This window comes from Anastrepha ludens, chromosome 4, assembly GCF_028408465.1.
Source record: "Anastrepha ludens isolate Willacy chromosome 4, idAnaLude1.1, whole genome shotgun sequence".
Lineage (NCBI taxonomy): Eukaryota > Metazoa > Arthropoda > Insecta > Diptera > Tephritidae > Anastrepha > Anastrepha ludens.
This window is the reverse complement of record NC_071500.1, coordinates 3,341,124-3,485,302: the sequence shown is the minus strand read 5'-3', so window position 1 is coordinate 3,485,302 and position 144,179 is coordinate 3,341,124. Positions and strand designations below refer to the sequence as shown.

General features: G+C 37.7%; 3 protein-coding genes across 14 annotated transcripts; all 3 read right to left on the bottom strand.

Moving 5' to 3' along the window:
• Positions 1-38,091: 38,091 nt before the first annotated feature.
• On the bottom strand, positions 38,092-47,284 carry LOC128861530 (probable G-protein coupled receptor Mth-like 8). Of its 2 annotated transcripts, XM_054099724.1 has the most exons (8): positions 47,108-47,284; positions 45,885-47,035; positions 45,092-45,248; positions 39,105-39,296; positions 38,818-39,036; positions 38,598-38,748; positions 38,320-38,532; positions 38,092-38,240 (listed from the first exon to the last, which is right to left on the bottom strand). In XM_054099724.1, the coding sequence occupies exons 2-8, from the start codon at positions 46,692-46,694 to the stop codon at positions 38,198-38,200; spliced, it is 1,785 nt and encodes a 594-aa protein (XP_053955699.1). In that variant the 5' UTR covers positions 46,695-47,035; positions 47,108-47,284; the 3' UTR covers positions 38,092-38,197. The 2 variants fall into 2 exon arrangements, with proteins under 2 accessions (XP_053955699.1, XP_053955700.1); XM_054099725.1 differs by having other exon boundaries at positions 38,092-38,237; positions 45,885-47,284.
• A 6,937-nt stretch (positions 47,285-54,221) lies between these two features.
• Positions 54,222-63,757, bottom strand: LOC128861220 (probable G-protein coupled receptor Mth-like 9). 2 transcript variants are annotated; one of them, XM_054099177.1, is made up of 8 exons: positions 62,649-63,757; positions 62,219-62,363; positions 61,965-62,156; positions 61,657-61,890; positions 61,428-61,584; positions 55,081-55,284; positions 54,919-55,019; positions 54,222-54,720 (listed from the first exon to the last, which is right to left on the bottom strand). In XM_054099177.1, exons 1-8 carry the CDS (start codon positions 63,180-63,182, stop codon positions 54,674-54,676), a joined length of 1,614 nt encoding a protein of 537 aa, XP_053955152.1. In that variant the 5' UTR covers positions 63,183-63,757; the 3' UTR covers positions 54,222-54,673. The 2 variants fall into 2 exon arrangements, with proteins under 2 accessions (XP_053955152.1, XP_053955153.1); XM_054099178.1 differs by having other exon boundaries at positions 54,237-54,720; positions 54,919-54,998; positions 62,649-63,754.
• A 1,483-nt stretch (positions 63,758-65,240) lies between these two features.
• Positions 65,241-141,639, bottom strand: LOC128861481 (G-protein coupled receptor Mth2-like). 10 transcript variants are annotated; one of them, XM_054099631.1, is made up of 8 exons: positions 141,139-141,635; positions 140,447-140,665; positions 84,219-84,801; positions 83,990-84,152; positions 83,457-83,900; positions 83,230-83,401; positions 77,641-77,835; positions 65,241-67,785 (listed from the first exon to the last, which is right to left on the bottom strand). In XM_054099631.1, exons 3-8 carry the CDS (start codon positions 84,777-84,779, stop codon positions 67,629-67,631), a joined length of 1,692 nt encoding a protein of 563 aa, XP_053955606.1. In that variant the 5' UTR covers positions 84,780-84,801; positions 140,447-140,665; positions 141,139-141,635; the 3' UTR covers positions 65,241-67,628. The 10 variants fall into 10 exon arrangements, with proteins under 10 accessions (XP_053955606.1, XP_053955609.1, XP_053955610.1 ...); XM_054099634.1 differs by having other exon boundaries at positions 141,181-141,635; XM_054099635.1 differs by having other exon boundaries at positions 141,204-141,635.
• Between the last annotated feature and the right edge of the window lie 2,540 nt (positions 141,640-144,179).

Here is a 144,179-nt window from a genome sequence, read left to right as displayed (position 1 = left end):
AATCCATACGTCGGAACCAATCCGTAGTAACCAAAAATGATTTTTCACCAGTAATGCCATTCAAAGGTCTATGGATTAAAAAACATTCCCAATTCTCTGAAATATCATAATTTTACATCCTGTATTCTAAAAGATGGGTGTATCAGTAGGCATTTCCGGCATTCCACAATTATTCCTATCTCCTCAGTTCACGAGTTGGAAAGCGGCAACTCTACTTCCTTCATTTCGTCCTTAAATGTATGTACCTTACTACGAGCACATCAATGCAGTAGTAGGTATATATTATGTATAGAGATATATATGTATGTGTGTATGTAAAAGAAAAGCAGAGCGCAAACGGCAAATAGCAGCAACCAGAGATATAACAAAGTTCGAAGTACATAGAACGTAAACAGAATCGAAGCTTTACAACTTTAACGAGCAGCACAACTGCTCCAAATGAATTTAGGATGAGAAAGCGTTTGGGTGCAATGCCCTGCTCTATTGCCAGCATCCCTGTCCTTCTGTATTCATCCGTCTGGGCCACTGCAATGCCTTGGCCTGGGCTGTTCCAGTCAGTGTCTGTGTTAACCTATTTTACCCTCGCCTTGTGTCAGTTCTCTACAACCATTTGTACGCGCTCTTTTGCTCTCTCTCGCTCATTCCTTCCTCCGCTGTCAGCTTGTTACCAGGATTACAGTTGGGGAGCGGCAAGTAGACGTCGCAGCCGCTGAGAGGTTCGGCGTTGTCCCATTTCGCCAATGAGCCAGCACGATGGCGGGCTGTTGAAGCTGGTGGTGGGCCGAGTTGACTAATGGCTTGCAGCGCCCCTCATTGAGACGTCTTTATTGCGGTGATTTGGGTACACTTTTACATATATACCATAAGTATACTAACGCAGACACATTCGGTGGTATGAATTTATCGATATGCTGCACATTCCGCGCACAGCCCGCTCCTTCTGCTATCTCCATCTATACTGCCTCAAATTTAGCACATTCTTGGATGGTGTAAACTGTACGTTATCAGTGGTATTATCAGTGCCTTGCGTACACTCGCACTCTTGGGGTTAGAGTAGGCGCACAGGCGAGCAGGCGGGCAGATACGAACGTTAGGAGCAGTAGAAGCGAACGACGGAACCAAAAGGGATTGTGGCAATGCGCCAAGTTGTGTTTAAATGGTCTCTAAAAGCCGCAACTGGTATAGTCGCACACACACACGAACACTTCGGATGCCACGATAGACAGCATGCGCTGCTTGGCGCGTTATGCCAATAGTGGTTTGAATACTTTTGTTATGATTCAAATAGTAATAACAATAGAGTCTGCTGGACGCTTGTACCTTTTTGCTGCTCCAGTATTTTGTTTCCTCGTTTGAATGCACCCAAATAGTAAACTATTCCCAAATGAACGCGCCACTTCATATGGGACATTTAACCCCATTTTTGGCGAGAATTTGAAAAGTTTAAATATTCACTTGAAACTGGGTCTATCGCTTGTCATACAAAAATGGCCTGCCACGCCCGCTCCTTCTATAAATGGGAGTCGGAAGGAGAATAAAATTTCTTTGGAACACATTTGAAATCATATTATTAAATTGCATGTCAAGCTCCAGGGCTTCAATTACGTTAACATAAGCTGGATTGAATGTTTCGTTGCTGACAAAATCGCAATCTTCATATTCGTCAACCCCAACAGAAAAGAAAAAAGTTCTACTGTAAGAAGCCAAAAGTAAACGTTTCGGCTCGTCTTCCCAATCACTGCCAGAGATCTCTTAATGAGATGCCTCAATATTTCCGCATCCATTTGATATGAGTGCCAGGGCAAAGTGGCATGCCAAGGAACTGTAAGGCGGGAGAGGACACTCCCTCCGTCCCAACCTACAAACTGCGTGGTACAAGTAGCACTGCCACTTCAGCAATCTCGAGATGTGTTAATAGTTCGATATGTAACGCTAGAAAAAGAATTTGGCCAAAATGCGACGTCAGACGCTCAAATTCGCCACTTAATTGGTCAAGGAAAAACGTCTACATGTTAGTTACTTTGATCACAGGCTGTCTCCTAGGTCGACACACTCCAAGATTGAACGTACCTCATTTCGACTATTGCCGAAACTGCTGCCAGACATCTTCTCTGTGACTGTCCTGCGTAGCATACCACCAGGTTTAGATACTTCGACTCATCGTTCTTGAATGATACTGATGACCTTAAGTGTAAGCCAGATTAATGGGTTCGCACTTAAATAAAATGGTTTAAAGAGTATTATATATATGAGTATATGAGTTCTTATTTTTCTATCAACTTTATAAATTTCATGACGCGATTTCTCTGAGTCGTCTACAAAACTGTTGGTTCTCTGTTGAAAAGTTTCCAATTTAAATATTTTGAAATTTAGTTGATATACAATAAAATTTGTATCAGTAGCTCTGATCAAATAGTTGTACGCCGACCTTTTATTTGCATCCTTTGATTCCTTTCGCCATATTCTACACGAGGGTTGCTATTTACATTTCTGGCCTAACCTTAGCAAAATTAACATTAGTGGTTGAAAATTGTTTTATTACTTTCCAAAATATCCCCCATGATAATCATTGCACTTTTACATTATTTTAACTAATTTTCGAAGCAAAAACATATATTTTATTTTAGTATGGCTCAAAATCGCGTTTTTTTGGTTTCTAAAATTGCAAGCTACTTAATTAAATTTTTCCATATTTTGCTTTTGAAAAGTAGCAAACAGATTTTGAGATTTTTTTACAGTTAATCGTGGATCTATATATTTAAGGGTTGCCATATTGGCGGTAAATTATGTCATCTATAAACAGAGTCTACAAAACTTTCTTTTTGTCTTAATTTAATTTTGGGTAAAATTTCCCTTAGTGCACTCTGGCCTTCTGAACCAGTAGAAGAGTCGTCCCGTTTCGTTTGCGCTACTTGGAATAACATAAACGCGCAGGTGGTAAAATGAACGGAGCGCCCACTAGTAGACTTTGAAATTATTTTTTTATAGTTCAACGCATTTTTATTTTCCTTCAGCTGCAAACGGTTTTGGAGAGGGCGAATAGTTTTAGTGGTTAGATGTGCGAATACATAGATGTCAGATACCTCGCTGCAAGCTGGCTTAGCTCGCATTTCCATGGATATTTTAATGTCTTAAGTTGCGGAATATGCGAAAGTCTTGGGCTCTTAGGGTAAAGAGTACAGCGCAGTGATACATGGCGAGGGGGCAAGGTTTTCGCTGATGCTGATGGCTGCACTTTGCATTCTCAGTTTTATTATTATTTTTTATTTTATTATTATTCTTCCATTGATGTGCTGGTAATCGTAAGCAAGTTGATGTCTGTTGCAGCGATTAAGGATTCCCATTCGTAGACGCCGTAATGACGGCTGCTCGTTGTACTTTTGCGACGATTGAAAAGTAATGAGCACCGTTAAGTGGCTTGATTTTCCGTTTACTCTGCATCTCGCTTTCGCTGCTGGTTGTATTGCTCTTCATATTTTTCATATTTGATTGCGGAAATAGTCGTATTCGTAGTGCAGGATATTAAGAGCTGAGCTCTCACCCCAAGCTACCTCCGACAGTGCTCCAACTCTAATAATTGCGCTGAATACCACTTCAATACCCGCCTTACATTGCATTTCATTTGAATGGGAATTATTTTGGATTACTTCTTGTGGTTAAATTAAAGAACTTTGCAGCGATTGAATTGCACTGCAATTAAATGGAAATGCTTGGAAGCAAAACGCTTTCGAATAGGAATGAAAATCACTTATCTGAGTTATTGGATTCGCGCAATGTCGGTTAAAACTTAAAAGTTGAGTAGAATTTATTATACTCCAAAATAGTTAAACGTATTCTCAATTTATAATTTGCTAGAAGGTCTTGAACTTACATCTCTCTGTATTGAGAGAAAAAAGTTATGGAATGAAAAGCGCCAAAAGGTAATAAATTAGTGAATTTATGAGTTTAAAGTTTATGAATATTAAATTCTAAAAATGTATGCATTTTGCCTTTTGCAATTGAATGAAATACAGGCAATCAACCTTCCGAGTGTATTACTGCCTTATAAAGGCTCCTCATAAAAACCATTTGCCGTTCGGAGGCGGCGCAAAACTGTATCTCCATTTTCGGAACAACATGAAGACGCACACCACAAATAGGATGAGAAGCTCGGCCGAACACCTAACAGAAGTGTACGCGCCAACGATTTATTTATTTTTTTATTGAAAAAAATGAGTCTCAAATCATTGGTTAACTTGGTTTGAACTTATTGATCAAAAACAAGTAAGGATTAGCTTTCCTTCGGTCCGGATTGAACTTTACATACCTGCGTACATTTAAAAAAAATTTAATTCGGTATCCAACAAGTTCTCAAACAATGAGAGTTGTTGCTTGTATCATCAGACGGACGGACAGAAATATAGTCTTAACATATAAAAAGTGGGCGTGGCTTTTATTCGATCTCAATAACGCTTTTGTCGGATCTAATAAGGCGGAAAGTAAAACGTGTGCCAAGTTTGCTCGAGCTTAGTCAAGTCGTTATCGAGATCCACGCATTTACCTAAAAGTGGGTGTGGCACAACCCATTCTTTAAAATATCGTATGCCGTATTTATTTTCTTGGTTTCAGCATTTGCACCAAATTTGACTAATTTAAAAGAATATTTTTTAAATTTTGAAAATTACCATTATATGTGATGTGTGTGGTTACTGACCGATTTGGCCTCTTTTCATAACAAAACTACTTTGGAGGTAGAGTAATATGGGTTCCAAGTTATAATACCCTTGTGTATAACTGCGAGCGGGTGTAAAAATCGTCGGCAACTTCACCAGCTGCGCCTGACGGAAGGTTAATATCTAACTAACGAAAGTATTTTAGCTCTTCTTCTCGGTAGGGGATAAAATCTCTTGAATAAAGCTCTTTAATACTTTGTATTAAAACAACATTTGGGACACGTGATCCTGCTTCTATGCCTAAAATGAGAGCCTCATATTAGACACGTAATGCCTTTTTCTGGCCAAAAGAGAAGAGCTTGAATCAGACACATGATGTCTTGTTCTGGTTATTCACGCCACAAGGCTAATTCTTTAACCACTGAAAATACAGCTTTCATCGCATGTAGTATACACAATCGTCGCTCGCTTCAAAAGGCGAGGGGTCAATTCCCAACTAACTAAGCACAATAGTTAAACTGGGCTGGCTTTCCGTAATTCGATAGTCAATACTCGTTGGCTCGACATATTAGTTAGTGATGGTACAAGTAAAAACCTCTAATCCTGTCGAGGTTTCCCCGGGGGTCAAGCAAGGTGCCACACTGGCCGCCATAATTTTTACTTAGTTTTGAGCTTTGTTAGTAGCTCTGCACGTATCTACCCTAGCGTTCAGATCTGTGGCTATGCTGACGAACTTACTATCATCGCAAGAAACCAGCATATGCTTGCCGACACCGCGTTAAATCTAATTAACAAAGCAAAGCTAGTTGGTCTAGAAGATAAAAAATAATATCGAAAACGGTTAAATAATTAGTTATATCGCGAAGCAATAGTATACATATCAAAAAGTCGATACCTTTAAATACTTAGGAGTAAACTTAAGTAGTGGCTGCAAATAGAAGTTATTACGGACATCTCAAACTGCTTAAAAAAACGTGCAGGTGTAATCTACATATCTATGGATGTGAAACATGAGTTCCGATTACTAATATAATATAAAAATTGTATTTTTCGCTATGAGTGTAAAATTTTGAGGAGAATATGGTCCTATATGAGAGCCTGAAGGGTATTTTATAATAAAACATAACAATGAAATTGAAGAACTTATAAATGGGCAAAACGGGGTACGAATGGGTGACAAAATTGCAAAGAAGACTTTTAACTCAGGCATTTTGGGCAGCAGAAAGCGGAGACGGCCACCAAGAGGGTGTGCAGATGATATTGAAAATGGCACGAGCCCACGAAGAAGCCATGCATCGGAGTGCAATAGTAAATAAATCATTGGCTCACTCCGAGCTGTAAATGCTATGATGATGATGATGAATGCTTTCTGCTGTAAACATTTAACAGATGCTCTTCATTGAGATTCTGACTGGGTGGAATCAGTGATTCGGTGGTACATTTTATTAATTCTAGTCAACACTTTTAGCACTTTTTACTAGATTTTATTCAATTCATTTATTTTGTTAAAATAGGATCTTTTATGACATAAATAAAAGTTCAAAGCTTCCAGGCTAAGCACAGGTTTCCTATTACCTAATCAGCACAAAACTAAAAACCGAAAAATGTTCATACTTTCTTGTTCCCGGTATTAATATTGTTGGTATAATATTGTTTAAAAAAAAATACCAGTCTAACGGTTAGACGCGATAGAAGTGAAACCTTCCGTAAAACAAACTGGGAGAGAATGAGACGAAAGCAGCATTAGGAGCGGGATAATTATAGGTTCATTATAATATTGCTATAAAGTTCATATTTTATTTTCTTCATTTTATTGTTATTCATCCTCAATGTTTTCAATTTCAACAAATGATACGAGTGGCTTATGATAGCTAAAATATGATACAAATGCTTTGGTTTCGATGTTGTCAACATATCTTTGAAATACCGCGTCAATTGTTGTTTTTGATCGTGTTGTCGATTCAGTTCGATTGTTACACATTTTTAAATTGTATGTTGTATTGAGAAAATCAATTAAAGGAACCGCTGTGCTCAATGCAAAATTTACGTTAAAATCGCCACTTAAAATCATTGGAACTTTATCGTAATCTTTTCTAAGTATCCGCGATACTTCTGGTGTATACTTTATTAAATTTTCGTGAATGAATTCCGTGATGCTATTTATTGATTGATTCGGTGAAATATAAATTGCCACAATTAAAACTGTTTTAGTTTTATTTTCTTTTTGTTTTTTTTTTTTTTCTGTCGATATTCACGACACTTTTCTGCATAATTGCGGTAAATATTTAAAAATGAAAATATTTACGAATATAAAAATACGGACGCAATACAGCACACGCGGTTGCTATTATGAGCGTCGTAACGCGTATAATACACAGACGTACTAACATACACGCAAACATTCGTAGGACGCTTGGTTTGAATTTTTTATACATATGTATGTATGCTATACTATGGCCTAGTCTATGTACGTACATACATATTTGTGTTCTGAACTTCCAGCAAAACAATGCTTATTAATATACACATATGCATCTACATACAACCGCACTCACAGGCCACTCACTTTATTCCTGTAAATGCGTATGTCGTCCAAAGCTAAAATTCTATGCCTAGCGACTACAAGAACAAAATGCATTAATAGGCGCAGGCGTAGCGGCCATCATCCTAGTTGCCATAGCGCTGAACAGTCGCGGCGGCGCCGAACAGTTTCAACTATTGTACTGTGCAACAAAAACTCATCATCAAAGAATTGATTTATAAATTCGAGCTCATAGTTCTAAGAGCAAGTACTTTCATTCATAAAACGAGCCGCCCATATGCTAATTTTCTCGACAATTCGAAAATAGTCAATATTGGAATATTTCGCGTAGAATTATTTGCCAATATTCAATTTTTGTCAAGTCGAGTGCCCGCGGCTCCGTAAATATGTTTGCACCCATATATGTATGTAAATATATGTTTCTAAATGCTCGACAACCGCAGCTGCCTGTTCAAGGTTACTGTACATTAGGCCGGGTCCATTTGTGGGAAGGCAAAAAAATCGCCCATTGCTCTGTGAAAATCATATACTAGGGATCAGAATAAGAAATTTTCTCGAAGAAACCATACCTCTAAAACGATTTCTGATGTCCCCCAATATGGGTCGAGCTTTTTAGTTTCTTTTCTATAACTCACATTCATTCATTTACATATGTTCTGACTAAATAAATTTCTTAAGAGAAAAAATAGATAATATTATATAAATAAATAAATAAAAATAAAGAAAAAACATAGCCATTTAGCTGATTTTTTCATGTAAAGGCCAAAAATGGTGATATTTTGAAATTGGGGGACATCAGAATTCGTTTTAGAGGTATGGTTCCTTCGGCAAAATTTCTTATTTTGATCCCTAGAATACGATTTTCATAGAGCAATGAGCGATTTTTAAATCGACCCGCCCTACTGTACATGCAATGCTGTGCCTATGAATGTGCGCTGTGCCTATGAATGCGCGCTGGATTTCTTGAGAAATTTTACCGTATGTTTTGCTGTGGCGAGGCGCATATGTACATACACACAACATATATCCGCATATATACATACATATATAAATTCACAAATTTAAATTTGCTTATGCCATCCTTCTGTGTGCCTGGTAATGAAGCATTTTCTATACATACATATATATACGTATTGTATATCTTTTTTCTTCTTCTTTTTGGTGTCGCTTTTTCGTTTCATCGAGTCTCAAATCACTCCCAACGATTCTAAAGAAGTTTTCACTTCAAAAATCGCTTTCTTCAAGGCTGGCTGAACCGTTCAGAGCACTTTTTAAACTTATTTTTCCCAACATTTTTACAAAGAATTTCAACTTAGCAAGCAGCGACGTGTATTTCCAGCAAAACAAAATGAAACAATTAGCGCTGCAGCTATTCAAAATTGATCTACCCAGCAAAGGCACAGCAAAAAGTTAAAGCGTTCAAACGCTTCGCTGTTAGTGTCACCAAATAATCACCCAAAATAGTCAACAAAGGCGTGACTTGGACACACTTTACCCCAAGCTTGCTTCAGGATAGAGTTGGAATTTGCTAGCTAAACATAACACTTTTAATTGTCTCTTAATTGTTTATGCGAACAAATATGGTACGGTGCGAAAACAATTATATTTCAAAAACAGAAAAGTCTTTAACAAATTTCTTTCCGAGTTAACGCAAATTTACCAAAGAAAACAAACCTCAGCATAAGCCTCTTTAGCCTAATTTGCATATAGAAGAGCATTTGATGCTTAAAGTATCCTCTAAGGAAATTTTGTCACAAGGCGATAGGCAAAAAGTATGTAACATCTTCTATTTGAATACATATACACATACATACATACATTATATGCCCCCAAACTTCAAATGCTACAACATACTCGCGCATTTATGTACATATATACACACATATGTATACAATAACAACGTAAAGTATCCCAGTGCCAGTGAAAGCCTTTCCAGCGTCACGGCACGCCGATTGAGAGAGCGCCCCTACTTGTTAAAGGATTAGATACTATAATACATACAAATGTATGTATGTATCACTACGCACGGAATCACATACACGCGTACTGCACTCACAACCAACTAACAGGCGCATGAGTATTTTCCACGAAGCATTTACGATTAAATCGTCTTGGCGGGCTGCAGCTCGCTCACCGTTCATTCATGTAACATTTGGCTGCCACCCACCCGACGGTGTACAATCGTGTGCTTGTGAGTACATAGCGTAAAGTTTCTGTGGGCAAACTCAATAACAGACCGTCCACGATGGCTCAACACAAACCAAGATATGTTTTCATTTATACACGGACATACATAAATACGTATGTATGTATTTACATATACACATAAGCATGCAGGCTTTCAAAGCAAGCAGGACATTTTCTTTTTGTTCCATTCCATGGGTTCCCACACTTACGCGTGCCAACTATGTAAGCCAAAGAAAGAAAATAAACAAACGAAAGGTGCCGCGCCGGGGTTGCTTTGGAAACGCGCGCGCAAAAAAACCGCCAAAATTCCAAGCTGAAACACGCCTTAACGGTTAGACTGGCGTGCGCGCCAGTGTGTGGATGGATGGGTGCAAAGTATGTAGATATGTATGTATGAAGCTAAGCAGGAATGGAAATGTACTTTGCTGGCTGACGATGGTGCTTAGCCTTCAACCTGCACTAAAAGTGATGCAAGTAGAGTTAAGGATGTGCTTTGCATATCAAAAGTAAGAGTTGAGAAAGAAACTAATTTTTGCTCATCTACTTTTTTTGCTTAAAGTGTACCACAACATGGGAACACCCAACATGTTGAGCAGCTAAGTGCGCGGGGTGGGTTGAGTTAGCAGTGATACTCAGCACATTTACTTTGAAAAATATTTTTTTCTTGCGAATGTCTAACAAAGCATGTTTGTCTAGCATTTGGGCGGAGGATCTTTGAAGTGCATCCTTTAATGATGGAAGTATGATATGTACATATATATGTATGTATGTATGCTTGTATGTAGTGGAATAATATTGTGGAGTAATAACGCTGAAAGGGTCTCATTCAGAATGCACAAACGCTTTATGAAAGGAAACTTTAAACTCCAAACTCTTTTGGAAGAGTGTTTTCAAATAATAGATTTAGTTACGAACTTTTAGGCGAAATTTCTGATTTCGTATGTCTTCGTTTTCTTTTTCCGTAAAAGTATTCGAGAAATGTATGCACAGGTACAAAAAATTGGTGCGGCTATTTAAAAAATTAAATTTGTGCTTCTTTACTTTCGTTACTTTATTAAAATGCAATACAACTTAGATTCTGCGTAAAACGTTTGGACCTTTGCACGTTGGTGACGGCGAGTATCGCAGGCGACGGAACGATGAGCTGTATGAGCTTTACGGCGACATAGACATGGTACAGTGTATAAAGATCCAGTGGCTCAGTTGGCTGAGTCATGTCGCCCGAATGGATACGAACGCTCCGGCTCTGAAAGTTTTCGATGCGGTACCAGCTGGTGGTAGCAGAGGAAAAGGAACGCCTCCTCTGTATTGGAAAAATCAAATAAAGAAGGACACAAGAAAGAAACGACTGGCGCGCTTTGTTAAGCTCGGCCACTCGGCCAAAATCGCGTAAGTAGTTATCACGCCAATCAAGAAGAAGAAGAAGAAAAACTTGGGGGAAGTAAAATAGCATTCAAAGTATCTCCTGATTTACACACAGATACGACTGGAAAGGAGATACTGAAACAGTCTCTTTTGATGTTTCACTTGCTGCCTCCAAGAGATGCTACTGACTAAACATAACAACGATCCGCTCCAGTGCACAGTGGAGATTTTTTGACAAATTTTGTTCAAAAATGAACAAACACATCCTTGAATAGGGGTATTTTTGTGAAAAATTTGGAAAAACTTTAAAAACGAAAAATTCTAGGTATTCACATTCGGCTTGACATGTTTTTATTGTTTTAATCAACGGTAATATATCCCGTCAAGTACGCAAATTTTCGGCCGCCCTTATATATATATATTTGGCGCGTACACCCTTTTGGGTGTTTGGCCGAAGCTCCTCCTCCTATTTGTGGTGTGTGTCTTGACGTTGTTCCACAAATGGAGGGACCTACAGTTTCAAGCCGACTCCGAACTTCAGATATTTTTATGATTAGCTTTTTCATGGCAGAAATACACTCGGAGGTTTGCCATTGCCTGCCGAGGGGCGACCGCTATTAGAAAAATGTTTTTCTTATTTTTGGTGTTTCACCGAGATGCGAACCTACATTCTCTCTGTGAGTTCCGAATGATAGTCACGCACCAACCCATTCGGCTACGGCGGCTGCCTTAAGACGTGAAATTATGCCCCAACTACATAAAACCTTAAAAACTATTTTTTTCAAGGGTAAGGCAAGAATATTAACCGGAAAATTTTCAAAAAATTTATATACACGTTTTTGGAGTTACTGAGCCGAATTCGTTATCCATTTGTGCTTGTGGGGTCAAATTGAAGGTCAGTTGAAGGTCAAACACAGAATATTCACCCAAAACTGCTGCATATTTTGCTAAAAGTAGGATATGCTTGCTTCAACTTATGCCAACTTTTGCGACGCTATGCTAGTGATTTTAGAGATCCATACAGATCTACTCGTACAAATAAGTTTCAATGTTCCTAATAGACTACTTCGGTCTTATAATCCATTTTATGTCAGACCTAATTAGGCTAATTTCGCCCCTCTTACAAGGGACTTGAAGAGTTGAACCCACTTCCTAGAAGTCTTGATCTTGATTTTGCGATGCCAAGGCCTCTATATAAAACACTTAGGGTAACTGCGGGTATTGTGGTATAGGCGGGTAATGTGGTATAGCAGCTTTATTCGAAAACTAAAGTCGTGGAAATAACAGGACCAAGTTAGATATTTCGGCATTCTCAGAATCTTAAGAACGCGTGATTTGATTTGTGTTTTGAAAGGCATACAGTGAGTCAGTTGTAAAAAAATCGCGTGGTCGTGTGGTTGGCATTTTTTTGTGCTCAGTGGAAAATTTCTGGCAAATTAAAATCTTGTGCTTTAAGCTGCATTTATTCATCGGGAAGTAAAAAGTGAGTTTAATACTAGTGAAGCATATAAGCAATATTTTTGTATATTTGATCGTTATTTAATTATTCAAAATTAATTGGTTCAAACTCTAATGCGGCTATTGTGGTATAGGTAAAGGCGGCTAAAGTGGTATAGTGTACCATATTACCCTCTCGATCAAAAAAATGCCGAAGAAAGGTGAAATACGAAAATGGAAAGCAGAGGATATGAAAAAAGCTATCCAAGCGGTTAGAAAAGGTGAAATGGGTATTCTCTTGGCTTCCAAGACATTTAGTGTCCCCCATACCACTCTGCAGCGCATGTCAAGAAGCGAGAAATCCATCGAGGAGCTGTTGACAACTAAACTTGGGCGGGCTCCGATTTTAACAGCGGAAATTTAAAATGACTTAGTTAAATATTTACTAGAAATGGAGTCAAGGTACTGGGGACTAACACGCGCAGACGTGCGGTCATTGTGTTATCAAATTGCCACAAAAAACAACATTCCCAATAAGTTCTCCGTTATTAAAGAGTGCGCTGGCAAGGATTGGCTAAAAGGCTTCTGTAACCGACACCGAAATGTTCTGAGTTTTCGAAAGCCAACTGGAACAAGCGTCGACCGTGCACGTGGTTTTTCTCGAGAAAATGTTGATATATTTTTCAAATTGCTGGAAGAAGAAAACGCAAAACATAATTTTCCGCCTACTCGAATCTGGAACGTTGACGAAACCGGAATATCAGTAGTTCCTTCGCAGCAGGCACAAATAATCGCTCGGAAAGGAAAAAAACAGATTGGAACAATGACTTCAGCTGAGCGAGGATCGCTTGTTACAGTCATCACTTGCATGAGCGCAGGAGGTGGTTTCGTACCACAATTTTTCATCTTTCCACGAAAAAACCATAACCCTCTTCTAATGAAAGACGCTCCCTCTGGCTCAAACTCGGCGTGCCATTTGTCTGGATGGGTTCAGATTCCCATCTTCATGAAATGGTTCAGGCATTTTTTAAGCGTAACGAAACCATCTCCGTCTGAACCTCTGCTTCTCATATTAGATGGGCATTATAGCCACACACGCAATATAGAAGTTATTGATCTAGCCCGCGAACACAATGTGACTATACTTTCTTTGCCACCCCATTCAACACACAAACTTCAACCGTTGGATAAGGCTTTTATGGGACCTTTTAAGAAGTACTATAATGACGAAATAAGACGATTTATGCGTGAACAGGGCAGAAAAGTTACACATTTTGATATCGTTGGACTATTTACTAAGGCTTATTTGAGGGTTCAAACTAGAGAAATTGCAATAAATGGTTTTAAAGCCACGGGGATTTATCCGTTTGACAAACATATTTTCACAGATTCAGATTTTATAGCTAGGAACTCATCATCATCAGGTACAATTCAGTTTTAAATATAAAAAATCTTGCTAGATATATTGTCTTCTCAGAGGATCCAGTTGAAACCATAAATTCAACGACAGAAAAAACCCCAAGCGCATCAGCCATGGAAATTGAGCCTGAAATTCGTAAGTTTCGCAATAAAATCTATGGAAATTTTAGGAACGCTATTTAATTTGTTTATAGAAGCAAGCACAAGCCGAGGACTCGTTACTCCCTGGGAAATATCTCCACCACCAAAGCTACGAGATCCTCCACCTAATCGGAAAGGCCGGAAAACAAAGGCAACTGTTTTAACAACTTCGCCTTATAAGTGTAATTTGTTACAGAGCATTGAAAGCATTAACAGGAAACGCAATCTCCGGTTAATCCATCCCCAAAACCCTCTAATAAAAAAAATATTTCTACCAAATCGTTTGTTGACTCGCATTCAAGTGACAGTGAAGAGGAGTTTCCAGATGTTCCACCAACAAAAGAATCTTCTTGCAACTACTGTGGCAAAATTTATGGGCAGGATATAATAATGAAGCCTTGGACCTCTTGTCTGCAATGCGAACAAATTTGGGCCCACGAAAAGTGTATTCCCAATCGAAGTGCTATTTTTCTTTGCGATTCTTGCAAGTAATATTCTTACAAGTGTTATGAATTTTATTGTTGCGTTTTTTGTCAATTGAAGTTTCAAATATTTTTGTTCAATATGTTTAAATTAAGTTCATAATCCTTATTTAAATTATTCGCAATAAAATTTTAGTTATCAATCAAAAGTGACTGACTTATTATTAAAGGCATCATATGCGGGTAATGTGGCATACTATACCACATTACCAGAATAAGGTATACCACATTACCCGCCAATTTCTTCAAGGGCTTGTTTCCGTCTTTTGCAGTACTTTCTTAAATATTTCTGAAACCCGCGGCTCTAAGGCTTTTGAAGCTAGGTTTATTTGAACTTAATAACAGTAGCATATTATTGATAAATTTTCATTCAAATCAAATAAAATTTAACGATTTTATAGACGAAAATAAAATGGGTGTACCACAATACCCGCAGTTACTCTACTGAGTCCTATTATTTTTCACAATAAAATATCTAATTAATTTTAGTTCTTAAGATTTGTTTTTATTTTTACCCTGTAAATATAGTCAGTAAGGTTGTTGAGTCAATGAAATAAAGAAAAAAATGAAGAAACAAAGAAATTTTAACAATTATTACTTATTGTTTATCTTCCACTTTGAACAATCGCCAGTTTGCCCCCAACGCAAGCAATACGTCTTCAGCTTCACTTCCAATTTGCTTGCAACCTTAGAGTAGTGGGCTCGAATTTTATGCACGAAAAGTATCATCAGATAACTACATAGAGCTTTAATGAAATCTGATTTACTATAAATCATTTCAATATCTGCTTATATGATCAGTGATCAGAAAAAGTGTGTGTAATATTCATTAGAATTTCTAACTCGCGAGCCAATAACACTAAATTGGATGTACAAAACTGTATCGCGTAAGTCTGTAAACACCCCTACCAACTCTCAATTAATTCTCTTTATTCTCTACATACACCTAAAAGTATTCACATGCACAAATACATTAGTAAAAAAAACTCGGTGTCTTCAGCGTCGGCATGTCCTTCGTAGACACTACCTGCTCCAAATCGGATGGTTTCATTGAACTCACTTTTTACGGTTACGAGTGCTGCGTTTCTGGAGGTCATCCATGCCTTGTTGTGTCTGGCAATGCCCGCATTGGAACTCAGTCGGCATTTTTAATGTTTCGTTTTGATTATTTGCTTTTCTTGCAGTGTCTCTTGTCTCCTGTGCTTTGCTGTTCCATTGTTATGGCTTTTTTGGCTTGTTGTTGTGTTCTGTCTGTCTGCACCAGCGCCAGTGTTTGCCCAACACAGTCAAGAATAAATACCGAGACGTCTGATACGATCATGAATTGACTTTCGTCGATCGTGTGCGAAATGACTTCATTGGCGCAGCAGACTGAGTTGTGATGTGTGAACTGTGGCGGTCTATTTTTGTAAATGTGCCTAAATATCGAATGCGTTAGCATTCCTCTGCAGCCATTGGCGCGGAGGAGCGACATTGGAATTAAGTCAGCAGACGACAAAGCGTCGGGGTGTGCGGGAAGACGTCGCAAAGCGGTGGCAGGTTAGTATACTCATTAATGCAACGGGTGTAAAGGAGATGTGTGCACACAGGCAAGATTAAAAGTTGTCAGACAAACCGACAAGCAGGCAGACAGCAAACATCCTGTTTACTTTCGACGCAAAAGCGATTACCAAGGATTGAATAAATACGAAATTCAGATTAGAAATGCAAAAGTTTATTTCTGAAAGACAAACTGCCTACAGTGAAAAAAACAACTTCATACGCAAATTGAAAAAAGGAATTAATGGCCATGCATATATATTATTTATGTACATACATCCATATGCAAATATATTACATGTATGCATGTAAGCACTAATATCTACATATAGCCTTAGCCAAAAGTGTTAGGTACCCTACTAAAATGCAAGTAATTTCAAATATGGCTATCAAAGTGGCCAGTGCTTTTTGCAAGTGTATCCCTAATGAGTTTAGCCTTTGAAAACAACAATAAATTGTATTATAGGAAAAACCATGCCACACTTGGAGCGTGAAGTCTAAACAAATTTTTCAAGTCATACTTAAAATATTTTGGCATTTTAAATTTGGTCATCGCTGAGTGAATAATCTTTAGTGTAAAATTATCAAGCAGATACAAACAGTTTCTTTTTGTCGAAATGCCTAAAAAAGGTGAATTTTGTCACTATAAAAGAGTGAGAATTCAAGTTTTCAGTGAGGAAGGGAAGTCTCACGCTGAGATTGCCAATTTGGTGGAATGTTCGCTGTGCGCAATCAAATGTGCGAATTGCGGGGACAAAATCCCACCATAATAAATCGGAATAAAACGCCTTACTACTGTACGAGAGGACTGAAAACTTATGTGCGATGCTGTCTAGGACCGTAAAAAATCTTCTCCTCCCCTTGCAGCTGCCCTGTCGGAAGACATTTAAAAATCCGTTAGTGCTAGAATGGCTGAAAGAAGGCTTCTGGAAGCAGGTTTAAAAGGATGCAAAGTCTGAAAGTAGCCGTGGCTTTCAGAAAAAAATCGGAAAAAGCTTTTCGCAGGGGTTCTCTAATATCAACAATTCACGGCGGAAGATAGGTCGAATGTTCTGAGGTCCGATGGATTGGGCTTTGAGGAAAGCTTAGCTCACATTATTTTAAAATATCAACAACCATAGCTTTTTACCCTAGTCCCAAACGAGTTTTTGTTTCCTTTCCTACAGGTATTTGGGGCACCTGGTGAGGGGTTCGTGAGGCGACGGGTTGCCGAGGAATACCATCCAGGTTGCGTGATACCCACTATTAAGCATGGGGGAGGCAGTATTATGATCGGGGGCTGCATTGCTGCGGATGGTGTCGGAGAAATAATCACTTACATTCGAATGTTTTTATCACTAATTCCTTTTATTTGTGCGTATTTATTAATGAAGATTATTACTTCAACTTTTAAGACGAAAAATTCAGTAATTAATAGGGAAAATAACCGCCGTAGTCGAATGGGTTGGTGCGTGACTACCATTCGGAATTCACAGAGAGCACGTCGGTTCGAATCTCGGTGAAACACCAAAATTAAGAAAAACATTTTTCTAATAGCGGTCGCCCCTCGGCAGGCAATGGCAAACTTCCGAGTGTATTTCTGTCATGAAAAAGCTCCTCATAAAAATATCTGCCGTTCGGAGTCGGCTCGAAACTGTAGGTCCCTCCATTTGTGGAACAACATCAAGACGCACACCACAAATAGGAGGAGGAGCTCGGTCAAACACCCAAAAAGGGTGTACGCGCCAATTATATATATATGTATAGGGAAAATAATTCTTTCGGCCGAGGTTGTATATATACATAAACATATAAGTGTACTCCTACCTACTGAGCTGGCATAATTTGTATCGCTATTTCTTTGCCTTTCTAGCATCTTTGCTTTAGGTGGTGGATAAATCCACCAGGCTAACAATTAGTCTCTCTTTCTCTATGCATGTATGTATGTATGTGTATGTTTATGTATTTTGTTGAATTCTTGGACACAACTTTCGCTTTATTGTCCTTGATAATTTAAGCAGAAACTCGAAGATTTCATTGAACCCGTCTATCTCGACCCACACAAAGAACGGCTGCGGCAACCACAGCATACTGAAACCGCCAAAAAATCATACCGTTCAGTTTATTGCCTTGTTGTGGTCGTTAGCAATAACATTATTAATAACCTAATCATAACCATCATCAAACAAAACAAAAACAAAAAATAAACAAACAAAAAATGACAAGATTTCCAACAACAACATTTATAATTGCACAGAGTGTGACTGTGGCGATGGCGGTGACAGCGTCTGCGATAGCGGCCAAGATAAAAGAATCCACACAGTTGCAGTCGGGCACAGCGACGGTCAGGCAATCGGGCAGGCAGTCAGGCGTTGTTGAGAAGCAAAAAAGCTCAGGCGTTGCATATTTCGGGCTGTGAGTTTGCTTGCTTTGTTAAATTTATTTAGAATGTCATTGACCGACTGTGCATATCGCATTTAATAAACTGTTGTGAAACAAGTCGATATGTTGCAGTTGTCCCAGGGAGGGCAGTACAGAGGACAATTAAAAGTAATATAAATAAAGGACAATGTTAAAATTACTTAAATCAATTCAAACAAATATGTAAATTTGCATTCGATACTCAAAAGGCTTTGATTTTTGTGCAGTTTACTATATTTGTGGCACATTAAAAAATACAATTCATTTGAAAGCACATTAAACTTTATTTATTTCAAATGAATATAATGAAGTTATTACTGTTTCACACCAACCTAACCTAGTTGGAAACGAAGTAGCGGAGGCATTATTAACAAAATCGGAGCCCTGCCTTGCTTTGGGATAACACACCATCAAGGAGAAGCTTAGGCGTGAAGAGCTAAGACTAAGGGAGGTTAGCTAGCACCAAACTTTACTGGGTGGATACAACCAAAAGACGCTTATAAAAACCATAACTCTCGCCAAGGATAAACTGAGAATGCTCACGGGTATTCCCACAGGTCATTGAAGACTCCGCAGTCATGATTGGGATGTGGTCCACAGAGTGTTCCGACATTTTGTTCAATTGCGGCGAAAAGAAAGGCGCATACGCTCAGTCCAATACTTGAAGCTTACGAAGCTTAGCTTACTTTTTTGAATGCTTAGCGGGCCCACTGATTGAATAAATTTTGTGTTCATCGAGCCTGTTCTTATTTGATGCTGTGAGGATCTGGAGCTCAATTTCTAAATATATCAAGACTACGATGGCTAGGAGTATTTACAAAGGAGCAATACACAGGGTTAAAGTAACCTGTTTAATGAACGGCGTTGTGATTAAACTGTTACCATTTCTCTGTCCCTCCCATTTCTACTATTAAACCAAATTTGTGTGCCTGACTCTTCCTATATTTATGTCTTAGTCTTATTTTTATTATTACTATTTTCTAAATTATTTTTTAAATTGTTAGTTTCAAGTTTACATTATATATATATATATATAATTGGCGCGTACACCCTTTTTGGGTGTTTGGCCGCGCTCCTCCTCCTATTTGTGGGGTGCGTCCTGATGTTGTTCCACAAATGGAGGGACCTACAGTTTCAAGCCGACTCCGAACGGCAGATATTTTTATGAGGAGCTTTTTCATGGCAGAAATATACTCGGAGGCTTGCCATTGCCTGCCGAGGGGCGACCGCTATTAGAAAAATGTTTTTATTAATTTTGCTTTCACCGAGATTCGAACCAACGACCTCTCTGTGAATTCCGAATGGTAATCACGCACCAACCCAATCGGCTACGGCGGCGCCAAGTTTACATTAGACGAGCATTAATTGAAATTAAATTTTGTAACTTCCAACCAGTTGATGTAATACAAAAGATTAAAAAGGCTTACAAATGCAGCCTCAAATCTTAAACAAATAAAAGAGTTAACTGCAGCGCACTAAATATTTATTTGTTCATGTAGATTTGGGTGTTTATGCATACATCCGTAAGTAGGCATTTATTCACTTACTTATATGTACGTGTGTGTGTACATGTCAATCCAACGGCCAAACAAGCACGCAATAAAACTAATAAAAGGCTAAAACGAGTGCTCGTACATTATCAGATGCGCGTAAGCCACACGTTTCCAAAGCCATAAATATGTGAGTAAAAAACGTCTAAACATATGTATATGTACATATGTGTGCATGTACATACTTAAGTATATGAGCACTTCTACATATTAATATGCATGTACCTATGTATTTCATAAATATCAATACCTACTTGTAAATTATTTGGCTGGCCGAAGTGTAGGGCCAACAAGCCATTGTTAAGTTGTTGATGTGGAATTTTTAAGTCAAATATCGGGTGTTTGTTAAGAGTCTGAGAACTTAAAATGATAATAAAAACAGAAATATTGTTCGAATGATTTATTTAAGTTCTCGCTGTTTTTTTGATGAAAATACAACTTTATTCTGAAAAAATGGTTACAAGTGAATCATTGAAAGTATTGCCCATCGATGGCTACTACTTTCCCCCATATTTCTGGTAGATCTCGTATACCGTAGCAGGAAAACTGTTCATCTTTTGAGGCTATCCACGGATCAAGCCATATTTTGATGTCTTCATATGAATGGAATTGCTGGTCAGTTAGACCATGTGCCATCGATCGGAACAGGTGATAATCGGACGGCACAATATCTGTAGAATATGGCGGGTGGGGTAGGATTTCCCATTTCAGTGTTTCCAAATAGGTTTTAACGGGTTTGGCAACGTGAGGCCGAGCGTTGTCATGCTGTAGAATCACTTTTTCATGGCTCTCCGCGTATTTCGGCCGCTTCTCGCGCAGTGCTCGGCTCAATCGCATTAATTGAAGTCGATACCGATCCCCAGTGATGGTTTCGCTTGGTGTTAACAGTTCATAATAAATAACACCAACTTAGTTCCAACAAATAACTAACATAACCTTCGCAGCGTGAATATTCGGTCGAGGCGACGACATAGAAGCATGATCAGGCAGTACCCATGACTTTCTTTTCTTTGGATTGTTGTAATGAATCCATTTTTCATCACCCGTCACGATGCGGTGAAGAAAACCCTTCCTTTTTTGCCGCTGGAGCAGTTGTTCACAGTCGAAAAAACGACGTTCAATATCCCTTGATTTGAACTCTTTAGGAACCCAAGTCCCCTGTTTCTGAATCATTCCCAAAGCATGAAATCGCTTGGAAATGGATTGGCGGGTAACTCCTGAAGCAAGCTCTTCTTACGTTTGTCACGGATCCTCATTGAGCAATGCCTCCAATTCAGCCTCTTTGAAGGTTTTTGGACTTCCTTCACGCGGACGGTCGTCAACATTAAAATCACCGTCTTTGAAGCGACGGAACCAATCTCAGCACGTTGTTTCACTTAAAGCAGCATCTTCAAAAACTTCCCGCAAATGACGATTATTCGTCACAAAATCAGACATTTTCACAAAACCCAAAGTATATGATACCAAAACAAAATCACTAAAGTGTCGAAGTAGTTTGTTTACCATATGTCTAAGCTTGGTTTATGACGTTTAGGTTATGTTAGAATTGATTAGCACACACTGCTGGCGGCATCTATTGACGAGAACTTAGTTGCACGCCTAATATATTTTTTTGTTATAATCTGGTAGATAACTTCGTAGCGTTTTTTTAATCTGATATCCCGCATATGTCCGGCTATGAGTTCAATCAAAGAAAGAAAGACCGATGCTGTCCCTATTGCTCTGAACTGATACTTATTTTTTTCAAAATAAATTTGCACAATTTGAAATCGTTGTTCTTGGACTAAACGATTCATGATGACTGGCCAAGCAAACAGACAAGAAATGATATCACAGTTTACGATTCTCAGCTGTCAAAACAAAGTTATCGATAGCGACAGTTCTCATGCAACTATAAATTATTAGACACTACTTCACTATAGGATATTTGTAAAGGCTTAAATATCTGCTTATGTTGATCATGAAAAGTCAATCAAGTTAATGTTGATCATAGCAGTCAATAGTTAATAGTATTTTTTTTTGTACATTTCAAAAACGCTTTCACATTAGTTTCATTTCTTGCAGGGTACTTGCCTGTGTATCCGATGATGTCCATATTTGTAGATTTGATGCGCACATGTATTGGTATGCAAACGCACGCACAGCTGCAGTAAAAGTCAAATAAAATACACAAGTGAAGGAAAAATATAAATTATCGATAGTTATTCAATCGCCAGTTGTGGAAAAATTAATCATTTTTTATCCAGCAAAGCATGCGTGCCTCCATATGCACATACATACGTGCATTTGTATGCTTGAATGCTTGTCATTGGGTTTTTATGTACACACAAACATACATACGCATATTTTCTGTGCACATATACGCATATGAGCATGTACATACATACAAATGTCATATCTGAAGTGAAATACGACAAATATGAACATACATACAGACACATCTATGTTTGTACAATAAATCATAAATTCATTCATAAAGTCATTGAATTAATTTCAAAAGCTTGTTTAGTCTCAGTTCGTATTAGCTCGAGGCATGGCACGTACATAACAACAATAACAATGCAATTATCTCTGAATTTTATGGGTTACTGTTAAGGCTGCTAACTGACTAGTCTGATGTTGAATTCGAAGCATGAGGAGTACTTTATTCTTTCCAATAAAAGGGAACTTACATCTGCATTAAAGAGCTTTTCAAAAAGAGAGAAAATTAATACGAGCACTGAAGATTGATGGAAGCTACGCCTAAGCCTGTCAGTATTCTTTATTTGTTTATTTAGGCAAATGAGCAAACGATTCGTACTGATTAAATGTAGGACAAAACTAATTTTTTGCTACTTATAAATAATCCTATAATAAGGTAAGGGCGTCTCTACAACTCAGATAGAGCTCTAGTCAAAAGAGCAAATTTAACAATAATTGTAATATATCTACTTTGGAATTCCTTCATAAAATATTGAGATGTGAAGCAGATTACGTATGGAAATAGTGAAAGTGAATAATTCCAAAAGCATAGGAATATTATTGAAATATTCAGAAGGTGTACTAGAAAATACCTGTCAAGAAAGGCAACATACTATGCGGGGGCTTTAAATTTAATGACAACGCGATTCATAAGATTGTAAAGGTTCTCAAAGCTCAACGAACGGAGAGAAAAAGTAAAGAATATGTTTTGAAGTCGTCTCTAAATGAAGGCGGCGTAGTTAGAAAACAGATATTGATATAAAATTTTCTGATAGACTGTTACGTCGGACAAAAGCTAGCAGTGCATAAGATTTCGAAACAAAGTAATTGATAAACGCGATGCACTGCGGTCTCGTATAAAAATGTACTCCTAAATACTTAATTTCAGCGTCGCTATTTGGAAAAAATTCCGAAATATGATAACTCGTAGGTAAGGTAATAAACTTGATAGTAAAAATAGCATTTGGACACTTATTGAGATTCAGAAACGGTTGATTCAGACTCCACAAAGTCTGTGGCTTATTAAGCTCAGCTTGAAGAACAATGGAATCATGCAAATCTCTAATTGCAGAGTATACATATGTTGAGGCCGTCTGCATGTAGAAGATATTTGGATGATGAGGAAGAGTCTACTGGCGGTTAGCAGACCTAAAGAAATTCTCACCGGTAAGAAATTTCGCTCGAATGAAGAGGTGACACAAATACCTATTTTGAGCCAAAAGATAAATTGTTCTACAAAAGTGGTATGGAAATGTTAGAGCGGCGCTGGAATGATTGCGTTGTTTTTGATGAAAATTACGTTGATGAATAAACCTAATTTTGAACAAAAAAAACCGTGTTTTCTTTACTAGGGTCTGGACTTTTCAGCCCATGCGTTTTATACATAAATATATGGCCGATATAATATTTAATGCACTCAAGGAAATAAAGTTAATTCTTATATCATTTAATTTGCCTACTATTTAAAGCTTTATGGGAGAGGCTCTATTTTGTTGCTTTCGAAAAGTCGGGATAAATTATATTGCAAAACAAGTGATAAAAAGTAAAAGCCACACGATTGGAAGCTGTTGATCTCCCTTGGACAACACCTGTAGTTAGGTTAGGTTAGTTTGAAGCGGACACTTTGGGCTATGGGACACACTCAACCTCATAGCCCATTGTGATGACGCGTTTCGAACTAGTCCCTGATTTTCATAGTAGTGAGATCTACCAATTCATTCAAAACTTGTCTACCTAAAATGGTAAATCTATGATAGAGCAGGACAATGACACGGTAGCTGCGAGATTGGACACAGTACAAAAGTACATAGTCCACCATTCTGTGGAGCTCCGAAACCAGTGCGTACAAGAAAGAATTTGTTGAAAGAGAGATATGAGCTAAACTACGGTAACCCTCACGCGTACGGAATTGAATTTAGTCAATTTGTTTCTATATACATATGTATGTATATGTACATATGTGTAGATTTATAAGAATTAGAACTGGTATGAAGGTAGGCATAGCATATAAACTTAAATATTGGCCTTAGTAAATTTGTTGTTTTGGTGTTTGGTGTTTGGCTACGTTTGCTGCTGAGTCTACTACTGTGTATGTGTGTGTGTGTAGTATATGTATCTATACTAATATTATAAAGAGGAAAACTTTGTTTGTTTGTTTGTTTGTTTGTTTGTAATGAATAGGCTCAAAAACTACTGGACCGATTTTAAAAATTCTTTCACCATTCGAAAGCTACATCATCCACGAGTAACATGGATTATATTTTATTTTGGAAATTGGGCTCGAGATATAGGTCAAAACGTGGACCCGGGTAACCTTCGGACGTGTATGTACAATATGGGTATCAAATGAAAGCTGTTGTAATTGATGACTAGGGTCTCGAAATATATGCCAAAACGTGGACCCGCCGTGTCTTTGCACCGAATTAAACCAAACTTACGCACATTGTTAAGTAAGTATTGAAAATGGGTTTCGTAAAGTTTGGTTGTAATTCGGAGCACTGGCGACGGGTACAGCGTTCTTTTGAACCAGCCATAATGTCGCTTACTTTTTTAACGCTTGTGGCGGAACTGAACTGTCAAATTGACAGTGTGAGTTACAATGTGTCAATATTTCTTTCTGATTTGGATGCCATAGGGAAAAAACGTAAGTGAAACATGTACAAATTGTTTGTGAATTTTTTTGGAGTGGATTTTGGAACAGTGAATAATTTCTTACGAAATTTGATAATTTAATGTGAAATCCGAATGAAATTATGTGTTCGTGGAAAAACAATTTTTTTTTGTTTTTTTTTTTTGAAAAATATAAATGGATAATGGTTAAAAAAGCTCCAATGCTTAATAAAACATATAAATTGAAATGAAAAATTCATGGATGATCAGGAAAAAAGACGATTGTTTATTCATATGCGTTGATTTGAAATTTAAAAACAATCTTCTTTTTTCCTGATTTTCAATTTATATTTTATATTTACTCAAAAACAAATAGAAAAACAAAAAATATTGTTTATGCCAAAGCGCTTGAATAAAGAAATAAATAATATGAAAATCATATATTTTCTGTTCTAAACCATATCTATTCTATTTTAGTGTGCCCAGCGAAGGGGGCCGGGTTTACTAGTGTTAAATATTTACAGAGGTTTTAAGTTTCAGAGAATTGCCAGCTGTTTCGACTGACTATTGTTGTGAGGGTAAGCAAGCTAGGATCAAGGAAGATAGATTTATAAGGTTTGCTCTTTAACTATGGTGCAAAAGAAAATTGTAGGGAAACTTCGGCTGCCGAATCATTTCACATGTAGGGTTTTCCAATAACAGGTGTTATGAATGAATGGATTGCGCTATCGAGAGATGATTAACGATTTTTATGGCCGGAATTGGATGAGGTGATCACAATTGGCCACCGAGATCTTGTGATTTAACACCTTGTTACCTTTTTGCTTTAGGGCCACGTGAAAGAGAAGGTCTACGCCAACAGCCCAGGGTCGATTTCAGACCTTAAAAATGGAATTTGAAAAACGGTTATGGAAAATTTCATGAAAAGGATATTGTCTTGTAAGCGGGGTCATGGTGGACATTTGCCCGATGTTATTTTCCACTATTAACGGCATACCTTACTCTTTATAATGAAATAAACATCCGATCATTTATATTAAGAAATAACATTTTTCTTTGAATATCAAAATAACACCTCTTATTCGCAAACCCATTTATTCACACACTCGTCCATTCAGTCGTTGTTCAGATGACAATGAAGTAACATTGTGGGAACTGTGTAGATTTTTTCGTATATCACCAACACAATCGTGGTTTTTTTGTAAACACACTCCAAGTAGCGTCAATCCATCAGCTGATTCTGTCCAATCCGCTCAGAGCCGTATAATGGTCGGTTATGGAGCTCACCTTCTCCATTTTTTTCGCCATGGCTTAGGTTAAATTATTGGCCCTTTAGTTCGGGTATACTTGGAAAGAGTCGCTGTTATGGGAAAAGTTTCTTGATGCGAGATGTATTGCATGCAGTGCATTACTGTGCCTGGTGGTTTTGAGGAATGCAGCGATCAACTCGGAAAATAAATTGAAAAAATTTTAACAATTAGGTTGCGCTCGTTGTCTCTTTTAAGGCTGATAAAACTATTCGGCAGCAAATTAGAATGCAAATGGTAAGCATCCCGGATCTATTTATATATTTGAACTAGGCCTAAAGTGTGTACCAAATATTAAATTCATCCAAGTTTCAGCACTATGAAAGGAATGATTGGAAAGCAAATGAGGCTAACAGAGGGTGATTGTTGGTCGTCGGGAAGAATTTGTTAAGAAGTGTGATTCTGTGTTAGCCATTGGTGTCAGTAACTACGCTGGGTCCCACTTTCTAAAAGGTTCAAGTCGGTTAGTCTCAAAATATCAATCCTTCATCTATTATCAGGGAAGAGTAACATTGGCTCTTGCAGGGTTCGCAGGTTTCTCCTTTCCTGAGCAATTAACCAAATAGTTGGCGTTTTTCATCAAAGCTATAATTTTCCACTGCAGGTACTGTTACTTTGAAGATTTGAGAGTTGTGTCAATTCTCAAGTCAGCCTCAAACTTGAGCACAAGCCCAAATTTTTAGTTACATACACATAAACCAACAATACGTTTATGTTTACCTTCTTTCTTTTGCTTGTGGCATTCATGTTCCGTTCCCCTTTTATACGTACATACATATTTACGTATGTAATTGCATGTGTATAGGTAGGTGTTCTAAATGGGGCCGTCAATTAGTTTTAGGTGCGATTAGAAAAACGCTGCTAAGAGTGCAATTACAAACAATTAAGACAAACAAAACGTTGCTGTTATTTGAACTCCCAATTCGATAGAAAGAAATCAATGAAATACGGAAAGAAACTCGACCAAAGCGCAATACGCACGCAACAGGCAAAGCAAATGTAACGATAAATTTAATAACCTGTTCGTAATCAAAACAATGTTAAGTACTTACACGCGCATTCATTCAGTCATTAAAGAATCCACGCATTCCGATATTCAATGTTTGATGACGAGGTGCAAGGCCGGCGGCGACTACTCAAGTAGCTGCTGCCACTGATAAATATAGAGCAACCGCTACAATGTTTGTTTACTTGGGTGCTTGGAGTGGTGAAATGACCCTGCAGGGAAAAGCCATACTGGTATGAAGACATTTTAGTTCAGGTACTGATATTCATTTACTTATTTCAGTCTGCAGAGAGACGTCTTACGGGCATGCATACATACACTTAGTTAAATTTTACGAAAAGATTAAACTTAAATTTCTTAATACTAACATTAGCAGAGGAACCCATACCAGTTCGTCATTGACTAGAATAATCCAGTAGTAAATTAATCTACGCCCACGGCAGCGATGAATGTCATGTTGCACTAATTACCGATTGAGGCCTACACCAAACAGCTGACGGCGAAATCGGCACTTAGAGAATCTTCTAACCTACCCACTAACAGGAGGGTTCACGCAAGAATACTACATCAAACGACAGACTTGTGCAACTCAGTAGAACTGCATGTAAACACATCCTTCACCACAACTTTCCCAACGAGAGAAGATTGAGAGAATGGGGTAATGCACAATAGAGGTGGAATCAGTATCTATACTGATGATTGCAAGCTAAATGAACAAGTAGGCGGAGGGAGGCCTTCACTCTGAGCAAATGAATGCCAACACCTCATTCCGGCTACCTGATCACTGTAGTGTATTTCAAGCTGAAATTATGGCTATCAGGGAAGGCCTGTTAGCCCTAAATAAAAGAGTTATCACCACAAGAGATAAAAATATATGCTTTACAATCGCCTAATATTAACACGAAGGCAGTAAAAGAACGTATCGACGTTTTGACAGAACTATCACAGTACTTTGTAATAAATCTGCTCTGGGTGCCGGGACACAGAGAGGCATCTGCAAAGTAGCTGAATTAGCGAGATTGGGTACCACATTAGCAATCCAATCAGACAAAGCGAACATACATACATACATATACCTTTAGAAACTTGAAAGATGCTTATAGACAAACACACTATGGCTATGGACTCAGTCCCTGACCTGTGCAACAAGTGGAATGGCGTGATCAGAATGGAACATGGGCCGCACAAACCGACTGTTGAACCTGAACAAGAAGAATATGAGAAATCTTCATGGGGTCCTAACAGGGCATTGTCGGATTGGCAGGCATGCCAGTATACTGGAAGCTCCCTATAACTACTATTGCAGAAGCTGTAACGGCATTGAAGAAGAATATACTATAGAACACTTTCTATGCGGGTGCATGGCTCTGGATAGAAGAAGGTTCATATTTAGGAAAAAGTCCCCTGAATAACTATGCTAAGTGCTGTGCGCCACCTTCACGCAGGGCAGGCAAATCGGGTCCTTAATGATGCCAATGGTGGTGGGTCTATGCTGACTCCAAGGATTGTGTCCTGTAATAATACCGACCATCAACGGAACGTTTTAGAAGAAAGTTTGTCAGTTCTCTGTTCGGACTTGTCACAAAACACTTTGCAGTTCTGCAGCGTTCTAGACCAGACCATCTCTCTTTATGTGAATTGCATACATAATCGCTGATCAAATTCATGATTTCTGCGGAACTGATTCTGATTATTGGCGGTGGTCCCTGTGGGGAACCCCTGATCCACGGTTGGCCAATTCATCGGCAATTTCCTTTCCTTAAACCACTCCGGTGCTTAAACCACTCCTGGCTCTAGACCCTTTTTCATTCTTGAACCCATCGGTAAAGAAAATATCCATCAAACTTCCCTGAATGCATTCTGGATTGCTACATTGCTTACGCAATCTGACATCAAATTTCCTTCCAAATGAAACTGTGGGTATCAGGTGCCAAAAACAGTGGATACAGCTCAGATAGCAACTTAAAGATTTGTCTGTGTCCCGAAGTTCCATCTTCGTGCCAGAAACCATATTTATGGAGTCTACACATTGCTTTTATTGCTTCCTGTTGTATCTTAAGATCCAAGAGGAGCAAATCAAGCAAAGCATTTAGAGCATCGCCGGAGGTTGTACTCATGGCACCCGTAATGCATAAACATGACCGCAGAGGCGGAAGTGATGATCGGTCTGATAAGTGCTGTGTATATCCATAGGATCACAGCAGGTTTCAGACCCCAAGTTTAATGCGCGATTCCTTTCAGTGAAACGTGTATCTCCCAAGTCAGCTTCTTATCCAAGATTACTCCTAGATATTTAACTTCATCGGAGAGACCAAGTGTCACACCTTTCAGTGTTGGAAGACTAAGTCCAAACAATTTCCGTTTTCTCGTAAGCAGGACTAGGGTGGTTTTGTTCGGTTGACGGAAAGACCTTGTCTCGTGCACTAGTCATCGATGTTGTCCAGAATGCTCTGTATTTTCGTCCAAAGCCTTCTTAGGGATTTATCCGATGTTAGCGCACAGACATCGTCCGCACATGCTTGGACATGAAAACCGAGTTCCAGCATCTCCGCTAATAGAGAGTCTACGACCAAGCACCACAGCAGCGGAGAAAGAACGCCTCCTTGGGGACATCCTTGCTTGGTCCTGACGGTGATTAGTTCGTCACTGTTCTCCCCAGCGGTTAACAGCCTCACAAAGAGCATGGAATACATCCATCTTACAATAGTTTTATTAACTCCTTGTCGTTCATTATCCAAAGCCCCTCAACCTCCACGAACACGCCTATTGTGTACTCGTCAGCTTTCAACCCGGCTTTAATCTTGCTAACTCGATCATGTAAGGTTGATTCACACCATTTTCCACTCTGGTAAGTGTTTAATGCGCCTAGAGGTTTGCGAACTCCCCCATACCGTATGCATTCCCCGAATGCCGCCCTTGCTTTATTTAGCCTGCAGTTGACATCTTCATCTGCTGCACCATCTACCGTGTTGATGCAGCCGAGGTAGCAGAAGCTTTCAACGAATGCCACCGGGCATCCGTCAACCAATATCTGCCTTGCGTTATTGTGGCTAACTCTCATGGCCTTGGTCTTAGCGATGTTGACCTCCAGTCCGACAGTGCGTTGCAGCGCGACTAGTTTGCCCGCCTTCGCTTGCATGTCGCTCTAGGTCGATTCAAGACCTCAAGGATGGAATTCGTGAGGCTATCGAGGACATAGGGCAGCCACTTTGCAATTCGGTTATGGAAAATTTCATGAAAAGGATATTGCTCTGTAAGCGTGGTTGGGGTGGTCATTTGCCTGATGTTATTTTCCTCTATTAACGGCATACCTTACTCTTTATAGTGAAATAAACATCCGATCATTTATATTAAAAAACCAAAAGCCAGTTTTCAACGCAGTGAGTCTGCAGGCATCCTTTCGTTTCATATTTGTCCTTATTAGCGTTTATTTGAGGTTGTAGGAGGGCCATAAAGTTCCGCTAACTTTGCATGTTGTCTAGTCTCTTCATCTGGATTCCGCGATTTGTTGATATTTTAAGGAAATTGCATTATTGATTGCAGCCAGGCATCCATTCATGGCAGATCCCCCTCCTGCCAATTAGTCCGCTTCTAAAGTTTTCTTCATGTACCATGTCCCGGGACCCAGAATAAGGTCACTTAATGATATGAATCCAGCGCTTGAATAACAGCTTAAATTACAGCTTGGCTGTCCGAAAGAATAGCATATTGCTCTTAAAAGAGAAGTCTGCGATTAGTGGCATGACCATAAATTTTTTCCCTCCAGCTCCTCGCTTAATTTAACCTAAATGCACTCATGGTAGCCATTCTCTTGATATGGAGATCTACCAGAGTAAGGTGTGTCGGTGCATTAAAACCCTCCCTAGGATATGGTCTGGATGCTCCGACCGCATTTGCACAGGCTGATCTCTGTATTAGGCCAAATAATTTGATGGTGTAATCTCTCTCCGCATATAACCGCATTAAACAACCACAGAGCATACTTAGATTGAAGACCCCATCTTCGTCCAAGCTGCATTTGCAATGTCGCATTTATGTACGATTATTAATTTTGACATGCATTTTTGGAATGGTTTTAGTTTTATTTCTGAATATAAAAATGTTGAATGTAAATATAATTTTTTTTATATGTTAAGCGTTTGAGCCTCTGTATATCGAGAATGGCATAAATTTCACATGCATTTCCTTAGTCAATTTTTTATGCTATTTTCCATACACACATTTATTACAATTTTCAGGAACTTGGCACAAATGCTTATAAATTTTAAGCATTTGAAGCTCAGTTGAAATTTGTCCAAACATTTTCATAAAACAGACAATAAGTCTCGGCGCTCGCATCCACATAATGATGCTGGAAAGCAAAAGTTGCATGGGCCCTTGGACGCTCGGGAGACAATAACCCTTTCGAGCAATGGCAGCTACAGTAAATTCAGTAAATAAAAGCGTTCATTTTGCGATTTGCACAAAAAAAAAGAAAAACTGATTGTCGTGCACTTTTACAGAAAAACTCTATCTGCTGAAACGCTACGCTCACTTTCCTAGTTTTCGCTTCCGTACAAAAACGTATTTATTTCTGTATAGTACTCGCAAATGCCCTGTATACATGCATGCATACCTAAGACACTGATGTGTGTGTGTGTTCGCTTGCGCTCGTGCGTTAGTATACTTATTTACCATTAAAATAAGGACACAAATAGCGCCAAACATGTCCTACCTCGCGTATATTTCCAGTGCGCATATCATGCACCCCGCCGAGCCCACTGCGTTGCACCATTTAGATACATGCATGCAGTTATTGCGCATGTAGTAAATATATGTAGGTGTACATACTGCTTTATATGGCAGCGTACATAATGCACTGCAAGTAGCGCATTGCGCGTGCCGTTCGTATTCCACGAACTTGCCAGTTCCAACTTCCAGTTTCCATTACTACGAGTGTTCACATTTTTACTACGCTTTATTGATTTTTGTGCAGTATATAGCCCGCAGTGCACATGCTCGTGTATGTGCCTGTGTGCAATGCATTTGTGTGCGAGCGCCAGAAAGCAGGCAGCAGCCCGCCAAAAGGCACAGCAGGCATCAAAGACTGGGCGCGTTCACTACGACCAGCCAACTCGTGCAGCACTCATTCGACGCGGTGCACTAGAAAAGTTTTGCTTTTGCTTACATACAGCACTTTCGTGTTTTTGTGAGTGTGAGTGTGTGAGTGTGAGTGTTGCTAATGTATATGCATACTGTAGTAGTTGTGTGCACATAATGAGCTTGCGTATGCTGGCAAGTGCATATAGAGAAGTGTATATGAAGGTACATATTTCTATTTATTTAGGTACTTAAGCATATGCATACATTTTTATATGATGAATGAGTGTTAGAATGCACACATGCACAGATTTATGTAAATGCCTGATGTGTGTACTACATAAACTGCAAAAGAGTTGCCGTAATGCTATGTATTTGATTTTTTATTGCAACTACATAGGCTTCGGGCAGATGCACACACGCAATTATATACTCATTTATGTACAATCACATATGTATATGCATATATGTATGTATATGTATTAGTGCAGATTTTCTGTACTTGTAAATGCCTATGCGCTTACTGCTATCTGCTGCATACCTAGCAGCTTGGACGATATGTAAAATGGCGCCTCAGCTTCGCAGTAAAGTTTTATTTCTAATCAAATGAACTGTACTTGAGGAAAGCCATTAAAAAATCAATTGCAATTACACAAATTTGATTACAGCCAATGCTAAGTCAAGTCAGGCGCCTCGTTGAAGATTCGGTGCAATATCTCTGGTCAATACTTTATTGTTAGTTCAAGAGCCTCGTTAGGCATCACATCGCTGCTTTTTTAGCAAAGCAAGTGCTGCACTTCTTTAAATTTTTAGAAATCTTCTTTGTATTTTAACCTCCGTCCAGCCTTTCGTTCAGTTTGAACCAAATTTGCATTTGAGTAACTTCCAATTCAGACAAAATGTGATCAAATCAACCTGAGATTTAAACTCAACCTGGTAAATTCTATACGAGGGTCGTTTGAAGAGCCCGTGCAAAGTCAGAGAGGTTGCACTACTGGCGCGTATCGAGGTTATGCTTAGTTAGTGGCATCTCTTGGAAGAGGCTTAGTTCTTTGTGTTTGGCATTCGTTTGAATCGATGAAGTCGAGTGCTTTAGCAGCTGTGGTCGCAAAATTAATAGAAATAGGGTTCCAACTCGTTTCACTTGCCTCCGATTCTAAAAACTTGGCTCTCTCGGATCCCACAGACTACTATTTGTTTCCGAACTTGAAGAAATGGCTGGCGGGCAAAGATTTTATTCTAACGATGAGGTGATTGCAGAAGTGAATGACTGGTTTTTAGGATTGGACAAATACATTTACACGGAAGGGATCAACAAACTAGAACAGCGTTGGACGAAGTGCATCAGCCTAAAAGCAGACTATATGGAAAAATAAAAAGGTCTACCCCAAATAATTAGGTATTTTTTTATTTTTGCACACACTTTTCCAACGATCTTCGTACGAATTATTGATTCCTTTTTTAAATTAGTGCCGAGACATAAGTCAGTAACGCTGTACAGAAAAAAAATGTATTCCGTCCTGGTGTGTCATTTTGGCCCTGTGTATTTTTGTGTTGGATGCGGTCGCGGAGTTGTTGCGTTGGTTTTGGTTTCTTCCCTTCAGTAAAATGGAATGTACGATTGAAAATATGTACTTTATGTGCCCGCAAGTTTCATAACTGTTGATGAAATGCTTTTACCAACCAGAGGTCGTTGTACTTTCCACTAAAACCAGCTAAATACGGCATTTTAATTTGGGTCGCAAATGAAGCAGCCACATTATATGTTAATGGTCATAATTTGCAAGTTTATGTTGGCAATGACTACGATTGTGATCGTGAAATAAATCAAGGCAAATTAAGTTACTTTTTAATAATTTTATTCACTTAACGGTTATATGTAACAGCACAAAGCAATCGAGATATACATAAAAATATGTGTAACAAAAATTTCTGCGTGATGAGTCTATACCGTCCGTCCTTCCGTGCGTCCGATAACACCAGCAAAAATTTATGTATTTCAATAAAGCTTTGTAAATATTTTACTTTAAGTCCAAGTTGGTTGGTAAGAAAACTATCGAAATTATCCAATAACCACGCCCACCTGATATGCAAACATAATTTGCAAATTAGGTACATTCTCCTCAGTTTGGTTCCGCTAAAGTTAAATCAAATGTTTTGGCGTTTCATTATATAGCTGGTAACACCGAAAAGAACTTTGAGTTCTAGGATAGGAATAGGGATGAGTTAAGATTGCAAGATTCCATAAATGTTCAACTTTGGCTGAATAATTGTTTATAGATATTTTGACACAAAAGATCTTTTAGGCTACAGTGCCCCTCAGTTCTCATAATAGTCAATATCGGATATTATCGTAAGGTGGCGAAAAAGCGCAACAGTCATCACAATACGATTAGATTAGAGATATGAGAAAATGGAGAAAAAAGGCAAGGAAGGAGAGATAAGGTAAAGTGACGGAAAATACACTGTAACATCCGCGTATTTCTATTTCCTTGGTAGGCAACTATGTGTTTCATGGTGTGAGTGCTTGGTATTTTTGCTTGAGCGTATTGGCGGGGTTGTTATGCCAAATTAAACTTTGTATGGTAATATTAAAAACAATATAATATCGACAAAAAAAAAATCTATACAAAATAATATCTTTGACTTGGAAAACAAATATATTTTTAATATTTTTAATATATTTGTTAGCTATACAAATACTTCTTACTTGAGAAATATATAACTTTGTAGGACATTTTTTTACTATACTATTTTTGATACGATTTTCTATGAAATGCAATCTTTTTTTCATTTACATAAAAGAGTGTTTAAGAATCAGGTTATCTCAAACGCCCAACTGAGAGTGTTTTTACTTATGGATCTGTACAATGCACAAAGTAAAACGTTGTTTAGAGAATTATTGCACGTTGGCAAATAAAACTCCAGGTATAACTAATATTCACCCTGAAAAATCTTAGAAGATTTGGTAGAGTGGACACCAAAATTATCTACCCCAGTAGTTTTTCAGGGCAGTTGGAGTTGCCTCCGTTCATGAACCATGCAGTCTCAGGTAAAATCTTTGTGATCGGATCAGTGTGACCGAGTAGAAAGTCAGGCATTCCCCTACTAATGGTGCCTATGAACCGAGGGCCTTGATGGGTAATCGTCAGGATGATGAGAGTTTCTGACAATATATTCCAATTTGAACCTCTCCATCCAACTTCAACTTGTTTTTAAGTTAAGATAAGAAACGTTTTAAGGAATATGACTTATTAAGATTGCACACGTTTCACCAGTCTATACGCCTCCAAAACCATTAGACTCCACAGTTTGGCTTTACAATACAAGTTCACTTCCCGTGAAGTAAAACACCTGGAAATCGTACATTTTTTGTATTTAATTCCTGTGTGAGGATATGCGAAGTGGCAAATTACACGCCTACACAGCTTTTACACATAGTGTTTGGTGCTTGACCAAATAAAAATTCATTGGATTTTAGAGAAGTATTTAAGCATTTAAATTTTCCGAAGTTTTCTTAGCGTTTTCTAACCTGCTTCACCTCTTAGGCCACTGGAAATGTATGGTATGGTTTTCAAACTTTCTCATAACCAGAATCCGCTCGGTTGAATAAAAACTACTTTTTCTGTTGACGATGCTACTTGCCGAAATCAACTAAGATTAAGATTTGAGGCCTCCATAGAACTTGAAATCAAACCCAAACATTTGTTGGGAAGTGATATGAAAATTTACGTTTACCACACACTTCAATGTATTAGTGCTTTGTGGAGTTGCGGTGGCATTTCCACGTGTAGATGCAAAAAAGGTTCTACCCTTCGTCTTGCCCCCGCTAATATAAACTCACCTATACTCTGCAATCCACGTATACATAAGATGGTGTATGAGAGTCAACGGGCATTCTACGCTCTAATCACTACACCGAGATGCGCACCTCCATTCGCTTCAGCAGTGAAATGGTGAAATGGAAGTAAGTAAGTAAAATTTGTTGTACAAATCGGAAGAGTGGTTAACAACGTTACATTGCGCTGGCGAACAGCAGTCGCTGATGCAGTCGTTTATGGTGTAGTGTTTTGTAGACCGCCAGGTTCAATTCCTGTTAACTTTTTTGCATTTGTGGCAGGTTCAAAATTCGCGCTCTCGCATGTCTTTAGATGACTGCGTTGAAATTCTTAGCATTCCACCTCTCTGGAAGTGTACAGATATTTACATGCGTATGTGCTTGTATATACGTAAGCATACATGCACACAAATGCACTTACATGTATTTGTAATAGAAAGAAATAACACGAACAAGTGTTGGTACGTAGAGTAAATGAGTGAGCTCGCAGCTAGCATGTCGTTGAGTGAGTAATGACGTGAGCGGAGATGCAGCCAATCGAATGGCAGAAAGCAGAAGCCACCAGGCAGTGAGGGCAATGACCTCTGATATCAAATAAATTCACCTCATACACACATACATACATGCATATATACGCATATGTACATAAACACTTGTTGTACGATTGCTGAAGCCCAGTTGAAGTTTGAGTTTGCGCGCACACATCAAAGATTTCTCAATCAAACTGTCACTGCCTTGAGTGCAGCGCTCGGCATAAACGGCGCTATCGTTGTTTGTATAGTATTAGTGCGCTCTACTGCAGCTTCTGCAAATGATGCCATTGATGATGCTTTGATTTGAAATTATGCCTGTCGTTGATGCTGTGATGCTGGCTGCTTGGCTGGGACAGTTGGTGATTATATTCAAATGCATTTGGGGTGTGGACTTAAACTTTAATTTAAACTGTTTAATTGCATATGTACATATGTATTTATATGTGGGCAACTACGTATACTGGGTGATCTGTAATACTTGTGTTTGCAGGCAACTAACAGTGAAATTTCACTGGATTTCGAATGACAAAAATCAAGAAAGCGTGTTGCCTTGATGGCCTCAATATATTATGATATACGCATATTATATTTAAATTTAGCCGTCTCCTTGCTCTATGAAAGTGTAGTCTACGCTTTTATATGAAGCCCACCTCTCCGGTGACACACAATTTTGTAGCAACGAGCTTTTCAATTTTTATCAAGTAGCTCTTACCTTAGGTCGGCAAACAATGCTGGTGTCACTTCAATAAAAAGTTCTTTATTTAAAAATTTTAAATGACAATTATTAAGCAAAAAAGGAAAAAGTGTACACAAATTTAAAATTAAATTTAAATTTAAAAAATTTTTAGTTTTCTCTTTATTGAAATTTGCATACATGTATGCATATGTTGTCGATGAAAAATGTGTTACCTAACGAATTTTAAGCACTGGGAACAGATTTCTTCGCCGCTCTGGCGCCCTCTCCTGGCAACTTGTAAATGTTTTCTCTGGTTTGCGTCTTTACTAAACAACGAAGATACACACACATCTACATATATGTATAAATTGCAATGTGTACAACATCTTGCAAGAACACTAAAAAACTGTTATTGTAAAAACGTCTCACCAGTACCGGCAACTTATAATATTCAAAAAGCGCCAAAACTTGGAAAAAAATAATTTTACCAAATTTTTTTTAAAAACTTTTTGTATTTAAGAAAACGTTTTTCGAATAGTGGTTGCCTCTCGGCAGACAATGGCAAAGTTCCAAGTATATTTCTGGCATGAAAAAGCGCCTCACAAAAGACCATTTGATTTTCGTAGCGGCATAAAACTGTAGGCCCTTCCATTTGTGGAACAACATCAGGACGCACGCCACAATAAGGAGGAGGAGCTCGACCAAACAAAATAAAGGGTGTCAGAGCCAATTATATATGTATTCGAAAGAGAAAGCTTCTCGCTGCTCTTCTATGAACTCCCAGTTAGTACGTTTATCTAGCATCAATAGCCGCTCTATGTATATTACTAATATTTTTATTATATTTACATATAAACTTATACAGACTACAATAAAGCATTTCGTATCTCACAAAACTTATGAAAATATATTTACACTCTATAGGGTTTTGGCTTTTCCTGTACTTAGGCTGAAGATGAAATATAGTACAGTGATTAGAAGCCGGACATGTGCACCGCGCTCTCGTCATCACTGCTGCTGTAAATAAACAATTATACATTTATAGTAAGTAAGTTATAGGGCTTAAAAATACATTGTTTTGGAGTTGCTAACTTACACGTCGTCCTCGATGCGTCGTAGGAAATTTTGAATTTGCCGATTTTGACCGATCAGTGCATACAAGCCGCCGAAGCCATGAAAAGCGATGAATAAACAGACCGCATAATTAATATGCGTCCCCTCCTTGCGATAGTAGTTGATTACAAACGAAGTGACGCAGACTAGAAACACTACGAAAGTGTAAGTGAAGAACTTCCAGAAAGATTTAAAGCTGCGCATAATAGAAAAAGTTTCCAATATTAATAAAAACGAAAAACTATCGAATATTCTACACACCAATTCTCCTCGAGTGACTCCGTGGGCTTGCGCATATTGTAGTCGCGCCACTCACTGATATGGATCAATGTGAGAATATAGAAAAAAATGGTCAGAACGCACGCAATGAAAATCGGCGCATAAAAATATACCATAATGGACCAATTGCTTGCTGCAAAACAAGAGGAATTACATTAAAAGGAAGGCACAAAACCAGTTTTCCATTTTTTTGTGAACTTACGATCAAACCAACAGGTATCGCCGCCGAATATTTGTTTACCGTCATAGATGTTGTTGGCGGCGAAGATCGACCAGCCGACCGTCAGCAGGGCGATCGGAAAGAAAATCAACCAAAACATTAGACGTGACAGGATAATACCATGAAAATGCATATAAAAATTGAAGCTGATGAAGCTTAGAATGTAGAAGGATAACACCAAATATAGGATAACGCAAGCGGCTGCAACGAACGGGAGAAAATGAACCAATGAATGTGCGTGATTTTAAACGATCAAAGGTGCAACTTACGTATATTGATGCAGGACAGCGTGCTGAACTTCACTGGATCTGTGAGCGTGAGGTGGGCCATCAGCGAGTAACCGATGATTATGCATAGCGAGTAGACTTTGATGGCGACGCCATAGAATGTGTTGCGCATATCATTGCAGAAGAGGTAGATGAATAGGATAATACTCATACAGATGACGGCCAGAATTAAGCCTGCAGAACAAAACATGACATTTTAATACATAATAAACTCACGGAATTGCATACTTATATCCAAGTTTTATTAAAATAAGAAATTATTTATATAAAAAAATTAAGCCTCTTGACTCTTCCATTGACCACCTCAAACTAACTTTCATAGAGGTATTTTTATGTGCGGTAAATGCATTTCTCAGGAAGTCGCATAAACAAGGAAGAGAGGAGCCTTTTAGGCAATTTTAGAAACCCTGTAAAATCCCATAAAACCGCCTTGAAAATTCCGTAAGACAATATTGAGCAAAACAGCAGTAATTTCTTCACTTCAACACTTAACACATGGACTGAAAAGTCCCGGGCCTTACAAAGAAAGCATTCACCAGACGCAACACTACTGGAGACATGGGTTTATGAGTACGACACGCAATGCAAGCATCAGGCGAGTGAGTGAAGAGCTCCGAATGAGCCAAGACCAAAAAACCACGTCATTTTCAGTGAAAAATGAAGGCGATGCTCACGGTTTTTATAGATTACAACGGAATTGTACACCGCAAGTTTTTGTACATCACAAAAATATCAGTCAGTTAATAAGGTCACCGTTTACGTGAAGCAACTTGCCAAAAAAGAAGGGATTAGTGGAAAAACAAATCATGGATTTTGCACCATGATGATGCACCGTCGCAGAGTGCCATCATTATTCGTGAATTTTTGACCAAGAATGAAACGAATAATATCCAACAGCCATCGAATTCACCTAATATGGCTCCCTGCGACTTTTTTCTGTTTGATCGAGTCAAAAACCACCACGGGTTACGGAAAACGCGTTATAACAGCCGAATGAAAGTAATAGAAAATTCGAAGACGGCTCTGGTGGCTATACCGAAAATAGAGTTACAGAAATGTTTCGAGAGCTGAATGAAACGCTGGCATAAGTGCGTGGTGGTACTTTGGGAATGGGTAGTATCATACTTTGAAGCCGCTGAAATCACTTTTGAGGAATAAAGAAATAAATTTAAAATTTTTGAGTATATTCCGCGAACTTTTTGATCAAAGTGGTATTCTATTGACCCCACGCGTCGAGCAATCGTGCCAGCATTACTTGGCAAATTAGCTAACGTTTATGTGAAAATCCTCGAACGTTCGCTCATTCATTCGTAAGTTTATAAATCTCCCTAAACGGTGAATCGGCACCTCTGTCACTACGCTGTAATTATATGATACATTGAATTATTCATGAGAAAATTACCATGAATCGTTGTTGTTTACATTGGCATACACAATCATATTTTCTTCAAAAACAAAATCAATAAATTGTGTTTACACCTAATCAGTGGGATTTTGTGGTAAATAGATTTCACTTTTTTCTTTGGTTTTGCCGCATGCAAATTTGTTATTAAATCAACAATAAATAAAAAAATAAAAAAACAAAAAATTACTGGACGTTGTATATACATATACACATACACACACACGGAGTAAAAATTGGCATAAATATATATATATATAATAGGACTATGAATAAGTTCGTGCGGGTTTTTTCGAAATTTGAAACTTTATTGACGTAAAATGGTTACAAATTTAATATTCAAAATATTGTCCATCGCTTACTACTACTTTTTCCCATCTTTCTGGCAATTCACGGATTCCCTTTGTGAAAAATTCGGTCGGTTTTGCCGCAATCCACGAATCGATCCATTTTTTGACTTCATCGTAATTACGGAAGTGCTGGTCAGCCAGGCCATGTTGCATCGATCGGAAGAGATAGTAATCGGATGGCGCAAGGTCTGGACTATACGGCGGGTGGGGTAGGACATCCCATTTGAGCGTTTCTAAGTATGTTTTGACCACTTGTGCAACATGTGGCCGAGCATTGTCATGTTGCAAAATAACTTTGTCGTGTCTATCGGCGTATTGCGGCCGTTTTTCTCGCAGTGCTCGGCTCAAACGCATCAATTGTCGTCGGTAGACATCCCCCGTAATCGTTTCATTCGGTTTCAGTAGCTCATAATACACAACACCCAGCTGGTCCCAGCTGGTCCCACCAGATACACAGCATAACCTTCAGGCCATGAATATTCTGCGCCGACGTCGATGTTGAAGCATGGCCAGGGTATCCATACGTTGCCCGACGTTTTGGATTGTCGTAATGGACCCACTTTTCATCGCCAGTCACAATTCGATGCAAAAAACCCTTTCTTTTGTGCCGTTGAAGCAGTTGTTCGCATGCCATAAAACGGCGTTCAACGTCTCTTGGCTTCAATTCATACGGCACCCAATGGCCTACCTTTCGGATCATTCCCATGGCTTTTAAACGTTTGGAAATGGTTGATTGATCAACTCCCAAAGTTTTTGCAACCTCTTCTTGCGTTTGAGCCGGATCTTGATCGAGCAATTCCTCCAATTCGGTATCCATGAACTTTGGCGGCGCACCCTCGCGTTCTTCGTCTTCCAAGCCAAAATCACCACTTTTAAAGCGTGCAAACCACTTCTGGCACGTTCGCTCAGATAGAGCATGCTCACCATAAACTTCCACCAAGATACGATGACTTTCGGCTGCTTTTTTCTTCATATTAAAATAATGAAGAAGAATTCCCCGCAAAAACACATTATTTGGCACGAAATTCGACATTTTCAAGTGTGGTAAAAATATTGTTGTTTACGCTTCAAATAAAAAACTTATACTGACGTTTGTGCCTTACGACAGTAGCTCTCCAATGAATGTTTGGAAATGTGGATCGATGGAATAATAATCAAGTTACGCCATCTGTTGTAAAACCGCACGAACTTATTCATAGTCCTATTATATACAGGTATGTAGGTATGTGCGAATTTGCAGTATCTGTCTGCAAAAAAAATATTCTATTATAAATTCAAATCGGTGAGAAAATACGGCCATACAAACATATGAAAAAACATTTAAGCCAGAAACGACCTAGAAATTAATTACATTTATATTCTATACATTTCTTTGTATGTATTTAATAAATTATCAAGAAAAAATGTGAGGCTATAAATAAAGCAATCAAGAAATGAAATCGCAAAGGAATTTTGGAATTACGTGATTGATTCTGAATAAGTTAAGTCCACTAAAACATGAGTTGTCAATGGGCCTCGAAAGTCGTAAGCAAGAGAGGGCAAGTTAGATAGTATCTTAAAATTTGCCTTTTGCTTAAGGAGTAATAGAAGCTCCTATTATTACACCCTCAATTAATACAAAGACTCTCTACTGCACTCATCCTATTAAAGTAGCCTGCGCAGGCAGGAAAACACAATCTAGTCTCGTATAAGCGACAAAATAGGAAGAGTTTTTCATCATCATTCGTAACAAAAATCCAGGAAAATATCGTCGGAACAGAAATTTATGAATCGAGTTCAAGCTGTGCATATGCACGCAAAAGTAGTGGAATCAGCTCAACGCTGTACATACTTATATATTATAGGCGGATGAAACTATTACTGGTAACCGTTTACGCGATTTAATAAAGCGCGCCAGTCGTCTCATCCTCGTGCTAATCGATGTCAATTGGACACACCAAGTGACGCTCAGAGGAGGCCTTCCTGTTTCTCTGCCGCAGCGTTTGTATCCCTTCAGACGACATTACCCAGCCAACGAAGCCCATGGATCTTTATTCGCTGCACTACGCTCCATCTTCTACGATACTTGCAGTCACGAACGTGCAAGGGTCCAAAAATCGACCGCAGAATCTTTCTTTCAAGCACTCACAGGTACGCCTCATGGGATGTTGTCATCGTCCAAGCTTCTTCGTCTTACGATGGGACTGGCAAGATGAGGGCCTTATAAAGAAAGTACTTTACTACTCAATTGCCTACTTAGTCCAAAGTAGTACAAGTACTTGTTGGCAAGAGATTATCCGTTGTATTTCAAGGCTGACATTGTTATTGATGTAATGGTCATTCCTAAATAAACGAAGTCTCTTACAACCCCAAGATCATAACTGTCAACAGTGACGGGGGCGCCGAAACGCGGGTGTGCCGACTATTTGTTTGATGACAGGCAGAACTAGCAGCACGGTTGTTAAGGCCGATGATGTCAATATCATCGGCATACATCAACAATTTTACGCCCTTAGACAAACTTATGCCTGAGCTATTAAGTTCTGTCGCTCGCATGATCTTTTCCAACATCAGGTTAAAGAAGTCACACGACAACGAGTCACTCTGTCTGAAACCTCGTTTGGTATCAAACGGCTCGGAGAGGTCCTTCACAATTCTGACCGCACTGCAGAGGTTGAGCAACGCAGCATGTAGAAAACCCCAGTTTTAAAATCGACAAACTTGGTGGATGTCAATTCTCCTTTCATTAGTATTTTCCAAGACTTAACGTATTGTGAACATCTGGCCGATGGTGGATTTTCTAGGTGTAAAACCACAGTGATAAGGTCCAATCAATTGGTTGATGCTGCGCTTCAGCCTTTCACACGATACGCCCGCTTGAACCTTATATGCGATATTTAGAAGACTGGACCCGAGGTAATTGGACAAATTGCAGTACCACCCTTCTTTTGGATTGGACAGTGCACACTTTAATTCCGATCGGCAGACGAGCATTCATCCAACGACATTTTGCATAGGAGCTGATGCATTCACTTTACCATCTCATTGCCGCCGTGTTTGAATAGCTCAGCCGCTAGTCCGTTGGCTCCCGTGGCTTTATTATCCTTTAGCCGAGCTATCACTATTCTCACCTCGTCATGGTCAGGTAGCGGAACAACAGTTCCGATGTCAACGATTGGGGTATCGGGATGTTCACATTCTCTGTGACATGCGCAGCTATCACTGTTTAATAGGTTCGAGAAGTGTTCCCTCCATAATTTAAGATTGCTCTGGATGTCAGTCACCAGTTCGCCGTCTTTGTTCTTACAGAAAAACGCCCCGGTCTTAAAACCTTCTGGAAGTCACCGAGCTTTCTGATAGAATTTTCGAGCGTTGTCCCTATTCTCTAGTATAGTCTCTTAAACGCCTCGCACTCACGTATTTCGGTCTCCCGTTTCCTCATTCTGATAATACGCCTCTCTTCCTTTTTTAGCTGCCGATAGAGATTCCCAGTAGGAATCTACTTCAAAAAAATTTTGAAATGTTCTCATGTTTCATTTTCTAAGTCTAAGCATTTAATTTCTACCACATATTTTATAAAGAACTGGCGTCTAAATGCTCTTAATGGAATTACTAATTTTGCAATCGCCAAATCATATTCTACACTTGCCCTCATTCGGAGTTTACTTTTCGATTTTACGGATCCATGCACTTTAACGTCGTTATTGTCTTCGCCCATACAAGTCTAAGCTGGAGTATGACAATTCAATTCAAAAGAAATTTCTGCGTATTTTATTCAGCTCTTTAAACTTCACTGATACAATTCACCGGTCTCTATTACTAAATTTAAAACCGTTCCGGCTTTTTTTCCGGACTGTTGACTCGCCTTTACTCTTAGAGCGTATTCACTTTCACATAGCTCAAAAATATCTTCGAAGTAATGATTTATTCCTTATAAAGGGGGTCTGGTGGTTTCGAGATTGATTTGATTAGAACTTTTAAATGAGTTCTTTGGCTTTCGATTTATCCCTATCGAAATATAATTTTAAATTATCACTCAATGAATTTTTTAAGTAGTTGCGAAATATATACAAATAACTGTTACTGTTGCTATGTAGTCTGTAAGAAACCTTCTATTTCTAGATGTACTAAATGAATGAATGAATTTCTCACTTTTGCTTTCTTTAAAAATTTGCGACGCCCTCTGCAACCATAGCCATTTATAACTAATTGTTATTGCCCACCTATTGACTACTTACAAATTGCATAGGTCCACTCTTTTTTGCCCAAAACGAAAAGCAACTTGTTCGGTACACAGGCCAACGGCTGCCAACTCCATGTCACATTGTCCAACTGATGCGACGTATAGCAGTAATAGTTCGGGAATACGTAGTTGTGGTGTGCGATTGTGCCATTCTGTAAAGCAATTTAGATACAAAAAAATGTTTATACAGTAGGTTCTGTTTTTATGCGGCTTTTTTTATGCGGTTTTGAAATAGTGCGGTTTTTTTTTTAAATTACAAAATGCATGTCGACCTATCGGGAATTGTACATATAAACAAGATTCTAAACCAGCTAAGCAAAAACTCATCACAGATTACATCAGAAATGCTAACCCTACAAGTATGGAACCGCCTGCATAACCATCTAGATCAGACGTGTACATTTCCTCAAGTGACGAAAGTGATTTTACGCCAAATCCTAAACGAACGCGCAACATGTGGGTATTGTCTGATTCTATTTCTGACTTAAATTTATTTTTCGATTCTGACGTTTCTTAAATAAAGATATAATTTTCAAAAATACAATATTTTGTTTATGCGATTTTATTTAATTATTTCAGATTCATGCGGTTTTAGCACTTTTGAAACGTTTCTATAGTTTTACTATAGAACTAGTAGCTTTTTTTATGCTGTTTTTTTTTATGCTGTTTCTTGCGGAACGTATCTACCGCATAAAAACAGAACCTACTGTATGTATGTACATCAGCACGCGTAACACCATATCTCATTGCCACCTGCATAACCACTTGCAGCTGTCAATGAACTTTACCTCGAACAAAGTCCAATGCACCAACTCGCTGTTTTTATATACGAAACGCATCCGTTCGCAAGGAACACCAATATGTACATTAAAGTGCTGCTCTGTGTTTACTAATTGAATGTGGCCGTCCGTTCCCAGCACCGGTACCTCGTGATGGTCCAAGCCCGTCAAAGCAATGCTCTGTCGACTGCCGTTGGATATGTCGGCATCGATGACGCTCAGAATGGGCATGCATGACTTGCTAGCCGTATCATAGTAGCGCCCCTCTGCACAGCAAAAGCGTATGCATGGCTTCAGTTTGCAAATGCAAGCGCGCAGGTGACGTTCCACTTTTACGCGCACCCCATCCTTGATGACAAACTGATATTCGGCAACCAATTCGCGCGGGATGGATGTAATGCCGATACTGTGAAGAAAGTTTGTATTGTTGTTGTCGTCATGATGGTGATTACTAACAACAGTGCTGTTGATTTTTATATTGTTGATGTTGTTGGTGTTGTTGAGTTTAGTATCCGCAGCGAAGGTAACATTAGGTTGCTCATACGCCCAGGGAGTACCGGTTACGTTGATGGTATCAATGAAGGCGCATGGATATCTCATCTCCGGCGGTGCGCTATTTGCCGCCATGACGTTGCAACAACAACAACATGTACTGATGATGATAAAAGCAGCTATTAGCGGCCAACGCTTTTTTGCCACATCACATCGTACAGATTTAATTGCTTTCACTAATGTTGGCGCGCACATTTGGCCGCCTTTGTTGGCTTTGTTGGCTTTGTTTTGTGTTTCGCTCGAAGACATTTTTAATTGTGTTCGCATTTATTTATTTAAAATGTTTATTTTCACAATTTGCGTTTGTTAAAATGTATCAACACTGAGTCGAGCGAACATACATCTGTTCACATGCCGCTTATGCGCGTACCTACATAAATATTTATTATACGAAGCGTTGGTACCACCCCACAATTCAACGCGTGTGAAACAAATGATTCGATATTCTCCAGAGAAATTCGCAGAACCTGTGGGCGCAGGTTCAATGTTCACAAATTCTCAAATTTACGCCCGCACAAGCCGCCCCGACTGAACAGAATGCTGGCAAACGAACTATGTAGTCAAAGATGTGTGTTGCACAGATCAGTGATTGACGATGCCACCTTTCACTGTGGATAATATCCTATTGTACTTTGAGTTTCAACGAGGGGCTTAACTTAACCATTTGACTTAATACTTACGCCCTTTGGCGGAAGGATTAGAAAGGTTTGCACTCAAAGTTTGTTGCTGACGCAGTCGACTTGAAGAAGTTCACTGGCTAGAGGTGAGGATGTTATGTGCCGCTTTGGATTTCCTTCCGGTGATTAGTGTGCCGATTCGTTGGCTCAACTGCGATGGCAATGACTACTCGATCCGCGTGCTCGCGCTTAACTGCTGTCGAACAGTAGTCCGATGGCATGACCGCTAGGCATCGCTGGCCCACACACCTTGCGCGTTTTTAAAATACCTACGTGACCCAGTTGGGAATGCCGATGGTAGATTGCGGGTGGTGAATTTTTTACATGGGGATGCTGCTTATAATTAAAATGTGAACAAATTAGAAATATTAATAAAGATCAGTAAGACCGGCACGGGAATACAGCTCGGTAGTCTGGAACTTGTTTTCTCTTTGCTCTAAGAGATCTTCAATGGGATTTTTCAAATAACCGCCGTTCTCGTCATAGTCGTGGAGAAATGCGAGAGTAAATATTTATAGTTAAACTACTTACAGGACTGATATTAAGTCCATTTCTTCTGGCTGGAGTCAGCCTTAATGTTCCCTAAAGGCACTTTAGACCTCGTTTTTAATCTATGTAAAAGGCATTATAAATTAATTGAGTCATTTTAATGTTTATACTATTATTTGAAATAATTAAAAAATCGTTCACGATGTTAAATAAGTATTTACATAGCGCTAAATTTTTATTCAGCTGATGAATTTTTTCTGTAACTGAAGATCTAAGACTCATGATGTTTGACAAACCTTTGCCATTCATCCGTCAGCGCCCAAACTTAATATAATCCCTACTGCGTGCGAGTTCAACTTCTGGCTTCAGGTAGGTGGGAAGAGGATAATCGGGATGAGGTTCAGCGCACTACACAGGTACTAGTGATTCGCAGTTTACAAAGCTTTAGACCGGTCAAACTACTGCTATTAGGACAGCCGCGAGATGCCACCTGATGTCTCTCCTCCCACAACGAGGCTACAGACATTTGCTAGAATCTGAGCCACCTCCAAGACGAGTCAGTAGACATTTCTTCGACTATACCAACAAGATGCAGAACCAAACATAGCTGCAACTACTAACACGCAGATTGTGAGACCCGTGTAACTTTGCCTCAATTACGGCCTGGATATTCCAGCAGGTTAAACTCCTAATTATTCAGTATTGACTTCGACATACTCAATATATGTTCACCATGTGAAGGCTCACCGCACGGTACTAACCATCTATGTCTACACCTGCCCCCTTAAACCTACTTACCTCTCCCTCTGGTAAGAGGGATCGTTTTCCAACTGACATTAGCACACCACTACTTATTTGCCAGCAAAATAGTTTCATTTACTGGAAGTTGGCACACATAACGAGACAAATTTAAGCATAGGAAAGAAGTGTCAGAGGACCCATATCGCCCATTTCAGCCTCCCTGAGTTGTTTGCATTTTTTAGGTATTTTTGGAATGTGCCAAATCGTATCTATTTTTAGAACATTTACTTGTATATATTTTTAGGTGAAAGTGGACAGATGCAAAAACAAACACATTTTTATAATTCTAATATATATTAAAAACGAAAATTTTTATTGAGATGTCCAGTATCTTAAATAATAAATTGTATGCCCAATCTAAAAGCTTTCGCTTTCAGCTCAAAATATGTAAAATGTGTTTATATTAATAAGGATTTTAGGTACCCAACGCGAATTTGTATTTGTTGCACAATTGAAAATATTCAGATCTGAAAGTAGTTGGTTGAACGTGGAATTAAAGAAAGCCATAGCAGTCCTCAGGGAACTTAGTACTAGTATAGTAAATACATTTTCTTTTTACTTATTTCCCATAAAAGAGGGACTTACTGTTATAAACACAAGAGTATTATCCACAAATGAAGTCTTCATATACTCAAACAGTCGAGCAGCAATAAAAGCGCTAGAATTTTAAACACACTAGCCAAAAACAGTGATGGAATGTTTTAAGCTTCTAAAGGACGTATCAAAATACTACAAAATACACCTTGTTTGGGTGCCAGGCCACAGAAATATAGCACGAACTGCAAAGCAGATGAACTTGCTCGAATTGGTACAACGCTCGACCTCCAAGCGGATAAGACGCTGATACCCATGCCTTTAGTCACTTGTAAGCTACTGATAGATAGGGGAACCATCAAAACGGTAAATACAAGTTGGCAAAACCTCTCAACATGCGAACTAAGCAGACAGATATGGCCGAAATTGTACAGCGGTCGCTCTAAAAGCTTGTTAAGATTCAACAGAGAAACTATAATAAAAAGGAGGGGGGTATTAACTGGTCCCGTACCTCGATTTTTGTAGAATCTGTCTAAATACAGAGGAAGAGGAAACAGTGAGGCACCTTTTATGTGAGTGTGAAAGCTTAGCAACAAGGAAGCTCCGCACTCTTGATATGGCATTTTTAATTGATGTAGCGGACATAGCGCATCTAAAATTAACAAAGCTTTGCTCGTTTATTAAAGCTACCGGGTGGTTTGAAAAGGAACCCATAAGGATAAGTTCCAGTGGTATTATCATGGACCTATGAATGGTCTAAGTGTGTCATTGCGACAGCCACCCCACCTACCTACTTACCTACTTATTTTTTTAGGAACTTGTTATTTACTTATTTAATTATTTATTTATTTATTAGAAATTAATTCTGAAGAATAATATCACATTACGGTGTATTAGTATTATTTTAGGCCAATATTATTTATTGCCTTTCGAGATGTAATATTTACAAGAATTTTGACACAGAGAGGCCACGAAATAGAAGGCAATATTTGCCATTTTGCCCCCGATTTCCTGCCGTGCACACAAATGCTTAAATGTACAATTGTGTCCAGTGCGTTAGCACATAAATATCTTTGTTCAGAATATTGTTTATACGCACAAACATATAAACGTACATATTTCTGATCTCTTCTGCTCCATTGCTGTCATTCCGTTGATAGCAAACGGCAGGTAAATGGGTATGCTACACAAGAGCGGAAATACAATTATAACTGTATGCCTGACCCGTTGAGAAATCCAACGTGCGGCACTGCTTCGAAATATTTATACTTTCGTTAGTTCGTTTTTGAAACGCTCTACTAAACATCCATGCACGGAAGTATTTTTACGGCCCTTATTCTAAAGTGCCAAGTCCCCTATAATTCTGCCAGAATAAGTCAAGCACTAAAACTATTTCCGAACTCCCTATAGGGCATTTATATGTATGTAAAGCAAAATGTGAATATGTATTGTTGTACGTTGGACTGCGTGCAACTCATTTTGTTTTTAATTTTCCATAGTGCAACGATTCACTAAAGCAATAAGAATTTTACTGCCACCTTCGAAGTTCACGTTCACAACCCCACCCATCGCAAGTAGTACAAATTGGCTTCACCAATGCTGTCCTTTTGTCTCAAATGCCTCAAGTAATTGTCAGCGTGTGCCTTTTCTATTGTATTTCATTTATCCATTCATATCCATTTATTTGTCTATTTGCTGCGCCAAACGGTACTTTGCAGGTCTAGGAGTTCCATTGTTTTCCTCACAGTACTCACGGGCTGTTAGTAGCTATTGACCATCTGTTCGATGAAAAAGTTTCACTAAAGGTTGCTATAGGAAACTGCACGAAACGTTGGGTCACAACACTACTCTGCGTTGGCAGTTCAAGACAGGAGGTAATCAACTCCGAAGCGGGTTGGTAGTAGTGCCACTACTTTTTGAACCTGTTTTGGTATCTAAGAGGGTTGGCCGTTCCCAAAAAATTCTAGCAATGTTTTTAGGGCTTATGGAATGAGTTGGGAAGGTCAGACGCATCCAGCCAGTTGCCCCAATGAAAGTGCAGTGCATCGCTCGCTTCTTCTCCATATAATTTTGATCACTCGTAGTTACATAAATTTATTGCAGGGTATTTACTGCCAAACGCACAGTAGGGGATCAGCCATTTCTTGCAGCATATCTAAAGCACCCAGGTTAGTGCAGAACTAGCATGAAAATAATGACGAAATTTATGCTGCGTTAATCCAGCGAAGTTGATAAAATTAACTCAAAACAAATCAATTTTTTCACATCTAAATCAAAATCTCCGTTGGACTTTCTTCGTCGAAATAGTTCTAATTTCACAGACCCCTACACTCTGAAATTACTCTAAACATCTTTTCTTCGTCCAAAGCTTGAATATACTGCTTTCGTCTAGAGACTTCATCACAAATTTGCTATTAGCAGAATTGAGCGTATTCAAAATGCTTTCCTTAAATATGCCCTTAATCTCCTCACTCCCATACCTCCATACAATTCTCGCCTCCTTTTGATTAACCTAAGTCTCTTGAAAGCAGAACGACTATTCTTTCCTTGCCTTCCGGGCATGGTTTGGTAAGTGGTGTTATCGATTGCCCCACATTACTGCTAGGTTTATGTTATATATCTTATTCCTGCAAAAACACTTCGTTTTAAATTTCTTTGTTACGTCAAGGTCCTCAGTAAGAATTGCGCAAGAAATGCCCCATTATTGCGTTAACTCGAGAACTCAACGAGGTTTCAAATTCCATTTGCGTGATTTTTATTTGCCCAAGAAAGTGTTTTCCAAATTATTAAACTCAACCTGAATTCTTTACTTAGTTCTAAGTTATCGTTTTAGTCAGTATGAACCTTTGTACAAAAGGTGTAGCATAAAAGGCAAAGCACAAATGATTGCTTTTCAATGTCTTTTTGCTAAAACGGTTTTAGTTGTAATAATACGAGTGGTGTTTTATGAATCGGAGTTGGAGTATCCTGTTTGCAGTTTTAACTTATGTACATATATTTTTACTTATTATATTTACAAATATTTATGTAAAGCAACGATGTTGTCGGCCGCCGTAGCCGAATGGGTTGGTGCGTGATTACCATTCGGAATTCACAGAGGGGTCGTTGGTTCGAATCTCGGTGAAAGCAAAATTTATAAAAACATTTTTCTAATAGCGGTCGCCCCTCGGCAGGCAATGGCAAACCTCAGAGTGTATTCCTGCCATGAAAAAGCTCCTCATAAAAATATTTGCCGTTCGGAGTCGGCTTGAAACTGTAGGTCCCTCCATTTGTGGAACAACATCAAAACGCACACCACAAATAGGAGGAGGAGCTCGGCCAAACACCTAACAGAAGTGTACGCGCCAATTATTTATTTTATTTTTTTTTTTTAACGATGTTGTTTTGTGCTGCATTAGTCTGCATAAAAATGTATTGTTGCTGGTGTTTCTGTGCTGGATTGTGCTGTTGTTGTCATTGTATAAACTGTCACTCCTTGGCCGAATATAAATCTGGGCCATTTTGGTAGCGTCTAACCCTAGGAAAATAAATTGGGTTCTATCTAGATTTTTTTACCAAGAACGACTTCCAAGGATGATCGATTACACTCGTCCAATCAGTCGTTGCTCAGAAGGCAACGAAGTAACATGAGCGAAGGCTGTGTTAATTTTTTTCGTATATCCTCAACACAATCTCAGTTTTCTCCTAAACAAACCGCTGTCATCATCCTGGTTGCGTCAGCATTTCCGTTCATTCCTTGAAAAATAGCTGAGAGCGGGCTAACGGTCTAATGTAGGCCACACCTCTGAATTTTTTCACCATTGTCGGCTGTCAACCGGCTGTCGAAAATGTTATCGTAAGCCTCGCTTCAATTCTTTCATAGACTAAAAATTAGAATTCGAATTGTACTTGATGTAACACCTTGTGTGAGTCGCTAAAAATAAAAGCATACACGATTACGCAAATCGAAATAAAAATTTGAAATGATTTTCTCTTCAAGTCATTTCAGGGAGCTAAGAGAGAGAAATGAGAGGAAGCTGTCAAACTAACCAACTTTTGTAAGCAACTAAAAAGAGTAATTGTAACAGTCATTGCGTTCAATAACACAAACATTTGTTACAGTTGTTCCTAGTTATTGCAACTAGACTTTGTACTTCGGAGCACTTTTGCTCTCGTTCCAGTTTTTCAATTCTCAATTTATGGCCAGAAACTGGAAAAATAGAAAATATATAATTTGAGCACTTCCTTTGCAATTGTCCAGCCCTGGGTAAAATCAGAGCTGGTTGTCTTGGTAAATGATTTTTTAATTCTCGTACAGAGCTGTCTGGCGTGGGGTTGGCATCAATTCTACGTTTCATAAGAGCCCCAAAATGGTTCCACGAGGGAAGGTAAATGGGGTACCCGTGCAGCACAGTGGTATCACAACGGACCTGTAAAGTCTATGTGAGTTGGTCGTGCAGATCGACTACCACCATAACCTAACCTAACCCAATACAACAACAAACAACACAAATATTTGTAAACAGACTTAGTTAATACATATATCTTCGTCCACCGGTTTTAGGAGGTGATGTCAAATTTTCCGTTCGTTAATTTTTCTGATAGTTCTTCTCTTTGGAAGAGAATTTTCGCGTATGCTCTTGGTTTGGATTGATGCCTGATTTAGGCTAATTTTATTATTTCAAAAACTTAGCGGTACCGTTTTATGCGCGTTTCCGATTGATCTTGACTTTTATGACCAATATGAACTTGGAACTAGTGCAAATTCTATAGTCTGTTCCAAAATTATTTATAAAAAGGTCGCCCCACACATTCACAAGTTTTCACTATCTATTTATTTATTAAATTTTTTTTTATGAAAATATACTCAGTCATTGTTCATTCTATAACAAAGAATATATAATTAAAGTTTTAAACTTTGTACAAGATTTATAAAAATTATCCTAGTTTTTTAGCCCATTCCATTTTAGTATAAGAAAGTTCAAGTGGTAGTCCCTCGAAAGCTTTTCCAATACAAAAAAAGTTTTCATAAAAATCATTTTAATCCGACGTAAATATTTATCAAATCCAGCGTAAAATGGAAGTCTTCCTCAGTGCTCAAAATGAGTTATATTTCGTATAGCCACCTTACTGCCGTTAGAGTAACCTCACCACTTTAAGAACTACGTACAGACCCAGAATTCATGCAATTTATTTTCTCTAAAACTAGAATTTAGCGCTAACTTTGATGGTTTGGGCAGAAGGCACAGGGCTTGGTTTCGTGTAAATTTAGAAGGGTACCGCTAAAATTGTAGTTTCATAATAGCATTGAGGCTTTTCAAAATTGCCGTATTTGTGCTGAAGAGCAACCCGAAGCTATTCAAAAACAGCCATTACATCCATTGAAAACATCCGAAATTGATTCGAATAACGGTTTCAAAAATAAAAGGCCAAATCCTACTGTGAGCACAGGATCTCTTTACCATGCGTGTTTTGTTTTTTTTTTTGTTAAATTTATTTAACGGCGCAATATTTATGCTTTCTGACTACACAATTTCTTTAGATTTCCTAATAATTATAATACGCCTTAAAAAAAATTAAGCTTCAAATTCCGATACATAATAGCACTGACATTCGAACGCTGTTAGCTGCTGCTACTTTCCGTTAATATCTTCATTCCGATTTTTGTTTGCTTCACACTCTCGCAATAGATTGGCGAAGTATTGCGAAGGTTCTCCTTTAGCGAGTCTTTAACTTCTCACACCTTTTCACGAATGCAACGAAATTTTATTTCAAAGCCATATCTTCCTCTCTAATCTCGTCCTTATAGCCGTCTGCAAGATAAGAAAACCACTCATTTTAAAACAGTGAAATTCACTGCTGCGAATAATTATAGGCCCTAACTAATCTCCTTCCTAAACCAAGGAAGAGCTACTAAGTGTCTAGTACGCACTTTAAGAATTTATTGGACTATAATTATTCGCATACTTATTTATAAAAGAAAACATATTTTAATGGTTTGAAGTTTATACCTTTGAGTTTATCAATCCGAGCTTTCTCCGGGCGGTAAATTTGTGTCAAGTAGATACCGTTCTCAGTTCTGTCATCCGTTCTGTAAGGCAAGTAAAATGTCCTGAATAGGAATTCCTGAAGAAATTTTCGTTTCCGTATATTTTCTTCCACTTTATACTTACACATTTACGTGCCACCAGGCGCGTACCAATGGATTTTTATATAGGAGGAATATTAGTCCGCAAATAGAGAGAGCGAAGACGCAAACTCCAGTTACGAAATCAATAACAAAGTATCGACCATTGAAACGGAATGTCAGATAGACGATGAACTCGCGTAGCCACACACACGAAACGCCAAAAAGATATGCGAAAAATGCATAAAAACTGTAAGAGAAGAATTAAAATAAATTACTAAAAGCTCTCAAATACTTCATGATTCTCATCTATTTCTAGCGTTTAGTAACGGCGTGTCTCTACAATGGATTTTTATTTATGGAAGGTTTAAAAGCAAAGGAAATTCACAAACGAATGTTGAAAGTGTATAAGGACTTTTCGCCTTCAATAAGTACAGTAGAAAGATGGGTTGTTGAATTTAAACTTGGTCGTACAAGCCTTGAAGACAATACACGATCCAAGTCAACGACGTCCAAAAACAGTAACAACACCAGAAGTCGTAGAAAAAATACGAGATATCGTATTAAAAAATCGTCGAATAACTGAAAGAGGTTTGGTAGAATCTCATTGGCAGTGTAAGCAATATTTTGACTGAAGTTTTTGGCGGCCCACACTGGGGATTTTGCGGAAAAAAGTCAAATTTGCAACATACCACCTACGCAATGTTTAATGGTATTTCTAAATTCCAGAATAGAACCAACAATAAAATCAAAAAGAATTACTAAATTCCGACTTACAGTTTTTTTTTTATAGATATGTATGTCAAAAGTATAATTGTTGTATAGTATTGAACTGACTAAGAGAAAACTTCAAAGCCCAAGGTGGTTTTTTTTTCCTTTTGCTTGAGCCGACTTCGAATTTTTTATTTTTCATTTAGGGTACGATATTTTTATATATTTTAGCCGGAAGAACAAAGGCTGTGAAGCATTTGATTATCTATATTATTTATAATTAATTTTACGAAAAAAAAAAAAAATCATATTCCTTCATATTCTTGGATCTGCAAGTTGAGCTACATTTACCTACGGTCAGAAACTAGTATCAACGTGTTCCTTAATAGCGTCTCTTTCAGTTTTAACCAATTGCAGGTGCCACCAGGCGCCACTGATTATTTTTTGCCAATGATAACACAGGGCAACAAAAAAAAAAAAAAATCTGCGGCAATAATTTTGTTAATGGTTTTCATTAGGACTATTAGCATCATTATATACATATATTGAGTATGAAATTACATTTTTTGAATTGACTCTGGTTCTTGAGATAAACGCAAAATTAAAAATTACTAAACAAATTTAAAGTGCCCTCCTACAGTTGCACTAATTTGATTAAACCTAACTACGGTTTCGTTATCTGTTTGCATATTTAGGTACAACACTTTCTGCTGTTAGACTCAGAAGTTATCAGTTAGTGTCATTTTTCAGTTTTAAAGTTGTCTCGAAAATATGAGTTCGTCACGAAAACCTTGTGTTAACGATTGCAACAGTTTTTGTTATATATGTATGTGGCAAATTTTGTTCGCAAAAGCAAAGAAAACAGATCACAGAGTTTGTGAAAACAACCTACCAAGCATACTTTGGGATAAAGTATGTACAAAAGAATAAATATTGGGTGCCCAATATTGTGTGTAAGTCTTGTGTAGAATCTTTGCGATACATGGACCATCTTCTGCTAACTGTAATGACATTGAAATGTTAGAGAATTCTGACAATCAAGCAAGCAACAGTGAAAGCGAGTTCGAAGAAAGTAGTTGTATGAAACAAGGATTTTCGCAAGCACAGCTTAGCGACTTGGTTCGTGATTTAAATTTATCAAATTCTTGCCCTTTCCCTTTTCCCATTTCGTCCACTTTGAACTAGCGCCTGTATACAAATGTACAAATTATCAATAATAAAATGCTTCAAATGCATTTCTACACTTGTTTGCTAAAACCCAAACAAATTTAAATCATGTATCCTGTGCGTAAATATTTGCTGGTTTATATTAATAATAATCTGTGAATCGTAATAATTATACTGTTTACTGAGTTTGTCAATGTAAACAAATATATAATGGAAAGTTTCACCATTTCATACGCGGATTTATGCACGAAGCTTCTGGAATGTGACAACGATAGGAGAAAAGTAAAATTATTTTTGGAACAATCATACATACATTGTCATAAGTGAACATAAAAGTGACCGTATTGTGGATGCAGTGTACAAACGTTTTTACTCTCAATTCAAACGAAGGTGGTTGGATTCTAAGCGCTCAAAATCGCGATTTGAAAGTAAGAACGCAAGTTGGCTTGAAGGAACTTTTAAAATTGACTTAAGTAATGATGAGTGTGAACCTTCTACCAGCTCTAAAACTGGTCGTCCACGAAAATCCTTTGACGAGTGTTGTGATCGTGCTAAGCGATATAAAAGGGATGAAGTACGTGCTATGTTTCCCCAAAAAGTGATTGATTTTGCTTCTACATCTAATATTTCGAAAGCTGATCAGAAAATTTGCCCCAAAAAAACAGTTGGTTTGTTTACAAAGCTAGAACTCACAAAAGAAAAATATGAGTATCTTATGCACTGGTTACAACGTGAAGGATATAACATACTTGTATCTTACAAAGCACTCTCGGAAGAAAAGACTAAAAGTTATCCAGAAGGCATATTTATTACTGAAAGTTCAGCAAGTGTACCCTTACAAAAGCTTTTGGATCACACTACTAAAAGAATTTTAGAGACTAAATCAATAAACGAGATAAGCCAAATTACAAGCGAAAATCTCACGTTATACTCTAAATGGGGTTCTGATGGAGCCTCGGGACAAAGTGAGTATCTCCAAAGTTTTTCAACGGAAGAAGTGTCTGACTCTCATTTATATATGACATCTGTAGTACCACTAAAATTATCACGAAGTGACAACATAAATCAATCAGTGTGGATTAATGATAAAGCTTCCTCCACACAGTATTGTAGAACATTACAGTTTTCATATGTTAAAGAGACTTCTGAAGTTATACGAAACGAAAAGAGAAAAGTAGATGAGGAAATATCGAAGCTCAGAGAAACCGAAGTCACAGTAAATAATCGTGAATTTAAAGTAAAACATCAATTATATTTTTCGATGATCGACGGTAAAACAGCGCAGTTTGTGACAGAAACATTAGCAGCATCTTCTTGTTTTATTTGTGGAGCAACAACCTCAAAAATGAATAAAATTGAAGAAGTTCAATCCAGGCCCGTAAATGAAGAAGCACTGAAATTCGGCATGTCACCTCTCCATGCTCGTATCAAGCTGATGGAGTGTCTTCTGCATGTAGCCTATAATATGGAATTTAAACGAGGACGAGTCGACTCACATACTCGCCCAATAAAAGAAGCCAGAAAACAATTGATAAAACGAGAGCTAAAAGAAAACATTGGGATACAGGTTGATACTGTCAAGCAAGGATCCGGCACAACAAATTCCGGAAACACGTCACGAAGATTCTTTGCCAATCCAACCTTAGTTTCTGAAATAACAGGTTTGGACGAAGATTTAATTAAAAGATTTGCTGTTATTCTTGAAGCCATAACCATACGTGAGCCAGTGAACCCAACAAAATTTGGAGATTTTTGTATGGAGACAGCAAAAAAGTTTGTTACTTTGTATGAATGGTACAATATGCCAACTACTCTCCATAAAATTCTCATACACGGTAAGGATATAATGAAAGATTGTATTTTCCCTGTGGGTATATTGTCTGAAGAGGCTCAGGAATGTCGAAACAAAGACTACAAAAGGTATAGACTCAGACACTCCAGAAAATGCAGCAGAATTGCCACGAATCAAGACATCATGCACCGAATGATGGTGACATCAGACCCGTTGATATCACATTTGACACCTTCTTTCAATAAGAAAAAGCACAGTGATTTAAGCAAGGAAGTAATTGAGCTTTTACAAGAATAAAATTTGCAAAAAAATATGTTTTATATGAATATGTAATGTGTATAATTTGTGTATGTATGACATCATTAAAAATAAATATTTGTTCATTATTTATTCACTTGTCGGCAGTCCATATAAAAATTTTCATATTTTTACAAATAACGCAGTAGTATATATTTCTATATGGAAAAAACATTGATTTTCAACATTTTTTTAAAACAGTTTTTAAACATTGTTTTTTGTAATTTTAAAAAATAATGTTTTTAAACATGTTCTTTTCATACACAAATATATACAACTTCGTTAGTAGTAAAAATGTAAATATTTTTTGGTATGTATACTTTTTTCCGCATCTCAGTACAAAAATCCCCAGTGTGCGGCCGCCGTAGCCGAATGGTTTGGTGCGTGACTACCATTCGGAATTCAGAGAGAACGTAGGTTTGAATCTCGGTGAAACACCAAAACTAAGAAAGAGTTTTTTCTAAAAGCGGTCGCCCTTCGGCAGGCAATAGCTAATCTCCGAGTGTATTTCTGCCATGAAAAAGCTCCTCATAAAAATTTCTGCCGTTCGGGGGCCCCCTGAAACCGCAGGTCGCTCCATTTGTGGAACAACATCAAGACGCACACCACAAATAGGAGGAGGAGCTCAGCCAAACACCCAAAAAGGTTGTACTAGCCAATTATGTATATATATTTGGTTTCAGAAATCTCATTTGGTGCCTCATTCGCTAACAACGAAACAAAAACTCATTCGAATATTGATACTTAAGAAACTCGACACTTACAAAACTCGTATCAGAGAATGACTATCGGAGGCGCATTTTCATAAGTGCCGTCTTCTATAAAGATTCTCCACTCGTAGAAGGTTACTTTAACGTATACAATTCGAATTCACAGATAGCTATTGTTAGGACTATGAATAAGTTCGTGCGGTTTTTTTCGAAATTTGAAACTTTATTGACGTAAAATGGTTACAAATTTAATATTCAAAATATTGTCCATCGCTTACTACTACTTTTTCCCATCTTTCTGGCAATTCACGGATTCCCTTTGTGAAAAATTCGGTCGGTTTTGCCGCAATCCACGAATCGATCCATTTTTTGACTTCATCGTAATTACGGAAGTGCTGGTCAGCCAGGCCATGTTGCATCGATCGGAAGAGATAGTAATCGGATGGCGCAAGGTCTGGACTATACGGCGGGTGGGGTAGGACATCCCATTTGAGCGTTTCTAAGTATGTTTTGACCACTTGTGCAACATGTGGCCGAGCATTGTCATGTTGCAAAATAACTTTGTCGTGTCTATCGGCGTATTGCGGCCGTTTTTCTCGCAGTGCTCGGCTCAAACGCATCAATTGTCGTCGGTAGACATCCCCCGTAATCGTTTCATTCGGTTTCAGTAGCTCATAATACACAACACCCAGCTGGTCCCACCAGATACACAGCATAACCTTCAGGCCATGAATATTCTGCGCCGACGTCGATGTTAAAGCATGGCCAGGGTATCCATACGTTGCCCGACGTTTTGGATTGTCGTAATGGACCCACTTTTCATCGCCAGTCACAATTCGATGCAAAAAACCCTTTCTTTTGTGCCGTTGAAGCAGTTGTTCGCATGCCATAAAACGGCGTTCAACGTCTCTTGGCTTCAATTCATACGGCACCCAATGGCCTACCTTTCGGATCATTCCCATGGCTTTTAAACGTTTGGAAATGGTTGATTGATCAACTCCCAAAGTTTTTGCAACCTCTTCTTGCGTTTGAGCCGGATCTTGATCGAGCAATTCCTCCAATTCGGTATCCATGAACTTTGGCGGCGCACCCTCGCGTTCTTCGTCTTCCAAGCCAAAATCACCACTTTTAAAGCGTGCAAACCACTTCTGGCACGTTCGCTCAGATAGAGCATGCTCACCATAAACTTCCACCAAGATACGATGACTTTCGGCTGCTTTTTTCTTCATATTAAAATAATGAAGAAGAATTCCCCGCAAAAACACATTATTTGGCACGAAATTCGACATTTTCAAGTGTGGTAAAAATATTGTTGTTTACGCTTCAAATAAAAAACTTATACTGACGTTTGTGTCTTACGACAGTAGCTCTCCAATGAATGTTTGGAAATGTGGATCGATGGAATAATAATCAAGTTACGCCATCTGTTGTAAAACCGCACGAACTTATAAATAGACCTATTATATACTAAGGCGAAACTTTACACTTTCCATAGTGAGTAGAAATTTTTATACAGATTCTAAGGCTATCAACTACATTTCCGAAGAAGGTTGACGAAAAAGAAGAGGTTCGGGACATCTATGAACTCCATCTGACATCGCTATGGACCAAACTGGTCTATGCATGACTGCAAGTCAACCAGTTCCGCCTAACCTAACCCCAGCTAAAGACAACGCGCACTCGTTGCTTTTCAAAGGAATTCGAAAGGACACTCACTGCGCTTTTATCAGCTTGATATCGTAGCCGGCTAAATTAATGGTGTCTTCTGGTAAATTCCAAAGGATTAAATATGTTTTCAAGTAGAGCGCCAAGCTGAGCCCCAAACAAATGACTATGGGTATGTAATAGTACAACAATATACCCCATAAACGAACTGCAAATAGAAGAAAAAATCACTAATTGGTATTTTTGCAATTTTAATTTTAAAGTTCAGCAGTTTACTCACCATCAAACCAACAAAAAGCATCTCCTATGCCTGGCTTCAGCTGCTGGTAAATATTAGAGTCCTGTATGAATTTTAGCAAAAACCTCAGAGCCACAGCTAAGGCGAAGGCAACCATGTAGATTAACTTGCGCTTCCAGCTGCTCAAACGGTTCGACTTGAAATTGTACCAGAAATTCCAACTTATGATTGCCAGCAAAAAGAAAGAAAACATGAGGAAGACATAGGCAATGAAGCCTGAAATATGAAAATTTATTTAAAACAACACAAATATTTAGGTATTTAACCGTGAAGTGAAATGAAATTCTTACCAATATTGCGGCAAGCGGTTTCTGAAAGATCCAAGCGAGATCGCAATGCCAGATACATCAGCGCTGAGAGGCCAATGATTTTAGAGGCCAGGTAGAATATAATCGATTCGCCATAACCAAAATTGCGCACCGCCTTTATTGATACCAGGGTCAGCAATATGAATGCATAAATAAGTATCGCCAGAAATAAACCTATGAGAATAGTATGAACGTATGTAGAGAAGGAAATTAAGGAAAAAAGATTAACTGCAGACATATCACATAAATCCAAAGGCGAAAGCCGTGCGCCGAACGTTCGCAGGTAAGTGGCACTAAGCTCCAGACTTTCTTGTGCTCTAATGGGGTGAAACAGTATTCGTCGGTGTTCCAAATACGGCCTAGGCTAGAAAGTGAGCCATTCTGAAAGAGTGTTGCACAGATGAGTAAAAGGCAGCCAATTGAGAGGTACACTATGCACTTAAACTTTATTTTTGCTATGCTTAACAGCCTTTCAAAACGTGGTTTTACTTTTGATCAGTTGAAAATTCAGTTTTTGTGTTGTTTTGAGCTGTGCGTACAAATAAATGACATCATACGGAAATCAAATTGATATCACGTCACTACCATATCGATTGGCATCACTCTGATGTGCATAATTCGTAATGGAAATTAGCAGAGTATCAACTCCCAATTTCAAGTTCTTACCGCAAAGAGGTCCCACTTCCAGAACAGCTCATTGTCTTTATCAACGTACTTTCGGCTACAGCCTGTCTCGTAGCTTATAAGGAACAGGTCACGCACGTTGATCACATTGACGCTGCCATTGGCGGCAGTCACTTCGATATGAGCGCGTTGTGCGCTCCGCTGCTGAGCGCTCAGCGTCGGCGCTTGCGACACACAACTGTGCCTTAACTCGTCGAACACTTGTTCCGGTGGGCAGCAGAACGTGATACAAGGCCGTTGGCGGCAGGCGCAGCCGCGCATATGTAACGGAGCAGTCGACAGAATGCCGTCGACCACTTGAAAATTATAGAGGGCTGTCATGTTTGCCGGTATGAGTAGGCCCTCATATGAATAAGAGCCATCCTTTAATCGGAGACCCTCGGTTATATTGACAGTTTGCGTATAGGCGCAGGGGTATGAGGGACTTACAGCCAGTGTCGGGCGCACACACACAAATAAATGCAGCAAAAACACGGCAAAAAGGTGAAGTAATAATCGAACAGCGGTGGATGTCATAGCGACTAATAACCACGGAAATTTCAATAGACCTATAACGCCAAACACACGCACGCACAATCACGTTAGAAGGAAAGAATTTCAAAAAATATATTGTATTCTCACGTATGCTCATACATAGATGATGTGTGATGTGATAATAGTTATGCGCGGGGAGATTAACTATAGAATTTTTATTTTGCTAATCACTTATTTTATTTTTATCGTCACGGTGACGTCACAATTCCACACACTTATGCACATAGGTATTTTTATAATTTTTTGTTATGTGTTCGCATATTTTATTTGCACATTTTCGTGGGTTATTTTGCACGCGCGTTCTTTGGCACTCGTATTCGCGTTCAACGCCGTACCAGTCAATCTGCTTCGCCCGCCGCACTCAATCGCTCTTCCACCACACAGATATTCGTCAACAGATAGGCACGTCTGAAGCGCTCCAGAAATCAAAATAAACTGGCAGCAGATGCGCTAGCGACAGATCGCTAACGTTCACAAATGCTCCTTCTAATGCCTACACAGTTGAGTAACGCGCACACATACATATATTACCACACGACACGATCGGTAGACACCTTGACCTTCAGCAGCTAGCAAAAATTGGTTAATGAACAGAGATTTGTGTTCTGTGCAAAAGTAGTGAAATTTAAGCAAGAAAAGCTCACCTGCGACACAGCGGAAACTTCAACCAAAAGTTGCGCAAAGCTTCAGAAGTGATTACAGTGGTGGCGAATGGGCAAATGCATATAAATGGGCTAAAATGAATTAAGCCTTTGACGCGATATCGTTGAAGTTTTTTCCAGTGAAGTTGTGTTGAGGTCAGCCTACAGACAAATAGTCGATAGATTTAAGCATTGAAACGTAGTACTGTTCATTTAATTTACTATACAGATCTACAAACAGTGGTACAAATTATCGAATTATCTACCGTTAGCTAGGAGTAAAACAGGATTGTCAGGAAAATACTCTTTTGATTCTCTTAGACCCAGAAAGTCCCGGGTGTTGTGATAAACCTATCGTACGCTTCTAAATGGTTCCATGATGAAAAACACTGAGTTTCCCGTGTTACACAGTGGTACCACAACGGCCCTACATGGTCTAAATGAGTTGGCTACTCTAAGCCGACTGCCACAAACACCCAACCCCAACAAGACATTCCCATAATTATAATTATTAAGAGCCGTATTTTGAGTAAAAATAGTGAAACCTGAAATAATCTGAATTTTCAGAAGTTTCATTTTAAAACAACATCTAAGTGCGTCCTTTGAAATACGTTTTAGTTCTGGTTATGCTTCAATACGTAGGCTGCCCTCATGAAACAAAGTTAGTTTTTAAGGGGACAGATACCTGTAAACGGCCATATTTTCCCTGATTTTCATTAAAATTATTTAAAATGAGAAAGTCAATATTTTTTTTTCAAAATTGGCATACCGTTTATTTATACATTAAAATAATATAAAATTGTTTTTATATTTTAATCATTTAAAATGACGGATGTACACTCAGTTCTTCTAGGAAGGTCGCAGCGGGGCTTCTCAATCGGCGGGCATTATAGCGTCGGCGTCAGTGACCTGAATACCAAAAAGCAAAAATTTGTTTATTTATTCATGTCATAATTTCTATACGATTTAAAAAAAACGAAAAAGAAAATCGCGAAATAAAATGCTTAAAAAAACATGTATTTTGGGGCGAATTTTCCTACTATTTTTGCTTCGATTTTTTCGAAAAATTTTCGAATTGTAAATTCACATAGAATGGAAACCAGTGGTGATTTCTCACGTTTCAACGCTGCTTAGCATCTTGTTGATTACGTTTTCAGTAGTTATGTGACCGGCTGCATTGTCCAGCGCTCGACGTTCTTGTTCCCAACTGGCAGTTAGGTCTACCAAACTTGGGGGCCCATTAAATGATATTTTCCGATTTCAATGTTCCTTTGACGAGGAATTTTGCGGCTATTTTATCGCCTACACTTTGAATAAGGCAAACCTAGCGTGACTTTCAGTTTGTTATATGCATTAGTGATTTTTTTTTAACAGAAACTTAATAAATTAACAGTTACACTTTGCTCTTTGGTGTTTTTATTTACACTTTTATTTAAATGCAAAACAATTAACAATTCATTCTTAATTCTAAAATACATTAATTGTAATTATAGTAGAAATAATAATAAAAAAGTAGTACATAAAAAACGAAAAAAATAAATTATGATTTTTTTTTATAATATGCGTGTATGTACATATGTACTTTTTATATTGTATTAGAACTACAATTTTTCAATGCATACTGAAAATGTTTCAACTGCGAGCAACTTTCATGACTCCGAAGGCGCTGTATGACAATTTTAATTTTTAAATCTACTATCCTATTTTATTTTATTTGTTTTTTTTTGGTCGTCTTCTCTCGCACACACCATCTCACTTAATATGGCCCATATATTTACTCTTTAGCTACGCAGTGCCTCTTGCCGCACTTAATTCAGCACACAAATCATAGTTTATAGCTTTTCTTATTTTAAATGGCCTTCAACTATGTTTTTCAAGATTTGACTTAATAACGTATGAAATCTCCGTATACTCTATGCGCACTCTAAATCCTAATCTTTGTCGTCCCAACTTCCCTATTACTACTAAGGTGAAATGGTTCAAGTACCAGACTGACGCTCCCCAAGTAGCACTAAAGCGCCGTTTTGATAATAAGCCGTTTACTACTAAGAAAATACAAAAAAAAACATTCACTTTCCCACTTGAACCACTCGCGGGTGAACGGGGGTACTACTCTTTTTATTAAATACCCATTTTGTCAAACAAGAGACCAATTTGTCCAAAAAATTCAGAATATATATGTATATATGTATTTATATATGTGCTATAAAAAGTTAATGAATATATGTAAATGTGAAACGCTTGTTTTTGGTGAATTATCCCTCATAAATGCGAAATTTAAGCTCCTGCCCGTACTTGCTTCGCCTCTTGCGTTTCTCCTACTTCACCACTGTAATTTTCGCAAACCCATTCTTGGAATTGCTCTTTTGAGCAGGTAAGGTCCACATAATACTTCTAAAACTTTATTCCGCTGCAAAACTATGCACTGAAAAAAGCTTTTAGCACTGAGATTTTTTATGTTTGAAATAAACCAAATGGTAATACATTCTATTAGTATTAGTGTATGCTTTTTTTTGCAGAGTTAGCAACTTTCTAGAATCGTTATTATTATTAATATTTACAATTGGCAACCTTTAATGAATATTTTAGCTCAGCTCCTTCTCCTTTTTGTGGTGTGACGTCTTGATGTTATTCCATAAATGGAGAGACCTACAGTTTTATGCCACGTTCGATTGGCAGATGGTTTTTTATGCGGATCGTTTTTATGGCAAAAATAACATACACTCCAAGGTTTCCATTTTCGGCCGAGGAGCGACTGCTATTAGAAAAAACTTTTTCTATCATTTGGTGTTTCATGCGCATTTTTTCGGAACTGGGCAATACCGAATGGTAGTCGCGCACCAACCCATTCAGCTACGGCGGCCGCACGAACTTAATTTGTTAAAATAATTTCGTAGGCTTCAAACATTTTTAAGCAAGAAAGTCAAAAGTGCGCAAGGTGCAGGAAGTGGAGTTGACTAGAAACTAACGACTTTAGGATACAATAGCAGGGCAACTGATATTTTCTAGTATAATTCAGTATTTATTCCACACTTAGAACTTCCATGGAATATCTTAAAAATGCTGTGTTAATTCTTAGCTGGGTCAATTCTTAGTTTGACAACTCAGCTTGACAACTTTTGCATTCGAACTCAACTGAATTGCTGGTTGTCATTTGAAAATGTTAAAATGGCAAGTGCCCACGTGAGAATGCGGCACAGAATGAAGACACGGAAATGACAGATGGGAAGACGCGAGTGATGGAAAGTGTACAGGTAGATCTGGCGTAATGCGAAAAAAACTGCAAAATCTATACTTTCATGGCTCTCCAAGGAGCAGGGTGCTAAATCACGCACGTATATATATATATAAGTATGTAGTTTGTATGTGTATGCGCATGTGTGTCTTTTAATGGGCGTTTTTCTTCAAAGTGATCAGCTTATCATCTACACACATAGAATATTACTAAAATCTACTTAACCTAATATAATTACTTAAATACAACGGAAATATGACACTGTCACAAAACTTTTTTCATATGTACTTGAATATGCATCAATGTATGTGGGGGTGCTCTATGCACAATTTCTCAAAACCTGATTCTTTCGTTGCGTTTATTTGATTTGATTTGATTTTGCGGCTGCCAAGGCATCGCTTACAATCCACGTGTTTGAACAGTTTAAGCAAATGCCATCCATTTCAATTGGTCTCAGTTAATCCTTTGCCTTATTCAATATTCCAGGTTTCTGCTGCTACAAGTACGAGTACTCATCTCATCTCGATTCAGTTCACTTGGACTTCACTTTGTTCAGTTTCTCAAACTAGTTGTTCGTTCTGTTGGCACCATTAGCGGCCTCTCAGCAGGACCTGCGGCCGAGAGCGTTAAATTGCCAACGCTGCTGGACGTTGTCTTCGTTGAGTATTGACTCTGACGCTGGTTGCTGCTGTCCCGTGTGGACGAATAGCTTTCGTGAAAAATAAAAGAAAGCACAATTAATATGCGTGGGCAAAAATTAAGAAATATACATTTAGACGATTAACAAGGAGTCATAAGTGTCGTATTGTCGCATGCCCTAAAGTTTTTAATGCTACATAAAAACTACAACCAAATATTTTTTAATTGTGTGAAAACTCATATTTCTTCTTCTTTTAGGCTTAAACGCCGACATACACCAAAACGACACTTACGACCCCCCTTATGAATACCCCAATTGGTGAAAGAAAACGTAAAGCAATAATAAGGAACATAAATTCACAAGCAACGCATGCAACATAAATACGCATTATACCATTAATGACTTTGTGTGCGTGGGTGTATAAGTGACACCCAAATGAGTAGTAAGTGGAATGAACTAAATAATTTATTTTTGCTAATTGATTGCCCACCAACTATTTGAATTTTGTTAGTGACAAAGTAGTCTGGCCTTTTAATAAGTAAATATATGAGCCTACGTATGTACATTAGGATGGCTCAAAAAACATATATATTTCTTCTTTATGATAATAAATAATTAGCTGCTGTAGCGCCGTCTGGTGGGCGCATAGAGCCTTCACAAGTGTTTTAAAATCGCTTCGGTTTTCAGCCCTTGCCTTTAAGTTCGGGTCTGATTTAATCATTAAGACTGCATCTCCATGAACCTCGCGTCGCTTACTTCTGCGCGTACCGCTTGGATTCCAATCGCGGGCCATTCTACTGATTTCAGAAGCAGGTTTCCGTAATGTATGGCCTACCATCTTCATTTGCGCTCTCGGATTTCCAAAATAATCGATTGTTGCTTACCGCACCTGAGGAATTCCAGTTTTGGCACCCAAGTATCTGTCCACCATACACGGCTAGTGACTCTAAGACATCGCTTGACGAATGTTTGAAGTTTCCTGGTGCTTTCCGTTGGCATATTTCGCTCCCATAAATCAAAACCAATTTGCACCGCCGTCTTGCGTAATCTGGCTTCCTAGATATATGTAGGTTAGGTTGAGTGGCTGTCATCCGACACACTTAGGACTCAATAGCTCCATTGTGATACGACTGGAGCTCGTTCCTAGATATAAGAACTCGTTTACTTTTTCTACTGGTTGCTCAGATATGGAGAAGCTTGAATGGTTTAGAAACATTTATTTTTAACTCAGTACTCCTTGCACAGCAAGCCAGTTCATCGAGTTGCTTCTGCATGCTCCCCTAGTTTTCGGACAGCATAGTCTAGATCATTCACATATTCCATATTTTTTTCTTTATACTACCCATAAATGTTTTCTATTGCGAAAAATATTAGACACCATTGAGTTTGCATGAGAAAAAATCTACTTTTCCGCAAAATTTGGTATGAAATATTTACCAATTAGTATTAATTAATCTTTTCACTTTAATTTCGGTGCACAAATGTTCAAAAATAAAACCTTTTATCATTTATTTGAAATAAATATATTTAAAATTTTCTTAAAAGAGCCATCCTAATGTACATACATACGTCCCGTTAGTATGTGTGGAAGACTCAGGCGTGCGAGAGCGTTCGGATTTACCTAAATATCTAAAAATAAAGGAAAATATGAAATATTTCAGTAGGCTATAATTTTCATTCACCATACATCATTTTTTATTAGGGCAAACGTTTAGTGTCTCATAAAAGTATTCGGAAATGTCTTATATTTATGACGCCATATTTATAATACTCTTCTCTATTTAAGCCCTAGGAAGGGGCTTAACCCTGCAGTAGTCGCGCGGTCTACATATGTAATCCACCATTATTATATTAAATTTTAAATTTCTTGAAAATCATGCATCGATTTCATTGCAGATTTTTGCTACTTGTAACTAACAAATAGAGAGTCACTCTCAGTGTTCCGCTGTTAATTGTCGCATGTAGTAGTGTCGCTAGAGGTTCGTGAAATTCATGGTATACGTATGTATGCCGCGCGACCCATTACGTAAGTATTTTAAATTAGGTTTTATGCTAATAGCTAGTTATACTTTGTAAATAAAAGTGGACTTTTGGCATACTTTTTCATTTTACTATTTTGTGGAACTTTTCTGATAATATTTACATATGTATGTATGCTACTCTGCTGAAATGACTTTGGACGAACAACTCTTGGCCTTCAGAGGGCGTTGTTCTTTTCGGCAGTATATTCCAAATAAACCTGCTAAGTATGGACTGAAAGTTTTTGCACTTGTAGATGTTTATTACCCATACACCTATAACTTAGAAATTTACGCCGGCCAACAACCCGAAGGTCCATTTCGGTTAAGCAACGAGAGATTTGATATCGTGATGAGATTGGTGCAACCAATTTTGAATAGACATATCAATATTACTATGGACAATTGGTTTTCCTCTCTGAAAATAGCGAAGCAATGATTTGATAATGGAATTACAATGGTTGCTACCGTTCGAAAAGATAAAAAAGAAGTTCCCCGGGAATTTAGAATAGCTAGAAGCAATCCAATATGCTCCTTAAAATTTGGATTTCACTGTCCTATATACTCTGGTTTCTTATGTACCAAAAGCCAACAAAGTGGTAATAGCCATGTCTACGATGCAGCGATTGATTCTGACACCGGAGATCAACGAAAGCCGGAAATAATAACATACTATAATCGCACTAAAAATGGCGTTGATCTGGTTGACAAGATGTGTTCTCTTTATGACGTATCTAGGAATTCGAGAAGGTGGCCGCTGACTAAGTTCAAAAATCTTGTAAACCTCAGTGCTCTCAACGCATTATGCATTTACACTGCAAACAGTAACTATGAATCTGTCAAAAGGCGTGATTTTCTCATAGACTTAGCCTTGCCTTGGATGAAACCACTGGCTCACCAAAGATTAACACTTACCACGCTACCTAGAACACTGACATTTAAAATAAAAGACTTCTTGGATCTTCCACAAGTTGTAACTCATCAAGGTCCAACGCACAATAACTACGTCGGTCGTTGCTACGATTGTGGAAGGGCCCGTAATAAAAGCACCCGTAAAGTGTGTAACGCTTGCAATAAATTCATTTGCCCTGATCATTCCAGGACTGTATGTTCGTCATGTTTCGAAAACAATTAAAACATCTCAATTATCTTCTGGTTATTTTATATATATTTTATACTTTTGTGAAGTATCTTAATTTTTTGTTAAAAAATGAAGTTTTGGTTTTTATTTATTTTATGTAAGAACAGAAAGTTTATTTATGTTATTTTTGATTAATATTAATAAATTAAACAATAACAAGAATACTTAAATCAAAAGCAATGAAAGAATTAAATATTTATCTTTTGTATTTTTAATTTTAAAATGGATTACATATGTAGACCGCGCGACCAATTACGTCAGTTTCAGGGGCGCGACTACTGTAGGGTTAATATCTGATGGTAGCACGAGTTCTATTACCACTCAAGATCTAAGGAAAAACTCAAGTGCACTTATTGTTTCCTACCACTCTGATACTTAGACTATCCCCATCAGCAGGTCTCAAAAAAGAGGTACCCTGCCAGTCAGGATTGGGAAAATGCCCCAATATCTTATTTCCTGATCGTTTGTCCCTTAAAAAATTTATAACACTGATTTATACACCGTAAATTTATAACTATTTATAATAATTAAAGCAATATTTTTACTTAAAATGAGTTCTTCTCAAAGCAACATTTTTCAAATTCGCTACAGTTCTGACTACAACCCGGATATCGAACGGAACCGTTAGTTCGATACTCTCTGGTAACTCGTTCACTGCCCAACTGCTCAAATGTTTGTTCGAAATTTTCGAGCTGCAGAACATCTTGAGCCGCTAAATAAAAATTGTGAATGTTATTTCTCAAAATTTCCTTAGTTCACCAACGACGTCAGCATTTTGCATAATTCAATTATTAAAGGTTTGCTCACTTGTGGTATCCGAGTTTTGACACTCCTTTATAAAAGGTCGCATTTAAGAAGAGTACAAAAAGTGAAAAAAATTAGGTCCGGTTTGATAAAAATGGTAGCAAAAAAGTATTTATTTACTTAAATGGAAACAAATGGTTTGCCTTAATCCATGAGTTATATTATGCAGCTTTCTCCTTACCAAAGCAAAATATGGTCATTATGAATTATTTCTCAGAAGAACAGATCCATCATAAATTTCGTTGACTAAACACAAACTTTGAACCTAATTACATCTTATTTTCCTGCACTTGGCCTAGTTGACTGTTTTTCTCTTCGTTTAAGCAGTCACTGCTTCAGACTTCACTGCTTCTTTCCTCCGCCTAGCAACGGTTAGCGAGTTAAAGTGATAAGGTGAACCATATTGAGGTCCCCCCAATATAAGCGGTTTAGTGGTGCGCACACTGACCAACGTATCGTAGTCCCTTACCGCAGCCCGTAGAGAACACAAAAATAAGCAAAACTTATCCCATTGAAAATCAAGTTTTTTTGGACCTCTTCCAAGAGTACTGTATATGCATTTATAAAAGACAAAGATTAATTCGAATGCGGAGGGTGGCGCAAAATTAATCATCCCGTCGGAAGATTTATAATTTGTGCAATTGTTCACTGTAATACTCAAAAATAAGAAGATTAATTAGAAAACGCATTATACGAATAACTTCGAATGATTTTTTTTCCTTGTTCACTCCACTCGGGAGCATAGGGCCTCGACAAGACTCAGTCTTGCGTTGGTTTCGTTAATCTCTTTGATTTCTGACAGGGTAGGTGATTAGCCTGCCGCTACCAGTCCTAAGTAGTGGGAATACCCACATGTCGTTGCTTAGGAACAACGCCTTCTTATTGCTTGAAGCGCCATCTGTATGTAACATTTTTATGGCAGAAGGATCACACAGATGGTTGAGGATTTTGCGAAACTGGGTGTGTCTGCGCTATTGCCACGATTGCCCGCTTCCTCTTGCTGGCGCCACTGTCGCAATTTGTAACTGTGCGATATTCTTTACTTCTTCTTCTTTTCTTTTTGCTTTTTTTTACGTGTTTTAGCAGCCACAATGTAAGTAATGCGCTGACTTTTTTTATGCGGAAGTAAGGATTAGAAGGATAAGGTTGTTGGGGTTGAGGAAGGAAATTATTATAATAGGAAAGACTAGGAAAGTGTAAGTTTGGAAAAGTGCGAGGACCGTGCTTTATGTGAGATTCGAACCGACAACCTCTGGGATACCAGGCTAGTGCATTTACGCTAGACTTCCGAGGCCGCCTCGAATGATTACGCTGTGTTAATTCCCCAAAATTCGGCACTTGGTGTGAACTTTCAAACAATTTTAATATATATTTTATTTATCCATTCAATGGCAAGACTTCCTCATATAAATACTTTTATGAGTCACGCATAAGTGCTGATAGAAGTTATTGTAAATTTGTGATGGGCTATGGGTAGGTTAACCACGCAATAGAACTACTTCTTTTCTCATGCAGTGACTCCCCAATTCCCGCAAGCCAGTCATGCAGGGCAGCTACAACATTTGTATTTACCTCTTCGCTAGAATCTCTCATCACCCCGCAGCGTCTGCGACATTTTCACTTTCATTGCGTATTTATTTGCCGTTTGCTTGTAATCGGAGTTTGTTGAGCTGGTGGAGTTTGTGTGGCTTGTACCCGGCGGCCGGCGCTTGAGTAGGCTTTCGAGAAATCAAGCATAAATTACATATACGTTTGGAATATTTACTTAATTCGCTTTTTGGCTGATGACAACGAATAGCGAGTAGCGATAGCGATACGGTTTCTAATGGCGTTTTATACACTGAGTGCTTGTCTACCAGTACTGATTACGTTTACAGTTATAACATTTGTACATATGTATTAGATATATTATTTTTTCTTGTTTAGACAGTTTCTTAGGCCAATTGTGTGAGTAGCCAACTTTGCAGACGGTGAGAAATGCATGGCGGGGTAGAAGTGGCGTGCAACAGGCAGCAGCTAGCAACATTTAGCATTTGTGGAAGCAGCTGGAATGTATTGAATAGCTAACGGCATTTGCAGATGCACCACAGCATTGCTAGTGAGACGCTATGTTGATCACTGCGACCTGCTTGCTGTCGCTCTTTGTATTAGTTACTACACTCATTCTAATGGAGAACATAAAAGAGAAATTTAGAATAGAACAATAAAAATAGTGAGGGAAAAACGGCGCAATCAGAAGATAATGAGGGGGTTGTTAGTAGCTATTTACGCGTATACATACATATGTATGTGTCAGTATATTTGTACATTTGCTATTTCAAAAAAAATTCAATAAATCGCGCTCTAAGACAAAGATTACAAGCCAATGCGGAATATTATTTTTGTTAAGTGACAAAGCAAATTTGTTAAAAAAATGTAATATATAAAATATTTACAATGCTTAAAGGTTATCGCTGGCGCTAGGGGAGAGTGTTTCAATTAACCTGAAATACAAGCTTCGTTAAGAGTTGTCATCACTGGATCAAAAATTGTTTGTACAAGCAACTGTGTGTGTTAATGTATGTGAATGGGCTTATGAATTGTATACCTACAGGTTGATGTGTTTGAAGTTTAATGCGAAATTATTTGTAATCCGCCTGTTAGAATGGCGAAAAGCCTTACATTTCAATTAGCACTAACATCGAAGCAAGCGGATTCCACAAAAAGCTCACTAATATTTATTAAACACAGCGTGCGATCTACTGTAAACACAACTTTTTAGAACCTATTTTTTATTTATGAGTGAGTGAGATCACACGCCGGGTATTAACAGCGCCGAAAATAAGGATACCTCATTTAAGCACCGATGGCGTTTTCGAAAAACAAGCATTGGGCAATCAGCCAATAATGAGGCTATAGTCTGGAGTTCTACAAACTGTAAAGGCTAAGGACCTAAATATAAAATGATTACAAAGTTATGGACACAGTTGAGTGCGTGCCGGAACCACCCGCTCTGAAGTACATAACTTTAAACGCATTTCCTCAGAACAAATTTTCTTTAAACAGCGCGATTGAATACACAGCGTCAATCCAACAGAATGATTTAACTTTTACAATAATATTTAACGAGTTTCCTCTGGTTGACCAGCTCAGGATCACAAGAAGGCATACACAATTTTTCAACAACTAATGAATTCAAATGTTAATAATTTGCCGTTGTTGTTGTCGTAATAGCATAAACTATCCCGGATATAAGTCCGTGCCATTCCAATATCGTCAAAATTCTCATTCAGCATAAAATGTATCTCTATATATTTACTAGGTTGTTCAATAAGTTTTGCGGCTGTCAATTCATTCTTTGTTTACAAGCCATTTAGTATCCACGTGTCACAGTATATTCTACAATGGGAAAATTAAGCAACGTGCAGTAATTGGATTTTTAGTTTTGGAAGGTATAAAATCAAAGAAAATTCATGAACGGATGCTGAAAATGTATAAAGACTTTTCGCCATCAATTAGTTCGGTAGAAAAATGGGTTGCTGAATTTAAACGAGTTCGTACAAGCTTTGAAGACGATTTATGTCAAGGACGACCCAAATTAGCAACAATACCAGAAATCGTTGAAAAAATACAGAATATATTGGAAAATCGTCGAGTGACTGAAAGAGATTTAGTAGAAGCCCTAGACATCTCATTGGGCAGTGTAAGCAATATTTTTACTGAAGTTGGGGGTTTCAGAAAGCTCTATACATAATGGGTGCCGCATTCGCCAACAATGGAACAAAAACACATTCGAATGCGACTTTGTCAGCAACACTTAGAGCATTTTCGAAAGGATAAAGTGGGTTTTGTGCGTCGATTCATACCTATAGATGAGACTTGGGTCTTTCACCATGATCTTAAATCAAAATAAGATACTAAAGAGTGGAGTGACCTGGTCCTTCAGCTCAGAAACGAGTTCGTCACCAGAAATCGGTCAAGAAGGTGTTCGCGTCAGTTTTTTGGATGTGAAAGGAATTTTGTTTGCTTATTACTTGTAAACTGGTAAAAGAATAAATTCTGAATATTATTATAGCCTTTTACACCAGCTGAATGAGGCAATTCGTGAAAAGACCCAGTTTGTAAAACAAAAAAAAAATCTTTTTATAGGGACAATGCATGGTGTCACAAGAGCATTTCGACAGTGGCTAAAATCCATGAATTAATACTCCGTTGGAAACCTTTTGAGAAATATATTAAATCCATGCCCAAAGTCGAAAAGCCAGTCTGGCCAGACCCGGGTGACCAACGGAGGGTCAAAGTTCGAAATGTTAGAGCATCCACCTTAATAACCAGATTTGGCCCCTGGCGACTCCCATCTGTTTCCAGACCTAAAAAATTCATACGTGGAAAGCGTTTTTCATCAAATGATAGGGTCATAACAGCTGAGATTCCAGATTCTCACTTAAAGGATGGAATTCATAAATTAGAATCTGCTTGGAACAAGTGTACTGATGTTCAGGGAGGCTATAGTGAATAATAAAGATGTTATCATCGGAGGGCGACGCAGGTGCGAGGTTTAAAATGTGGGTCCTGTTCGGCGGGGAAATGCCGAGGTTAACGGCCTTAACGTTGCAGCGACTGAAACCGGTGGTTTGCAATAGTCGGAACGGTAGGCGCAATTAACATTAGGGTGGCTAAAAATTTATTAGACTTTAGGGTGTGGCCTAGGCAAAAGATACACCATATATATCAGACCATAAAATTTGTTATCGAACTGCAAAACTTATTGAAGAACCTAGTACAGCTAAATTAAATGAATTTAATTTAATATTTAATAATAAAAAAAATGTTAATTTAATTCAATTTAATTTAATTTTTAATTTTTTTTTTTAATTTTAATTTTATTTTAATTTAAATACCAAAATTTAAATTTCTTAATGTAAATAAAAGACTTGACTAGTTTTTGCAAAAAAAACCTCACCAGAAATTATAGAGGGTTTTATTTACTTCATATACTTTCCTATTTATGTATTCATTCACTTTTCACTGCTACCAATTGCAAAAGGCTGTGCTGCCAACCTAATGACGAAAATCAAATCAAACCAGATTTCTTGCAGGATCACATCGTTGTTGTTGCAATTGCATGGAATATTCCATAATGGTCCCGACTATATACCATGGGAGTACAGCAATTCTACGTTACATAAACTGTGCCCACTACTGGAAGATCTCATACAATTATAAAAAGGCCCAATTAATATATTTTTGCGTTTAATTTGAGGAAAGAATTATATACCTCTAATTTATTTATATAACAAAAATTTTAGTACTTTCCCTCTAATTCCTCCTAATCATTCTAGAAATTGAAAGCGCATAGCATTATTCATGTTAATACTTATATACGTATGTATTTATGTATGTATAATACATATTTCTTCACATAGCCAACAAAAATTTCTCACACGCACACGCACACATTTATGAACACATGCAATAGGAAACGCTTACTAAAAAAATTGAAATTTTGCGCCCAGAGCATCTTCAAAAAGGTTGGAATGCTATGTTGATTCAGAGTTGGGGAACGACTATTTCCCCTCTACACCGTATGAGAGTGATGTAAAACTCTATTATTCGTATTGTTTCTGAGAGGATTGAAAGCGCTTCGTATTACAATTAATTCTCGTATATGCAGTGACACATTTTGAAATCGTTGGCGCATCGAAATGCTGCCGGCGCCAAAAGTCGTCGTTTCGGTCTGGCGGTAACTGCGTATGCGCACAGTACTTTTGTTTCATAGCATTTTCATTACCATTTTGTTTTTGTGTTTTGATTTTTGATTTGTGTCGAGTTTCATGAGATTGGTTTGATGAGCAAATTATGAAGAATTACAAATTTACAGAACAAAACATTAGAAAATTAAATAAACATTGGTCAAAACTTTGTTTGCGACATCACAATTTTTGTAGTTTCACATATAAATTGGATCTGCTGGTAACTTACCGGTTGGTTATTAAATGTTTGACCTTCTTCTTCATTACGAACAACATGAATATAAGGAATCCTTGGATGGCATTGCAAATGTCCGAAATGTAAAAGATCTTTGCCCAGCCTTTGTCGGCGCCCACAAAGTAAGAGAAAATCTCCATAGACCAGGTCACGCCCATGACAATGAATAAGCGTAGAAAGAGTCCGAATCTGTAGAAATGAAATAAAACAATACATTTTTTTACCTTCCTTGTTTCACTACTCTTAGGAGCATTGGGCCAAAAATATGTATATATGAACGTACAAGTATTGGTAATGCAAGAGGAATATGAAATGAGTAATGCTAAGGAAGAAAAAGAACTAAAAGCAGCCAAAATACATTTATTATGTATTTATTTATAACATACGGGGGACGGCTATTAAGTAGCAAGATTTCATTCATATTTACTTATTATCAACTTCAATATAACTCCTTAGAGGAAAGCACTCAGTACTCCTACGCTAAGGACAAATGGCGGGGTAGTAGTATTGAAATTTATAGTGTCAGATAAGCTGCACTGAGAACTCTTACTAACCCACGCTGTTCTTCGAAATGAGTCAGTGAATGTAAGACACAACTGAACAGTGTTGCAAAACACAACAAAGTTTGTCTTATTTGGGTGCCTGGACATTGCGGTATTACAGGGAACGAATTGGCTGACAAACTGGCTAATGGAGGCTCTGCAAGCATACCACTAGGTTATGAACCCTTTCTAGGTATCAATTCTGCATAAATTCACCTATGGATTGACGACTTCATGAGATCTACCCATAGAAGACCTTGGTCTGAGTTGGACTACTGCAGAGTATTCGAGTGCTTTGTGGAAGAAGCAAATAGGAAATTAGCGACCTTTCTTTTAAAACTTAGTAGGAAAGACCTGAGAGTGCTGGTGGGTGTAATCACAGAGAACAATGCCCTATCATTGCACGGGAATCATTGGCGACCCAATATGCCTATCCTGTTGTGAGAATGAGGACACTGCAGAGCATTTTCTTTGTAGCTGCGCGGCGTTTTCTATAAGAGGAATCAGACTTAGGCTGTCGGGTTGCGATGTACTGGATGCGGACAAGGTTCATACTCTCCCCTTCCAGATATCTTAAGATTTATCAATGAATAGAAAAGATTTGTGAAAGAGGGACCGCGACCAATTTGTCCGTCTTACCATCCATACAGTATTTATCCTGTCTCTCTATTCTTTGTACAGTAATCTATCCGAGTGTAGTACAATGGTTTTCCTGACTGAGTGCTTGGACTTGTCTAACCTCTTACAAATCTAATCTATTCTAATCCAGTCAATATAAACTGTGAGGCAAAAGTTCTGCGACTAATTTAAACTTACTCTATTACAACAACTATTAATCCGCTAACAATATTGAAATTTCTTTCCATGATAGTTACTTTTATTCTAAAATTATAAGAAGAATGGACCATTACCATTGTCTTCAATTTTTTGCAGTTTGTACCGAATCCTGCTTATCATCCACTGGCAGACAATTAGCGGCTTCTTTAAAATTTGCTTGGTGCTTCCAATTAATAGTTGCTCGTTTTGGCATTCTAGTAATTCTTATCCATGATACGCTTGATAATTGCCCAGAAAGGTTCTATTGGACGAGTGTCCAACTTAGAGTCAGTATTATGGCTTTAACTCCAAATGATCGAATAACCGACTAACTGGAGTTGAAACACCTTTAGATGAAATGCTGATCCACATCAATACCTGTGGCTCAAAATTAGCTTTACTGGCAAACTTGACATTAACTTCTTCTTTTTCTCAATTTCTGTTCTCTCCAGTGGGGCATAGAACATCTACACAACGCTTCCAACCGTTACGATCTTTCGCGATGACCTTAATTTATTTAAACGATTTTTTTGCAGCCTTCAGTTCCTCTTCGAATGTTCTTTTCCAAATGCACCTGGGGCGTCCTTTTTTCTACTGCCTTGCGGGTCCATTCGAATGCTTGGCTGCATATTTTTGTAGAATTCTTTCGAAGACCCTGGCCATTCATTCATCCATTGCAGTTATAAATTTTTAAACAATTTACCTTAACCGAGGAGTGGGAGTACTGTAAGATCCGCCTTGTGCAGAATTCACAATTCACATTTTTGTTACTTTAGGTCACGTATTAATGTCTGACTTTAGTCTTAAAACTTTTGCAACACATTTTTTACTCCTCCTCTATCGCTACAACGCTCTACGCACGTCTTCCATAATTCATAATTTCAGGATAAGCGCCTCGTTTTCCTTTTAATGCAGATTTCGTATCAGATAGAAGTTGTACGGCGTAGGATGAATCAAATCAACTGAATTATATTGTAATGGGATACCGCACTTGCCTCGAAGCCTCCTGACAGTTAATGCGGAATGAGCTCGTGCTTTACCTTTATATAGAGCTAATAACTTGCCTTTTCACAATTCGGGTAGTATTTTCCTTATTCTTTCACGATGCTCAATAAAAACGTGAAGATAGTAGTTAAGATTAGGTTAGGTTGAAGCGGTTGTTCAGTGGGACGCACTCAGGCTCATAGCCCATTGCGATGCCGCATGCGGAACTTATCCCTATCCCTCCTAAAACCAGAGTGTGATTATCAGAAATTTTAGAATCTTCCTGGTTTCTGCAGAACCAAGATCTTCTGATTCATTAAAAACTTGTCTACCTGGAATAGTAAACCTACGCCTATACATATAGTGCAAGTCAATCGTGCGAGATCGTTTCTTCCTCATCTTGAAAACTTCTGCAGAAGTCATGTGTTTGTACACCCATCCTCTGCGCGTACCTACGTATTAGGCAGTGCCCCGTAATAACTCCGTGTACTAAGCCTGTGCTTAATTTGACTTAGCAGATATTCCGTGCGATTAGCATTAGGAGTCGGCCATAACTGGCGGGCGATTCTGCAGCTCATTTCATTACGCCACCTTTCGTTCGCTGCTCTTACGATTTCTTCAAGGGTAAGTGGCTTACCTGTTTGTGGTTCTTGGTACCGAGTCTCGCTAGTTCATCGGCTCTGCAGTTACTCTCAATCTCGCAATGGCCAGAAACCCATGTTACCTTTAGGTGAAATCACTCAGCCATTTCGTTAAGAGATGTGCGGCAGGTTTTCGACTGCTTTATGAGGGATTTTGTCGCCACCTGGCTATCGGTGAAAATGAAGATATCATTTCCAGGTATCGCGTCACACTGTACCAGTGTTACGGCTTTAATTATTGCCATTAGTTCAGCCGGAAAGGCAGCAGTATTAAGTAATAGTTTGACATCAAGAACCCAAAAATGCGGGTTTTCCAAGTTTCATGTAAAATTTAACAATTCGATGCATTGCTACAAAAGGAAAAATAACTCTAATGGCAACCAATGCTGATTTATTTTGCAGAGCGAGAGCTACTTCTTTTGAAAGGAAGAAATCTATATATATAAAAAGAAGTTACATTTCCTTGGTAATCTTATAACTCAAGAACCGCCGAACCGATTGACACAAAAATTTTAGAGTTCTTTTCTATCTTTGAAGAGGTAGTTTGTGTGAAGTTTGATTGACATCGGTGCAGCCGTTCCTGAGTTAAGCCATTTTATGTGAGTAATGGTTTCCTCTCATACGAAATGCCTGTATGGGAAAAACAACAACAAATACACAGCCGCTTATAAGCGTTTCTGGTGATGGTGACCATCAATTTTTGCAAATATATTTTATTGGTGATGAGAATCGTGAATTAGATCAGCGCTGTGCAATTTCGACGAATACGAGAAGATCAATCGTGAATGAATTGCAAACAATGTTCCATCAACTCAATGAATTGGTGAAACTGTTCAAAGTGGCACTCTATCTGATGCCCACCGATGGCCACAAAATCATAATAAAAGCCGATAAAACACCAATTGGGGAGCACGCCAGACGATTCAATGTACCAACGATTGATGAAGTAGCCATTGTTGTGGTTGGTGAACAGTTTCGGCCACGAGATATTGTTTTGTATCGTAGAAATGAGCAATTACAACGTATTTCAGAACTCCATCGCTGTTATGATGCATTGCAATACCCCATTTTGTTTTGGAGAGGGGACGATGGCTATCATATCAACGTACCAATCATAAATCCAACAACTGGTACATACACATTTTATTTTTGTTTAAATATGATTTATAAATAATTTTCATACGCTAATTAATTTTTGCATTGCAGGTCAAAAATCAACGAAAACCGTCAGTGCGATGAATTTTTATTCGTATCGATTGATGATTCGCCCTTAAGAAAACAATTTTATATAGCGATGCAATCAACTTTCGCATCAATATATCGTCGATATGTACGCCAAAATTGAAAGTAGCGATTCAATTTCATCCGTCACAATCAAGCCACAATAATCAATGATGCAAATGTGAATGATATCGGCCGTTTAACAATTTTACCATCATCATATGTTGGTAGCCCACGTCATATGCATGAATATACGCAAGATGCGATGACATATGTACGAAATTATGGCCGACCGGATCTATTCATCACATTTACATGCAATCCGAAGTGGGTCGATGTGTCTGATTATTTATTTGATGGTCAGGTGCCAAAAGATCGGCATGACATAACGGCCCGTATATTTCAACAAAAATTTAAAAAATTAATGGATCTGATTGTCAAACTCCGTGTATTTGGAGAAGTGTGGTGCTTTATGTATACCATAGAGTGGCAAAAAAGGGGCTTACCTCACGCACATATCTTGATTTGGTTGGTACACAAAATAACACCTGATATGATTGATACTGTCATATCGGCCGAAATTCCAGATCAAACCATCGACCCAGGATTATTCGAAGTTGTCACGAAAAATTTGATTCACGGTCCCTGTGGTGATATTAATCGAAATTCACCCTGTATGATTGATGTTTGGACGAAAATATAATAAAAAATTGAATGCTCCAGGAGGAACCGGAAAAACATTTTTAACTTTATTTATTTTAGCATCATTTATTTAGCGTAAAAAATTTAAATGGAAATTAAAGTATCAAAGTTTAATTACAAGTTTTTATCGGCTCTTTCACCTTACCTGTATATAGGTGACCACCACAATCAAATTTTAAAAAAGTACAGAAAAGGCTATTGCGACATCTTTAGAAAGTATGTTGAATGAAAAAAAATCAACTAATTCAACTGTTTAAACATTTTACGAGTTCTATAAAGAAAACTTAATATGAAAAATTTCTTGCGATGTAAAAAAACATTTTATGTATGGTGGTGCGAAGCCCACTGGGTAATGCTAGTAAATAAATAAAACTTTTTAAGTGTTGTGGGAAAGCTTGAGGGCATAAGCTGTGTTACTCAACCCAAATTATGTGTAAAACTGTATGATATTTTAGGTGTGTTTCCAGGTACAGTTTAGGAGATCAAGAAGTCGTCTCATCGCATTATGACTGAAGGAGCACGAAACAAAATTTAATGCCATTCTTGAAAATAAATTATTTCTTAGACGACACAACTATAGCCATTGCATGTGGATGTGTATGTATAGATGAGCTGAACAGTCTTTCTTCCAGCATAAAAAAAATGTACGAGTATACAGAACCTTTGTACAAACTTACTTGTCTTTCTCGGTACGCAAATTTTTTGTGCTATCCTCGCGCGCCATTATTCGTGCCATTTCACGCTGAACCCTGTGTATCTTCAAAGCGGTCAAAACGAACATTACACTGTTGGCCATAATTATCAGGACAATAGGGCCGAAGAAATATATCATCGTAGACCAGGTGCGCACTGCAAAAGAGCCATCAAGTAAATCGCGTGATTTGAGCCAAAACGAGTTACTTACTGTCCAGCCAGCAAAACTCTCCTCCACCAATGCCTGGCTTGAGATATTCTGGTATATCGGCAATCTCTTGTGCATACCAAGTGAACATCAGAAACGGCACTGGTATGCCCCAAGCATACAGTGAATAAATGAGAAAACGCTTCTTCTCTTGAAAGCGGTTGATGCCACGAGTGCCGCGGAAATTATGCCACAAATCGAAACTGATAACACTTAGCCAGAAGAAGGCTGCCATAAAGAAGTAATAGGCCACATAGCCCAGTGCCTTACAAAGCACTATACTCGTGTACATTTCCAAGCGCAAGGAGCTCATTGCAAGCAGTGAGTAACCAATGATCAGTCCAATCAAATAGCAGACCAACGACTTGCCATGTTGATTACGCAATTCCGGTATGCTCAGGTACACAACAATGGTGAGAATCATGAATGGTATGGAAAAGAGCATAGCTGGTGAATAGATTAAAAAGGAATTATTTATATAAATACTTTTATACTACGAAACTCTACATAAAATCACTTGCGTGAGGATGCCATACCATATGCGTTAATAGTCTTAATGGTGCTGTAATCCGAATCATAATTGCAGTTAGCCGGATTGATGATGTACATAGTGTCCGTGTAATTCGCCACCGTTGGATGGAAGCAGAACTCGTTCTTGCTGAGGTACATCATGTCGTATATACGTAGTAGAGTTCCATTCTGCGATAGAGTAATGAAAAAATATAAGTGTCCTCCATTTCCTCATGTCTTCATTCAGCCACTTACCTCGAATAGCTTCCAATCGTCAAAGGAGCCGAGCTCTGGCTGTAATGAGAACATGAATTCGCATGGCCGGAAACTCTGCACCGCGAATTGCTTGAACATATCCACCGGCTTCAGCGTATCATCCGGCAATGTCAAATTCAACAGCGGTTTTGGCCACTCATATTCCGTGTTGTTTACGCAGGCGCTCTCGTTGGCGCTATAACTGGCGCCCCATGGACAGCAAATGTTTATGCAGGCCTTCAACTTACAGATGCAGGCACGTGCATGCGGTTCCACTTCTACGCGCCGCACCAGGTCAGTGTAAATGTAATCATACCAGCCGACCAGTTGAGAGGGTATCAGCATGCCATCGTGCAGATAAGATCCGTTAGCGAAATGAGGGTCGCCAGTGACGTTGACGGTATCGAAAAAAGTGCAAGGCACATGTATGCCGTCTCGCTGATGGAGGTGTTCGTTGTATGCCCTAGTTGGCGGTGGAAAGCATATGACTATGGCCAAGCAGATAAGGAGGTCCACCATTCGGGACGTATATGCGCGTGGATGTGTGTGTGTATGTGACATTTTGCAGAATTTATGAAGGAGGCTGAAAATAATGCATTTAAATGAATTTTAATTCTAGGAGAATATTAACCGTAAAAGAAACTGAAGTAGGAATAAAATATTTTTCAAAGAAATGAAATCATGATTTTTTTTAAATAAGTTTCCTTTGAATGAACTTTTCGATTTATATCTTTCCCACCAGCCGGTTTACAGCAAATTCTTTACCCACAAAAATGTATACATTTAGTTTGAAATGAATTACTAACAAGCGCTGCGGGGCAAGTTACTCTGATTGAAGGTTAAAAATTTTTATACTTTAGTTAATTGTATATAATTTGTTCAACAGTGCATATTTGTTTATTGGATACCACATCATTTTGACTAAACCACTTTTAGATATTTTACAATCAAAATTCGCGCCTGTTCATCAAATGCCAATTGTCAGACAGCTGATTGTTATTTTGCCAACTGCCGTTCAATTCGTCAAGCTGGCTACAGCGACGCCTCGTTACTAGGCGCTTTTGTTGGATTTACAAAAATAAAATATATATAAAACTGCCAAGTAACGAAGCTACGAGCACGGTGTGAATACCCCTAATGTAAACATTTTATAAAGTTTTCAATTTTTTCCTGCTAGAATTAGAAGTAAACTAAAAATAAAATATTAGTTTTTGATAAATACCTTAATTGAAACCATAAATATTAGCAAAAACAAAATAATTTAAATCAGTGGGGAAAAAATATTTTTATACTTTTGCGAACCAAAAGTTTCTTATGGTTTACCTTATTTGTAATTAGCATATATGTATGTGTGCAATTTGTTTGTTAGGTTTTCGACTGAGTTGCACTTCCCTTTTCAGGTAAGCGTCTTATTTTTCCTCCCCATGTTTTATGCAGCTTTCGTGAAGCAGATAATATTTATATGGATTTTCTTTCCCGAGAGACATTCGCTCGAAACTTTTCTTATCTATAATTTAGTTTTTCAAGTCCACAGTCGGCATCGAATCCGAGAGACCGCCAGAAATTACTTGCTGTTTAAAAATGAAAAGTGCGCCAAGTGAATCTAGATTTTCGAAAAAATAAATAATTTAACAACCAGCACAAAATCCCAAATTAAGAAGACCTGTTATTGTTTTAGTAACATAATCATTTCCCATAAATGTACGGGGAATGCGGCTGGTGTGGCAGTCCTTGGGCGGATATAAATTTGGGTCGTTCCGGTAACGCAAAACCGATAGCCGTAGGAGCTCCACGGAACGCTACCAAGACCTCGTAACAAATACTGCGTTTTTTATACATTTATATAGTATAATAAAAAAATTATTGGCGCTTACATCCCTTTTAGGTGTTTGGCCGAGCTCCTCTTCCTATTTGTTGCGTGCGTTTGGATGTTGTTCCACAAATGTAAGGACCTACAGTATACTAAGCCGACTCCGAACAGCAGATATTTTTTATAAGGACCTTTTTCATGGCAAAAATATACTCGAAGGTTTGCCCGTCGCCTACCGAAGGTGACCACTATTAGAAAAAAAAAAACGTTTTCTATATATTTTTTTGCTGTTTCATGCACGGAGATTCGAACTCACGCACTTCCGAATGATAGTCACGCACCAACCCATTCGGCTACAGCGGCCGCCATTAATTTTATAAACAGATACCGCGAATCTCGTTTAACTGAACTGACTGAATTTGTCCGCTCAAGAGAAAAAAATTTAAATAAATCCTTAAGGTTTTGTGGTATGTACTGAAAAAAGTCTCCGCTAAGAAAGGTGCTCCTTAGGATAGAGTACACTGTAAATAGATAAATAAATATACCAACGTACCCTGCAAAAACTCTGCTCGTCATCAGTGAGTAATTGACTGTCTACCAGTTCACATCTTCTTACTGTGTCTCTATACTAGCAAAGCGATCAAATTTTGTGTTGTTGTATAGTGCTATTCTAATTTTCATTCGTTTCATTTTACACCCAATACGTGAAACTTAACTATATAAGTAAACGGAGAGTGATTAAAAAAAAAAGTATCCACCATGTCCTCAGAGCGAGGAGGGAGGGATCATAATTACTTTGCAATTCTCGGGGAAGAGCCCCCCCCTAAACGTAAAACCCTTAACCTTAACAATACACGTGACTTTCCTTACCTCAAGAAAAACAACAAACCATTAAACGTCAACCCAACAATTTGCCCAAAATTTATTATTGTGAAAAACAAAGACAACACGAAACCACTAAAAACATTTAATATATTTTTACTACAAAAGGCCCTAGAGTCAATCACTACAGAGCAGCCAAACTCAATTTCATTTACCAGAGATGGAGATCTCCTCATATTAACAAAAAATAATCAACAAACCACAAAATTTCTTAAAGCTACTAAATTATCAAATTTATGTGATATTTCAGTGAGCCTTCACCCCACACTCAATACTATAAAAGGTGTGATTTACTCTACTTTTCTATCCACCTTAACAGAAAATGAAATCGTTGAAGGTCCACAAAACCAAGGAGCCACAGAATGCAAAAAAATTACTAAATTTAAAGACGGTAAAGTCATTAACACTCCCTTGCATATTATTACTTTTAACGCATACGAACTTCCTGTCGAAGTCAATGTAGCTTGGCTGAAAGTAAAGGTGGAGCCCTATATCCCATCCCCAATACAATGCAAAAATTGCTATACTTTAGGTCATACATTAAAATATTGTAAATCCGAAAATAAATGCAACGTGTGTTCCTCTACATTTCACGACCCCTCACCATGTACAAAAGTTGAGTGCATTAATTGTAAGCAACAGCATAGATCCAACAACATCAAATGTCCAACATTACAAAAGAGGAAAGATATACTTACCTACAAAACATTAAACAAGTGCTCTTTTCGCGAAGCCACTGAAGCAGTTAATCATAATCAAAAAGAATATATTTCCCCATGGGAAAATCTAGAAGAAGCAATTCAAAAAAAGGTAACAAAACCAAAAGAACAGAAAACATATACTCAAAACAACAACAACAATAACCTGCCGACCATACCCAACATACCAAATCTCTCCCATACTACTGAAAGCACAGAAACCACTCAAAGAGCCACTTTTAATCCATCCACTACTCAACAAGAAAACTCTATAATAGAAACACAGAATACAGTTAACCAAGATAACTCACCAAATCACTGTCCTTTACCCAACAATACTATTCCTCTCTCTAACAACTCAAACTACACAAATACTATAGAAAACCATTTAACTACTCAAAACCACATGCTTAGTTCATCCATAAGCCAACAAGCAATAAACTCAACAATAAATAGCAACTCTATGAACCTCTCTTTATCAGACAGCAACAATCTCACTATTCCCAATGTACAAACATTTTTGTCTCAAATAATTAATAGCACGCCACAACTACACCATGATGCAAAGAATAATGAGATGGCGCCCATCGTGGTCCCGTTACTTTGCGCTCAGCGAATTTGACAACTAGTTACGTGATTTTAGCTCCAGTATGGCCAGATTACCATTTTCGTAACTTGATTTAGCATTTTTTTTTTGTTATTTTTATTATTTTTTGTCTCGGAGTTTTAGTTCTTTCTTCACGACATTTTTCTAGCTATTCTAATTAAAATGTCATGTTTATAATTTTGTAAAATGTACATTTTTTAATAATTATTTAAATAATTCACTCAGTTTTATTTAGCTTTACTTTTTTTTAACATCTGGTGGCATTGCCCGCGATTGCCGGTGTTGTTGGTGTTCTTCTGCTTTCGGCAGTCAAATCTCTCTCTCGCTACTGCAGAGTTGCCTAGCTTTGGATATAAAAACGCACTAAATGCCCATTTAAAGAAAATAAAACACGAAATTTTTATTGTGTTAAGTAAGAACTTTGTATGCGTGACAAATTGTCTGTAGAATGTGCGTTTTTTTTAAATAAATGTGTTATGCTTATGTACAATTTAATTTATGAGTTTTTTTTGTTAAGCGAAATTCTTTTCTTAAGGGAACGACTTTTTTGCTATATTTGAAGTTATGTAACTAGATAAGGTACTCTTTTTGTAAAAATGTCAGTATAGTTTCTTTAGTATTTTCTGGTATTTTGTTGCTTATTTTTACTATGAATACACCTCTTGGTGCTCTATGTCTCACTAAGGATTGATGACCGGAAGAAACGATTACACCTCTATGGTTTCAATTCGCACTCAATAGATTCAAAGGCTTTTTAAAATGTGTAAAAAGGTTTTCAATCTTAAGAAGAGTTGAGAGAGGGGCATTTAATATTTTTGCATAGCCTTAAATGGAGCCAAAAATTAAATTTGCACTTTCAAATTATCAAATTTTATAAGGGTAAACAAATTTTCATTAGCACTAAAATCTTCTCAGAGTGGCCTTTTTTAAACTTCTTTTGTATAATAATACAGTTTTTTTTCAACCTAAAGTCTCGGTAGCCTTAAACAAAAAGAAACAAACACCAAACTTAAAAATTGTCGCATTTTCGGTATAAAAAAGCACTAAATTTATTGCGAAGAGCAAATGGTTGGCAATACTGCACAACTCTGCAAACGTGACGTCACGTACGCTCTGATGGGCGCAATCTTCTTTCTATCATTCTTGCAACTACACAATACTGATAACATAACGCTTCCCAACAATTACTCATATTCCTCTCTAACTCCCAATCTCTATGGCTCCAATTCACCTGCCGACATGGAACAATAAAGAACTCTTACTACCGAAAACCAGTTTTTCGCTAGTAGAGATTCTAAACTTCACTCAGTTTGCTTATCATGGTACTTAAGATTCTGCAATGGAATCTTAATGGTTATCTGAATAATTATAATGAGCTCACTTTACTCATAAAAGAAAATAAATACGATATAATCGCTCTGCAAGAAACCCACCTTCACTCAAACCCACCATCAAACAGAATACCGAAAAATTTCTCTATCTACACAAACAACGATATAGAACCAAACTCTGTAGCAAAAAGAGGAGTTGCTCTGCTTATAAATAACACATTAGAACACACTGTAATAAACACGAACACCAATATTTTATCGATATCAGTTAAAATTAAATCTAATATCCATTTCACAGTAATTAGTACTTACATATCGCCTACAGATAGCCTCACAGAAATTGATTTACAGCATCTTTTTCCAAACTCAAATACCCCATTCTTGCTTTTGGGCGATTTAAACGCCTGGAGTCCGCTTTGGGGCTCCCCGAACTTTAACAAAAAAGGCAGAATAATAACTAACTTCATTCAAAACAGTAATTTGATTTTACTTAACGACAAATCCCCAACACATTTTTCAACAAGATCCACACACACCCACATAGACCTTAGCATCTGCAATCCTCCCCTCAACATCGCTGCTGCATGGAAAATCTTTGATGAGCCTTACGGCAGCGACCACTACCCAATATCACTGAGCTTATTTAATCACAACACTCTGCCACACACAGATAACACCAAACGCTACAACTTAGAGCTAGCAGATTGGACCACCTACCAGACCCTCATAGATCATCACTTTGACAATCTTACACTAAACAGAAACAACAGCAACCAATCAACAGCAATCCTAACAAGGAAAATTAAACTTTGCGCGAACGCATCAATTCCCACTCGTACACCAAACCATCACAGTCGGGTTACTTACTGGTGGAATGAAACTTTATCCTCTCTCAGACGCGAAAAAGTTTATCTCTGGAAAACTGCAAAGCGCAACCCCACAAAAGAAAATATTTTAGAATACAAAAAGGCAAATGCCAAATTCAAAAGAGAAGCCAAAATTTCGAAAAGGGAACGCTTCGTAGAATTTACCAGAGATATAAATCACCAAACCCCATCAAGTACTCTTTGGAAGAAGGTTAATATCCTACATGGTAACTTCCCTTCGAACAGAATACATGTCATACAAACATCCGAAAACTCCTCCGCATCCTCTAATGAAGAAATCGGACGTTTCTTCGTCAAAACGTGGTCAGAACTTTCTAAAAACCGAACTTTCTCCAACGAATTTGTCTACAAAAAAAATCTTTATACCAACCCCGTCAACACTGGCTACATAGCTGATAAGATAGCAATGCAATTAGAAGCCCCTTTTTCTCCACTGGAACTCAATGCTTGCATTTCGACACTTAAAGGCAAAACCCCAGGCTTAGATAACATCTCTTACCCTCTCATCAAAAACTTACCGCTTATAGGAAAATCTAAACTATGCAGCCTTTACAATATAATTTTCACAACGAGCATAATCCCTCAACAATGGAAAACCAGTTTAATTATTCCTATCTCTAAGCCTAACAAGCCAAAAAATACCATTGAGGGATACCGCCCCATATCACTTATACCTTGTTTATCAAAAGTCATGGAGAAAATGATAGCACGAAGACTAATGTGGTTTGCAACAACAAAAAAACTATTTTCAAACCATCAAACCGCCTTCAAACCAGGATGTGGCACAATAGATGCTTTACTAGCACTCGACGAACAGATATCTAACTTCATCTCCTGCAAAAATCATTTTTCAATACTTTCGTTAGATATGGAAAAGGCCTTCGATCGTGTTGGCTTACATACGATAATAGAACAGCTAATAAACTGGAAAGTCGGCCCAAAAATTATTAACTATATACGCCACTACTTACAAAATCGAAAAATTTGTGTCAAAGTCGGCAATAAGATATCTGAGCAGTGGCCAATCGAAAATGGCATCCCCCAGGGGTCACCCCTTTCTGTAGTCCTATTTCTCATAGCATTCGACCGACTAAGCTGTCTTATAAAAGAACACAAGTTTTTCAACCACGTTATTTACGCGGATGACCTTTACGTCTTTACTACTGTTCGGAATATCGATAATTTCTTATTCCAAACAAACACTTTACTCCAAAAAATCTCTAATTGGTGTAATGCCAGCGGAACAATTATATCTGCTAATAAATCTAAACATCTACACATTTGCTACAAACAAAATTGTCAAGACATAAACATATGTATAAATAATAACAATATTACTAATGTAAATAGTCTTAAAATACTAGGCTTAGTGTTTAATAATAAGTACACCTGGAATGATCACATCACATATCTACACAACTCACTTCAAAGCAGATTGAATGTTATAAAATCTTTAAGCAATATAAAATTGGAGAGCAATTCCAACACACTTGTGCGAATTATAAAAGCGACAATATTAGCTAAAATAGATTACGGCCTTCCATTATTTTCCCTAACTTCAAAAAGAAATGTATCAAAATTATCATCAATCTACCATACAGCAGCAAGACTGGCCATTGGAGCATTTCGTACCACCCCCATCATAAATATACTAACAGAAGCTGGACTCCCAACACTAAAGGGTCGGATAGTTTACATCAATACAGGGATGATTGTTAAGTTGGCATATAACGAAGGATCCCCAGTTCAAGCTATTTTGAAAAAAAGATTAAAAAGAAAACGTAATACGAGGAGAACTTCTACCCTGCAGAAACTTATAGAATTGGTAAAAGAGGAAGATATACCAATTACTCCATTACCAACACTCCCACTTCGTGCACCTCCTTGGACTCTGGAAAAAAACTCTATCATGCTCGACCTAACGAAATACAAAAAAGAAACTACACCTATATCAGTATATTTACAATCCTTTCTAAACATACGCAACTCACATATAAACTGGAGAGCCCTATATACAGACGGATCTAAAAACAGTAATATCATTGGGTGTAGCGTAGTGGACGATACCTCAACAATTCTATCTGCAGTACTACCATGGTACTCATCAGTCTTTTCAGCAGAAGCAACAGCAATCCTCTTTGCCTGCCGATATGCCGCAAAACATAAACATCGATACCTTATATGCAGCGACTCCTTAGGAGCAATCCAAGCTATCTTAAATGCAAACTTTGCCGACCCAACAATATCACAGATAAGAGACATTCTTATTGAATACACGGAAAAAATCAAGCTATTATGGGTTCCAGGCCACATCGGAATACAAGGCAATACACTTGCCGACTCTGCTGCCAAATTAGCCACGAAATCCCCAGTTAAACTCATCAATACCATCAACAAAAAGGACATTAAAAAACTGGCTTACAAAAATTGCCTAAGAAATGAAATTACGCAATGGTCTGAATATACTCATTACTACAAAGAGATAAACCCAACTCGTCAGCCAACAACACTACCAACAAATATAACAAGAAGGCAACAGATTATTTACACCCGCTTCCGTCTAGGACACACCAGGCTAACCCAACAACATCTCTTCCAAAACGTCCAACCACCACTCTGCTATTTTTGCTACGATGCGAACTTAACAATACCACATATAATCGAAGGATGCCTAGCGCTTGAAACAATACGCCAATCTATGGCCAACCCCAATATAAGGGAATTGCTCTCAAATGTAACACACACCAACATAAAAGAATTTATAAGATTTATAACTAAACTAAACATTTATTTTGAAGTGTGATAATATATACATAAGTCTTATTTGTACACATAGTAGAAATAAATTAATTTTAAGAAGCTGATGGCCTTAGTTGCTAACGCTATTTCTAGATTGTTAAGGCATAATTATATTATCCTTTTTCAATAATAATAAATAAATAAATAAACTCTGCTCGTCTAACAACTTTTTTCTCCACGAAATTACATCATTTTCGCTGTACGTCTGAATTCATGGCAGAAATTCACTTGGTGATTTGTCTGTGCCCATAAAGGAAAAGGTTTATCAGTGGGAAACTGGAGCTCGTACACACCACATTCACATAAATGTTAGTGGGCGTGGCATCATTCCATTTTTTTTTTTACTTTGACCTGCGTATACTTCTATTCTTAGGCTCAGCATTTCAACTTTCCGATAATGGCGTTCTCCGCTTTTCTCCGTTGTGTTAATAATACAGCGTAACTAACAGTTCAATATTTTCATAGCAACGCTGATATTGATTTTTTTACTCCTCTGTATTTAACCGCTGTTTACGATTTCGCCCACAATTCGTGCGTTAGAATACGCTTTTTAATTCGATTGCAAGACGACGAATTGCCAATTGATGTCATAATTCCTTCACGAAAACACAAACTACTCAAATGCAGCCATCAATGTCGGAACACAAGCAGTTCCGTTCGTGTGTATGTGTGCTTATTATAGAATATGGTAAATAAATATTCTTTCTTATGTTTTGATAGCAAATATTTATGAATATGAGTAAACATTGCAGTCAAACCTCAAGCGATTATTGACGATATATTTGTCTTGTAGTCCATTAATTGTACTCGTAGTCCTCAACTGCCTGTCCTCGAGCGCCTGTCAATTTATCCATATCGAATGTCATGACGATAAGCAGCCCTAATTGATTAAGAGTGTGAAAACAAAAGTGGAGGCACATTTCATAAATATGCAAATTATTTGTAGTACTTAACGCTGCAGCAACCCATTGATGGCCGTTAAGGCGTTTAAGTACACAACAAGCTCAACCTCAACTCCATAACCGTGAAGTAATGGTTATTAAATTATGACCAAATGTGAGTATGTGCTCTCCTAGTGATATACACTTGTTTGTGTATAGTTGAATGCAATTTACGTTCCTGTTGCTCATAATTTTATATATCTTTAAGTGGTCAGGATTGCGTCACCATTTTATTTACAATGGGAAGGAGAGCGCTCGTAAACTTATCTATTCCTTTGGGTGATGTTTGCTATTTAGTTGACTAAATAGACATTGTATGTGTTGTACGTAGGCACAGACATATGTATGTACACTTGCCCTCTCATAATATGTATGTACAGTGGCGAGCAGAACTGGCTAAATGATTGCCGTATTCGTGCTACCAAATGTTTAGGTTAAATGCTTCATTTATTAAGAAACAAAACGTATTAATTCTAGTTTGGAAAATATTTAAAGATAATAAAGATATTACACAAATAACAAAAATTTGTATTTAGCCAATTTTGCAAGTGTTCAAATTCGTCAGTAAAGCTTTACTCTGAATACCGTGATCCTTGCCGTTATTTTTCTGTTGTCAAAATGTACGGCTTTTTGGCCCCCGATAAGCAAAAAAACAAGAGCTAAAAAATTTAGTTGAATTTAACCGGTTCGTCGTCAAATTTCAAATTTAAAAAAAATTGTCCATATAATAATCTAAATGAGGATGATTGATAAAAAGGTTGTCAATGAAATTGTTTCATTGACTGAAAATGGTCGCTCATCAAGGCAAACAGCGCAACACTTGGAAATTTGCCATCAAACAGTACTTAATATTCTCAAACCACGCAATGTAAAGGTTACAAAAAGGCGCCCCAATTTACTTTCGGCGGAGATTCGCGAGCAATGGACCGTTTATTGACTCCTCAAGTAGCTAAAACACCAAAGAACCCTCACAAAATATTAAAAAGCGAGTGTATCAGTGAGAGGGCAGCCGCCATCAAGCCACAAAAGCCAGCATTAACTGACAAAACCATGAACGCGAGGTTGAGATTCTGCAAAAAGTACAAACACTGGAGTGCTGACGACTGTAGAAGAGGGATATGATCAGATGAGACCTGTATTAATGGCGTGATCTTCCACACTCAACTATTGAAAAATTTGTCGATAGCAGGACAAGACGTATAAATATCGTCATAGAGGCTAAAGGTCTGGGGACAAATTAATAATATGAAGTTTTATGTAATACAAGTTATCGCCGAGCAAAATTGTCTAAATAGAATTTTGGTTATATTTGTAATATCTTTTTTAGTTTTAAATATTTTGTAAACTCTAACTTCTTAGTAAATGAAGCATAAACCCTGCAAAATTTGATACCAATGTTTGGAAAATGGCTCTATAGTAATCAAAAATGCATGAATGTGGCATGATTCTGCTCGTCAGTGTATACAAATACATTTTGCAGATTATCAGTATTAATGCGCGAACACAAAGTAGCGTCCATATGGCAGTGTGTGCTTGCCCACACCTCAGCCATACTCGTATAAATTTATGTGAGCATTACCATGGCCTTGATTATGGCACACTTGATTATGAAGAATTGCTTTTATTCTCAGAAGAGTTGTTGAAATTAATCTAAAGCAATTACACTTTCGAATTGGAGTGCGCAAATAAGAAAATAACGGTATATGTATTAACTAGAATATACAATAAAAATACTACAAGTAATATGAAATATGGTAGTCCTCTCGGTTAGGATTAATTATTAAAATTGCTAGTAAAATATTTGTAAACCATTTTTCATAATCTTTCATACTTTGAAATGGGTAATTTACATTGTCTCAATCGTATTCTGCGTTTGGGCTCAAGTAAATGGAATACCATATTTCACATCTACAGGGTGGGCCATATAGCGTTTGCTTTTTGAACCACCTATTTTTTTGAGAATGGTAACACAAATGGCATGGCAAAGTATTCATAATTTACTTAAAGGTTTAACATTTACGAAATGGGACGCTATACTTTTGAACAAAATGGGGAAATATTGAAAACCTATTTCCAAAGTGGTGAGTCTTCTTCTTCTTCCGCGGTTACAGTAAATGGCGAGCGGTACCGTGACATGCTCAACGAGTTTTTGTTTCCAAAAATTGAAGAGGATGACATGGACGTCATTTGGTTTCAACAGGACGATGCAACTTGTCACATTGCCAAAGTTACACTCGAACTTTTGGCTACCGTTTTTGAAAACCGAATAATCAGCCGAAATTCCGATATCAATTGGCCGCCTCGGAGCTGTGATTTAAGCCCGTTGGACTATTTTTTGTGGCGAGCCGTTAAGGACAAATGCTATGCGAACCATCCAGAGACGATTGATGCTTCAAAACACGAAATCGAAGTTGTCATTCGTGAAATTGGAGCCCAAACAATGAAAAATGTGCTTAAAAATTGGGTTGATCGAATGGCCTACTGTAAAGCCAGTCGTGGCAGTCATTTGAACGATATTATTTTTCATTCATGAATGACAATGTTTAATCTTCAAAATAAAAAAAAATTTGAAAAAATATTGATTAGTTTTTTTTTTTTTTATAGCCGATTCAAAAAGCAAATTTTACATGGCCCACCCTGTATGTGCTTTCGATAAAGCAACTTATCTGACAGATATGGGCTCTGCTTGCATGTATAAGTACAAATTTTATCAAAGAAGTATTTTGATTTGTACTAATCTAACGAAATTCAGGTGTACTGCTTAAGAAAATAAGTACTTTTTTATTTCAATATTTGGTTTTATTTGGCAGAAATTATTCCGTTTAAAAATAACACAAAATTAAAGAAGAAAAAGCAATATACACTTCAAACTCAGCTGTCAAGAAAATCTTTTTACATTTGCAGTGGATAGTATAAAGTTATATATTTTGCAAAATGAAATGTGAATCAGGACTTTGTATGACTATCCCGAGCATCTATAACATAAAACCTTGTAGTCTGTTTTTTGCAGAATGAACCAATTTTCGAATATCATAGTCCTGAGGTCAGTTGTGCTTTTCCTCGAAAAGAACGTTTTTCAGCTCTACTCGATCTTTTGAGTGCCTTTGGCAACTCTTTCTTAAATATGGTACACATTTTATATTGTATTAAAATCCCGGCTCAGTACTCGTAAGTATATCCAACACTTTAAAAATAAAAATGAATAGTTGGCGCGTACACTTCTGTTAGCTGAAAAATAGGTTTTCTACATATCTTTCTGCTATTTCATATTTCAGATTCGAACCTACGCACTTCCGAATGGTAGTCACGCATCAATCCATTCGGTTAAGGCGGCCGTCAATGCTTTACTAAAATTAAATAGAGGTCACATTCTGACCATTTGAGTTTTATGTTTTGGTTCATTGCCCTCATTCTCAACAATGAAGCCAAATTTTGTTTCATTATTTGTCAATGGCATTGCCAAGGCATTCAAATTCTGTTGTGTAATCATCTTATCTTCTATAAACACCGAATGCATCCCCAACCCTTGACTGAAAGTTTGCCAAATTTCACTATCGCTATAATATTGCTTTTAATGGCTGTCTCCACACTCTATGATCCAGCACGATTTTAGTCTCCTCGCAGAATGCCATATCAAGCCAGTACCTATCTGGTTCAACTAGGTGCGTTCTAGCGAGCAATAACCGCTTCTAAATATGGTGTGGAGAGCGCAAAGGCTTCTTTCGAGCAACTCGTAAAGCATAATTGTGCTTTGCAAAACTTGGCGGACTTTTCATGAGAAATTTCGACGACAGACTCATCTCTGAGCTTAGCAGCAAATCTGAGAGTCTGTGGCTGCTTTTCGCAACAAAATACCTTCGATGTGGTCAGATATTTTCCGTGGTCTTCCAGGCCTATTTACATTTTTCGCAGGATTTATTATGTTATGAATAGTTTATCGGGTTAAATAAAACATTTCTGATAACTGTTGCATTGTCTTTCCTCTTGTATAATTATAATAGACCGACTGAAATAATTTTGAAATCCTCTCCAAAACATTTTCTTGACTGTAACTAAACTATCAATAATCTATCACTGAATTCTAATTATATTGAAATTGATTCGTAAGATAAGGCTTTGATTGGTGTGATAACTGCCTAAGTGATTTTGGCCGAGTTTGACCAATTTTGGTCGTTTATTCTTTACGTTAAGTGGCGCCAAATAAACACACCAATAGGTATTGAAGCGTTTGTATCCAATCATATGACATGTCCAACCAGCTGAGTCGCCCCATTTGTTCCCAGGTGCATTAGCTTAACCGTGCGATTTCTTGCAGTGCCCGACGTACCTAAAGCGTCTGTGGGGACGAAGTTAGCTGCTGATGCGCAAACCGAAACTGGGTAAGTCTGTTATTACATAGCAAGACTGGGTCTAAGTTTACACTAAAATACGAGTATGTTAACAAACGCTCCGAAACACTATGATAAAATTCATCGCTTAGTAAGAACAAGAAATTACCTAATTATTTTATAAATGAATGCTTTAATTTTAGTTAGTATGCATTTTCACATACACATTCAAATGAAAAAATAATAACTACTAAATTGAAGCTTATTTTAAGATGATTTTAAATATTTTCTTGCTTGCAAAGACTTTCATATCAAATGATTTCGAGCTTTGGCAAAAATGGTACTTCCCTCAAAAAGAGTTTAACTTTTTTTTTTTGAACTAGTCAGGTACGAGCGAGTTCGACTGTGCTGCCACTTTTTTCTTGTTGAATTTGCCTTGGTTCGACCTAGCAATTATTGGCGAGAGAGATTCTGCGTAGGATTTCAAAGCTGCCGCTGTTATCGGTACTCATGCTGATTTTCGAGTACTCTAAAGTACACATGATTGGGCAAACTACACACATTCATACCCATAGAAGGACAGTTGTGAAAAACTAAAATCACTAACTTACATTTCTTGCTAAATAATGAATGTATAACTTTTTAAAAAACTACTCAATTGTTTTTTTTTTTTTTAATTTTATAGTAAAAAAATGTGAAAGGTAAAAACCATTCATTAATTTTTTTCTGCCAAAAACTAATTATGTTACTGTATTCGTGTGTATTTAATAATACATAAAATAAAATAAATGAAAACCGCCTATCCAACAACTATCGTGCTACCCACACGTTCCAAAATGTTATCCCCTATTTGGTAACATGCGGGTAGCACGGATAGACGGTTTTCACATATAATATTTCAAAATCCGCTCGTAAATGTTGTTTAAAATAAAACATGCAAGAAATTATATCCTTTCAGGTTTCACTATTTTTATTCAAAAAAAAAGGTTCTTAAAATTTATATTAAAAAAATACCAAAATTTACAAGGACCCTCGCACACATTATCACATTTAGTTCAGCAAATATCGATCCGAATGTTGTGTTTCAGCTCTGAAATCGTTGTTGATTGATTCAAATAGGCTTTACTTTTCAAAATACGCACAAAAAGTTTAGTGGAGTTAGGTCGTATCATCACGGTGTATGGTTTATGTCACCATTACGTGAAATTAGTCGACCGAGCAATTCAGATAGCAATAATGCAATGTTTTCCCGTGCTGTGTGACTGGTGGATCCATCCTGTTGAAAATAAAGATCGTCTATGTCTATTCTTTCAAGGTCAGGCCACAAAAAATACTCAATCAGTTGTTTATAGAGATGCCCATTGACAGTAACAGCTCTTTAACTCTCAGCATCGGGGAAAAATTATTCCACCAACCCAAAAACGCCACCAAACAGTACATTTTAATAGATATACTTATTTTTTAATTACTCTAAGGCTTTCTTCTAGCCAGATCCGGTAATTTTGTTTGTTGGCAAATCCATCGATTCATTTGGACCATTATTTCAATAAGTTTCAATAATTTTAACGCGTCGTTCTATCGTGTACAATTTTTCATCTGTTGACTTGACAAATGTCAATGACAACACGAAAAACGATAACGTCTAGGAATTATTCACTACACATGTCAGATGTCAGGCGCCACTTTTGAAAAACCCTTTTGTTGCGCGTATTTTTCAAGCGCGGCAGTCGTATTGTTTCAAATTCAAACACAAATTTCCAACAGCGTCCGTACGCTTTAAAACTTTTTGTATTTCTCTCTTATTTCTTACGACTACCCCGATTTACACCAAGTGACACATATTTATAGCTAGTCAGAGTGGCCTGATATTACAGTTAGATTTAGTAAATATGTAATAAATAGCAATAGAATGTATGTTACTGTAATTATGCTTACTGTATGTATAAATGCAAATAATGAGAGATGCTCATAACATAACAGAAATAAAGTGCAAGTGAGAAAGAATGCGAATATGAGAATAATGGCAACATACAAAAATAAGAGAATGACATTTACTGCTCGGCCGTACTTTTCGTCGGTAACACTCCCTTGCCCGTAAACAAGTCTGACAACACATGTTTCCTTTACTAGGTACCACTTGGTACGTCTAGAGATGACCGGTATATATTCCTTCACCCATCGATGCCAAAAGCGGTCAGCGAATTGTTGGGTCAATTGCCAACGTTGACGCAGATTGACGGTGTCGCTACATATTGGATTGTAGCCATCCGATGACCCAATCAGCAAGTGGTTGGGAGTAAGAGCCTCGTCGTCACCATTTTCCAAAGAAACAAATGTAAGCGGGCGGGCGTTCAGGATAAATTCTACTTCATTCAATGCACTTCGCAAGCTTTCATCGCTGAAACTTGTTGAAGGTAGTATTTCATAAAGCACAGTCTTCACTGATCTCACAAGCCTTTCCCATGCACCACCCATATGGGGGGCGCTTGGTGGATTAAATCTCCATTTTACTCGGTCGAAAGATGAGGCGATACCATTCAAATCGATATTTTTCAGACTCTCGCTAATTATTTTTTCAGATGCCTTGAAATTGGTGCCGTTGTCCGAGAATATCTCCCTGGGATAGCCGCGTCGTGATATAAAGTTGCGTATCGCCATGATACAGGAACTGGTATTTAAGCTGTGGGCAACTTCGATGTGTATAGCGCGAAGCGTTAGACATGTAAATAGAACGCCCCATCTCTTTTCTCGCCTTCTTCCCACGATGACAAGCAATGGGCCAAAATAGTCGATACCTACATACGTGAAGGGCCTCTCGAAAGCGGCAATCCTTGCAGCCGGCAGCGCTGCCATTTGTGGCGGCTGAGGAATGGAGCTATGGTTTTTACATTTTTGACACTCTGCGCGCACTCTTTTATACAACACCCTCAGTCGATTTATAAAGTATGTACCACGAATTTGATTGATTACAGACTCATGCATCAGGTGATGGAAATTTTCGTGAGCCCAACGCACTATTAAAAAGGTGACATGATGAGAATTAGGCATCACTATAATATCTTCATGGTTGTTTAAGTGTTCAACTCGACTTTTGCATCTTATTATGCCATCTGTGTCTAAGTAAACGTTTAAAGTAAAGAGTTTGCTAGAGTTGTCAATATTCTTACCTTATAAGAAGACATTGAGCTTTCTGAATCATGTCAAAGTCGATGGATGTTTTCCGTTGCCTTGCTAGCACAACTGAGCGTAATCGGTCGACGTAAAATAAAAATGTAGCCACAGCTCGATACAAACGTTTCCAGCTGGAAAAGTGCTCCACGTTCAGCATCAGGTTGTTCATGTGTTCCTTTTTCATATGTAGAACATAATGTTTAATTTCCGAATCGTCGCACTCCTCTAAGCTTAACTCTTCGCACTGCGGCCAAACTTCTGCGCTCGACCTTAAAAAAATTTGGGCCGGTAAACCACAATTGGTAGCACTGACGTGTAGTTGTTTTTGTAGCTAAATCAGCGGGATTATTTCTCGAGGGAACCCACCGCCACTGGCTTACGTTTGATGCCTCTAGAATTTCGCCTATTCTATGCATCACGAATTGGTGGAAGTTTTTAGGGTCCATTCGCATCCATCTTAGCACCGTCTTTGAGTCTGTCCACCAATATTTCGACATTATGTTAATACGTTGCGTATTGCTTACCATGTTCGCCAGCCTCACACCAATTACCGCCGCCTGCAACTCTAGTCTGGGTATCGATAATGGCTTTAGCGGTGCGACTTTGGATTTGCCAGCCACTAGACTAACCGTGACGTCGTTTTCCTTTGATACACGCAAGTAGCAAACGGCTGCATACGCGCTTTCCCCGGCATCAACAAAGGTGTGAAGTTGAACATCTTCAGCATCTTTCAGCAATAGTGAATAACATCGAGGTATTTCGGCAGCTGTTATTAATGGCATAATGGACTTCAACTGGTTCCATTTGTCGAAAAGATTGTCTTGGAGCGGGTCGTCCCAGGCGAGACCAGATCGCCATACATCTTGCAGCAAGATCTTTAACCCTACGGTGTAGCAGCAAACAAATCCAAGAGGGTCGAAGATCGACATTAAAACTTGGAGTGCTTCTCTTTTCGTTGGTATGATCGATTCGTTAATAACATCGCGACGAAGTCTCGCAAATCTACAAATATATTTAAAATTATCGCTTAAAGGGTCCCAAAACATACCGAGGACTTTCGTGGTTGAACCCCATTCTTTGACGGATTGAACTGACATAGGATCTTCTTCGAGCTGCTCCACGACAAATTTGGAATTTGAAGACCAGCCACGTATATTGAAGCCAGCGGCGCCATGCATTTTTTTTTACTTGTTGAGCCAATTCTAACGCAGATTGTTCATCATCTCCACAGTCAATAAAGTCATCCACGTAATGGTTCTTCTTTACAGCTTCTACGGCTCGAGGAAGTTCATTTTCAAAATGGTCAGCGTTTTTGTCACGTATGTAGTGGGCAATAAACGGAGCGCAATTCAATCCGAAGGTCAACGCTCGCATGACATAAATACTTGGTTGCTGAGGATCATCACCGTCATCGCACCACAAAAATCGCTGAGCATGCAAGTCGCTGTCCCGTATATTGATACGGTGAAACATCTCCGCTATATCACCGCATATAGCCACTCTGCCTACTCTAAAAGCTAATAAAATACTAACGAGTGGGTTAAGCAAGTCTGGGCCACTCAGTAGGAAGTCGTTGAGTGACACCCCGTTCACCTTTGCAGCAGCATCCCACACCATCCGAAGCTTTCCAGGCTTATTTGGATTGCTTACAATGAAAATAGGCAAATACCATGTTTTACCGTTAGAAATAGCAGCCTCAATCGGGGAGAGTTTTTTCGCGTACCCCTTGGAAAGTAGATTATTGATTTGAATTTGAATATTAGATTTTAGCATAGGATCCTTAACAAACTTCCTCTGCAAACACATCAGCCGTTGTAAAGCATATACATAGTTATTGGGTAGCAATACACTTGAGGTACGCCACGGTAGCCCAATTTCGTAAAAGTGATCGCCCTTTTTACAAGTGTTATTCGCAATACTCACAGCTTTGGCATCTTCTTCCGACAGTAGCTGAGTAGGTTTGGATGACTCTAACGTGAAGAATTCTTTTACAGTCTCGTGCAGCTCATCGTATCTTTTTTGACAATCGCATGTATGTATATTTAGTCGATATTCGGCAGTCTGTCTTGAATTGCACCCCTGCAACGCCCATCCTAAACGGGTTTTTGACGCTATGGGCTGGAACCAGGTTCCCTCTCTAATTTTGAGTGGAATTGCCAACCTCCAGTTGTCCGCACCGATAAGCAATGATGGTTTTACGTTGTTATATGATGCAATTGGCAGTCCCGCTAGATATGGATATAGCCGCTCCATCGCAGATGCATTGATTGACTGTGTGCCGGAAGATTGAGATCGTCAAGAGTATGAATATTCTTGAGAGTATATTTCTGCCAATTTGTCACACTCGAAATTTCGATGGCCGCCCGCACAGAATTTTCTTCAACACGCGTCGTGTTACCTGTCCACCGCAAACACAGAAGGTCTCGTTCACCTTTCAAGCCTAATTCATCAAATATTCTTTTTTCCATTAGCGTCACAGAAGAGCCTTCATCTAAAAATGCAAATATATTCAGTACTTTATTTTTAGAATAAATGCGAATCGGAACGATTCTGAAGAGTGGCTGCATTTCTTCGTGGCTGCTACTGTGCGTATTTATCTGCGCATCTAAAAATTCGTTTGTATTTGTACTTACGGCGATGGGTTTTTGTTGGCTCATTACCGTGATTGTTTTATGTAGTAACGGATTATGTTTTATAGTGCAACCATCTACACCACATACTTTATTCATAAAACATTTCCGTCTATGCGGATTCAAACATTGGCGACAGAGGTTGTTCGCCTTAACTTCCTCCCATTTTCGCTGAAGTGTAAATTTTTTAAAAGTGTCGCATTGCATTACCTTATGATCGTTGCTCTTGCAAATTATACATTGCTTGCTCCTTGGTATGTTGCGAGCTGGTGATGGATGCTGAGTGTTCACGTCGACAGTATGCGTGTTAACCGTAGCACTACTTTTAGCAGGTGCCAAAGAGACGACAGTACTGGCTGCTTCGGCTAGATTGTACAACCAGTCGCTGAATTGTTTCACCACCGGAGTCTTTTCATCTTTCGGGTGAACCGCCCAGTTCAGCTTTTGGTTGTTGGGGAGCTTGTCAACCAACTCCTTGACGAGCAGTGGGTTATGCAGGTGCATGTACATTTGGCATCCCTCCATCGTGGCACAAATATTCCTGACGCAGAGTGCAAATTCAATAAGGCCCTCCAATTTATCCTTCAGTGCAGGCATAGCACGAGCTTTATTCATTGCGCGCTCAAGGATGTGTTCAGGTCTGCCAAAGCACATTCTAAGAGTTTTTATGATCTCAGGGACCATGGACAGCAAAAACAATTTACATTTTACCATCTCCCGTGCTTTGCCTTTAAGGCTCGCTTGTAATCTAATTAAATTCTCCGCATCGGTGTACTCCGCGACCGTAGTGCTGTTATCGAAACTGCTAATAAACAGCGGCCATTCTTCAGGGTCGCCATTAAAGGTTGGGAGCTGCTTAGGTATGGCCTGCCTTGCTGCTAATTGCCCAGGTGTAGGCCCATTGCTAAAAGAGGCCATCGAAGTGCTGGATGAGGGCAGGTCGTTATACTGCGAAAGAATCTTATATTTGTTGTCCAAATATTGTTGTTGCAATTTCATCTGCTCTTCCAACTTTTCAAGCTGAAGGTTTCGATATATTTCGGAGTTGAATGGTATCTGCATACCTTGGCCATTTCGTATACCTACTTGCTGCACCGACGAGAATACTTTTGGTTGACTGTACGAGATCTCATTTGCAGAGGTGGCGATGCTGCCCGTTGTGAATTGTTGTAGCCCTGGGTTATACTCACTTGATTTATTTGGCAGTTGCGATCCCTGAACTGATGTACTGCGTTCGAAATTCCAGTTCGAAGAAGCCCAGGTCGAAAAGTTCGTGGATACTGGAGTAGCGGTAGTAACTGTAGAATTTGCTATATTATTATATTAGTCGCAGGTTTTAGAAGCGGATTGACTGTTGAGTTAGATATCTTCGCAATTGTTGGAAACGTTGGGAGAAAATTCACATGCCGGTTACCTTGCTTGGTAGTTGGCGATGACGATGCGGTTGGATGTGCGTTCGTGGTTGATGCATGATTCTGGCAGCTTTCACAGCTCCAGCTTTCGTCAGCCACATTGCTATGTACTCCAACGCAGTTGAAGTGGTACCAGGCGTCGCAGGTGTCACACTGGACCATACTCTCGTTGTCCGCTGCGTCACATTTTCGACAACTTTGCCCCGTTGTTTCTTTGTCCATATTGACCATTTAGCAAATATTAAAATTAGTTAAATCAAATTTAATTTTACGGCAAAAGAATTTTAAAGAATTACGGCAAAAAAGTTTTAAAGAATCACCAAAAAAAGTTTTAAAGAATTGTTGCGCGTATTTTTCAAGCGCGGCAGTCGTATTGTTTCAAATTCAAACACAAATTTCCAACAGCGTCCGTACGCTTTAAAACTTTTTGTATTTCTCTCTTATTTCTTACGACTACCCCGATTTACACCAAGTGACACATATTTATAGCTAGTCAGAGTGGCCTGATATTACAGTTAGATTTAGTAAATATGTAATAAATAGCAATAGAATGTATGTTACTGTAATTATGCTTACTGTATGTATAAATGCAAATAATGAGAGATGCTCATAACATAACAGAAATAAAGTGCAAGTGAGAAAGAATGCGAATATGAGAATAATGGCAACATACAAAAATAAGAGAATGATATTTACTGCTCGGCCGTACTTTTCGTCGGTAACACCTTTATTCTTCTTTACATGGTACAAAATTAGTATTTTCTAGATATTAAAATTCTGTATATTAATTTGTTTTAGGATATAAATCTATATTTTTTAAAGAACTGTAAGAAAATGCTTTTTATATTTTCAATAAAAAAAAATTGCATTTTTTATATCCAAAAAAAAGTGAGGCTCCTGTAATTACCTTCATTATTATAAGTCAAAGTACTATCACTTACGAGTATATTGCATTGCTGTTCCACGACTCTAACACATGCCAATCGAGCTGGCAATGTTTCTACTTATAATTTCGAGTTTCGGGCTCGGGGTTTTGAACTTTAAGATGCAAGAGAAATTAATATTCAATTCAATGTTAAACAATTTGAATCATTTCGGCAATCAGGGCTTGTTGTTTTTATCAAGAACCGCACGGATAATTCCGCACCGCACTTACTCTCATTATGCATTATGCGGTTCGCATAATTTTTAATATAGAAATTTGCAGTGGAAAATTTTGAAAAACATCATTTTCGAAATAATATTGCACCGTAAAAATGTATGCCTTACCCTCTACAAATCATATAGCATCATTTCGGAGCTCGATCATTTCAACAGGAAACAAAAAAGTAACAACGCACACAATCCTCTATTTCTCTTATTTCTTTTCCCGCTCTTCTTAAGCCAATCAAAGTACCGATCCTTGTTTTAAAAAATTGCTGCCTAAGCCTCGAGTCACGCCCGGGATGCGTTTCACTTTATCATAAATTCGAAATAGTTTCGATGTTGGTAGAAAGGAACTAGTCCTCTATAAAAACAGACTCTTCCATTTTGTACTCCAGCATACATACTTATTATACATTTGCACGTATGTATGTATGTGCTTGAATTATACATATGCGATACAAACAGAGCTGCCCATCGCTTAGCTCACCGCTCGACCATAATTCATGAGATTTCTCTACAAAGCAAACGAGTTCACACCAACGCCATTTGACGTCCTCCTGCCAATCGAGATTAATTTGTTTATATTGATGTTCATAATTCATTCAATTAAGAGCGTTAATTGTAGATGCGTTTTCGAATGTTTATATGTATGTATATATGTATGTATGTATTTTGAAAGCATTATCGAATATCAGATTCTAATCAGAATAAACGCAAACATTGATTTGTCGAATTTTTTATATCGGAAAAGGAAGTCAAAAGCCATACATGCCGCGGTGTTGCTGGATGTGCAAGCACATACGTACATATGTACATATTATATATGTACTGCGCTTTTCGCTTAAATTTATTTTATTTATTGATTAGACTTTACACATACACAAAATTTCTTTATTTTATTCCAAATTTTTTTCATACTTCCAAGTGTAAATTCGTTGTTGCTAAAATAGCAAACGTTTATAAATTTAATTTTATAGCGAAAAACTGTTTTTATTAAATAATTTTGTCGGCATTTCGACGATTAAGCCAATCATTTGAGGAAAGTTATACAATTTGGTGTAAACAATTCTGTCCAAATAGCACAAATTACACAAAGTAGCGCAGATGCGAAGTATGGATGAGTGTCTAACTGTGGGATTACATACATATGTACATACATATGTGCATGAACGCCCTCACGTTCGAACCAAATTTTATTATTGCATTACTTTAAATAAACTTTTCGGTGCGCCTCGCCGCCCAACTATGAGAATTTATTTGTACATTCACGCATACTTATTTTGGCTATAAACAAATAATTATTGGGTATGCTTGCGTTGATTACCGAGAAAACCACGAGAAAACTTTGCGTCTATTTTGCGGCGGTTTTTATTTGTACAAGATTTTAAGTGTTTAAAATTCTTAAATTGACGAGTCCACTGGCAACGTGATTTCGTTAAAAATCATTCACAACCCCAATTCGTTTTTTTTTTTGTTTTTGTTGTTTTTTTCCGCTTCAATGGAACGCTAACATTGCACTTGTAAAGGGTTTTTCAAAAGAAGCACCTAGATGTTGTTTAAAATAAAAATATGTAAAAATGTATATTCCTTCGTTATTTTTATTCAAAATATGGCTCCTAATAATTACATGTGAAAACTGGCGTCATTTAAATATTCACCACCAGGTAAAAACCGCCAAACAGTAGATTGATGATTGCCTAATTGTTGAGAATGATATTCTCAAAAGAGCATCCAGTTTTTGCCAGTATTTTTTCTATTTTCTTCACCCAGCTTTGAATTGTTGACTCTTTAGGGCAATTATTTCCACCATAAAAATTACAAATTTTGCGATTTGTTGTCTTAAAGATCGACAATTTTCATAATAAGTTTCAATAATTCCCCTTAGAAAGCAGAAAATCCTGTCTATGGAAATAATATATCGACCAGAACCATGTCAAGACTAATTAGAGATGATCTTCACATGAAAATATTCTTTTCACAGATGAGAAAATTTTCACTCTTGAAGAAGTTTTGTTCCAAAGGTTCAGCGTGGCTACTATCACGCCTCCATAATGGTTCGGTGGAGAGTGTCGTGTAAAGACAAAAGTGCACCAGTGTTGTCTTAGGCGTCTGGAAGCAGTTGAGCAGTGCACTCTTCAATGGAGAGCGTTGGATCTTTCATCTAGATTCAGCCCCAGGCCATAAGGCGAAAACCACCCAGCAGTGGCTAAAAAACAATATTCCTGGGTTCATAGCCGCAAAAGATTGGCCGTCTGGAAGTCCAGATCTGAATCTATTGAACTACAGATTATGAGCAGTATTGGAGAACGCGGCCTGTCGAAGACCTCGCAAAAATTTGGAGAGTCTCAAACAATCTTTACTTCGTCGCTGGTCAATACTCATGGAAGCCGTGCGCGCTGCAATTTTACATGATTTTTGAAAATGTTCACTGAAAAATTAGGCAGAAGGTAGAATAAAACAAAAAATACTGTTTGACTGCCAAGCCTGTGTGCTGAAAAAGAATGTCATTGCTTCCGGGCACACTTTGTATTTTCACAGTATGATCATTAGACAAGTGTCATTTAAATGATAGTTATTATAACTGTTGAGATGGCAACTCTTAAATAGTCAACGTGTATTCTAGTTATTATGAATTCTTTTTTGTTAAGCTTTTCTTATTTACCTATATATGCACAATATTGAATAAACGTTTTACTTACTCCGCTTTTATATCTTGAAGAAGAAAGACGCATTTAAACAGGTTATGGGCCCAGGGCCTTTCGATTTTGCGCTTTTGAAGAAAAAAAATTTTTGTGAGGTAAGGACTCAAGATGAGTGTACCTAGTCTTCAAATCGACAAATTAGATGACAGAAACTATGATTCCTGGGAAGTGCAGATGAGGAGTGTGCTCATCCATGGAGGCTACTGGAAGATGGTGTCTGGGAAGTTGACCCATGAGAATGCAGAGGACAAATTGAAGTTTGAAGCCGACGATGAAAAAGCGCTAGCAACAATTTTTTTATGTGTTAAGTCGCCGCAATTGGCACATGTAAAGAAGTGCAAATCTTCTAGAGATGCGTGGGTGAAACTGCAGGAGGTGCATCATCCGAAAGGGCCGTTGCAAAAGGTTTCGCTTTACAAGAGACTGCTGAATTTGACCATGGCGCAAGATGGCAATGTGGTGCAACATATTAATGATTTCACAGAAATTTCAGAAAAGCTGGCTGAAACGGGTATAGAAATTCAGGAGGAGTTGCTTTCCATTATGCTTTTATCCAGTTTGCCCAAAGAATTCGAGAACTTCGTGGTGGCTATTGAAACAAGGGACTCCCTACCCAATTTCACCATTTTGAAGCAGAAAGTTCTGGAAGAAGGCAAAAGGAGAAATGAGAACAACGAGAGCGAAGTAGCAACAGGTGAGCATGCGTTTACAGCGAAAAGCGTGAAAAAGAAAAAGTTCGGCAACAACTTCAAAAAGGAGCGAAAAGAATTCAAAGGAAATTGCTTCGTTTGTGGTGAGAAGGGGCATTATGCAAATCAGTGTGAGAAGAAACAGAACAGTAAGAACAAAGGACTAGCGATGCTGAGTGCTGCTGAAGTCAAAAGTTGGAAAGAGACAGCATGGTATATCGACAGTGGCGCGACATCACATATGTGTAACGACCGCCGCATGTTCACGCGTTTGGATAAACACGACGAGCAGATTGCACTTGCTGGAGACAACTATATAAAAGCAATAGGCAAAGGAGATATTGTGATTCGTCGTGGAATCGAAATGAAAGATGTGTTGTATTCACCAGAACTGCAAGCAAATTTTATTTCCGTAAGCAAAGCTGTAGAGAAAGGGTATACAGTGATATTCGACTCGAGCAAAGCCACAATAAACGACAGATCAGGCGAAGTACTTTTACAAGCCGATAGAAAAGATAGCCTTTTTGTGTTAAGAAATAGCGCAGAAAAAGCATTTGCAGCATGCAATAGTGACATAGCATGGCATAACCGAATGGGACACCTAAACTTCAAAAGTTTGCGGGAGCTAAGCCGTCGAAATATAGTGCGCGATATGCAAGTAAACAGTCGTGGCGATACAGGAAAGTGCAGAACTTGCATGCTAAGCAAAATTCATGTACTACCGTTTCCTGATGAGTCTAGTACAAAAACAAAGGATTTGCTACAACTTGTACACTCAGATGTGTGTGGACCCTTCCGAACTAATTCAGTAGGTGGCTCAAAATATTTCGTTACCTTCATTGATGACTTATCACGACATATGTTTGTGTACTTCATGAAAGCAAAGAATGAAGTTTTTAAATATTTCAAGATATTTAAAGCACAAGTGGAACTTCAAACTGGACATAAAATCAAGGCGATCAGGTCTGACAACGGTCGCGAGTACGTCAATGCAGAATTCGACGCATATCTTCAAACATACGGTATAACAAGGCAGTTGACAGTGGCATATACTCCGCAGCAAAATGGAGTGGCGGAACGCGCAAATCGCACACTGGTCGAGATGGCGCGATCGATGATGGTGCATGCTGGTGTTATTCAATGTTTGTGGGCTGAAGCTATAAATACGGCAGCATATATCAGGAATAGATGCACATCAAATAAGCTGGGAGACAAAACTCCGTACGAAGTGTGGTGGAACAAAAAGCCCACTGTAAAGCACTTTCGCACGTTTGGTTCTATTGCAGTTGCATTAGACAAGTCACATAAGAAGTCCAAATTCGAGGCCAAAGGTAGGCAGTACATTATGGTTGGTTACTCAACAACAGCAAAAGCTTATCGCTTATATGATAAAAAGAGTCATAAAGTTATTGAGCACCGAGACGTTTTGTTTGACGAAACTGCTTTTAATAAATGTTTTGATGGCGACAACCCTGAAGAAGGGGTAGATTTAGTGCTACTGAATTGGGAGAAAGAGATAGACACTTTGCAGCAAAGTAAGCATGAAGATGCTTATGATACACCAAACAGTGACATCGATAGCGATTCAAGCGCGCATCAGATGAGCGAAGAGCAAGCAGAGAGAGAAGTGAAAATCGAACAAGGCAGACCCAAACTTCCGCGCACGTGCAAGGTAAGCAGACCGAAAGATCAATTCAACGAATTATACAGCATGGTAGGAGAAGGGGTACCGCAAACCATTGAAGAAGCGCTAACTTCTAAAAATAGTAGAAAATGGGAAAAAGCAATGGAAGACGAATATTTCGCGCTTAAGAAAAACAATACCTGGTCAGTGACAGATTTGCCAGCTGATGGCACAGCCATTCCATGTAAATGGGTGTTTGCATTAAAGAAAGACGAACACGGCAACATTGTGCGCTACAAAGCACGTCTTGTGGCGAAAGGTTGTAATCAGCGTTATGGAATTGATTACAAAGAAGTATTCTCACCGGTTGCAAGATATTCTACTATTCGACTTATGTTGGCATTAGCAGTGCAACATGAAATGCATCTTCATCCAATAGATGTGAATTCAGCATATTTAAACAGTGAGCTTCAAGACACGATCTACATGCAGCAACCGCAACATTTCGTCGAGGGCGAGTCATCGCAAAAAGTTTTGAAACTCCATAAGGCCATATATGGGTTAAAGCAAAGTGGCAAAGAGTGGAATAGCAAGCTTGATGGTGTGTTAACGCGCATTGGTTTTACTGCATGCGAAAATGAGCCCTGCTTATACAAGGCAAATTTCAACGAGCAGCTTACGTTGGTGCTGGTGTATGTTGATGACCTGATCATAGGGTGCAGAGACAAGGCAGTGGTGATTAAAATAAAACTACAACTGGCAGAACTATTCGAGGTAAGCGATAAAGGTATGTTACAACACTTTTTGGGAATTGAGTTTAGTCGCGATGGAGAAACAGGCGAGATGACTATTTGTCAAGCACAGTACATACGTGAAATGTTGTCACAGTATGGTATGAAAAATTGTAAAGCTGTATCGGTTCCATTAGAGAAGGGATATCAAGTCGATTGTGCAGATGATTGCGAGAAGGCAAATCAAACGGATTATCAGTCCCTTATTGGTGCTCTTATGTATCTGGCCATTACAACGCGTCCTGATATACTGCATTCAGTGTCAAAAATGGCGCAGCGTAATTGTAACCCTCATGTAGAGCATTTTTGCAAACTGAAACATATTCTTAAGTATTTGGCTGGCACTGTAGAAATGAGAATGAAATTCCGTGCAGGCGAGCAGTCCATAAAAGGGTTTGTGGATGCTGACTGGGGAGGTGACGTGTTGGACCGGAAGTCGTATACTGGGTTCATGTTTTTCTACGGCGATTGTCCAATATCTTGGGAGTCGAGAAAGCAACATACGGTTGCACTCAGCAGCACAGAGGCAGAATATATGGCTGCATCAGATGCAACAAAAGAGGCTATATATATGAGGCGATTGTTGGTTGAACTTGGAATTGGTCAAAACGAGCCTGTAGAGCTGTATATCGATAACCAAGGCGCTATGAAATTGGCGCAAAATCCTGTTTATCATAAACGTAGCAAACATATTGACATCAAATTCCATCACATTCGCGAAGCCGTACAGAGGAAGGAAGTTGAGCTGAGATATTGTCCTACAGACGAAATGCTGGCTGATATTTTAACGAAGAATTTAGCCAGGAACAAACATTATAATTTCATGAAATTAAAGAATTTTGAATAATTTTTGTAAAACAGTATCCACGTTGAGGAGGAGTGTTGAGATGGCAACTCTTAAATAGTCAACGTGTATTCTAGTTATTATGAATTCTTTTTTGTTAAGCTTTTCTTATTTACCTATATATGCACAATATTGAATAAACGTTTTACTTACTCCGCTTTTATATCTTGAAGAAGAAAGACGCATTTAAACAATAACCCATATGGCAATTATAAACGCGAAAAAAGTGCAGATGTATGTATGTACAGTATGTGGATCTTAAAGTACCACTATGTAAATACCTACTATACTCCATGGAAAAGAGAACCACCGTGAACTAGTTATGGTTCCACATTCATATCAATGCCACCAGTTTGAAACTAGTAGCTTTTCTACAGGGATATGCCAAATATAAATATTTATAAATATCACTTCAGCTAAATTAAATTATAGATAAAGTGGAATCTAATCTAATAATTGTGCTCGCTGATAATTGAAGCTCGGAGGGGTTTCATAGTTTCCCAAAATAACGTCAAGTGAAGGTATGGCAAAACATACTCGTACGGCTAAATCGTATTCATCCCTTTTACTGCTAAAATGTGCGCGAGTATATGAAGTTGGGTCCGGTCCGAATTTAGCACTTACTTATTTGTTTTCATATGAGTTTCAGTTTGATGCTCATTGAACCAAATAACAAAAATTGTCTCACCATATGGATCTGGTTAGAAGTTTACGCAGATAGCCATTGCGGTGCCAACAGCACCTCCGCTAGCCATTCAAAGAGCATTGAAAACCATACAACTGTTAAGCTTATTGCGGTTATTGATTTCAGTATAATTCTTATTTAATACTTTAAGAATATTTTGTTTTTCATAAAAATTTACACCATTTGAAAACAGAGTTAAATTGGAGATAAAATTTGCTTTCCTTTGATATACAAAATTATATACATAATTAAGCTAAAATTCCTTACACAATTTAGTTTTATTTGAGTTCGATCGGGTCGATATCTTGAAAGGATTTCCATTAGTATATATGTAATACCTAATAAAAGGTCATTGAAAGATAAATACAAATATAGATTTAAAATAATGTAATGCACGATTTTCATCCGCGACGGTGAGCGACTGACTGCTGTGTATGATAACATTCTCTGGTGTAACGGCTGCCACTGCCCCTACTCCTGACTACTGCTGTTAACTACTGCTGGCTACTGTTGACTACTGCTGACTTCTGTTAAGCTACTACTCTTACATCACCCTCCTACAGCACCAGCAATACATAATCATAGATGAGGTTTTCTTTTAAACAGGTGGGATATTTCGTCAGAGTAAAAATAAAGTGTACACCACATATTGATAAGTTTTGACTATTTATTTTATAATTTCTATCATTTTTATAGAAAAATAGCTCATACTACAGGAAGAGCCATATAAAACAATGTTCCGAAATTTATATAGCATTTGCAAAAATTCGGCAAATTTTCATCAAAATCTCAAACTTTTTACTGAGAATTTTTAGAAAAATGTCCGTTATGTAGGTGAACAGGTACGCAGTATATACATTCATACGTATGTATGCATGTAAATGTTTATAATTTTCTTCGAAAAACCCACAACTTATTATCTACTTATAAATAATATTTCGCAACCAACTAATTCTACCTACTAGCCGGTAATTAGCAAAATCAGACTTAAAGGTGCACCCACTGCTTATAGGAACTCGTTTGCAATTATTTTAAACACTGCCTTAACAAATATGTACACAAAGTTGTACTTACATACATACATATGTACATATGCATATGCATACGTAAATATTTAGAAATGTGCTTATAAGTGTATACAAATTGAATGAAACGAAACGGGTATTGTGTGCGCAAGTATTAATTATTGGCAAAGCATTTGCCTCTCACTAATTCTGCGCTTCGATGTTAAAAGTCAACTTTAACCGGCAACCCGCATAACAACAAAATGCCAACAAAACAACTGTCAATTGACGCGCACAAATCGTTCGCAGCGTAATTAATATCATTGCCGCCTCGGCACGCTTGTTCATATGTATGTGTGTGTAAGCGCTTCATAACCCGATCGACTTGCCGAAGGAGTCACATTGCGTTGGCAGTCGCTTCGTGCGCTAAAGGAATTTCAAATTCTTCCATTTTAAAATATGCATACATATGTGTGCACGCGTCATGTCTGCAGCCGGCGGTACGTAAGGCTTTATGAGTTGCTGGCGCATGCTTCCGCAAATGACGCACCTTTTTATATTCGACTCAAATCACCCAACACACGTTCCAAGTATTGAAAACATTAAATTATTTTTTATTTGTTTTCGATCTGCATACGTATGTATGTACATATATGTGCTTGCATAGTAAAAACTAACCATCCATGTCCGTAAATCACGAAGCGCCAACTTACTAAAATAAGTAAAAAAAAAATGACTTGCAAATGCGCAAATTAATATTCGCCAGTCCCCATTGCAATTACAGCTAAAACCAAAAAAGCCAAGTAATGACGAGAATATCGAAAACTATTTCGAGTCAAAACGCTGGGTGGCATCAAATAATCATTAACTCAAAAAAAAAACCAAAAAAAAAAACAAGTACATACAGTGACGATAATAATGGCAATTATAAGCGCGAAAAAAGCGCCGCAGGGAACTAACACAAAAGCATTAGCTACATGTAAATGTAGATACATATGTATGTGTGTATATGGGAAATAAGGATCAATCAACATTAATAGTTAAATAATAATAATATTTTATTGCTTTATTTCGTGATAATTACAATTTTATTTATGAGATAAGAATGAAATGAAAGCTTCATCTTAATTATAGTTAGTATGCAGCGGCCGCCGTAACCAAATGAGTAGTTACGTAACTACCATCCAGTAGTACTGAGTTCGGTGCAAACTGTGAACATGAAATATCAAATGATAGGAAACTTTTTTAACTCAGCAGTCAATGGCAAACAGTCGAATAAATGTCTGATATAGAAAAGCATCCCATAAAAACCACTTGCCATATGAAGACGGCGTAAATCTACAAATCCCCCATTTGTAGCCCAACACCAAAACACACGCTGCAAACTGGAAGAAAAGTTGCGCCAAATGTCTAATAAAGAATATATGTATGTACATATGCGCTAATTATACATACATATATGTTTAGACTTCTATAATAGTAATCTGACACTAAATAGAAATATTCCTCGCATAGACAAGAAACCTACCAGACACAGTATTTGCCCGATTTTGTTGATGAAAATCTTATTCAGTACTTCAATACGTCTCCTAATATTATATAATAAAATCTCCTTATAGTTATAATAAAATCTGACCAAAACTCCTTTAACTGGCTGACATTTAAGTTACATTTTACATAGGAAAACAAAACATTATCAGCCGAAATAACCCTTTTGTCATATACGAGTATGTATGTACATATGTACCATAATTAACTGTATCGCTTACATTCGTATCGGCTCACATGCAACTTTGCAAATTTTACATAGAAAAGCAAGCTCAAAGATTTTGTAAAAAATATTTGTTCTTAATCAACAATCTTCACTCATGGTGTGAGATAAATCGCTTATCGTCTGTCGTAATAAATGCTGTAATATCGCTATAGCAAACATTTCAAAATCTTATCATTTTTCCAACACCTATTAAAATCTGTTAATGAGAAAAAAAGACTTAGAAGTAATATTTGATAGTACTTTGCACGGTATGCACATAGTACGTACGTAAATAAATTTAAAATCCATGGAGATAAGGAGCGGTTCATCCGTTTTTGATATTATCCCAATTCCTTCCTTGAACGTAATTAGGTATTTTCACCATTAGGGGTTTTACGGCGCCATGAATCTTTATATTTAGGATCCGTAAAAACAGTCTAGGCCTTAAATGCCACAAGCGCTTTAACAGGCTTTAATCGCATTCGAAACTTTAAATACATTTTTGAATTTGCGTTTTCTGCCATAGATGAATTGTTTAAATTTCTTTATTAATCTGTAAGAATAGTTTATGTATTGATAAACTAAATTACACAAATATACAAATCAAAGAATATTTATACTTCTGTATATATACAAAACTATTCATGCAGTTTTGTTTTTGAACAAATTTTTTACTAAATAAGAAAATACTAAACCAGCAAAAAATGATTTTGAGTTATGGAAATTTTTATTTTGACCTTTGCGCGCTCCTTTGCTTGTTTGTCTATATACTTCACAAGTATCAAAATTATAAATCTTTCAATAGGATGATTCATTTTGGGCCACCTTGTATTTATTTATGGCGTACATATGACACGTTTAATTATTAAAAACGTAAGCAAAAATGTGTTCCTTTAAAAATTTTAATTTAACTGCTAGTTACATATAAAGGGTTTTTAAATTTCAAGGGTCGATGTTGAATGTGAACCACACCTAAACGTCAAATTTTTTTCTGCATTCCATTTGACATTTTTCAATTTCAGACTAACTCAATTTGAACTATGGAAAGATACACAATCGACGCGTTAAAGCTTATTATGAAAACGGGCGTTCAAATCAAAACGTGTATAGCGCACTTCGTGATTTTTTCAGTCAATTTAATTGTCCAAATGTGCGTACAATCGGAAAAATTGTGCAAAAGTTTGAGCAAACCCGGACTGTAGGGGATGTGAAAACACCACAGCTCGTACTGCAGAAAATATTGCTGCTGTTCGTGATAGTGTGGTTGAAGAGCCGTCGTCGTGCCCAACAATTGCACCTCTCACGCTCGTCGTTGATGAACATTATGCATAAAGACTTGCATTTACACGCTTACAAGGTGCAATTGACTCAAGAACTAAAGCCTCTTGACCATTTCAAGCGTCGTCAATGGTCAGAATAGTGGCAGGAAATGGCAACAGTGAATGACCAATTTTCGAAGAAAATCATCTTCAGTGATGAGGCACATTTTCAACTCAGTGGATTCGTCAACAAGCAGAATTGCCGCATTTGGGCGAATGATAATCCAAGAGTGATTGCCGAAAATCCAATTCACCCACAAAGAGTGACTGTTTGGTGCGGTTTATGTGATGATAACGAACTTTTCATGGCCCGAATTGGAAAATATAGATGTGGACGATATGTGGTTTCAACAAGACGGTGCCACTTGTCACACAGCTAACGAAACAATTGCTCTTTTGCGCAAAAAATTTGATGGCCGAATAATTTCACGTCGCGGCGATGTCAATTGGCCGCGAAGATCATGTGATTTGCCACCGTTGGACTTCTTTATTTGGGGTTATTTGAAAGAAAAGGTGTACGTCGATAAGCCAGCAACAATTCAAAAGGTAAAGGATGAGATAACTCGGCACATTAACGGCATAGAACCTCAATTATGCCTCAGTGTCATCGAAAATGTGGACCATCGGATGGAGGTGTGCCGCCGAGGCCGTGGCGGCCATTTGGCCGATATTTTGTTCCATACGTAATTGACCTATACTAAATACGATATGTGGTTTCAACAAGACGGTGCCACTTGTCACACAGCTAACGAAACAATTGCTCTTTTGCGCAAAAAATTTGATGGCCGAATAATTTCACGTCGCGGCGATGTCAATTGGCCGCGAAGATCATGTGATTTGCCACCGTTGGACTTCTTTATTTGGGGTTATTTGAAAGAAAAGGTGTACGTCGATAAGCCAGCAACAATTCAAAAGGTAAAGGATGAGATAACTCGGCACATTAACGGCATAGAACCTCAATTATGCCTCAGTGTCATCGAAAATGTGGACCATCGGATGGAGGTGTGCCGCCGAGGCCGTGGCGGCCATTTGGCCGATATTTTGTTCCATACGTAATTGACCTATACTAATATTATCATAATAAAGAGAAATGATAATAATTTCTTAAAAAAATTTCTATTCTATTCAAAATCAACACCGGCCCTTGAAACTTAACCACCCTTTATAAAAACTGTCACTTAAATTTGGAAGGTAGGAAAAATATAATTATTAAGCTAGTAGTCTGCAAAGAAAATAATTATATTAACAAGAAGAGAATAATTTATTTTAGCTTAACATTTTTTATACAGAGTTCATTCACTTAATTCAGATTCGACTACTTGCGAAGTATTTCTAAAAATTTCAATTTTGTTTAAAAGATAATCTAACATAAATCATTTTTAATAAATATTCTGTTTTACTGCATAATTTGCCGTAAAAGGCTAGATTTGGTTAATCCAGGTTCAACACCCATTACGGACATGATACATCAAATAATAGTGAAAGTAGTTTCGAATAGTGGTCACTGGTAGTTCCTGTATTTCTGCCATAAAAATGGTTTCATAAAGGGTAGGCGTAGGTCTCTCAACTCGTTACACAACATCAAGACACACACAAAGAGCAGAAGTTCTACCTAGCAAAAGATGCCATATATGAGTCTATGGTATAACGAATTTCTATAAACTTTATTTTTTTATTTATTTATTTAAGTGTCTTTTACGAGTAACAATAGTTCGGTTACAGACTATTGACGATTTGTGCTTAAAATACGAGAATTAATGTAACACTAAAATTATTCTTCCTTTGCACGTTGGCAACGGCGAATATCGCAGACGATGGAACGATGAGCTATATGAGCTTTACGACGACATAGACATAGCGCAGCAAATAAAGATCCAGCGGCTACGTTGGCTGGGTCATGTCGTCCGAATGGATACAAACGCTCCGGCTTTGAAAGTATTCGATGCGGTACCAGCTGGTGGTAGCAGAGGAAGACGAAGGCCTCCTCTGCGTTGGAAAGAACAGGTGGAGAAGGACTTGGCTTCACTTGGTGTGTCCAATTGGCGCCGGTTAGCACAAGAAAGAAACGACTGGTGCGCTTTGTTAAACTCGGCAAAAATCGCGTAAGCGGTTATCGCGCCATTTAAGAAGAAGAAGAAAATTATTCTTCCGGAATTTAAAAGTATTATAAAAGTATTTTGAATGTATTGAAGGTATTTGATTCAAATTGACTGTACAATTTGTTTGAAAATATTATAAATTTAGACTTTGATGAAAATAAATCAAAGGCTAAACAGTTTGGGAAGGAATTCCGTTATTTTAAGAATCTATAAATTGGTGAACTTATGACGAAACTACTTCTAAATTTTTTCATGAGAAAAAGTTCAAAATGAAGAGGCAATAAATGAGCCCATTAATAATACCCAAGACAAATGAGTGGTTTAATGATTTTAAGTTGGCACTATAAAACGGGATTGAGTCAGGAGAACTCGAAGATCATGGAAACATGTACTTATAATTTTTTTTACGAATAATAATTTTTACTACGAATGATAGAATAAATTTTATAAGTCCTCCGCATATAAAAAATAATTTGATTACGTAGGCAATAATCACAAATGTTATTAATTACAAATATCAAATGGCCCAAAATACTACCTTGGGGAATACCAGACGAAGCAAGAAAGGAATATGAGAAAATAATAACGAAATCACCTGCACAGTTACGACGGGAGAGATACGTAATTAATGTATTTCTTGCAGCACTGGCTTACGTGCCACAAAGCGGATGCCAGCTACAGGGAATTCCCATACACTGAAAGCCCACGTTTTTAATTGTAGCCGAAAAAAACTGAAAACAGTAAACGATTTATTTTTACGTAGTCGGTGAGCAATGAAAAATCTAGCAAAACAGAGATTATTTTGTTTGAATGACAAAGAGAAATTTATTGCTAAGCATTTTTTTAACTCTTCCTAGTGATTTTAAAACATTTCTAAACAAACTGCAGCAATTAAATGTTAAAGGAAGAAAATTTGAAATCTTTTGAACATTTTGACTATCTAAATGTGCTGGAAAATTTATTTAGCAAAAAAATTGATAAACATGCCAATCTTAAATTATTAATTGCTCTAAAGAAAGAAGCCGGCACATATTTGCTTTATTTTTCTAATATAAAGGTTTTTCTTTATAGCGAGCGACTTTTTGTATATACGAAAAAGTATCTTCTAAGTGGCATCCATATGTGCACACACGCATACGAATAGCAATTCACAATTCTAAAATTACCATCGATTATATGTTTCAATTCCGGAAAGTGGAAGGGGCTGGACCATTTATGTAGAATGCGCATTATTTTCTCGACTTCGTATCAAATAAGGAAATTACACCGGACCAAGAAGAATTCAACAAAGTAGTAGTGATTTTGATATTTCTCTCATTTGAGCACCGACTATAATTTCAAATATGTATACATTTTATCTCTTTGCAAGTTGGCATTTTCTATTTTTCAATAAATCTTCTATTGCGTGATGGGTGATAATTTTGAACTGCCATTTTTTTGGTTTTTTGGCCACATTCAGGCAAGAAAACCACAGTTGAAAGAAGCAGGAATTGTAGCATTGCGCTGTGTGTGGCAAGAGGCAAGACGTTGAAGTGATGCGACATTTTGCGAAGTTTCATAGAAAATCCCCATATTTTATTAGGAGTGTAGTTTTTTATGGGGTATTCCTTACTGTCCGTATTCAAAATAATATAAACACCAATACATAACCCAAAGCTCTCACTTTGCTTAAAATTCAAAAAAAGTTCACAAATAAAAAAAAATATTATTATCAAAATTTTCTACTGTTTCAAGGTATGCAGTTTTATAACCCATTTAATTTTGTCGTAATAAAGTGTAAGTTTAAAATCGCTCAAAAATTAAATTAATTTTTGAAATTTTTTTTTTCATACGATGTTGAGAACTTTCTTCCGCACTTCAGAAGAAATTATATTCAGACATTAAGCCCAAACCAGAAGAACGTAGACAATTTTTTAAATTCAGCTGTTACTGCCAATACTCGTATTAGTAGTACACAAAAAGGGGCGTCGTATTCTGTGTGCTGTGGCAATTTTATAAAAATTTAATATAAATTGTTAATATAAACTGTTAGGTTCGGTAAAGTTGTGCTATGTGCGTTAGAAGTGCAATGCAGGGCGAATTTTGGCAAATAAAATGTATACGCAAGAAGAGCCTGAAGCGCACAGAAGTTATAAATGAAATAAATAGACGATTTGAGAAACAGTCGCACTTGGAAAAACAAACACGAATAAACGCCAAAAACCACAAAAAAATTACCTGCAATGACGGCAGTTCTAGTACGTTTAGAATCTGCGCTAACGGAGCAGTACTGCCCTGCCATTGCGTTGTTGTGTTTTTGGCTTTCATGTCGCACGATTATCAGTCAAATAAAACCAAATTCGCAGGTATTACAATTTTTTGTGTTTTTTTTTTTCGATGTAAGCTTCTCCGCCTCTCAATAAGCAAACTTTACATGTTTTCGACTGAGTAATTTGGATCCGTAACAGTTTCAGTTTTTAGTGTTTTTATTTTTTCTTATATATCTTAATATTTTTTAATTAACAAAAAGAAAGTCTGTTTTTTATATAAATTTATCGATAGAGAATCCTGTTTTATATGACCTTTTTGGTGCGAAAAATTTCCCCATTTGGGTCTGTTCTGTTTATAGAAAATTATTGCTTAAGGTTTTCTGTTAGAAATAAAAAAAAATAACATCATGAAAATTATTAGCAATAATTAAAAAAATTATAAAAATAAAACAAATCATGAGTAGAGTTTCCACACTGCCATTGGATTATTTTAACACGTCATTAATTAGCATATCGAAACTAAATATACTCGTATAATTTATATTTGAATATAATTCCAATGGCAAACAACAATTTATTATAAATTTATGTATATCACGGCCTGTAGCGGTGCGACTTACTGCAACACATTCCTACGTAGTCAACTCATAAGGCTGCTGTCACCACCTTGTGCCATCCGGGAGATATGTTTGTGTGCGTGTGCACCACTTGTACCAAAAAGCGTACGCGAAGTGCGTCGTACATTAATTGGCAACAAATGGACGCTGATAACGAATAGCTGTCTCATTATACCGATTAGTTATTACTCACTTGTGGCGTCATGACTTACGCATTTAGTTATGTATGGTACGTGGATGCATACCTACATCCAATACATCCATGTGTTGGTATGATTTGGTGCACAGGCGCCAATCCCAAGCGGCTAATATCACAAGTGATATCATTCCGCTTGTGCTACTTGTAGGTATGTGTGTATGTGTGTATGGCACATTTTACTAAGTGATTACTATATACTCGTACAAGTACGTATGTACGGGCACATACTTATACATATATGGTACGTTTGCTCCTATATTTGTTTGGGTATTTCATGTGTGAAAAGCTTCATTTGCAGTGCAAGAAATACAAAAAGCGGTTAATGAGCTCATCTTAAGACAAATGATGAATAATCCTCTGTAACGCAAATATTGTGCATATACTTATACGTATGTGCATATGTGTTGATGCAAAGGGTGTGGCAACGGATGTTTACTTTTTAGCACAAATGTCACATACTTGTTGTTGTTGCATTTAAAATACTACATTCTTGTAGCAGTGGGGTAAATTTTTGTTACAAGCAAACTTAATAAAGCACCCCGTATTCAAATCTCAATGTCTCTAAAACTTTCTTTGTTTAAAAGCTCTTACAATCTCACAAACTGTACAGATTAAACTTTCATGCTCGGCCCCGCCAACTAAAATATATTTACGACTATCATCGATATTATGTGATGCACGTTTTAATCAGTACTAAAAAGAGTAAAAGAAAAGTACAACAATAACCGCAAATTAACTATTAGACCCTCACAGAGCTGGCAGAGGACTTGAACATTGCAAATGAATCTATTCAGAGAATTGTAGTTAATGATTTTGGGTTTGCGCTGTATTGTTGCAAAGTTGGTCCCAAAAGACCTGAATCTCATGCAAAACAAGGACCGCGTTGAAAGGCATAATATTTTATTCGAAGGAAATAATCTTTCAATCCACCTTTCAATTCCTTAGTCATTTCAATTTGTCATTGCAAACTCGTATTCTAAGCTTACCTTCCGATTTCACGGATCCATGCATTTTAAAGTCACTATTTAATTCGCTCATACGGTCTAAGCTAGAGTTTACCGTCTTTAATTGAAAGCCATGTCATCAGTGCCACATCCATAGACTTGAATGAATTCAAAACAGGTTTCTTCATTTTGCGCTCAGATCTTTAAACTTCTCTGATCCAATTCACCGGTGTGCATTACTTAACTTAAAATAGTTATAAAGTAGAAGGAATATCCTTTCACTCGACTTTGTTTTCGATATTATAAATGGGGCTATGGGCTGTCATTTATATTTCAAAAATATCTTCGGAGTAATGATTTATTCTTCCTAGAGTGGGTAAGAACTGTTTATGCCTCGAAAGCACCTCTTTTTAGAATATTGAATGAGTTTAACCAGATTTCAAGTTCTTGGCTTTTGATTTATCGCTTTCTAAATATACTTTCAAATTATCACTCAATGAATTTTTTAAATAGTTATGAAATATTTACTTATACATATAATTTGTAATGTTCATGTAGTCCGTAAGAAACCTTGTAAATATTTCTAGATTTACATTTGAATAACTGAGTAAAAAGAAAATTGGATTGTTAGGATCAGAATTGCAGTAAACAATCCGGCTTACCGGAGCTGAAATCATTGGAAAAAATGTAGTATTTCTATAGAATTTTCAAAAATAAATCAGCCTGTACCCACCCTTTATACATACGCGTCGTGTAAATATGTTGGATTTGTGTACGTTCGTATGTCGATTAAAAGAAACTACAACCATGGCGAATTTTATAGTGGGTACTATAGAATGTATATATGTACGTATGTATGCAGGTACATACTGTTGACCCTCACAGCCTCCTTTTTTAATCCGCAGAAATGCCTTCCAACAATCAGAGAGTTTGCTTTGATCTGAGTTTGTACTGCATTTTCACCAGTTTTATTCAATTAGTAAATCTGGTACAGACTACATAGAACTAACAGTAAACCCCTTATAAATACATATTTCGCAATTACCCGGGGACCCGGTGGTCTAGAAATTTCAAAAAATCGATTTTTTGTTTTTCGATATTTTTCATGCGGAAATTCCCAATATTACAGCTGCTACAGCCCATTAACTAGGTAGAGAGCCAAAATGGACAACACCGTCGAGATCCTATTTTTTGGAAAGGTCAACTTCAACGCCCTTTTTAGAATTATTAAATTAAACAATTCTTATTTCATTTTTTGAATGTAAAAGAAGTTAAAAAAATCCTACAAAATTTAAATATCGTTTTTCATTTTTTATTGTAAAAAAAAATTCTGAAAATACCCAAATTTTTCGAGCTCTAGACCACCGGCACACCTTAAAAGCATGTATACAAATTATATGTATTTAGATAGTGATATATCAAAAGCCAAAGAAGTTGAAATCTGGTTAAACTCATTCAAAGTTCTAAACAAAGGTGCTTTCAAGGCATAAACAGTTCTAACCCACTTTATAAGGAATAAATCATTACTCCGAAGATAGTGAATACACTCTAAGCGTAAAGGCGAGTCCACAGTCTCATTTATAATATCGAAAACAATGTCGAGTGAAAGTACACGTCTTCTACTTTGTGATGATTTTAAATTTAGTAATGCACAGCTTGCATTGTAGGAAGGCATCGGATCGGTGAAGTTTAAAGATCTGAAGAAGAAAAATTTATCGAAATAGTTTTTTTCTAATAGCGGTCGCCCCTCGGCAGGCAATGGCGAACGTCCGAGTGTATTCTGCCATGAAGAAGCTTCTCATAAAAAATATCTGCCGTTCGGATTCGGCTTAAAGCTGTGGGTCCCTCCATTTGTAGAACAACAGCAAGACGCATGGCACAAAGAGGAGGAAGAGCTCTGTCAAAAACCTTTAAAGCGTGTAAGCGCCAACTTTATATAAAGATGTTTATACAGAAATTGCAGTCAAATTGATTACCGACGAGAGCTGTTGCATTGTCAACAAGCGCCTCGTACAAATTATCTGGACTGGCCGGTGAATTAAGGTAGCACAGGCGTAAAAATTGGAGTTTCCATATACCCAAACGCAAAACTAAGGCAGGAGTGAGTAATTGTGTGATTCATCGATCATCAATAGTGACGCCAAAAAGCTACTACAGCGCCACCTCCACATGACACCTGTTTTCTGGTAATCTCGGTATTTCCGGTATACATTAAAAATACACGAATCAAAACACTTATTTTCGCCAAATTCAGCATTTAACCAAATCTCAATAAGTCTCAGATGTCATAGTCCAAGTGAGCTCTCAAATGGAGACTTGGACTTACTTCTGAGTACGGAAACATTTCGGAAATAAATCGTTAGAGTTTTGGAAAGAGAAGGCTATTCGCAGAAAGAGATGCTCCTGTCTTCTAATTTGTGTTTATACCATTTTTTAGTCTCCTGGAGAGTTGTTGTACCCTTAACCAAAATGAGGTAATTCAAAGCAAACAAGAAAATTGTTTCATTAATTCTAGCATTTGGCCCATTCCCATTTTGTAAGTTCATACATTTGTGCCTAAGTATGTACGAGTACACCAACGAATGCACTGGAATGTGTTTGTTTAATTTTCGACACACCGAAATACTTTCGAAAAAGTGTGTTAAGTGTAAACAAATCAATTATGGTATTCGCACAACGCAATTTTCAGTTTTGAGCTCTAGTATCTGCTACCTCATCTGAAGAGTCAAGTGTTCCGGCAGGCTGTCAAACTTCTGCGGCTTGCGCACCAAATGGCTGTATTATTGAAACCAAATGGTCAGCTTCACAAAGCATAAGTGATGATCGATGATCGGTAATCATTGGCCACAGCCGCGTATGTGAATACAATCAATGGTGGCGTTGAAGTGTTCGGTGCAGGCGATCACAGGTGGAACATTCCGTTTGGCCGTCGGCCACACTTACCGCCAAGCCAGCTCGTTGACCAGGCGTATTCGACTTCACTACCAGCACTTACGGATATGTAAAACGACTTATGAGACACTTCGCATATTCGCACAATTTACAGATTCAAATGTTTTCTTTTACCATTCTTTGTGTGATAAACTCTCGGGTTTTTCATTTTTGCTTATTACTATTCAATGGTGCGGCGCAACGATACGAATGTGTGTGTGTATGGAAGTACATCGTAAAGCAACTCATTTGAAGCACAAGCGAGCATTTTGGGGGCGTTGCGTTGCCATTGCCTTTATGTGGTTAAATGGGCATTTAAAAAAATAAAAGAAAAACTGGGTAGGAACGTCTTTGGCTGTGGTGAAATAAGGCTTAAAAAATTAAAAAACTCTCAAAGCAGTGTTTTTTAACTAAATAACCAAAACAGCAACTTATAGATGAGAGACAGGGAAAAAGGTACAGGTACATGCATGTGCATACACACATGGACATTAAAGTAGATGCGATGCGGAGGATGGTTCCATGTGTAGAAGTCCACGCAAGTGGGGAAAGTTACTGATCGCCATTCACTTGGGAATGGCCAGGACGATTCTTCTGCATATGGTTCAAGCAGCTCACAACGGCCGGGATTAGCCCACGTATCCTCTGGGTAGCTTCCGAACACCCGCTCGGGAGTGAGCTAACGTGAGAAGGCGAAACATTCCAGGATAGCTGGTTGTGCGTTGGGTTTGGGACCCATCACTTAAAAATCCCCCCCCAATGAAAAGTTTGAAAAAGCCTCGGATGAGACCTCCCTATACTGATGACGACCCCTGCAAACGAAATAAGGAATATGATTTGAGGGCATGCACCTGGAATGTCCGGTCCCTTAATGGGGAAGGTGCCTCTGCCCGGCTGGTTGATGTCCTCGTGAAAGTAAAGGCTGACATCACTGCCATTCAAGAGATGCGATGGACGGGGCAAGGTAAGAAAACCATAGGACCTTGCGACGTCTACTACAGCTGCCATGTAAAGGAGCGCAAATTCGGTGTCGGATTTGTTGTGGGAGAGAGACTTCGTCGCCAAGTACTGTCGTTCACTCCGGTGGACGAGCGTCTCGCAACAATCCGCATCAAAGCCCGTTTTTTTAACATATCGCTAATTTGCGCCCACGCCCCGACGGAAGAGAAGGACGATGCTACCAAAGATTCTTTCTATGAGCGCCTGGAACGCTCCTATGAGCGCTGCCCCCGCCACGACATAAAAATCGTGCTTGGCGACCTCAACGCCAGGGTGGGCAAGGAGGGAATTTTTGGTCCCACAGTCGGAAAATTCAGCCTGCACAACGAAACATCCGGTAACGGACAGAGGCTGATCGACTTCGCCGGGGCCCGAAACATGGTAGTCTGCAGCACCAGATTCCAGCATAAGAAGATTCACCAAGCCACCTGGCTGTCTCCTGATCGAAAAACACGAAACCAGATCGATCATGTTGTGATAGATGGAAGACACGCTTCTAGTGTATTAGATGTACGTACGATCCGAGGACCCAACATCGACTCGGATCACTACCTTGTTGCAGCCAAACTGCGCACACGCCTCTGTGCAGCAAAAAACGTGCATCTACCTACGCAAAGAATGTTCGACATCCAAAAGCTGCAATCACAACAGACAGCCAGAAGATTCGCCACTCGACTCTCACTCCTGCTCTCAGAGAGTACTGCCCAACAAACCGGCATCCACGAACAATGGAGCAACATTTCTCGTTCTCTACGTACCGCCGCCGAAGAAGAAATCGGATTCCGGCGAGCCCGAAAAAACAATTGGTACGACGAGGAATGTCATGCTGCCGCAGAAAGAAAGGATGCCGCCTATAGAGCCACGCTGCGATCGGGCGCAACGCGAGCCATGTGGGATCGCTACAGAGAGCTGAAAAAGGAAGAGAGACGTATTATCTGAAAGAAGAAACGAGAGGCCGAAATACGTGAGTGCGAAGAGCTTGAGATGCTGGCCAATAGGAACAACGCCCGAAAATTCTACCAGAAAGTTCGGCGGCTTACAGAAGGTTTTAAGACCGGGGCGTTTTCCTGTAAGAACAAAGACGGCGAACTGGTGACTGACGTACAGAGCAATCTTAAATTATGGAGGGAACACTTCTCGAACTTATTAAACAGTGACAGCTGCGCATGTCACCGAGAAAGTGAAGATCCCGATACCCCAATCGTTGACGACGGAATTGTCGTTCCGCTGCCCGATCATGACGAGGTGAGAATAGCGATAACGCGGCTAAAGAACAACAAAGCCACGGGCGCCGACGGACTGCCGGGTGAGCTATTCAAACATGGCGGCGAGGAGCTGGTAAGGTGCATGCATCAGCTTCTATGCAAAATATGGTCGGATGAAAACATGCCTGCCGATTGGAATTTAAGTGTGCTCTGCCCTATCCATAAGAAGGGCGATCCTGCAATTTGTGCCAATTACCGCGGGATTAGTCTTCTAAATATCGCCTTAAAGGTTCTAGCGAGCGTATTGTGTGAAAGGCTGAAGCCGTCAACCAACTGATTGGGCCTTATCAGTGTGGCTTCAGACCTGGAAGGTCTACCATCGACCAAATATTCTCAATACGCCAAATCTTGGAAAAGACCCATGAAAGGAGAATCGACACACACCATCTTTTCGTCGACTTCAAAGCTGCATTCGACAGTACGGAAAGGAGTTACCTGTATGCCGCGATGTCTGAATTTGGTATCCCCGCTAAACTAATACGGCTATGTAAGATGACGTTGCTCAACACCAGCAGCGCCATCAGAATTGGGAAGGACCTCTCCGAGCCGTTTGATACCAAACGAGGTTTCAGACAGGGTGACTCGCTGTCGTGTGACTTCTTTAACCTGATGTTGGAGAGCATCGTACGAGCCGCAGAACTTAATCGCTCAGGCACAATTTTTTATAAGAGCGTACAATTGCTGGCGTATGCCGATGATATTGACATCATCGGCCTTAACAGCCGCGCTGTTAGTTCTGCCTTCTCCAAACTGGACAAAGAGGCAAAGCGAATGGGTTTGGTGGTGAACGAGGACAAAACGAAGTACCTCCTGTCTTCAAACAAACAGTCGGCGCACTCGCGTATCGGCAGCCACGTCACTGTAGACAGTTATAATTTCGAGGTTGTAAAAGACTTCGTCTATTTAGGAACCAGCATTAACACCAATAACAATGTCAGCCTTGAAATCCAACGTAGAATCTCTCTTGCCAACAAGTGCTACTTTGGACTAAGTAGGCAACTGAGCAGTAAAGTCCTCTCTCGACGAACAAAACTAACACTCTACAAGACTCTCATCATGCCCGTCCTAACGTATGGCGCAGAAGCTTGGACGATGACAACATCCGATGAAGCGACGCTTGGAGTGTTCGAGAGAAAGATTCTGCGTAAGATTTTTGGACCTTTGCTCGTTGGCAATGGCGAATATCGCAGACGATGGAACGATGAGCTGTATGAGCTTTACGACGACATAGACATAGCGCAGCAAATAAAGATCCAGCGGCTACGTTGGCTGGGTCATGTCGTCCGAATGGATACAAACGCTCCGGCTTTGAAAGTATTCGATGCGGTACCAGCTGGTGGTAGCAGAGGAAGGGGGCGGCCTCCTCTGCGTTGGAAAGATCAGGTGGAGAAGGACTTGGCTTCACTTGGTGTGTCCAACTGGCGCCGGTTAGCACGAGAAAGAAACGACTGGCGCGCTTTGCTAAACTCGGCCAAAATCGCGTAAGCGGTTACAGCGCCAATTAAGAAGAAGAAGATGCCTTTATCTATCGATTTCCTTGTACCGCTCTGAAAAATTAAAAGCTATTGAAATTTCGCCTTTTTCGTTGTGAAATTAAATGACCCGTTATATTAAGTTGCGTTATTGGTTACACGGACTCGGTTATTTTCATAAAGTTAACTAAGTTAACTCTTGCATTTTAACGAATTAAGCGAAAATTATTGAACGCAAAGTAAGTAGCGAATTAGATAGTTTATTTCGTAACGAATAATTAATATGGGGTTTTTTCAAAGATAGGTCGTGCGCAGCATTCACAGTTGAGGAGCGGAGTCTTGTTGTCAATCTTCGAAAACAAAAAAAAACGACGTTCAAATTTGATGTTAAGTCACTTGGATGGTCCAAAATTTTATTGTAAATGCCCTTAAGCCCCAAAACTTCAAACGAAAACGACTTGCACCATTGATAATTTAATTGTAACTCTTGCCAAGAGGGATCCTCGGTGGTCTAGAGCTCGAAAATTTAGGGTATTTTAAAGATTTTTTTTTACAATAACGAAACAAGAAAAACGATATTAAAATTTTTTTACATACAAAAATTAAATTTTTTTTTTTAATTTTAATAATTTTAAAAATGGCGCAGAAGTTGACCCTCCGAAAAATTGCAGCTGGACGGTTGTCCATTTTGGCTCTTCTATTCATCTGAAACACAAAAACCAGACAAATTATTAACCAGTAGGACTGGAACTATGTCCCGTAGTAGAATAATAAAAAAATTTGCCAAAATGGCGCGGTTTTCAATTTGACAATATAAAAACTGTTTTTTTTTCAGTTTTTTAATAAAAAAAAACACGAAATAATTGAACTAGTACGGGTGATAGCCATTGATGTTGTGAACAACATATTCAAATTGCAGACGATTCGGTTGAATAGCTTGTTTTTTTTTTTTTTGACAACACCAGGCCGAAAAACACTGATTTGCGTAAAATCAACTCGTGGACGTTGCGCCTTGATAACGCACTGTCGCACAGTGCCATCATAATCCGTTAATTTCTGACCAAGAATGAGTTGAATACCATTCAACAGCCATACAATTTACCTGATATGGATTCCTGCGGTTCTTTTCTGTTTGATGGACTCTACGAGGAATGCGATTCAACAGCCGAAAGAAAGAAATGGAGAAATCGAAGACGGCTCTGATGGCAATACCGAAAATAGAGTTTCAGAATTGTTACGAGAGCTGGATCAAAGACTGGCATAAGTGTGTTGCAGTACTTTAGGGATGGAATAAAGGAATAAACCTAAATTTTGAATTTTCTGAATATCTTCCGGGAACTTTCTGAACAAGGTGGTATATATGGATATAGAAACCAAAAACTAGTTAAAATGTTTTTCAATTGGCAAGTGACTTGCAAAACCACAACCTTTTCATATTTAAGTGTTAGGGGTATACACAAATTCACACCCGTTCACACACTGCTATGCATATCCAACGCAATTGTAAGAAACCACAGCTAAATTAGTTTCCCAAAAAAAGCGCCAACTATTATTGCTGCTTATTTGTGCTTTCACCTTGAAATGTGTGATATGTATGTGCATATGTGAATACAAATAAATGGATGTATGTGTGTATATACAGGCTAATTGGTTATTGAAAGATTCATGGCAAAATCAACGATACACCGCAGATAAACACATAAGCGAACATGCTGGAAATTTAGCTTTTGACACTCTATTTGGGTGCAATTAAACAGAAGAGGTCTCATTTAAAGGAATTCTGTTTACTTAATAGAAACGCAACAACAATAAAGAATGCAACAACGGTGTTGAGGGTAGTGTTAACTTCACAGCCGTGAAATTTCGCCAGCAACATGAATTTGGCTTGTCATGAAATATTGCTCGCAACATTGATTGTCAGATGAGAAGAAGCGACAAATTTATGAGCATCGCCCCAAAAGCAGTTGGGAAATTTTGGTAACAAGTGTTTTTACATAAATTAACACATATTGGCACACAAAAACTTACACCCTTTGCAAAGAGGTTTTGCTTATAAATACCATGTCTTCGCAGTATTCGAACACAGGCACTTCACTCGCAAACAAGCTTTTCGCTCAATTTTAAATGGCAGGTGCATTTTAAATGAATGTGAAAAAATGTTGCTGGCCTCATGTTGCGCGATGTTTTCACGGCGTGAACTGAGTACTACTTTACCGTGAGATACGTACGATATTTCCCGCATATTTCATGGCAGCGCAATTTGTTGGATTTTGATAGTCATTTCACGTGAAGCGCGAACTGAACACTATGATTTAGACAAATATTGCTTTCGATGAGAATTTAATTTTGGTGTTCAAATCGAAACTAATTCACACACTAGTCCGCAAGCCTAAGTTTTCGTTTTAATTGAAAAAATAGAAGGTGTACCAACAAAAATTTTAGTGGGGAAGTTGAACAGAAAATAATTTAATTTAGTGACTTTGTGCATATTTATTTTACTTTATAATCCCATTAAGGGCAAAATTTTTCAAAGTAATGCATCAATGTGTCAAGTGGCAAAAAATGTGTTATGTTAAAAAACTTGCTATTATAGAAAAGCTACATTTTGAAGCATTTGGGGTAGGAAGGCGCTTGAACTGATTTGAAATCAAATAACTTAAAAATTATAACCTTCTAAGGGTAGAGTTTTCGCTTTTACAATGTAGGTGACTACCTCTACCCGCCGCTATAACTCCTTTTTTCAATACGTGGGCCATTTTCCACCCTGTTAACACTTCACTTGCATCATGTCAAACTAACTGACAAACTGTCCCGTTTCGGGAGATGATTTATGCTTGCAAAAAGTGAAGAGTATTTCGGTAAAAGCTCAGCAAAGAAGTTCTCTTTCCCCAATTCCCGTATTTGCCTGACCTACACATCTGACTCTTCTGGCTATCTCCTTAACTCAAGAGGTTGCTCCGGTATAATGTTTTGCGGGAAAACCTAAAAACAACAATGCCCGAGTTGTAGTTTGAATTTCAGTTTAAATTTAAAAATTCCCCTTACCTTATGGCCATAGTAATTAGTAGCAATAGTTTCTACTACTAATTATTGGAAAAGGAAGGAAAGGAAATTTATCAGTTGAATAATTTTCACCACTGAAAAATCGCCTTTGAAATTAATGCCATATGAAAATATATAACTCGAGCAAAAACTGTTGAATTAACTTCGAAATTTTACTATTCTTTAGTCAATAAGTATTTATGGAAAAAAAACACTCACACATGAAACAAAAATCTCACTCCAACAGCCTTTCTTTACACCCGCCCCTTTACTTATATGACGCGTCCAATGCCAGGCATAGATAAGAAGGCATTCAAGAGAACAATTCTGCATAAGGACTATGGCTCTGCACACGTGGGCGACGGGTAAATAAGAACAAGGAGTGAAGAGCTTTATATTGATATGCACATTTTGAAAGGCCAAAAATACGACTCTATGGGTTTGGCCATGCCGATATCATGATCGATAATATAATAGTAAAAATGTCCTGCTATTCAGCCGCCTTGGATGTGAAAGAAATACAAAGCCACCTTTGAAGACAATGCATCTCGAACACAATGACATGATCAAAAAAGAGTTGTCGCTCCGCAAGGTATGAATAAAACACACAACTTCTCAACGGCCGATGTTGCGCATTTTCTCTATATAACAAAAGCGGGGCATTTAGAAAAAATTACAAAAATTCAACTAGGTTTTTAGTAAGTTCAAGCTTGCACTTTATTAAACTAAAATTTGTTAAGCTACATACCAATAAATTTGCCAGAGATTCTAATTAAAAACCATGAAATTGTGATACAAAGTTTGTGAAATTTTTCGAATTGTGGAAAATATTAAAATTGTTTTTATAATTTTTTTTTTATGAGGTGATAAAAATGCTATATTTGTATAACAAAATTAGGAATGTTAAAAAACAAAAACAGAAAAATAGACAAAACTGGGCAAAATGTTAATGAGCATCAAATTTTTTTTTAATAAGCAAATTGTGTAAAAAATTATACAACTCAAGTTTAAATAAAATATAGAAAATTTTCCGTTAATTTCCGTTCAATTATACCCCGGGTCATTTTGGACAAATAGTAATTCTAAAATACCCTGTATGTAAAGGGTGGTTAAATTTCAAGGACCGATGTTGAATGTGAACCACACCTAAACGTCAACGACACCGTTGGACTTCTTTCTTTGGGGTTATTTGAAAGAAAAGGTGTACGTCGAAAAGCCAGCAACAATTCAAGAGCTAAAGGATGAGATAATTCGGCTCATTAACGGCATAGAACCTCAATTATGCCTCAGCGTCATCGAAAATGTGGACCATCGGATGGAAGTGTGCCGCCGAGGCCGCGGCGGCCATTTGGCCAATATTTTGTTCCATACGTAATTGAGCCATATCAGTATTATCATAATAAGAAGAAATGACAATAATTTCCTAAAAGAATTGTATTTTATTCAAAATCAACACCGGTCCTTGAAACTTAACCACCCTTTATTAACAAAGAAATCAGAAATTTTAACAATTTTTTTTAGAGAGAGAAAGAGATTTTAAGGCACCTGTGAATTCAAATTGTATTAATTTCTTCTAGAAGTAATTTTTTGAAAACCGGTGGACGCAGTGTCAAAATTTGTCGAAAGTTGAGGCATTTCAATTTTATAGGCTTTTGAAAATTGCAATGTATTTTTTTGCTTGTGAATATTTAAAACCCACGAATGCATTTCTTAACAGCTGCTTTCCATTCACCAACAACCCAGCGAGCGTGCATACAACAAAAAAATTCTCTTGAATCCAACATGGCATATGATACGGCAGCACCGCATTCTTTTCGTTTCGGCAAACTTTTATGTAATTTTCAATTGCTTTCCAAAGCATTCCGCCTAAAAATATAGTAAAAAAAGTTCCTACTTATACTTGAAGGCACTGGCCTAAACATGTCGCCTGTGAGATAATCAGCTAAAAGCAAAGTCGCTTGAACATCGCTGAACTGTTGTTGTTTTCATATAAATTTTCATTTCCATCCTTGGCTTAGTAAACAACTGAATTCGCTAGCAAGCAGAGAGCTGGCGAATCGAAAGCGGCTAGCATTTCTCGAAAATCTGTAACTATTACCAACCAATTTTTTGTATATACAGAAAGGAAAGGGAGAAAGGAAATTATAATTTTTTCTTCTTCATACAATGAATTTAGAAAGTTTGAGATATTTACTTTTTTATGCATTTCTTATGGCGAAAATGCGCAGCACTGCAAGGGAAAAACGAGATTTTTTAACAACTTCAAACTTGCATTTTATTATAGCAAAACTTAAAAGATATGAAACTGCATGCGAAATTTTTTCTAGAAATTTTATTTATTTTAATTTAATTTATTCTAATTCTAAAAAGCGTGAAATGGTGATGAAAAGTTTGTGGAGTTTTTCTAATTTTTGTATAAAATTTAAAATATGAATTTGTATGGATTTTTTTATGTAATGAGCTATGTGTGTATGCGCTTACATCCGCTGTTGATTGTTTGGTCGAAAGTCTCATAAAACCAACCTGGCCTTTGGAGGCGGCTTAAAACTGTAGGTCGTTCCATTTGTGAAACCACATTAACAAATTGGAGGAGGAACTTGACTAAGTCTTGAAATGAACATTCACAGAAAAAAAAGGAAAAAAGCAACTGGCCACAATCATGAAGTGTTATCTATTTGACGCGTACTGTATGTATGCACTTACATACATATAAAAACCAATATGCAAACGAAATCATTGTAATAATACACCTCACCGGTTGAGTTCTCTCGGCTCACAGATTCTAGGGAAAAACATTAATCAATTTGAATAAAAACTTATAACGAGAAATAGTAGAGCCCGCATTTGCGTGACTATATTAAAAAAAATTAACACGAAAATCCATCAACCATGTCTGTGTGTGTACTCTTACTATACCTAAAAACGCAAACGCCAGAGTTCCCTACTGCCGTAAGAGGAAAAATCTAGATTGGAAGCACGTTCGCCAGCGTCTGTAGTAATTTTAATATTCAATGCATTATCAACAGCAACAACTTAAATAGTTGCGAATTCGAGTGCTATGACAGAATAATAAAACAAAAACTTTAAAAGTGTAAACAAACATTTTTTTAAATACATACATACGCCTAGAAGTAGATATACCAACATATACATACGTATACTAGGATGGCCCAAAAAGCGGTTTTTTTATTTTATTGACCCTCTAAATTTGTTCTAAGGCCAAAAAAATGAGTCACATAATTAATTTTTGTAATTTAATTATTTTGGGGAAAAAGAAATCCATTATTTTCTCGGTAGATAGCTGTGGTGGTCGATATCTCATAGTATCGATCAAATAATTTGAAGTTTATATTCATTGTCGAGGTGACATTTCACAAGTTTTCTACAAGATGACATTTCGTTTGCTGTTTTTTATTTCTTCCACTCGGTTGTGAGTTACAGGGTGTTAACAGTGGAAGTCAGCAAAGAGAAAATTCGATACATTTTACAGTTTTTCTTTAATGAAGGCGAAAGTGCAAACCAGGCCGCTGAAATTGTGAATGGTGTTTATGGTGCCGATACTGTAACAGCTAATTACGTGCAATTTTGGTTTCGTATCTGGATTTTTTGGGTATAATTTTTAAACATTTAAGAAGAGAAATTAAAAGAGGATATAAAATCCACAGATCGATGTGATTTTATAACAAATTTACAGAAAAGCGGTTTTTTTCTATTGGAATTAAATGGTATTTTTCTAAGGCGGCGTAGGCGAATATTAAGTAAAAATAATAATAAATGATAATAAATAAATATTATATTATAATAAAATGTGGATGACTAATTTTGGGCTATAGAATAAATTGAGGGATTATTCAACAAAATCCGGCGGCTATTCGGTGCGGGAAGTGCCTTAGTTCGAGTATCCGTGCATGAAACACCAAATTGAAGACAAAGGCTTCCCTCGGCAGGCAATGCCAAACCTCCGACCCTTTCGGAGGCGTCGTACAATTGTAGGTTTTTTCCAATTGTGCAAATGCATCAAAGAGCACACCACAAATTGGAGGAGGAGCTCGGCCAAATACCAAATAATTACACTCTTTATAAATATATAAATACAATTTTCTTGTACCATCCTAATATACATATATGTACATATCTACGAGTATACATACATATAGGTACGTACATCTTCACGTAATTTTAATACGTTAATAATTTTGATTTTGTATTCGAATCAACTGCACTCTCAAGTTGAACAATCAGTTGTTTGGTTAATTAGTCATGATTTTTTGAGTAATTGATAAAAAAATTATTATTTAATAAAAGGGTTATTTTATTTAATATTTAATTTTACTTGTGCAAAATCTGATGTGAGCTCGACGTTCTTTTTGTCTTTAAAGTAGAGAAATTTTGTATACTTATTTTTCATATAACATACCAACATACACCGGTACTTTGACGCTGCTAAGTACATTTGTAAAACACTTTCTTAAATTTATTAAACGCATGCGAGTCTAATTTTATTATCAAAAGAAAATCCGAGCGCAAATATGGTTGTGCGCTTTGAATATTTCATTTTTCAAATGCAGGTGCACATTTTTATGGCTGGCTTGGAAGTGCATACACACATACATACACACATATCTCCTGTTACGTTCGTTGGCTGAACGGTTCAAGCCCTCTGCGCGTGCGATAGATGCTGGAATAGATAGCTCAGAAAGGGCAATTACGAGTAAATTAAAAATAAAAACAAGCTTCCCTCTAATTCCTTACACTTGCACACATATTTTCGCTAGAAAAATTCAAATTCAAATTAAATCATAGAAATTTTAAAGTATTTTTAAAATTTCTAACCTTAGCAGTTGGTTGGAAAAGCTCAATTTAATTGCCTTTGTAAATTGTATGTACCTATGTATGAACGTATGTATTTTATGTAAGAAATTTCTCAAAAATGAACTGAAAAGAAATAGAAAAAGGTTACACTAAAGCCAACCGAAGTGAGTTTATCAAAAATCCCAAGTCATAGCCGTTTGAGATCGTTGCCAATTTAGGGAACTTCCTTTATAGGGCGTAAATATGTACTCATATGTATGTATGTTCGTTTGGAAGGAAGTTACTTTGGAAATTTGGTTGAAAAACTCAGTTTTTTCCCAAACACATTTCTTTTTTTTCGAAATATAGAAATACATACTCACTTTTACATCTTATTAGGTGTTTTGCTTACAAAGTCTCTACAAAGAACGTCTGAACTTCCGATATAAATTTACAGATTAATATTTAGTGCGATTTGCGTACAACTGCACTTGTCTTAATCAATTGAAAAGAAGCAAAAGAATAATAAATAAAACACTGAAATAATTAAAATTGAGACTAAAAATTAATATATATTGTATATGTACATACATACATAAATCATAAAGTTTCAAAGGGGCATAAAAGGACCCAAGAAGTTAAGAAAATAAAAATTATAATTAAAAATTAAAAATTAAATAAATAAATTTGTAAATGCAGCTTTTATATTTCATTATTACAATTCAAAAATTATTGATTAATACAAAAATTGAAATAAAAATGATATTGATTATAAAAATTAAATAAATAAGTTTATGAACGAAGCTTTTTTGTTTGCTTACTAAAAATTACATTAAAAATTAAATATAAAAAAAATATTTACTAAAAAAAGTTAAAATAAATTCTAATAAATAAATAAATTTATTGTTTATTAAAAAATTTTAAAAATATATATAAATTACGTTTAATATAAAAGTTAAATAAATACATTTATAAATGAAACTTTTTTTATTTTTTTAGTAAAAACTTAAAATAAAATATAAAATATAAAATTATATTTAATATAAAAATATAAAAAATTTATAAATGCATTTTTTTATTAAAATTTAATAAATAAAATAAATAAATTTATAAACAAAGATTGTTTATTTGTTAATTAAAAATTATATATAAAATATAAAAATTATATTTAATAACAAAATGCAATAAATAAATTGAAAAATACACTTCTTTCTTTGTTTATAAAAATTAAAATATAAAATTGTCTTTAATATAAAAATTAAATAAATAAATTTATAAACTAACCTTTTTTATTTACAATATTTATTGAATGATCTTTAATGTCTATTTTCATATTTTTGCGTAGTTTCATTACCTTTTAAATTGCAACTGATAGGTTGATGGCAACTTCAAGGCGTTGCGAAAGGTTATTGTTATCAGATAGAAGAAAACGAGCATTTGAACCCTTTCCCGTAATCAGGGAAGATACAATAAACCCGATCATTCACGTAAATACATACATACACACATATTTTTCTTTATCAGAACCTCGCTAAAACATATAATATTTCTGAACCTTCGCACTTACCTGTGCTAACCCTCAGTTGGGCTATGTGTTCCGGTCAAACTTCTTGAAGCTTAATTATTTTTTGTTTTATTTAAACTTCTCCACTTCTCATTCTTTCGCTTTTTAACCACTTGATTGTTATCTTAAGTATGGGTATTTTCTTTATCTCTTCCTTTAGTTCTCTTTTTGGCCGTTTCTTATTGTGACACTTTAATTTTACTTATTTCAGCTTCAAACTGGCTGTCAAGTGCATTAACAACCGAAAGCACAAGAACAACAACAAGAGCAAAACAATCAAATCGAGTGTGTCATCCAGGTATTTATATACAATAATATTATTTACATAGGTGTTTTATGTACACATACATATGTATATGTATGTATGTAGGCACATAAGCACATAAGTTTGTATTACAAAAACACCAAAACCAAAAAGCCCAAGCAGGGTATGGAGCGTGGGAATCCACAATTAAAAGGTGTCAACCGCACACATACATACACATGAACGTATGTATGTATTTAAGCATTTACGTATGTTCGTACATATGTCGACGATTATGATACGGATCAATTTCTTTTTATTTGTCCGACTCCACGGTTTCAGTTTTGTAAGAAGTAAAAGACATTGAATTTTGTCAACCCACAATCGTTAATTAAATTGGATTTCGCATACAAATTGCACAATTCACTTGAATACATACATATGTACCTACATATATGTACAAAATATATTTTTTTTATATTTATAAACACACTCCTGAGTAGTCATAAAAAATACTTAGCAAGTTGTTGTCATTACAAATGGATTTCCCCACTTCGACAGTTTTTGTTTTCTTTTTTTTTTTCTTGAACCAACTTTAAACTCGCTTCCTTCTTTCTCGCACGTCTTCACTAGTTTCACGAGGGCTTCAGAAAAGCCGGTATTTAAAACCAAAAAATGAACTGAATATCTTTAGTAATTAAATAATTAGTTTTGCTCGCGCGCGTATTCAACCGGTTCCTCGCGCAGATTAATCGTCGCTTCACTGTGATTATATTTTCACTCCTTTTTGTCAGCCGCGCCAACAACCCCAACAACCGCGCACATCTACGTTTTATACTGAACTGAAACGTTAAGGAAAGTCACTAGCTAATGATGCCCCCTAAATATCCAGCAATAGATCCGTCGTGGTGGGGCAGCGATACGTTGCTGTAAGCGTCCACGCTCTACGTTTGCTTACTGTTTTGAATTTCTCGCTTAGCTTTTGCCCGTCGGTGGGTTAATTGTGTTATTGTAAATAAATCGCCACAATTGTGGTGAGTTTTAGGCAATGGTGGAAAGCAACACATGCGAATTAGCTTACCTGCATACTCGTGCGCACACCTCGCGTACTGTAAATGCGGCGAAGCAGAATTCAGTGGTAAACGGTGGTCCGCTTGCTGCTACGATAATCTATCAGAAACCCGAAATTTTCAATGATAAGAAGCAGTTAAATAATAAAGATGACCACAGTTGTCACCATACAAATATCTACACATATACACACGCATATACATATGGCATATCAAGCCACATAGCAGTGATACCATATCGTATTCAAAGATATAAGAGGGGTTATGGTTAAGTTCATTTTATACGTTAAACAAAGAAACAGAGATAAAGAAATTTTAATTTTTTCGCAGTAGCGCTTCCTGTCAATCCAATTATTGAAGGCCTTGTTAGCAGTTTTTGAGTTCTGACGATATAAATTTATATATAACTAGCAACCCGCCCAGCTTCGCACGGATATAAAATATATACCCTATGTCACTCACTGAAAAAATGATTAAAATCGATCCAATAGTTTTGGCTTATTCATTATTGCCCGTGGCCCGCACGCGTTAAATTTGGAGTAAAACAATTCCCCTTTCTTTATAGCATGAAGATTCCCCGCTATCTTTGGGATATCTAAATTCATACCCTACATTTTTGCATATTAACTTTTTGCATTTTTACATATGTATTTATTTTATTTTTACAACAATTACTATATTACAGAATGTCTTTATATACAACGTTCATAGCCTTCTTGTCATTAGACAATACAAACATGTTTTCTCTAGAGGTTACTCTTGAAAGAGCGACATACAGTTGGCCATGTGAAAAACAGTCAACACTCAAATCTAAGCCTGCAACGTTGAAGGTTTGACCCTGAGATTTATTAATGGTCATTGCAAAAGATGTCTTTACCGGAAATTGTAAGCGTTTAAATTGGAATGGTAGATCCGATGGTATCAGAGGGATTCGGGGAATGAATACATCTTCTCCGGTACCACATCCTGTGAGTATTGTGCACTCTATTATGAAAGTTTTCAGTGATTTTACCAGCAAACGCGTGCCATTGCAAAGTTTAGGTGGACTTAGGTTTCTTAATAAAATAACAGGACAACCTATTTTCAGCTCCATTTTGTGAGGAGGGAGTCCAGACGGTTTCAAAGAATTTAGAAATTCTGTAGGAAATTGAGCAGCTTCTTCCAAATCGAGAACAGTATCGACCGAGTAGTATATTTTCGTCGGCGCATCAATCTTTGAAATAATCAAGTTATTTACTTTATCTACTTGTTCGTTAGTTGGTGACAGAATAGCTCTTTCTTTAAACCAAGATATTGTCTTATAACTTATGTTATCAATGTCTGGATAGACATTGTTGACTAACTCTTGGATATTGTCTATCAAAACACAAAGGTTTTCTAGGTTAATCCTTCCCTCACTTTGTGTTAATTCTCCATTGCCAACTTTTAGCAGCATCTCTGGAAATAGCCTGTTCTCACGTGAAGATGACGAAATCCTCATATTAGTTTTAAGCTCTAATTTATTGGCATACGACTAAAGGTGGGATCATTTTAGTGAAGCATTTATTTCGTCAGCACGTGTTCCTCGAGTCACAACTGGTAGGATTTGACGGAAATCTCCTGAGAACAGAATTGTACATCCACCCATAGATGCATTTTTGTTGCGCAAATCGCGCATTGTCCTATCCAGTGCTTCCACAGACCTCTTGTTTGACATGGTAGCTTCGTCCCAGACTATTAATGAGCAGTCACGCATCAATTTTCCTGTATTGCTCTGTCTAGAAACACTACAGACGCTGTTATCATCATCGGTGGCGATTTTCAGCGGGTGCTTCATTGTAGAGTGTGTGGTTCGGCCTCTTTCCAAAAGACTCTTTCCAAAAGAGTAGCGGCAATGCCGGATGACGCAACAGCTAACGCAATTTTTCCGGTAGATCTCAATTACTAATTACTGTTGTAATATCTTGAAAAATATTGTTTTTAATTATATGCTGTAAAGAGCCATATACATAGATCTATATGAAAACAACAATGTATTTAAGATATTTAATTGGATAAGGATTAATGTTGTACCCATTTGTTGAAATCGCTTCGAAAATAAGCTATTAGTTGTCGTAAAAAGTAAATGACAAAAAATGTTATTGATAGCAAACTAAACGCGCTCCGAATCAATAAAAACTATTCAAAAACTGTATTTTAATTATGTGCGATTTACTAATATAGAACCTGAAAATAGCGTTTTATTTCGCTGTAAAACTGTATGTACATATAATTACATGGAATTCAGTACATACATAGATACATATGTACATATGTCTGAAATAAAATAATGCGAGCGATTCGTAAATACATACATACATACGTCACCATACGATGTAATTCAACATTAATGAGGTGTGGTGAGATTATCGCTTAACGCCTGTTGCTTCATTCGGTTGACAGC

Coding starts and splice junctions, on each gene's coding strand:
- LOC128861530 (XM_054099724.1), bottom strand. CDS start 46,694: ATGCGAACACAATTAAAAATGTCTTCGAGCGAAACACAAAACAAAGCC. Junction 39,297..45,091: donor AGAGTGGACCTATGCAATTT/GTAAGTAGTCAA, acceptor TTTGTTCTGCAG/GCTTAATTCTGGCCGTCATC. Junction 38,749..38,817: donor CGATACCTGTTGGTTTGATC/GTAAGTTCACAA, acceptor CTTGTTTTGCAG/CAAGCAATTGGTCCATTATG.
- LOC128861481 (XM_054099631.1), bottom strand. CDS start 84,779: ATGTCACATACACACACACATCCACGCGCATATACGTCCCGAATGGTG. Junction 83,402..83,456: donor AGAGTTTTGCTGGCTGGACA/GTAAGTAACTCG, acceptor GCTCTTTTGCAG/TGCGCACCTGGTCTACGATG. Junction 77,836..83,229: donor TTGCGTACCGAGAAAGACAA/GTAAGTTTGTAC, acceptor TCATTTCTACAG/ATTCGGACTCTTTCTACGCT.
- LOC128861220 (XM_054099177.1), bottom strand. CDS start 63,182: ATGACATCCACCGCTGTTCGATTATTACTTCACCTTTTTGCCGTGTTT. Junction 61,585..61,656: donor TGCTTTTTGTTGGTTTGATG/GTGAGTAAACTG, acceptor TTCTATTTGCAG/TTCGTTTATGGGGTATATTG. Junction 55,020..55,080: donor GCCTGGTGGCACGTAAATGT/GTAAGTATAAAG, acceptor ATTCCTATTCAG/GACATTTTACTTGCCTTACA.